We start from the raw sequence: 144179 nt of genomic DNA on the forward strand, positions 1-144179 counted from the left end.
TAATTTGAGCTAAGCAAAGTGCTTTCTCTGATATTTTACTAATGAAGTTTTATTGAGCGAGGGGGAAACTTTAGTCGGACAAACTTTCAAATAAACAAAATACAAAGGAAGTGTGTTTATATCAAACATGAACGGAGCATGACATATTTAATAAAACTACAGCTTATTGTTAGTTAATGTTCTTTTTTCTTTTTACCTTCCTCAGATGTACATGCAGCTACCATTTCAGTACCAGCTCATTAAGCTCCCAGTTGTTCACCCATTGGGTCTCTGCCTATTCTCGACTGAGGGTTTGTCATCTCTGCTCCTTGAGAATCCTACAATCAGATATATAAAATCAATGTATATATCATTCATTTCACTTTCAGTATACAGATTTCCACACAAGTTTCCACCATATTAGATGCAGAAATGGCGATAATCACAAGGTTTGTAAATCACTCCACATTCTTTATGATAACCAGGTAGTGCAGATAAAATTGTAGCTGCATGACCACCTGAGGAAATTAGACAAATACATACATTGTTTAATTGAAACATTTCTTTCTATTAAACATAAACCTGTCCCTTGGTGAGCTAACTGTACACCTGGATCAACTTTCACTAACACATCCGACGGTGAAGGTGCACTTTTGATAGACAGCAGTTCCATAATACATGTTTTTCTTTGACAGTTTATCAGGGGAGAGCGCGAACGCAGTCCCCCACTACCAGAAATTATGCAGTCGAGATTCCCACATTTGGGGAATTCGCAGGGGTCAGCACAACCGGAGTGCAATGGCTGAGCCTCGCCCTGGGTGAACCACCTTCTTGATCATGGTATCTCCCCTGCCAGGTAAGTATGAGTTGTACACGTCGCGGACAGCAACCTCATTCACACACATACTAAACCAAGTCATGGTAAGAACTGTCCATAAACTGACTAAACCAGAGGCTACATGGACTGCTATTACATATGATTTCAGTTAATATGTAGATTTATGTAAACTCTGAAACAATGTGTTTAATTTTTTTAAAAGACCCATGTTTCCCATAATGCAATGCTGTTCAGGAAACTCCAAAAGCTAACTGAAACATCACACTATTTTACTGATTTTCTGCCCTCTAAGTGACCAACATGCCCAGTAGAGGGTTCAACTGGACCACCAATGACTCAGACTTCAACCACAATCTGTTTACTTCACATCTGACATCCAGAGAAAAGAATAAAAGCAAAAACACACGGATCACATGTTCCGTTCTGCTAACAGGGCTACCACTTCCTGTTTCTTTGTTGTCTGCTGGTGGGAAACTGACAGTCCTGCTGCTGCTGCTGCCTCCTGCTGTTCTGGAGTGTAAACAGTGCTGCTTTATGATGGGATTTTACCACAACATACATGATCAAACATAACTAAATGTTCTGGCATCTAATCTAACAACTTTTTACACATCATTCATCAATAAAAGCTTCATTTATCTGTTGATCAGACTGTAAACTACAATGACTTACAGAGTTCTGCTGCCATCTAGTGGAGAACAGACGTAACTGCTGACTTCAACCATCTGAGCTGAAACAAAACATCCAGCATGTGAACTCTGAAACAAAGACTAAGCTGCCGTTCAGTCAACTGACTTTAACTAAATTAAAGTTGCATAATATTGAAAAAAGAAACAAAGACTAAATAATCTGCATCCAGTTTTTTGCGTCAGTTAGCGGGATATAAAAATACAGGAATGTTTGAGGCAAACGCATAAATAGTTTTTCCTATACATACGTTGAGTAGTGGCGGGCTGCCATTCCGTAAAATCCCAAACATGGCTACCTCAAATGTCTTTATTTTTTGTTTTTTGCTGTATATACATCAGTTTCTCACAGCATGAAGGTAAAATACAGATAAATATTTTGCTTAGCTTCATGGCACCAACATAGCTCTTGAACGTGACATATTGTCAGACTCAGCCACACCGTCAGAGGGTCTGCGGAGTGTCTGGGAGAATAGAGAGGCAACTTACCGGACAAAGGATAAACTTAGTGAAGATAACTCCTCATAGATTTTACCATTTAAATTGACATTCACAAAATATTAACAGCTAGTTAACCTTACATAATGACTCGGTGCCAACACAAAGTTTCCAATGTGAGTAAACTAACTGATTACAATAAGGTAATATCAACATGCCGCGATGTAACTAATGACTACATGTTCTTATGAGCTTGTTGAAATATCCCTCCATGAGTCAGCTGGCAGCCACTGCCCTGCCGGTCCCAATCTGAATTGTTAACTGTGAGAGGGATTTTTCCACCATGAGCAGGGTTAGACATCCACCATTCAAAGACATGCATGTTAGGTGAACTGGTTATTCTACATTGTCCCTAGGAGTGCGTGTAGGCGTAAATGGTTGGTTGTTTCTCTGTATTGGCCCCCTGCAATGGACTGGCAAACTGTTCATGGTGTACCTGCCTCTCTCCCAATGAATGCTAGCATCGGCTCTGGCTTCATCGCAAACCCGAATTTGACTAAACAGCTAAGAAAATGATGGATAATCCGACACAAACTAGAAAATGATTGGGGTCTAGGAAACTGATAGAAACAACATCATTGTTGTTTCTTTTTTTAGGTGAAGACTGACTTGAGGTTGCAAGGGGATCATTTTGCAGCCTGTAAGCTGCTGAACATCAGTAGACCACTCAGAGTTTCTCTACAACATGGACTTGGAGGGATTCTGTTCAAAACAATAACAAAATAAAAGTTCAATATTTTCAGCCTGGAGGAAAATTTTGCCGCTAATTCTGTTGTTTTCTTTATTTTATTTATGTATTCATTTATGTTTTTACATTCAGCATTTAAAGGGCATTTTTAACTGGCCATTTAATAAATATGTTGTAAAAGAAAAATCTGCAGTCAGGTGTCATTTATTTATCAATCAATCAATCAATCAAATTTTATTTATAAAGCGCTTTACAACAACCTTAGTTGACCAAAGTGCTGAACAAAGATCAAAACAAGTAAAAATATAAAAGCAGTTCATTCGCATGTAAATATCTCAACAGCCAAAGGCTGATCTAAACAGATGAGTCTTTAGCCTGGCCTTAAACAGAGGCAGGTCCGTGATGGAGCGTAACTCCAGAGGCAGAGAGTTCCAGAGTTTGGGCCCTGCCACTGCGAAGGCCCGATCGCCCCACTGTTTACACCTAGACCGAGGGACCACCAGGAGGTGCTGATCAGAGGAGCGCAGGGCTCTGCTGGGCTGGTGAGGAGTCAGGAAGTCACAAAGGTACGGAGGTGCAAGGCCATGGATGGAGCAGAAAACAAACAGAAGGATTTTGAATTGAATTCTGAAGTGAACCGGGAGCCAGTGTAAAGAGAACAGTACAGGGGAGATATGGTCATGTTTGCATGTTTGCATGTGTTGGTGAGAAGGTGGGCAGCTGCATTCTGCACAAGCGGACAGTCATACCTGACTGATAGATCTTTCTCAGTAATGATTAATGACCTCTCTTCATCTTCAGCTCCTCTGTCTTCCGGTGTGCCACAGGGTTCCATTCTTGGCCCTGTTCTGTTCTCTTTGTATATGTTGCCCCTCGGCTCTGTGATATCCCGCCATAATGTCTCATTCCACTTGTATGCAGACGATCTCCAAATCTATCTGCCAGTTTCCCAGAACTCCTCAGACACACAGTCCATCTACAGGTGTCTGGACGACATTAAGCAGTGGCTATCGCAAAACTTCCTCTGTCTGAATGAGTCAAAATCTGAATTTATCCTCTTTGGTGCCAGGTAAGTAGATTAAAAACAAACATGTTTAAGGTTTAGATTAAAATACTTCAATGCACAAAAACGAAGATTTTATATTTTTACTCGTTTTTATCATTGTTCAGCACTTTGGTCAACTAAGGTTGTTGTAAAGCGCTTTATAAATAAAATTTGATTGATTGATTGATTGACATGGCCCCACTGTGTCAAAAACCTGTTTTAAAACTCTAGATGGGATTTACGCCACCACGGCTCCCCAGAGACCCCACTGTTTAAAGAAATCACTGAAAAAACATTTGATTATTCAAATGGTTCAAAACATATAAATAAATACAAGTCGAATCTTGAAATAAATCTGCAAAATACCTTAAAATAAAACTGATGTTTATAGTTTGTTTTATTTAGATAAAACCTGCTAGATTAAAAACAAACATGTTTAAGGTTTAGATTAAAATACTTCAATGCACAAAAACGAGGATAAAAAGTTATTTAAGAGAGAGTTAATGGGGAAGTTTGAACATGCTCCTGTAATGCAAAACATATTAAAGATATTTAAACTATGATTTTGTAATTTGGTTTAGCAAAACTAAATTATAGATACTGCTAAGAGCGGTAACAATGGTGGTTATGTTAGCAAACCAATCCGAGATTTCTGACTAAAATAGGAGCTTCATCACAACGATGCACAAACTACCAACGAGTACACACACACAGAGAGACTAAACGCAACTAAACCTGACAGTGAAGATCACTATTACTTTACCAACAGCAAAGCAGAATAAGTCATATTATTAACATTTCTATTGAACAGTTTATCAGGGGAGAGCGCGAACGCAGTCCCCCACTACCAGAAATTATGCAGTCGAGATTCCCACATTTGGGGAATTCGCAGGGGTCAGCACAACCGGAGTGCAATGGCTGAGCCTCGCCCTGGGTGAACCACCTTCTTGATCATGGTATCTCCCCTGCCAGGTAAGTATGAGTTGTACACGTCGCGGACAGCAACCTCATTCACACACATACTAAACCAAGTCATGGTAAGAACTGTCCATAAACTGACTAAACCAGAGGCTACATGGACTGCTATTACATATGATTTCAGTTAATATGTAGATTTATGTAAACACTGAAACATTATGTTTAATTTTAAAAACATCCATGATTCCCATAATGCAATGCTGTTCGGGAAACTCCAAAAGCTAACTGAAACATCACACTATTTTACTGATTTTCTGCCCTCTAAGTGACCAACATGCCCAGTAGAGGGTTCAACTGGACCACCAATGACTCAGACTTCAACCACAATCTGTTTACTTCACATCTGACATCCAGAGAAAAGAATAAAAGCAAAAACACACGGATCACATGTTCCGTTCTGCTAACAGGGCTACCACTTCCTGTTTCTTTGTTATCCGCTGGTGGGAAACTGACAGTCCTGCTGCTGCTGCCTCCTGCTGTTCTGGAGTGTAAACAGTGCTGCTTTATGATGGGATTTTACCACAATATGCATGATCAAAGACAACTAGCTGTTCCGGCATCGAATCTAACAACTTTATACACATTATTAATCAATAAAAACTTCATTTATCTGTCGATTAGGCTGTAAACTACAATGACTTACAGAGCTCTGCTGCCATCTAGTGGAGAACAGACGTAACTGCTGACTTCAACCATCTGAGCTGAAACAAAACATCCAGCATGTGAACTCTGAACATACACAGTTTAATTTAAGTAAAAGTTTATCTACATCACCATCCTACCATGTGAGTAAAGCCCAACCCAAATAATGATCAAATCCAAAAAGGAAATTACAAATTAAATTTACCTTTAGTTAAATGAGGACAAAACTGAAATAATAGTTTGTGTTTTTAGTTGTGTGAAATAATAGGTTTTGGACCCCATGGAGAAAGATTAGAAGAAAGATAAGAAGAAAGCTATGAGTATTAAACAATAATGGTGATAAAATATCGACCTCCAAGCCCCAAATTTGGGAGAAGTCGGACTCAGGCCTGAATTTCAGCAGAAACATGAACACACCTGTGAAGTTATCTCTTTAAACACATAGGAGGATTAAAAGACTGATGTCTCAGCAGGAATTAGAAAAACTTGTACATGAATTTAGTAGACTAAACTACTGTAACACTGTCCTTTCAGATCTCTTAGAAGTCCATCAGACAGCTGCAGTGAGTCCAGAATGCTGCCGCTCAAGTCCTTACTGGGACCAAAACAAATGGTTCAAATCACTCCAGTTCCCAGATCTTTACACTCTGTTAAAGAGCTGACATTTAAATCCTGCTGTTCGTTTAGTCACCTTGTTTTGCAACGCCCACTTCTTAACGTAGGAGAGTTTTGGAGTTGTGTTGACATTTCTAGTCGCTGGCTGTGGCTACTTAGTTACATTGAAAATCACTGTAGCTTATATGGCAAGGGGTAGCAAGTTAGCTGGGAAGAAACCAAACTAACTCTTGAAAAGATCAGGCGAGGGAGTCGTACTTTGCCATGGTTAATAAAGTCCACCGAGTGGGAGAACGACATGCAACAGTGGTTTTCGGTGCTGTATGGTGACATTTTTATAGCAGTACCGAGATGGAAAAAACAGCTAATACAGTTGCTACTCTCGCTACAACAGTAAATCCCACTCTTACTATTTTCTCAACGTTCTACTGGAGCTCTAAAAAGGCCAAATCCACCCCCCACCAACCCCCAGTGTTCTGCCACTGTGAGCTGTGAACAAAAACTAAACTGCGCAGGTTTGCACATATTTATCTGCATTGTCAGTTGTGGAAATACAGCCCTGATCAAAGGACCAGTTGAAAAATGACTAGAAATTACCTTTTGCATATTTAGATCTCAATGAGATTTTAAGTAGAGCAATAATATGCATAAGCAAGAAGGGGCAGTGTGATAAAAAGCACTTTGAAATAGTAACTTATTGAAAACAACAATTAAACTGAAATAGGCTGTTTATCAGCTGATTAAAAGTTTAAGACCATGTGCTATAAAAGCCAAAATCTGCTCAAAATTCTCATTTTCTCTCAGGCTTTCACACGGTCAACCCTCCTGATGGCTAAATCTAAGAAGATTTCTCTTCTTGAAGATGGTCAGATTGCTGAGCTGCACAGCAAGCCCTCTCGAAGCGTGCCATTGCTGCTGACGTTGGACGCAGTAAAACAGTCATTCTGAATTTTTCAAAGATCTTGAGCATTGTAGAAGAAAAAAGTTAAGCGGTAGACACAAAAAAATTACACCTGCACTGAGCTGGAGGATCCGATTGGCTGTCCATTAAGACACAGGGCGGTCCTTGACCCAAATTAAGGCCCTTACTGGTGCCGACTGCTGCACAATAACCATCAAACGTTTACACTTTGCCAAGGAGCATCAAACATGGGACATTAAAAGGTGGAAAAAAGTTTTATTCTCTGATGAGAAATAATTTAAACCTGACCGTCCAAATAGCTTCAAACGTTACTGGCATGACAAGGTGATCCCACCTGAGATGTTTTCTACCCGGCACAGTGGAGGGAGGTCCATCATGATCTGGGGGGATTTTTCATTCAGTGGTGGTGCAGGGTCGTCAGACGGCGGCTGGTTACGTGCAGATGATACAGCGGGCATAAACGATAATATTGCGGTAAGCTTTTATTGTTGTCATTTTGAGACAATTTTCAACTAAAATAACGAAGTCCTAATAATTTAAGTATATCCTTACACAGATCAACAAACATTAATTTCTAAAGAACATTTAGCTCGATGTGCAGACTAGTTTATGCTCATCCCGTTCCCAGTCTGCTGAAACAGATCAGGATTTTTCCTGGGGTTTTGGCAACGTGGTTATCTGGAAATATGGTCTCTAAACAGGATGTAATACAGTTACAAAGTCTATGGTCAAGTTCATATACGGGGACATGGTTGGACTTGACCAGAGGTAGAATGGTGAAATTGAATGTCTTTGATCACCTTCAGTATGTCATTGTCATGTCATTGTAAAGTTGTGGAATTGCCGTTTGTAACATGTATGTTCATCCAGGTATTCATACTGAAATGTCTTTGTCCTGTTTGTATTTAATTTGGTGATTACTTAAAGGTGTCATAACGTGGTCTTTTCATGTGCCCACTGTCCTGTAGCGGTTTTTAAATAACTGTTTAAAAACTTATTAAACAAAAAAATTTTTTTTAAAGTGCTTTTACTGACATTTTATTCATAATAAAACTTTTCTCGCGAGAATTCATGCAAGATTTTCACCAACCTGGATTAAAATAATATTAATGAGCTGCTCGCTGATTGGTCGCTTGAAGTCCGGCGCCGGAAGGGGGGCGAGGCCAGTAGTCTCCATGCTAAAAACATTAGCGGCTAGTGATAGCAGCTAACCCGACAGCAGCAGCTTTCTGAATTCAGCATTGATGTCTGAACCGGACTCTGAGCCTGAGAGAGAAGATACCGAGATGGTGGAAGGAGCACGTTTACAACAAACTGTCTCTGAATGGTAAAGTCCTCATTTTTAATGTCTGCTCGCCTTGCCTGTTCAGATAGCATGTTGACAACGAGGCATGTCGTTCATGTTAATACGTCTCAGTTTTATTCCGTGTTGGACCGTTTTTTAAACAATAAATGTACTTTTTAACACAATCCGAAGTTACAGTATTAAAAAATCGGTACGTTCAGTGTCCAGCTGCCGGCCGGTCTGCACCAAGATCCGCACACACACATTTTAACCACACGGAGTTTCATGAAGCTGCGCTTTTTATTGAGGTTTCATCTACCGTCATGTGTTTTTCTAAATTTATTAGCTTATTCAGATTTCCCGTTTTAGCCAGGAGTGTGAAAAATGTCGTTATGTCAACATGACAGATCTCTGGTTGATGCAGCTACTGATGTGGGCCGCGTTGTTACTGTACAGATAAATAACATGAAGTATCTTGTATCATTGATCAGGCTTCCTGCTAACTAATATAGACTCGTGTTTTATATATTCCAGCATCACTTACCATCTTATTATGTTGGTCCTATTGTTTGTTAAGCTGCACATGCCAACAGAAATAGACAGCAAGATATTACTGTGCTTAGAAAATAAATGTTCTCTTTTCACTTTCTTAGGTGCTGAGAAGGATAAAGCAGGTTGAACTCCTCCGTCTGACCCAACATCCTGGTGTGGACCCAGTCTGCTTCAATGCTTTTTCATTACAAAATGCAAGAAACATTTATGAGCAGGATTATGTACATCTACCTGTCGGAGGGACTTAGAGGCAAGTTTCTCTTCAATGCCCAAAAATTCAGAAATGAAGCTAATCAAATGGCAAATACCTGTAAAAGGTGATTATATATGTTCTTGCCATTTCATATGACATATAACAAATAGTAACTTTGCTGCAGTCACTTAGGACAATAGCAATTGAATTAAAGTAAATACACAACTTTACCATATACACATTTATGCATCTGACTTCTAAAAGTAAAATGTAAAGCTGAAGTAAAAAAATACAGCTCTTTAAAACAATATCTTTATTAGTGTACAGAAATAAAACCAATGCTCATTTCAATGTAATAAAATAAAAATGCTCATTTTCACTTTTAGTTATTGATTCTGTTAACACAATAGCTGAGTTTTCTGGGTTTTATGTGGATTCTCGTGGTTCTGGAGCCGGATGAGCAAGTCTCCACAGCACTGTCTTCATCATCATCTGACTGGCTGAGATGTTACCTTCACTGCTGTCGTCTGGGTTCCTTTTCTGCACAGAACCAGATATTGACATCAGAACAAGCAGTGAAAGTGTCATTTTCTGTATGTAAAATTAATGAAACATACGACAAACCTGTATTTCTGAAGAGAGGGCGGAAAGTCCTTGATGACAGCTGTGTTCCAGTTGTTGCCTGCATTGTAGGGTCAGTCTGCTCCAACATCGACTTTTAGACATCAGTAAACTGCTGGTGCTGCGCATGACGTGAGATGTGCTGGACTAAAATCTGCAAATACAAGTTATAAAAATATCAGATCAATCACATAAATAGATTGTAGATGTAAAAAGCTGCAGTTTAAGAGTAATCAAATATTGTAATACAAATGGATCAAATCAAACTTTATCAAGCATTTTCATGCCAAAGGCAACACAAAGTGCTTTGCATACTTTCATTTTTAAAAAGCTGATGAAATAAAACAGGTTTTCACACACTGAAATATTAACATAGAATATTAAAAACACACTCATTTTATTTCACACAGTTATACACAGACACGATTTTCCCTAACGTCTGTGTCTTCACTGCATGTAAATAAAAATAAAACATATTTCAGATCCATCATACCAGGAGTCAGACCTCTACATCCACAGAGGCTGCAGCTGCAGATAATAATCCTGCACAGCTCCCGTTTTACAAACAAGACTGAAGATGTAAGAAATAAAAAGTTTCCATTCTGGTTCGGTGAATAAATACGATGGAAATAAAATGTCCTCCCTGCCGATATCCAATAGGTGGCAATATCAGACTACATCATGGTCACCTTGTTAAATTATCATCATGATTATTACAACTGCATGTTATGTTGGGGAGAGCAAGATACATCCATCATGAGTACTTCCTGTGTGGTAGAAGGCGTGAAAAATAACAGACAAGTCATTTACAAACATTTACATGGCAGAGCACAGGATAGATATAAGAAAATAAAACCTGGGGCTCATTTGTACGCTGCAGGACGGTAAACCTTCTGGCTCGTCCCGTTAGCATTAGCATTATCACAACAAAGCAGAACTTTAAAGCAGTAGTAACTGCATTGATGGTGAACCACTTTAAGTTGCAATTCCCCCTCTTTCCAACCGGGTTTGATGCCATCTTCACCTGGTATTTTCCCAAATGTTAGCAAAATGTTTGGCACAAACAGAGGCCGCAGAAAGCAGATATGCAGGTGCATTATCAGCAAAAAATAATGTAATCCATCTGTCCCTGGTAGTTTGGTTCGCTGATGAAGGGAGAGAAAAAAACCTGCCGATGTTGGTTTTGGTAACCAAGCAGTGGACATGGGATCGCTGCTCGCGCGTCTTCAGACAGCTTGTTGCTAATAGCAACTGAGGCAGGTCCAGCAGGTGTATTTAGGCTGGAAAAGGGGCTGGTTAATGAAAATAGCTCAGAAAATTGAAAAAATGCGTTTGCAAGACTTCAGCATTGCAGAAAGTTTTGCTGCGAATAAAGTGTCCAGACGGAAAAACCCGTCCGTCTTCAACAGAAAGGCTTTCGGGGATATTACCACTTCCGCCCAACACTAATACCCACGTTATAACTCGAAAAAGTGCAATTTCCGGGTGATGACACCTTTAAGAGAGAATAACACTGGACCATCCTGCACATTTAACTGACTTAAATCCCATAGAGAACATTTGGGGATGAATAGCAAGGGAAGTTGATGTCCTTTGTGAAGCTATCTTCAACCCTTGGAACAATGTTCCTACTAGCCTCCTGTAAACACTGTCCTCAAGCAAGCCCAAATAAATTTTTAGGTGATTAACAAGAACGGTGGAGCAACTCATTGCCGAATCCTACTGGACAAATTTTTTATTCTGGTTTGGAGAATTTTTTGGGTATTTTTTTGAGTGATGGTCTTAAACCTTTAATCAGCTGATGAACACCCTATTTCAGTTTAATGGTTGTTTTCAACAACTTACTTTTTCAAAGTTCTTTTGCTCACGCTCCCCCTTCTTGCTTTTGCATGTTGTAGCTCAACTTAAAATCTTTTGCAGTGTTTTGTGCTTTAGTAGCATGACAGTAATACAGCTAATACAGTTGTCATGGCAAAAATTCAGTCTAATTTATCGTTAGCATCTTAGCATCACGGTTTAGTCTGGCTGTTTACCATTAATCACAAAGGATCCAAGTAACAAAACATACCAACAAAACTGGAAGTAATATGGTGGGTATCTAGTTTAGTTTAAATGTACATTATTTATGCATCTTCTGCATCATGCTGTAATACTTTTACATTAAAACAGCTATAAACTTGACTTTGTCAGCCAACTTTAAATCTGTTAAAATTTCACAATAAAAAGAGGGACATTGCTCTGTTTCAGGTTTCTACTTCATGTGCGCAACATAACAAATAACTTCTACCAAACCAAGGTTTTTAGCTATCAAAAGCTGTGTAGTTTGTTTCAGTATGAAAGTATAAGATAAACATCTACGAAACAGTAAAAAATACACTCACAAAGTGTGACAACTGCATAACTTAGAAATGAAAGACACCTATTGCTTAAGAGACAACTTAATAATTCATTCAATATTTATTTCTATTGAACAGTTTATCAGGGGAGAGCGCGAACGCAGTCCCCTACTACCAGAAATTATGCAGTCGAGATTCCCACATTTGGGGAATTCGCAGGGGTCAGCACAACCGGAGTGCAATGGCTAAGCCTCGCCCTGGGTGAACCACCTTCTTGATCATGGTATGTCCCCTGCCAGGTAAGTATGAGTTGTACACGTCGCGGACAGCAACCTCATTCACACACATACTAAACCAAGTCATGGTAAGAACTGTCCATAAACTGACTAAACCAGAGGCTACATGGACTGCTATTACACATGATTTCAGTTAATATGTAGATTTATGTAAACACTGAAACATTATGTTTAATTTTAAAAACATCCATGATTCCCATAATGCAATGCTGTTCGGGAAACTCCAAAAGCTAACTGAAACATCACACTATTTTACTGATTTTCTGCCCTCTAAGTGACCAACATGCCCAGTAGAGGGTTCAACTGGACCACCAATGACTCAGATTTCAACCACAATATGTTTACTTCACATCTGACATCCAGAGAAAAGAATAAAAGCAAAAACACACGGATCACATGTTCTGTTCTGCTAACAGGGCTACCACTTCCTGTTTCTTTGTTATCTGCTGGTGGGAAACTGACAGTCCTGCTGCTGCTGCCTCCTGCTGTTCTGGAGTGTAAACAATGCTGCTTTATGATGGGATTTTACCACATCATACATGATCAAAGACAACTAGCTGTTTTTAATGATCTGGCATCTAATTTAGCAACTTTATACACATTATTAATCAATAAAAGCTTCATTTATCTGTCGATTAGGCTGTAAACTACAATGACTTACAGAGCTCTGCTGCCATCTAGTGGAGAACATACATAACTGCTGACTTCAACCATCTGAGCTGAAAGCAAACATCCTGCTAACATCATGTCAACTCTGAATTAGGAATGTGGGCTGAAATATTGTTAGTAATTTATTGTTGCCCATTTGATTACCCTCTCAAGCCTACTGATGACTTATGTACGGACGCGACGCTCAAAACCCAACACGTGTGGAGCATTGACAAAGGTGGCAGAAGAAGGAGCAGACACGCTGGTTATCAAGGAGCTTATTTCTTAACGATGCACCGCTATCTTCTTTATGTGGAATTGGTTCGAGTTCAGAAAGTTGGACACGGAGCAGAAATTTGTAATTTGCAAGGTTTGCAGACAAATAGTGCAAACAAAGTACAGCAACACCAGCAATTACTTCCATAAGAAAGTCGCTTTGGATAAAAGCGTCCGCTAAATGACTGCAGAATAGAATAAAATTTATTCCACCACCTCAAGCACAAACACAAGCCGGTGTTATGTCATAAAGTGATTGTCTGCCAAAAACTGATTAAATGGTGACGGGAGCGCACAGCCGTAAAAGCCGTGTCAATCAGCGTCTCCAATCTGCTGCTGTTCCTCTCGCCACAAAACTTATGTGACAGATGACATCAGGCCCATTTTAACAGAGAAAGTACGTTTTTGCTGCACATTAATGTTTTAACTGGTTAACAACAGGTGAAAGAAAGAGGTGTGAACAGAAACTATGTCCACGCATGTTGCTGCTTAACTTTTCTGGTTGTGCGTTTGCCTACTGCTTGTTTACGTTTAGGATGTAAAGGCCAATTAATGGGATTTATTCATTAATTTACTACAGAAACATTTTCATGGAGAACGCTACAGTGTCATTTCCAATGATGTCAATGAATTATTATTATTTAAAGAATCGATGAAGGTGGATTTTTTATCAATAAAATGTGAAACTTTCATAAATCCTCAAATGGCTTGATTCCATATGAGACTCAAATGTTACATCCACTCCCACACCCTCTTAAGCTGGAATTTGACCTCAGAAACAGAGTTTTTGCCTGCCAAAAAGTAATTACTGCACATGTATTGCTTAATAAAAGAACTACTTTACTTTATATGGCTGCGGTTCATAATATTATAGTTTTTGGGACAACTACTTACTTGCATCCACCCCCATATCTTTTTAAAGGTGGAATTTAACCCCAGAAATGGAGTTTTAGTCGCTTTTAGTGTTCTTTTGGTGATAGATTTATAGTTAAAGACTAGGCTCAAGTAGTGCTTGTTTATCATTTTCATTGTTACCGTAACAAACATCAGGGATTATCAGGATAGGGATAGGTTTTTCAGACCAATAATGCCAATCCCTAGAAGCAACTTTGAACTGAGAGAATAATTCATAGTAGCTTTGTTTCCATTGAACAGTTTATCAGGGGAGAGCGCGAACGCAGTCCCCCACTACCAGAAATTATGCAGTCGAGATTCCCACATTTGGGGAATTCGCAGGGGTCAGCACAACCGGAGTGCAATGGCTGAGCCTCGCCCTGGGTGAACCACCTTCTTGATCATGGTATCTCCCCTGCCAGGTAAGTATGAGTTGTACACGTCGCGGACAGCAACCTCATTCACACACATACTAAACCAAGTCATGGTAAGAACTGTCTATGAACTGACTAAACCAGAGGCTATATGGACTGGTATTACACATGATTTCAGTAAATATGTAGCTTTATGTAAACACTGAAACAATGTGTTTAATTTTTTTAAAAGACCCATGTTTCCCATAATGCTGTTCAGGAAACTCCAAAAGCTAACTGAAACATCACACTATTTTACTGATTTTCTGCCCTCTAAGTGACCAACATGCCCAGTAGAGGGTTCAACTGGACCACCAATGACTCAGATTTCAACCACAATCTGTTTACTTCACATCTGACATCCAGATAAAAGAATAAAAGCAAAAACACACGGATCACATGTTCTGTTCTGCTAACAGGGCTACCACTTCCTGTTTCTTTGTTGTCTGCTGGTGGGAAACTGACAGTCCTGCTGCTGCTGCCTCCTGCTGTTCTGGAGTGTAAACAATGCTGCTTTATGATGGGATTTTACCACAACATACATGATCAAACATAACTAAATGTTCTGGCATCTAATCTAACAACTTTATACACATTATTAATCAATAAAAGCTTCATTTATCTGTTGATCAGACTGTAAACTACAATGACTTACAGAGTTCTGCTGCCATCTAGTGGAGAACAGACGTAACTGCTGACTTCAACCATCTGAGCTGAAACAAAACATCCAGCATGTGAACTCTGAATTGACGACGACGTTTAAGCTTCAGCCAACTGACTATAAATCATTCAAAGTTGCATAATATTGGAAAAAAGACCCAAAGAAAAAAAGTTTTACTGCATTCAGTTTTCTGCATCATTTAAGGGAGATAAAAATACAGGAATATTTTGCAAAGCAAAAATGATTTTCCATGGTTTTGTATGAAAACAATTTTAAGTTGAATTTTTTAATAAATTTGCAAAAATCCTTAAAATTAACAATGAAGTTTATTATTTGTTAGTTTTGTTAAGATAAAACTGCAAAATATAGAACTACGCTAAGTTTACTTAATATGAATCCATTGCAAAAAACCATGATAGAAAATCTATTTAGGAGAATTTAAATAAAGAAGTTTAAATAACTTTTCCTGCAACACCGTGTGTATGATTGTATGACTATAATCTGATCTGCTTTTACATTTTTGATTTATACTCAGATGAAAGGCTTTTAAATATGCACAAATTGTTTTCATCGTCTAAAGCACTTTGTGTTGCTTTCTGTATTAATTTTGAATAAAATACATCCAAACTATCATTTTCTCATCTGGTTTATCAATCCTGAAAATCAGGATACTACTAAGCACTGTCACAATGGTGGTTGTTTCAGTAAAGCAATCCAGAAGTTATAAGTCTAAAAAGGTGTCTACTCATGCTAATATGGAAATTGTTCACATCAGACAAACAAAACACCATTTAAAAAAAGAATAATTAAATGTACCCACAATGTGACAGCTACACAATGCATTTAGTGGTGTAAGACAATTAAACTCTCAGTAACGGGTTCATACTAACTTGATTTCTGAGATGACTGGCGACTGGTCCAGGGTGTACCCTGCCTCTCACTCAATGACTGCTGGGATAGACTCCAGCTTCCCCAAGACCCAAAAATGGAATGGATGGATTACATCCGTCCTATACTTTCAGTATATATTAGGGTTGTGCAGTATATCGGTACCAGGTGGAAATGGCGGCTACAGAAAAGCCTTCATGCTGAGAAGATAAGCGCTCTAAGTACAGTTTGGAAATATTTTGGGTTCAAGGAATTACGTAAGGAGTTAATATTTTTGGGTGTAATAACAGATGGAAAACTTTACATGGAAATCTTACCAAGCTTATACTAAAAAAAAAAAAAGAAAAGAAAAAAAGAAAATGTCAAAGAATAATGCTATTTTGAACAAAGCACAGTTTGTGTTGGCATATAGTGTACTATGAATTTCGTATTGTTCACTTATTCTGCCATATTTAAGCTATTGTGTGGAAGTGTGGGGCAACACATATGTGAGTAATTCAAAGCCTTTATATGTTTTACACAAAAAAAGCACCAAGAATTATTCACAAAGTAGATCCAAAACAAAACACTGTTCATTAAGTCTAAACTTGTGAAACTTAAAGGTTTAGTTGAACTACAGACATTACTGGTTGTGTTTACAGCAAAGTTTTACCAAAAAAACTACAGAAGCTGTTTATTTTTAGATCAGAATATATGGACTATAGAAGAAAATTTCACTTCACTTCACTCTACAAGGACAACTCATTTCAGTAAGGGGCATTAAATTATGAAAACAGTCACAGGAAAATTTTAAGTTGTGTACATGTACTGTGTACTAATACAGTGTATATCAGTTCAAAGGAAAGTATGAAAAAAAATCATTTTTAGGATGTATTAATCAAAGTGACTGTTAGATTTTTTTGTTGATAATCAAAGAGTGTGATAATTTATCCATCACTCGTTTATGTATTTTTCTCAAAGTATATACATACATACATATATATATATATATATATATATATATATATATATATATATATATATATATATATATATATATATTTTATATGTGTGTGTGTCAACAATCAAGAAAGGAGTGATGTCGCTGTTCATCAGGCTGCAAAAATATAACTTACCACTCTGCTGCCATCTAGTGGTGAACAAACACAAGTGCACATTTCAGCCATGTAGTGAATCTGAGCCGAACTTTTATACCACGATTCATGTCCTCTGAGCAACTAATAGTCTTCTGAACAACTATCTCACTATTTAAAGGAGCTTCACTGACTGCAGTAGTATGCTCTATGAAACTATACAGGCAAGATTTGCACATTCGGAGATTAAATAACTGATGCATATTGAAGTATATCTGTTCTTTTTGAACGGGTGGAGGACAGAAAATATCTTCCTGCATTGACGGGTAAAACGGCAACATTCAGCCACACCACGGAACAACTCCACTGCTGCTGACATAGTAACCGTACTTTGTTTAGGGTTTATTTTTACTTGAATGGGGAGGAGGTGCACCGGTCCTGGAAGTACTGCAATACCAGGTCGATGCGTGGAGTGGACGGAGCAAGCCCCTATTCCATCTCCCTGTTCCAAAAATCAATTTAATATATGGTCCCCGGGTAGGGGACGTATCAGATATTAAACTGATAAGAACAGATACTACACTTGATCTTAGCCAAAAGGCCGAGAAGCGATAACACATTACTGACAGAGGCAGAGTAGTCATTCTCCGCAACACCTTTTTAACTCATGGTCGGAGATTAAAATACATCAGGCATACACTAAAAATTCCCAGAATAAGTACTCTAAAGATGGAGAATCTAAATAGTAAAATAAAATATTTATGCTGTCATACATTTTTTTAAGTAAATTAACTGATTTATAGACGCGGCTTCATGTTACTTCCTGGACACGTGGTACGCTCTAGTCCAATAGGATGCAAAGGAGGGAAAACCACTTTTATGTGCACACATGTTTAAGTTCTCGCGTAAAATTATTACGTACGTATAATCAGTGTTTCTATCGATGTCTATTCAGTTAAATGTAGTTTTGTTATACCAAAAATAAAATGTTTTACAAGACTTATAAGATCAGAGGACGCAGCAGCAGCGGTCTCTAATGGACAACAGGCGCCATGTTTCACAATGCGGAGGGGCAGACTGTCAAAAACCAGATGACAAAAAAAACAACAAAAAAAAACCTATGGCAGATGTAGTCATTTTTCTGTTATTTTTGTATTTTAAAGAGAAGCAGACATAAATAAATTTTAGAGTTCAATGGAAACTCGTGCAGCCGTAATGGCGCAGGAATAAACCTGAGCCTGCACACCTCCACCCGCCGTGTAACTACACGTCTGCTGGCTTGTGTAAGATTCTGAGCCAGATTAGATCATAAAGAAATCTTAAAACTTTACATTTGCAAACTACAAAAATGCTTCTAAGGAATATTCATTGTATTTTGCCTTAATGTTTGTCCACCTAGGTGTTTCTTTCCATCCAGACAGCATAATGTATCCTGCATTATTATGCATACTTCATGTTTATGGCTCATTTTAATCTCCAGCACCTACAACACATCATCTATGTTTTTTCTTAGTTTAAACTGTGTATAACTTTGACAGAAAAATAGACATTGTTCTTCTTTTTATCCAGTTAGTGGAACAAAGTTGGAAACAAAAGGGGAAAATACATTATGGATTGATAAAATTTTCTTGTGGCTGAGGAACTTAATTTCTGCCATTTTGGTCCAACCTCTCGAGTGAAACACAATCTTACCATAACTTTCCCTCTCACAGTGTGTATTATATTATATATTATTTAATCAATTGATTATTAAAAGTAAACTCTTTTATCTAAACAGTGTGGGTTGACTACTCTAAAGCAGGTGAAAATCTTTTACGTGCATCAGTTTGTATTGAGTAATCCTTTGTGACATTTTAATTGTTCTTACAGTCATTTAAAATGAGTCATAAATCTTGTATGTTGGATTTTCATAAAGCTTCTAATATTGTTTAACGCTCATGTTGTCAAGGCTTAACGATAAAAGGATAAAGATTAACAATGCACTGAATTTTGGTAATAAAAGTTTTGCATGTACAGTTTTGCAAATTTAATTTCTCTGATGTCACTGTTCCACACCGTACCATACCATACCATACCATACCATACCATACCATACCAACTTTATTTATGACTCACTTTAAAACAACCACAACTGAAACAAAGGGCTGCACACAAGTAAAATCAGGACTGTGGATATCTTATTCAAGCATCTTTGTTTTCATTTGCTGCTTAATTTAATTTGTTAACTGACTGCTGACAGTTGTATAAACAGAAGCTACAAGATCAGTGATAATGTCAAAAAGCCACATTTTATTCATTTAAAATCTTTAGTTTATTATTTTAAGTGCTTGTTACACCATAGAAATTTTTCCACTGGGTTCTGATCTCATTAACTATAAAGATAAACATGGAGGTTATATTGGCATATTATTTACCCATTTAAAAAAAGTTGTTTGCATTGGCAAATTAGGTGTTTAAAAAAAACAAATAAAGGGCAAAAAAGATAAAATTCCAATTAAGACAAATGATAAGTCACATAAACAGTTCCATCAACATAAGGAAGATATGGTTGTGTTAAACATGGGGGGGGGGATTTGACTTTTTTTTGTTAATTGGGGTAGTATGTATGATTCAATGAAAAAATACTTGATTATTCATTCATTTATTTCATTCATTCATACTACCTATATTTACATATACCTATATATACATACTATACTATAGTATTTACTTAACCTTATGATGGACCAGTCTTAGGTTAGAATCAAAGAAACAATCTAATAACAATTATATGAGGCATATAATGAGTTTGCCGATGCTACATAATTTGTGCTTTACAAAACATTATAAATATGACTAACATTGGAAGAGGACTAGTGAGAGGATATATTGCATCACGGTAGACATTAAAATAAGAAATATAATGAAACATTAGTTTTGACATGATGGCACAAAATTGTCTGATAGTGCCTGACTCAGGGCAGCAAGTCAAAAAGATGACATGTTATATGACAGTCATGAAAAATTAATTTATTCTACAGTCATTTTGCAGGCACTTTTATCCAAAACAACTTACATGTGATCAGTTAACCTAACATAGATGTCTTGGGTGGGAGGAAGCTGCAGCTCCCAGAGAGAACCCATGCAAACTCTGCACAGAAAGGCCACTGTTCAAACAATCACCAACTGAGGCTCAAACCAGTTACCTTCTTGCTGTGAGGATGCGGCGCTAACCACTAAGCCACCATGCTTATGGATCTAGCTTTTAGACAGCAGGAGCTGACGGTTTCAAGGAAATTAGAGGATGGGAATGATCACTTCTCTTAGCAGTGTTTACAACATCACGATGTTTCTTCCTGTGTTCAATGGAACCATGCCAAAATAAGCTTGTGGACTGACGTTCAGTGGCAATTTCTGTTCTAACATTCTTCAGGAACCTCAAGAAATGGAGTTATCACCGGAGCAAGTGAGATCATCTAAAAAGTGGACTCGCTAAATTTGAATGATGGCACCATCTTCACAGTTGACGTGAAGAGGAGTGTCCATTCTGGATATTTTGAACTCTAAGATAATAGATTACTGAATGATGCAAAACAATCTTTAGTTTTCCATTTTATTTGTTTGTTTGTTTTTGTTTTCTTAGATTTGTATTAAAGTTTTTATTTATTATTAATTAAGTTGAAGATTCAAACTGTGTATTGGACTATTTTATCTTATTAATATGGAAAAAACTGAAGGGATTAAACCATCAAATAATATAGTAGAGTGTTTATCCAACTGGTCTATCATTTCTTCTTTTTTTTTTTTTTTTTATTAAGTTTTTGAAAAATTATTACAAGGGTCAGTTTCTACAAGGTGTGATCATGAAGATGATCATTAAAAAGGAACAAAAACAAATAAATTACACAGTAGAATACAAGGGGAATCAACCAGTGATGTAGTTGTACAGTTTGCACAGATGTAAGATTTTAGTATGTTTTATGTTAGTACAGTTCGATTTTTGGATCACATGAAAGTAAGTACATAGATCAAATTTTTGAAGAGAGAAAAAGTGGGCATTTGTGTATTTCATTTTATGCATGTGAAACTTTGCTAAAATAATCATCAAATTGATGATATATGATTCATTTTTGGCAGAGCTAGAATTTCTATAAATAAGTAGCAGGTCAGACTCATTTAAAAGGAAATCCTTACCCAAATGTTTCTTAAGATCTAATTGAAACTCAGACCAGAAATTAGATACATGCACACATCAAAAGAATAAGTGTTCTATGGTTCCAAATTAATTTTGGCAAAAGTTGCATTTATCATTTACACCAGGTATGTATTTGTAGATGAGACTGTTAAAAGGATAATATTTATGCACAATTTTGAAGACAAGTTCTTGAACCTTATTGGGCAGAATAAATTTGTAAGGAAGAGTAAATATAGCGTTCCATGTTCATCTAGTGTCTGTTCCAGCCACCTCTGTCTAGCAAGTGCAATAGTTTTAGTAATGAGGAGTTTTCTTATGAAAACATTATTAAATTTCTTATCAGAGATGGAAACTTTGTTCACTTTAACACTGTAGTTAGTTATATTATAGGAGGTATGTATGTTTGGATCACAATGTGATAGTGCCATGATACCTGATGGGAGGGCATTAATAACAGTTATATTCATCTTGAGGTATAGGAACACTATATTTGTCTGTCATCTGTTTCTCGTAATGTTCCACATTCACAAAAGTAAAGTAATGCATAGAAAACCACTTTTTAATCTCTTTATAACTGAAGTAAAAATGTATCTTGATACAATCTCAGACTCAAACAACAAAAAGGCAAAAAAAACAAAGGATATTTGTAACAAATGTAATTTAATTCAGCATTTAGTCTTTTATTTTTTATTATTATTATTTTTATTTTCTTTAATTCATTTATTTATTTTTTAATAGCAACTGTCTCTTCTCATTAGTGCCCTATGTCCCTTTTTGCTTTTTGTTCAATTGTCTTTTGCTGTTTCTTTTTGAAGACTGTTGTAAATTCCGTAAAATAATTGAAGTTATAAATAAAAAACAAACAAACAATAAAAAAAAATAAATAAAAAAAATAAAAAAAATAAAAAATCTCTTTTCATCATCATTCCGGTCCATCCACACTTCCGGTCCGACCCTTTTGTCCCTCCGCCCGAAAACTTGCCTGTCTTTTGGCCCACGTGTGCGATTAATTCGGTTTATACTATAAAATTTTTTCTTAAGGTTTGGACCAAATGGCGTCATCTTTTGAGCAAATGAGGGCGAATGTTGGGAGACTGTTGCGAGGAATTGATAGGTATGAATAGCAGCCGTAAAAATCCAAAGACCGGGCATGCAAGCTAACTGTAGCTTAGCATGTTTGGCTTTTTTTGGGCTAAACTTTACTGAGTTCATTCAGCGGCAAATAAATGATCAATGCCACGAGCAGTAAAAGGTGTTTTATAAAGTCTAAAGTCGAGTAATTTAGTCTTTTGGGTGTTAAATTGAGCAATGACAGGGATATAAATAAAGTGAACATCAATACGAGTAGTTGTCATATTGTACCTAAACAACCGTTAGCATTGGCAATGCAGGTGCAGGTGTGGACACTATTATAAGTAAGTTTCCGTATCCATAGTAGATATCATGTGTCTTTTCACAGGTACAACCCAGAAAACCTTGTGACTTTGGAGCGCTATGTGGAGACACAAGCTCGAGAAAATGCCTATGACCTGGAAGCAAATCTGGCTGTGTTGAAGCTGTAAGTTGCACCAAAACTGTGAGGAAAAATACCAAAAAGTTAAATAATTTAACTTGCATAGAAAAACCTATTTAGTTGTCCAAAAGCTTTTAAATCTTTACAGTTCCTTTTTTGTGTTCTCCTTTTGGCTTGATGTCTTGTTGGTTAGATTTGGGTGGATGTTTTGGTAAGTTTGCTTCTTCCAACAGAAAGATGACTACTCTTTCATTAAATCTTCAGGTACCAGTTTAATCCAGCCTACTTCCAGACTCATGTAACTTCACAGATTCTACTGAAGGCTCTGACAAACCTCCCACACACTGACTTCACACTGTGTAAGTGCATGATCGACCAGACACACGTATCCTTTTGGTGCCATTTCAGCAGAGTGGTTTCTTCTGACTTTAGTTTTGTCACGAGTCACACTAAAATGATAAAGGTGAGTTTTTTCCTTTTTTGAACACTTTATTTATTGAACTATTGCAGAGCACATAGTTACAGAATCAGTACAGGTAACATTAAATGACGCCCCCATACCACCCCCTTCCATCTCAATCACCTCTCACTCCCCCCAACGGGAAAAAAAAAGAAAAAGGGAATGACATGTTAAAAGTGACAACAGAAGAACACCAGGATAAGGCTATATCTATGTCATATGGTCATATGTAGGACAACTTTACGCTTAGCCCACTAACAGAGTGGCCTGATCCAGACATCCCTCATCGTAAACATCGTCCCTAGATGCAGCTCTGCTATGTAGGAAGGACATAAATTCTCCCCAACATTTATCAAAGTTGCTGGCTGCTTCTTGAGATTAAACAATCCTTTCTGATGGTAAATATGATGACACCTCTTTAAGCCACAAAGAAACACTAGGGGATCCTTGTTTTTACAGTTGATAACCATGCATTTATTGGTGAGAGTTAGAGCAGGTCTAATGGAGCCAGTGTTAGTCCTCCTCACAGATTGGTTGGTAAAGTAGACAGGTCTCCCAATAGTGTTAGTCGTCGGTTTGGTGGGATTTCCCTCCTAACAATAGCTCTTATAGTATCAAGGACAGATTTCCAGTATTGCTGGAGACATCCGCACGACCAGAACATGTGGAGAAGAGATACTATTTCAGTCTTACACCTAGGACAGAATTCAGAATGGCGATTCCTTATCTTATGGAGACGAGAGGGAGTCTTGTAGACTCTATGTATAAGATTCAACTGTAGTAGTTTAATGTCGGCTATTATAAGAGAACGATTGAGAACTACTGCAGATCTCCTTCAATTCAAGGTCTTCAGAGGTGGATTCTGTATCTGTTTCCCTCTTAAGTTTTCTGTTCAATGCTCTGTGTTCTACCAGGCCCTTTAATCTGTTATAAGTATAGGATAGGGGGCCCTTGTAGTTGTGCTTGCCTCGGCTCATATGGTCTATCTCATTATCCGCTGAAGGGGCAAGTGTGGTTTTTTTAAATTATTTTTCTTTTCCTTAAATTGGGGCCACTATATAGGACTGTATGTAAATTGTGCTAGTGGGTTCTGTTTTGGGGTCTGGGGGGGGTGTTTCCTTGACTACTGTGTCGCAGCAAGAGGAACGACCCATCAGGCAGATCCTCTACCTGGGGAACCTACTGGAGACCTGCCACTTCCAGAGCTTCTGGGTAAGACACTCATTTACACAGTTACATCCCGTCCTCTTGCCTACGACTTGTTCCCGAGTTAATGACTGAAAATAATTAATTTTTCTTCTAAAGTCAGTCACGTACGTCTTGCTTTTTATTTTAAAATAACAGTATTTTCTGTTATAATAAAAAATATGGCAAATCATGACTGTGGTTTTATTATTATATTTAAAAAACAGAACAGCAGAAAACAACACAAAAGATGATTTCAAACATGTCGGCTCTCAAATGTTCCTGAGTGTTTGTAGCCACGAGTCATTTTCATGAAAGCCTCAATCTTTTTAAAAAGCTCACAGCTAGGACTTAACATCAGATTTGTTGGTGGATGGAGCCTAATTTTATCTGGAAAACAGCCGTATTAATGTTTTGTATATTTGAGCACCGAGTATAGGAGACAAACAAGCATGCAAAGGGTGCAAAGCAGAATGCAAGTGTCATGCATTTAGACGCTATTTAGAAGCTATTTTATTTTTATTCGTTTTTAAGAAGACAGTGATTAATAACATGGAAATCATGTGAATACGTTCAAAATAATTTCTTTTGACTGATTATTCTCTGCTAATAATAATAGTAATTTTATTAAAATAGATCAAATCCATGAAAGAAGACACATACACATAAACTCATGAAAAAATCATCAACAAAAGCTAACGTATACATCAGTGCATCCTCAGCCTGGATAAGTACCAGGAGCAACTCTCAGGAGGACTTGAGATATATTTATATATAAGCTATAACTATGCTGTTTGTAGAGTCGAACAGACGTGGCATAAATCTAAACATAAAATTTCTGAGACTGATACATTTTACATCGGAGTGAAAATCACATATCCAGCAGCAGAATTTGTCCTGATTTTCAAACTTGCACAACTGTGTATTTTGTCTTTGTCTTCCTGACAGACGAGTCTTGAGGAGAACAGAGAGCTCATCGACGGCATTACTGGTTTTGAAGACTCGGTTCGCAAGTGTTAGTACTTTTTTCCCCTGAATTATGTAACTGGAAAAACTCTTGCATGTTGCAGTGATCAGAAAGAGACGCACTCAGACTGCAAAAATCTCCATTTGAACATGTTTAATTTGTCTTCCTCATCAGTCATCTGCCACGTTGTGGGCATCACCTACCAGACCATTGAGCACCGGTTACTGGCTGAGATGCTGGGAGACCCGCTGGGTAGGAAGTTTGACACAAGTTCACAAAGCTTGACAGTTTTAATCAGTTTTTTGGTTTATAACTATAAAAACACAGTAAACATGTAAAATAAGATTCATTAAATGAAAAAAGAATTATTTCTGAAGATGTCCATGATGAAGAAAGATGAGTTTTTATTTATCTCTCCAGAAAACGTTTAAAATGACGTGACCCACTCTGCTTCCTGCCTTTGCAGACACGCAGGTGAAGGTTTGGATGAATAAGTACGGCTGGACTGAGAACGAGGACGGACAGATCTTCATCTACAACCAGGAGGAGAGCATCAAGCCCAAAAACATTGTGGAGAAGATCGACTTTGAGAGTGAGTCCTGCTGCTCCAAGTCGTTCACGAGCTGAGCGAAAACTCAGCTGTTTAACAACAGTCAAAGATCTGCAGAGAAGAAAAACAACATGAAAAGCCTCCTTCACATGTTTTTTCTGCCATGACTGATTTTCCTTTTTTGTGGAGTGATTTATGAAAGAGAAGAGGTTTGGTGGGAGGGGTCATGGTTGGCTCACCTCTGAGCATCATCATGTCTTCATCGTGTACCACTGTGAGTTCGTCACGGCAAACTGGGGATATGATATGAAGCACATTTTATACTCTGCACTGCAGGTCAATTCTGAATAGTTCCTGTCAAGTCTTCTCTAACTCCACATAACCATAATGACCTGCAAAAGGGCACACTGGCTCAGGACAAGGCCAGCTTATGGCGGCAAAACCATCAAGCTTGGTGGCAAACTCAGGAATGCAGGGCTCAGCCGTGACTCCATGGTAGAGAAGGTCTGCTTTGTCTTCTACGTGCTCCACGCAGCACTCCGCATGTTTCCCTCTCTGAGTTTTCCAGTTTCTGCAGCCTGATAAACAAATGACCCGGTAGAGAATGGCAACATAAGTCACATTAAGAACCAAATACACGATCTTAACTCCAGGTGTGTGTGGGTCTTATCAGATGTTCCAGAGTGCCAAACAGCTGTAAAAAGCCTTAAAAATATGTGATAAATTAACGGGGAAGTGTCGTCAGCCTGGCACCTCGTGGTGCAGCAGGAAGGGGTCCCTTCATATTTTAAAATGTATTTCAGTATTTGCTTTTATTTAAGTGTGAATGGTCGTATTTCTCATTACTCATCTTCCTGTTTTTTTTCCAGGTGTTTCCAGCATCATGGCCACATCACAGTGATGCAAACACATACACACACACACACACACACACACACACACACACACACACACACACACACACACACACACACACACACACACACACACACACCAGCCACTTCACAGTCAGCCGTGTCTTCTTTTCACACCAAATCACACAATTTCTCAATAAAAAATGAACCATCATTACAACCTCTCTGTGTTTATTTCTTCAGGATCTTTTCTTGCTTTTCCGTGTTTCGGTTTTCAGGTTGATGTCACAGTTTTGATGATGGGTGGTCTCATGTTTCACACTCACACATTTTACAAGGAAAACAGAAAAATACTCAGCAATCACTGCTTTGACTGAAAGATTTCAAACAGCAGTTTAATGGGCTGTTATCCTCTAATGCAGTGGTTCTCCCCCCCAGGGGTCCCCAAAGAGAAGTTTCATACTTGTAACTTATTTATATTAGCCGTTAAAACATGGGGATGCAAATCTTGTCAACCCTGACCTAACCCTGACAACCCAGCATGATACATAACAGTTTCTGAGACATTTGGCATCACTGTGTTACTTTACATTACTGTTTTCTTTGTCATATTTGACCACCTTTCATTACGGGCTTACTGAAAAAATCAAGTTCATTTGAAGCTCTGCCTGTGTGAACACGTTTTGTGTTGTTGGGATATTCATACCTTACAGTGACAAGCTTAGTTGAGCTCCATAAATCTGTGGTTCTGTTGTAAATGTGATCATTATTATTCTTATTCTATCTTTCAATTGTGTATATTTTTGCACAATTTACATTTGGAATTTGTTCCTGATTCCCTTCAATAGAATAGCCAGAAAAGTAAAATAATGACAAGTTATGATTCTGTAGGCTAGTTTTTAAGTATAAATGCTCACTTTGCTTCAGGGATCACAAAAAGGTTAAGACTGATTTAATGAAGAACTGCAGAATGTTGATAAAAATGAGTCCTGATGCAAACAGTAAACATGGTAACCTGAAGGGTTGCAGACATCAAATGCTTTAAATGATGAAAGAAATGAGTAAAAGACTATGAACCCGAGTAAAGTGTGAGAAAACCTTTCTTCCGCATGTGTGGTGCTGACAGAGAAAGGAAAGGAAACCCGCTGCAGGAGCCGCACCTTTCTGCCCAGGTGAGGGCGTGGCCTCAGACTTCAGTACCTGCTGAAGAAGTCAGGTAAAAGTAACTGTGGTCAGACATGAAGAAGTCGCAGAGTTTGTCCTCTGAAAGCTCCCTCCCCCCACTGGATGATGATGTGGACTCGGTGTGTTCCGACGAGCTAATGGGATCCCAGTCCCGCCGCTGGTTGGCGGACCTGCTGACTGGGAACACGTCCACGGAGAGCGGGGACGTGTTCCCGGCGGGACGGGACGGGCTCTTCGTGGACTACCACTTCCCCGTGGGAGAGCTGGAGATGCAGTCCGGGATCAAGTGGAAGAGACCGAAGGTAAACGAGACAAGAACAATCTGGAGGTTTTGCGGGTTGCATGACTCACCTGAGACAGTATTTACCTGATCCAGCTGCTGGAAGTGATGCAGTGTGTGTGTTGGTTTTTGCATTGCAACACATCATGCAGAGTTTAGTTTTTTACATTTTTACCCTCCCACATCAACTGTTTTATTGATTAGTAAGTCGCAGTAATAAGAATATTCAGTCTAATAAAGTTAAAGGGAAAAAAAAGGATGAATAGTTGGATTTTCAGACATGATCTTAAGGAAGTTTGATGTGTTAAACTTTGTAAACTTCTGATTATGGATGGCTCAAACCTGCACAAACAGTCATATAACATCTTTTTCTTCATACAGCTGTGATAATATTGTGATTTAATATTTAAAGTTTAAATCCTGCAACTTTGAGTTTATTCTAATCACTCAAAGAGTTGGATGTTTTTGGCTGGAGAGCAGCACTTCTGAAACTTTAGGCACATTTAACTAGATTTATTTATTATTATTTTAAATGTTTTTAATAGGATTGACTCATGAGTCCAGCAGCAGAACCAGACTGAGGGTGGAAGTGTGTTACCAGGCTTTAAGGGGGAAATAACAGACAATCCATCCTGGGGAGGTAAATCAGGTCTGAAACCAAACAGCAGGGACCTCTAGAGGTGTGCAGGCAAACAGAAACATCTGCAGAACAGGAGAGACGCCCTTTGTTGACAAAAAGCCCAACTGAAGGTCACAGGCGTCAACATGAACAAGATGTTTTATCGAAAATAATTTTTTTTGTCTTAAAGATGAAAATGTGTGTTGCATCTTCATAAATAACCCAAGTCCACATATGAACCTTGTTTACAAGGATCTTTACTGAACCAGTTGCAGTACAAAAAGGCTTCTCCATGTTTATCATGGAACTCAGCAGGTTAAGTGGTCTCAGTCTGCCCTCTGCTGCTACTGCAACGCAACACAGGACACAATGATCTCTGCAGGGAGTAGCACTGGTATGTCAACAAACCATTATCCGCGCTATCACAAAACAACATGTAACCGTACCCAATAATGTGTCTGCTCCCTGAAAGCAAAAGTGGGAGCAACAGGATCTTCAGAGTCATTTAAACATGTTTTAAGGTTTATTTAAAAGAGAATAAAAGCTGTAAGTGATGCTTTGGTTTCTGCTGAACTCAGAGAAAAGAGCAGCATTGAAATGTCAGAATCCATATTTAAGTTACTTAGAAGATATTTAACATAGTACTGCAGAATGTTGTGTACTAATCAGATTGGTTTTAAGTTGTGATTACTGTCTCTGTAAAACACATTAAACTAACTCCAGACTCATTGTTAAAGTTTTATAAACATATAAGCAAAGCAAACTTTGTGTCTTTTTCACTCCAGGTGACACAGATAAAAGATTTACATGAAAACTGATAAATCTCTCATAAAATCAAATGTGCTGTTCATGAATTCCACTTTAATGTCTGCAGGGATCAGACATAATGTTGATGTTTACCTGTTAAAGTCTGGAGGATGATGACAATCAGGAAGCCACTTTTCCCCTCTAAATAAGTCGACAACTTTCCAGTTTTATTTCAACACTTACCACCTGTACAATTACACGTCAGTGTTTTATGATGTGTTATAAACGATGCAGGACACACTTCCAGTGTTTTCCTGCAGTGATTTATTAAAGCAGATGTTTCTCTGTGAAATAAACGCGACTTTACTGCTAACCTGACCCGAGACAGAGGTTTTTGACACAGAATCAGCTGATAAAGCCACTTCTTTCAAACCTTTCTGAAAGCAGTAAACTGCACGTTTTCCCTGCATGCAGCTGGATTTAGCAACGTAACATGTGACTTTACAGTCTCACGTAAAATGTGTGATTAAAACCAGATTGCTGTTGCACAAACAGAAAGATTAAACCCAACAAGCAGCACAGAGGCTGCATGTGACATTAAACTGATAACACCTGACTTTCACTTTCAGAGGCAAACTTTTTAAATGTTGATACAACAGTAAGCAAATGGACACACATGCTGTAAAACTAAATGAAATGAGGCCAACAGAAGCTGAAGTTAGGCTGCTGCTAACAGGTAAGCCAGGAGAAGAGCTTCCTGCTCTGTCATTCTGCATATAAAGCCTCCAGCAATGAGTTGTGCCTGTCAGTGTTCACACCTGAGCACTCAGAGAATGTTAATTATTTTGTATTCTGATGGATGGAGCTTTGGCATCAAGGCAGGAAAAGACTTGTTTGTGGATTTGCAGAAACACCTTTAAGATATCTGTAAAGAGATTATTGGTTGTCCGGACCTTTTTGCAGGATGTGTAACACCACTGCTGTTGCCACAAAAGGAGATATTTATTTCAAATGTTAATAAACACACTCAGGTCCATAAAAACACACATAAAACAGGATAAAACAGAGAAAGAAAATGTAAAAAAAAAAACACAGAAAGATAATCAGGATCATCTAAAAGCAGACATTTCAGTTAGTGCTCCTCAGTCTGGATGAGCAGCAGCACCGATTCTCAGAAGGATTGGAGTTCTACAATATTTCTATTCTATTCTATTCTACAGTCATTTAGCAGACGCTTTTATCCAAAGCGACTTACATATGAGTGAGAACAACACAAGCACAAAATCAAACAGTAGAGGACATCGTAGGAAGATGCTAGTGGACTATCCACTTAGATGCAGATCCTTGCATGAAGTGCTACAGGCTTTTTTTTTTTTTTTTTTTTTTTTTTTTTTTTTACTCCCTTCCCACCATATAATAGCACCTATGTTACAATACAAAGAATTAATATCATAAAGTTTGTTGCAAAGAGATAGGCTAATTTCTCCAACTTTCCAATAAATACAGCTATACTAAGTGTTGAAGTGCTCCTTGAAGAGCTGAGTCTTCATTTAGAAACTCAAACATAACGTTTCTTAGAAGTGCTTTCAGTGTGTGCAGTCCTGCAGTGACAAACATCTGTGTGGCTCTCCCACCTTTAGGGAACCTTCCGTATTATTCTCATCGCATCATTGTTGTTGACAACATTGTGAAAAGCTCAAGCTTAAAACCCTTTAAGTTTTCTATTAAAGCTTTCCTCACCGTGTTGAAGACCTGTTTGAAAAGCGAGTGCGTCACAGAGACATCACAGGATGACTTTTGTGATTGGAAGGTGAGTGAGGTTCCTGGTTTCTCGGTAAAGGGATTATCAGAAAAAAGGGGTTGAGTTGAGTTGTTCAGAGCTGTGGGTGTGTTTTGTGTTTTATTGCGTAACTGCTGTGAATCAACACAGATATGTTGTGTTTTGGTGATACAAGACTTTGTTCCGTGACTCTTGTCGTCTGTTTGTAATTAGATGCAATGAAAGCCTACTTACAGAAATTACTAGCTGACAGACATTTATTAGCCTATTTGTGCAAACAGCTCTCTTAGTTTGCATCATGCTTCGTGGCAGCACTTTACATCTGTTTGCTTCTTTAATTGTCTTCGTTTCCACACATACAGTTTCATTCCACCCAAAGAAGCTGCTCTCATTTGCATAATTTCCTATTTCTCCAGTCAGTTAGTAAAATGAGACAGACATTCTTATTGTATAGAAACCAAATACCTCTTAGTACCCACTGTCACTATCAGTGTATTTCCTGTCATCTGACAGATCAACCCCCCCCCCCCCCCCCCCCCCCCCACCTAAGTTGTGACTCTGGGTTTGTCCAGCATCCAGCATGTTGGTTTTAAAGCAACTCTGCATTTCTGACTCGTTTTGAAGGCACACTGACGTTCATTATGTACTTTCATGTCCATGCATTAATAGCATTATTCTCAGTCTTGTGGCGTCACGTTACAGCTGCTTTTTGGTTTACAGCACCAAGTCCCAGACTAGCAACTGGATATCCATAATAACCATTTTAAGGCCCATTTATGCTCCCTCATGTATGTTAATGGAGATGTCCGTTCAAGTGTTGTCATAAATCGCTGCCCTCATACTTCCATGCATCTTTAAGTTGTGATTGTTGTAAAGTCAGTTCAACTAGAGGGCAGTTCAGAGTTCAGGTCTGCACTGTGACACAGGTTGGTGGCAGTAATGCACTGCTATAAAGTTGTTCTTCTTTGGGTGCTTTTTATTTGGCATCATGTTCTTCCAGTTCCTCTTCTTCTTTGGTTTGTTCCTTTCATTGGTTGCGTGCCAACTATACAATTCAACACTGCCCCCATGATTTCCAGTGGTATTGCTCTATTTTCTGCTTTAAGTGAGCTAAGCCCTCTAAAAACAGACCAAATTATGCAAATAGCCGAGACTGGAGATAAACAAAACTGTCCATCTGGGTATCCGGCTACTGATACAAAAAGAGTCAACATTGGACTGACTTATACTAGCTGAAAAGACCTCAGAGTAGAGGCAGGATGCATGACGAATGTTACCTTGCCATGCAGTGAGAAGATCGGTCAAAGTTCAGTTTAAGGACTTTAACAATACAGCCACTGACATTCAAAGAAGCTGGGCAGAGTTTGAATGTTGTGTTTTTACAGTCAGTCATGGATGACTTGAGGCTTTGAAAGCCTTTAAGTCTGAGAAAAGGGTAAAAATAAATATTTAAGATTTGCACAGTTAAGCATCTATTCGCAGCAAAGAGCCACTCTGTGTTAATCCCTGATTCCAACGCAGAAACAACAATGAAGCAAACATATTTCAGAGCGCTGCTTGTCAAACATAGAGTGAATACACTCCTGTCGAGGCTACTGTTCTGAAACAAACACTGGTCTGTGTAACTGGAACAGCGACCTGCCCCTCACTCTACTGCAACCTGCACACATTACATGGTTATTATAAACAACTGGGTGCTACTCAGTCACGTTTCCTACATATGAGCATGTCAGAGATCTCCTCACCCACACAGAGCTGTCGTTATTCAAGATGTTTTGTTTCAGGCCAAATTCAGTTTCTCTCCTACACTTTGTTAAAAGTGCAGCTTCAGATCCTCTGGCAGGAGTTCACGTTCCTGTGAAATCACAACTAAGCATCAGTTTAAACGAGGTCTGAACATGTGTGTTCGGTAATCAGATTACTTTCTGAGGTAGTCCCACAAATATAAGTACAGGCAAATTTGATTTCGAGCCAGATTATTTAAGCCTTTTCCATGAAGAAACCAGCGATGTGGGATGAGCCTGCAGGGTTCTGGACAATCTGTAGGTGGGCAGTTATGTAAGTATGAGGAGAAGAGAGCATGAATTGTTATTTATAACAGCTGGAACAGTAGAGGGTGTGTTATATTTATGCTTATAGAGCATAATTTTTCCTAAAAACAGAGGGCTTGGGTGATGTTTTTGGGATGTTGGCTGCTTGTTTTATACATTTTTTGTTCTTACTTGTAATGATCACAATGTTTAAAGAACAGCAATGGTCTCGATTTATTTAGTTTATTACTGGAAAATATTCACCTTCAATAAAACAAATCCTCTTTAAATGGAGATTCTAGTTTATTTAAATGACTTGAACATCATATTGTATCTTCAGAAGTATTTTAGAATTAATATTGATCACCTAGAGTTTGGAATAATTTAGAATAAAGATGGCTCTGATGAATGTATCCTCCATTATTCATGCTGACATGACTGTTTCTTCTTCTTTTCAACCCTTCATCAAACTCCACGCTGTGATCAGGAGCTCTGTCCCGTGCCTCAGTTTATAGTCAACGGCGCTTCGCGACTGGACATCCGTCAGGGAAAACTCAGTATGTATAACTGCTACACGCTGCTCTGCTCTTAGATATGCTGTTTTACACATGCTGGTCCCTCTTTTGTCTACCTCTCTGCTGTGCTTCAGTTCTGCTTCTGAAACTTCTCCTTGCAGAAGAGGCTGGCAACCATGGCAACTGCCTCCTGGCTATGATTTGTTATCATTCAGGCATAGTGGATTGTTGTAAAAATCTCATTATTATGACAAAATATACAAGTAAACATAGAGAATATAAATACTTCTACTATTAGGGTTGACAAAAATAGTAATTGTCCAAAGCACAAGAGAGTTTAGCAAGGAGCTGAACAGCATGAATAAAGGTGATAAAGGAAGAGTGATGCTGCTGGTTGGTTTTCAGCCTGATAAAACATGAATAACAAACTATTAAATAAAGAAACTGTGCAGTAAACTTTTAGTGACCATGGTTGGGTTTATCTCTGTTTATGGGGAGTCTCTGAAAGAGGAAACAGCAGTTTAAATAGATAAAGGGTTTATTTATATATTTTCAGGTTTTAAATTTTTATTAAGACGTCAAGAAACAGTACTTTTTACAGTACTTTTCTGATAAAGACCATGACAGTAAATGATAATTATCACTATTGTAGCGAAATACAGATTCCCCCATCTATCATGTCTTTTCAAAGTCTTCTTGTAGATAGAAGGGCAACTGTGGCATTGAACAACCAACAAAACAGAACAGATAAAGGGTTTATAAGGAAAACTTGACACTGATGACCTGGCCTACTTCTCCCCCTCTTCTCCAGATGACTGCTGGCTTCTCTCTGCAATAGCTTCTCTGGCGGTGCATCAACCTCTGCTCCAGAAAGTTGTACCTTTAAACCAGAGCTTCGAGGATGGATACAACGGGAGTTTCATCTTCAGGGTGCGTATGTGCTCGAGATACGTCTGTGGCTGCAGCAGAGACGTGCAAGATGTCTTTGTTTGCTGGAATTGTTCAGAGAACAATTACCTCTCTGTGTCTCATTGTGCAGTTCTGGCAGTACGGTCAGTGGGAGGAGGTGAGGATCGATGACTTGCTGCCAACTCAAGGCAGCGATCTGATCTACCTCAGTTCCCCAGAAAGACATGAGTTCTGGAGCTCGCTGCTGGAGAAGGCCTACGCCAAGTGAGTTACTGACTGCAAAAGAGGCCTTTCAGGCATCACTTGTTGTGTACAATCCTGGATGGACAATAAGTCTTTCAGCTTTGATGTATGCTGTGTTTTCTACTGCTCTCTGTATTCATGTCTGGCTATACGCAGAGCAGCTCCCTTACTAAACTGTAACGCAACAGTTTGTGATGATGCTGGTTTTCACGCCAGACTTATTCAGCCTCCTCAGGAAGTAGGGTCACTGGCGAGCTTTCCTGCACGCAGTATCTGCATGCAGTCACTGGTATATTTGTTTAAACCTTTTAGGAAATGCTGAATGGTGTTCAGTTATTCAGCTTTTCTTAAAATTTGCTCCTGGTCTTAATTGTTTTTCACCTCATTGCCCTCCCTGCAGATATGTTGCTTGTTATGTGTTATGTCCATATTTTGGATGTATTTTAAGAGTTAAATTGTAGCTTTAATCAGTGCTTTTTAACAGGGGAAGTGGGTAATTATATATTCAAACCTAAGCTACTGCACACCTACATGAAAACCAGCAGGGTTTCAGAAAACATGCAGATTTATCAGGTTTGATAATTATTCTGAAGTAAAAGCTTTTATTTATGTTGGAATAAAATGAAAACTCATACATTTCAGTCAATCTTCTGTTTTAAATTCAACCAAACTTTAATCATCAACTCTTAAATGTAATTTTTATCAAGGGATCAGAACATTTCACTCCTTTTTAACAAGTTTAGTGTAAAAAAAAGGAAAGAAAATGATTATTTTCAGAAGTTTCATTGTCTTATTTTACAGGAGCAGTTTGGTAATTCTCCTGACTGTTTTACATATTTTCTGTCAATATACCTGAATGGAAACTAAATTTTCTGTGTAGTTCTGATGTTTATCTGCTGTGTTCTTGATGAAGAATTTCTTCCTTCCTGTGTGCTCTCTTCCAGGCTAAAAGGAGGCTACCGAGCCCTGGATATGGGCTTCCCTCATGAGGCCATGGTGGACATGACAGGTGGGGTGGCGGAGGTTTTGAACATTGCCTCTCTACCCAGAAACCTGCCAGACTTACTCAGATACATGCTCGACAAAGGTGCACTCATCAACGTCGCCAACAGCCAGGTATGCTGGTGGAGGAGGTTTATTTCACCATGAAGGCCCGCTCGAGGGCCTCTCTGTGTATCCCTGCTCCAACACACCTGACTCACATTAAATGGAGCCAACAGCCAATGAAGTTATGCACGACCAGAGTTGGACACCCTTGCACTAGAGTCTGACTCTGATCTCTGAACCTTAACGGCTGGATGTTTGTGTCTCTTCAGGGTCCTCTGGAGAAGATGAATGAACTGGGGATCATGTTCAGGCATGCTTACTCTCTGACGGCTGTGGAAAAGGTAATAATACCTGAGTAAAGTCAAGAAAGACATTATACTCATCTGATTACAACAACTAGACTCTTTTAGACCAAATCTTCCATCGTCTGCTTTCTCACCTGCTTCTTCCTGCGTGGTTTCGGCCTCCTCTGCCAGGTGAAGACGACATACGGCACCGAAGATTTGGTGCGAATCCTCAACCCATGGGGAAACACAGAGTGGCTGGGTCCGTGGAGTGACATGAAAGGGTTGGTACACACTGGCATGATCATAAATTGTCAGATTGTATGAGTGAGGAAGCCAAACAGAATTTAAATGGTTTGTTCACAAAGCATTTGGCTCTAAGAGCCGATGGTTTGCAGTGAATGGAAAGAGATGAATTCTGTCACAGAGAGGTGAATGTTCAGAAGGGCTTTGTTTACACCATGATGTGAAATAAGGGTGTAATGTGGGGCTACATGCAGTGTACACAGACTGATAAAAGGAGATATCAGCCAGATTTAAATACGTTTTGGGGAAAAAAGTGAAAATTAGTGAACTTATTTGTCTTAATGTTAAAGTTTTGGCGTCTATTTATTTATTGTGGTTCATTTAAAGTTCCAGGTCAAATATTAAATATTAACTGCATTGTTTTAAAACAAAATATGCATAAAAGATAAGGCTTTTGTGAAAACAGTAAACAGAAAGTCTCTTACTTATGTGAAAACTAATTAGAAAGGCTGAATGAAGTTATAATAGAAATTCTGGGTGATGCTTTATGAAAGGCTTTGAAAGCTGGAACAGCTGAGTTTTTGAAAAGTGCTCAAAGTCCAGTCACTAGAAAGAAAGAACTGACTAACATTAAAAGGACAAAAAGAACATGTAAATATTGCGTAATGCAGGGGCAATATCATTGTCATCATTAGTATTACTACATGTCTTTTGCAGATACTTCTATCAAAAGCAACTTACAAGACAGAGTGGACAAAACTCCTAAATATAGATACTATTAAGAAATGCTTACAAGATTATAGTAAACACATGACACAACATCATCAATAACAGCATCATCATCATCATGAGACCTGATATGCTGTCATAATCATGGGAAGAAAACACTGGAGCTGCTTTTTGAATGTAATCTTATTGTTGAAAACAAGTTGCATGTTATGTATCGGTACAGTGGTCTTGCAGAATTTAAGTAGATTGTATCTGAAATTTTGGCTGGTACATGTCAAAGGTTTTAATTCCAGATAACTGATATGCCAATCCGTACTGGAGTTTATGTGGGACCAAATCACTATCCAGACTCTTTTCCTCTGTCGTGCCAAGATGGTGGAATGATCTCCTGAACTCTGTCTACTCTGCAGAGTCCCTGTCTTCTTTTACGAACAAGCTGAAGACTCAGCTCTTCAAGGAGGACTTCCGCACTTAGTTTAGCTATATTTGATGGAAGGTTGGACAACTTAACTCAGCTCTTTGCAACAAATATTTTGGTATTTATTCTTTGTATTTTAACATAGCTAATATTGTGAATATTAGTCTGTAGCACTACACGTCAAGACTGGCGTCCAACTGGACTCCAGTAGTCCACCAGCACCTTCCCACGATGTCCTCTACTGTTTGATTTTGTGCTTGTGCTCACTCTCATATGTAAGTCACTTTGGATAGAAGCATCTGTTAAATGACTGTAGAATAGAATAGAATAGAATAGAATAGAATAGAATAGTTTAAACTGGCAACTTTCTACTTGGACCGCCATTCTGTCTCCTGAGCCGCGGCACGCAGTCAGCTCTAAAGAAAATGAGTGTTACGACGTCCACATTATTTAAACACATTGTTTAAAGACATTTATAGTAAACGGTGTGTTATAAAGTGCTCGTTTCAAATTTGATGCATGTTTCAGAAGATTTGGGGCATAAACAAAGGGAAAATTTATGAGTGCACAAACAAAAACTTGCTTAACTAGTTAAGTACATTTTGAGTTACAGGTTAGTTAAGTAGCTGTGATGATACCTTCAAGAACGGATACCAGCATCTAAGTCATGTGTTATGCGAGAAATATCATAAAAAAAATACGACTCCATCATGGCAGAAGATGCATATTTAATATTTTGTTTGTTGAACGTCCGTCTTGTTCCAGTTCAGAGTGGAGCATGGTGAGCATGGAGGAGCAGAGACGACTGGGCCAAGTCCACCAGGAGGACGGGGAGTTCTGGTGAGTACGATGCCTTTCAGCATCCTTCATCACCGCTGCCTCACACCGTCCCAGTCTGCTAAACGTGACACTAAAGGTTAATTCCTCTTCTGCCGTGATGTTCGCACTCTCACGGGGACAGTTTGGTCTCGTTGTTCAGCTCACCTGTTTGTGTCTCCGTCAGGATGTCGATCTCTGACTTCCGGCAGCACTTTGAGGTGATGGAGGTGTGTCACCTGACCGACGTCCTGAGTGAGCCGGGTTCCAACAGGCTGCCCTGGAGCTGCATCATGCATCATGGGACCTGGTTGCCATCCATCACAGCAGGAGGCTCTCCTCACAGCGGTAAGAGGAATGTGGGGTTTTTTAGCTGCAAAAGAGCAGCTTTTATCTGACAAAGTCTGAATATCAGTGGTTTGCTGTGCAATTAGAGACAATTATTATATGAGTTACAAGTTTAGGCAAGTCTTTTTATTCCACAGTGCCGTTCATCACACACACTGGATGTTGAGGTGTGGCCTAGTTTAACTGCCCATCTAGTTAAATCCACTCATATGATGACACTAAGAGACAGTTATCATGGAAATGTTGCAACACACCATCAAAACCTGCACAAATAAAAGATGGTGCAGATTCTGTCTTTTAGCCTCAATAATTAACATTTATTTAAAAAATGGAAAATATTTTCATGGCCCTGCATCTGACTGCTTTAATAATGAGGAAGTTCTACTGATCCTGAATGTTTGTATCTAAAGAGATAATATGAGCTGCAGGAGATTACAACCCCAGTTTAAACACACCATCACCGCTGCCTCACGCTGTCAAACTCTTCCCTCTGCCAGGATAGTGCTCTGAAATGATCTTGAATCATCCAGAATATTTGGATTTTTCAGTCACAACCTTTAACTCTGGTGATTTCTGCACGACCTCATAACTTTCCTGGGGAAGTGGCAAAAGTCTCATGGTAGTTCATATAACAGCTGATATAATCTGTCCGGCAATGTTTCAGATTCATGTTAAAAACTAATAACGACAATGCTTCTGAAAGTGTGTGTTTGTGTGTCCAGGTTTGTTCTGGCAGAACCCACAGTTTCACTTTGTCCTGGAGGTGGACAGCGACCCCGCCAGCGCTCAGCAGACCTGCTCCTTCATTCTGGCTCTGATGCAGAAACACCAGAGACGCAAAGGGATTCACCTTGCCATTGGCCTGCATATATTCCCAGTATGCACACACACTGATCACATACTCTCAGTTATGGATTATTTACAACAACTAAGGAATAAAGATTCAGTTTATCAGAAGAGTGCTTCATAAAACTGCTTTTCAAGATAAAGAAAAAAATATATGTAAAAAGTAGTATGATGCACTAAAGTGTGTGGAGAAAAGGCCATGACAGAGTATTATCAGAGCCTGGATAGCTCAGTTGGTGAAGCATCAGACTTTTAATCTGAGGGTCCAGGGTTCAAGTCCCTGTTAAGGTGATATGAAGGTTTTAACTGTGTGGAGTAGATATCTGATGAGTGTAATCAATGCACAGGACAAATTTATATAAGTACATGTACGGAAATGATAATAAATCAAACTATGACGGAGCGCATCTGTCCCTGCTTAACCAGTGATAGTGACAATCAATGATGGTTAATAAAGAGAATGTGGTCCTTTGCATGTACCAAAATATTATCTGATATAATGAAGTATGAAGCCAAACACTTGGGGACTTTTCATCTTGAAGAAAAGCCTGCAGATTACTTTAGAAATAAACTATGATATGGTGTTTTACTAAAGCAGCCTCATCTCATAAAAAACTCACCTGAAGTAGTTTTCAAAGATTCCTGGTTTAAAAAGTTTCACACTAAAACAGGAGAATTGATAATAATACTGACACAGTTTTACTTATATTTACCTACAATACAGCCACTAAAACTAAAGACGCATTTCTTAGTGTGTTTCTTTGGTTCATGAGACGGGAGGGACATTATTGTCGTTGATGAAAAGGGGGTCCTGCAGAAAAACTTTGGAAACCACTGGATTAGCACATGCATGAAACACTTTCTCTTTAAGGAATAAAGTTTACACAAATGAAGTCTTCACAGACTAACCTGGAAAGTTTAAACATATGCAAATTACAGAAACATGTGTGTGTGTGTAATATGTTTATGTCCACAACTGAAAGCCTTCATGTAGTTTAAACTGCTTTAAGGTGCAAGGTGGTGGTGGCAGGAAGCTGACTGTTAAATGAGATATTAACAATCAGATGGTTCTGATGTCACGTTTGAGTCTTTCTCCACATATTTCTGAAAACACATTTCAAGTTTAACATACCTTTAACTTACAAGTTAAATATTTCACTTGTGTTCCAGTGTTATATGTTTTACGATAACTGTGTGTCCAGGCCGATCCTCATCGCACACGCCTGTCACGTGAGGACCTGCGTGCGCGCCACCCAGTCCTCTATACCCACCAGTACTCCTCGCGTCGGGAGGTGGTTCTGCGGGGGTCTCTTCCTCCAGGTCACTACATCATCATCCCTTCCACTGCAGAGCCCAATCAGCAGGGAGCGTTCCTCCTGCGGGTGCTGACAGAGCGGGGCAATGCTGCCATGTGAGTCCCGCATCAGTCTGCCTGTGCAGAGCAGAGACGGCACTGTCTTTGTTTTTTCTTCAGTAATCCTAAATAAAAAAGGGGATAAACACAACAGAAATTTAAAAATTATTTTCATAATTACTATACTACCATGTGGAAAGACAAAGATACAGTAAACAGACTAAATAGTACAAATAAATGTGTTTATTATAGTTTTTCCGACTTTATTTAGACTTTTGCTTAAATATGATGATTCTAACTTGTTTTTATGCTTTTTTCAGTCCAGCTCACAACCCAGTACCGCAAGATGTCTCTTCATCAACAGAGGTAAAAGACTTTACACTCACGTATTAAATAAATTTATAATAAAGTTTAAAGGAAAAAATAGAAACAGTGGTGGAGTTTAGAATAAAATCAGTCAGTTCAGTCACTGAACCACACTTTAAAAGTTGGAGCTGAACAGTGTGAAAACTGTCCAACAGCACAGATACTCAGTTCTACATGGGTTTATATTTTGTTTCAAGCACAGTAAAAAAGTAAGTGTGCAATGTTGAAACAGTGAAACATAAACACACACAACAATAGACATCAAAGACCATTTTAAATGTTCATGTACTCTTCCTGTGTGAAATTTCACTTTTATTTCTGTACTTCTGTTGAGTCTGACAAGCTCAGTGATCCCCCAACCTGGACCTCTATCCTGCATGAAACACCCACCACAGCAGGGATCGCCAGCCCTGGTCCTCAAGGAATGGTGTCCTGCAGGTCTTCCAAGTGTTCCTACTGGGACACGCCTGACTCAGACTCAGACAAACTCTAAATATGTCTGCTAAATATACATTGATTTGAGTCAGGTGTGGTGCAGCTGGGACACTTGGAAAACCTGCAGGACATCAGTTCTCAAGGACCAGGATTGGGGAGGGGATCCCTGAACAGTAGACAAATGTTGGGAATTCGTTGGATAAATTACCTTCATTAATATGTTTACATTACCACACATCAGGTCTGTTGGCTCAGAACTACTCACCATTAAAATACACATCACCTTTACAGGGACTTGAACCCTGGACCCTTAGATTAAAAGTCTGATGCTCTACCATCTGTGCCATACAGGCCTTAAAAGAGAACCACCCCTCCAGTGATCATCATGACATGAAGTTTTCACAATAAACCATCAAGGACGTTTAGATGTGTGTAAAATCGGTCTAAAAATAAAACATATGATTATTCATTTTTGATCAGATTAACATTGACTGTTATTTTTCATCAAACAGAATAAACAACCATTAAGCAGTTGTTGTGCGTTGTCCTGCAGCAGCTCAGATAGCTGCAGTGATGTGGACATGGAGGTGGGTGGGGGGGCAAACAGACCTTGGTCTCCATGGTAACTTTCTATGCTAACAAACAGTTGAACAGATGAATGTCAAAGAGTTTTTATAAAAGTTTAAACTTTTAGATCTGCTTAATATGGTTTATTGTTGTCAGAAAAAGTTGGCTTCTTGGCGGCATCGTTACAGCGCCAACTAGTGATGAAACACTGCACAACACTGCACCTCTGCATCTCCTAAACGTCACTTCCTGAGTCAATGAGCGAAAGCTTGACTTTCTGAGACAGATGAGAAAATAATTTATTCATAACACGACTTTTGTTGGAGAATAAAAATCCACCGTACAGCAAAGTCTCCAGCGGTACCTCAGGTCTGTGATTCTGGACTAGTGCTCATCAGGTCTGTGGTTCTGGACTCAAAAGGTCTGTGGTTCTGGACTAATGCTCATCAGGTCTGTGGATCTGGACTAATGCTCATCAGGTCTGTGATTCTGGACTAATGCTCTCCGGTCTGTGGTTCTGGAATTATCAGGTCTGTGGTTCTAGACTAATGCTCATCAGGTCTGTGATTCTGGACTAGTCAGATCTGTGGTTCTGGACTAGTGCTCATCAGGTCTGTGGTTCTGGACTCATCAGGTCTGTGATTCTGGACTCATCAGGTCTGTGATTCTGGACTAATGCTCATCAGGTCTGTGGTTCTGGACTAATCAGATCTGTGATTCTGGACTAATGCTCATCAGGTCTGTGGTTCTGGACTAATCAGATCTGTGGTTCTGGACTAGTGCTCATCAGGTCTGTGATTCTGGACTAATCAGGTCTGTGATTCTGGACTCATCAGGTCTGTGATTCTGGACTAATGCTCATCAGGTCTGTGATTCTGGACTTAATAGGTCTGTGGTTGTGGACTAATCAGATCTGTGGTTCTGGACTCATGAGGTCTGTGATTCTGGACTAATGCTCATCAGGTCTGTGATTCTGGACTTAATAGGTCTGTGGTTGTGGACTCATCAGGTCTGTGATTCTGGACTAATCAGGTCTGTGATTCTGGACTCATCAGGTCTGTGATTCTGGACTTAATAGGTCTGTGGTTGTGGACTCATCAGGTCTGTGATTCTGGACTAATGCTCATCAGGTCTGTGATTCTGGACTTAATAGGTCTGTGGTTGTGGACTCATCAGGTCTGTGGTCCTGGACTCATGAGGTCTGTGGTCCTGGACTCATCAGGTCTGTGGTCCTGGACTCATCCGGTCTGTGGTCCTGGACTCATCCGGTCTGTGGTCCTGGACTCATCCGGTCTGTGGTCCTGGACCAATGCTCCTGAAAGCAGCCTTGTTGGTCCACTTGAGGCCCAGAAAACAGAAGCTGGTAAAAGAATCATAAAGTCCTGTTTTTATCATTCTCTTTCTGCAGCCGTCGTTTCCTCACCAGGCTGCTCTTCCTTCTCCCAAATCCATCAGAGAAATGTACAAGAAGCACTGCAACAAGGTAAGATTTACCACACAGTTGCTTTCCATCCAGACTGGGAATACTGGGAAATACTCCCAGAGGAAATTTTCTTCAGCTTTCTGAGCAGGTCAATACAAGAAAAAGTCATCTTTACGTTTTGTGTTTCGTCATCAGAAGGGATTTTGCAAACCACATCACCTCTACGATCTTCTGACGGAGGCCATGCAGGGAGGAGGTCAGTAACGTCCCGTTCAGTCTCTGAAATTCAACCCCATGAAGAACCAGCAGCGCTGAATTCTTACTGGAACAAGTCTAATCTGGAATTTCCACTGTTTGTTGAGATGTGGTTGTTTTGACAGCCTGTCATGGTCACAATTACTGCTCCCCTCCTACCCCTGCAGAAACACTGTGGGCTTCATTACCACGGCAACACACTTACATCATATTAAACAGTCGTGTTTATTGTGTTCAGTGTTGGCTGGAAGTGAGAAGAATTTGGCTTTGGAGCACTGCAAGAGTCTGGTGGTCCTCATGGACGTATCCTTCAACATCGTTTCTACAGACATGATGTTCTGTGATCAACTGACTTTGGACTGATGTTGGGAATTGTCACCATACTTTGTTGTTCAATCTTCTTGACTTCAGCATTTTGTTCAGAGCCAAGGCATCGCTCAGCTGAACTGGTCTGAGTTCCAGACTCTGTGGGACAAGATCAAGAGGTGGACGGTAACAGCATCAATTCTTCACTGGACAGCTTGGCTTGCTTTAGAACAGAGGTTTTAACATGAGTTAAGCTTTATATTCAGCGTTTATGATTTTAATCTGAGGTTTAATCTTTCTTCAGGACATCTTCCTGGAATTTGACAAGAATAGATCGAAACACCTTGAATATCCAGAGGTCGCCCCTGCTCTGAAGGCAGCAGGTAAAGTCATTTTTTTCCTCTTTCTGATTCTGCATGTCAGGACAAACCTGACCAGCAGGAGGCGCCAAAACACCTGGATTCTCCAGTTTGTGACGTCTTCACATGTTCAACCCTGTCAGACATAAACAGAGACTTCACAGTGAAACAGGGTCATTAATATCAGTTTGATTAGCTGTAATTAAGATAATTGTTACCGTATGCATTTGTGTTTTAAAAAAAAAAAAAAAAGTATGAACAGTATGAACTTTTAATTTACTAAAACCGCATCCGTCTTTTAGTATGACAGAGTTCAGAATCTGTTAAAGCTGCTTTTCACTGCCTGAATGTCTAATTTAAATAAAAACAAGAAACCTCATCACATTCTTCTTTTCTCTATAGGTAATAAGAAAATACAGTAGTGCCCAAAATGGTCCCATGCAGCCGGACTTTCTTATTTTATTTTAAAGTGGTCTTGATCAACGGTTCTTCAGGCTTTCTGAAGGTTTTTAATAGTTTAAGCCACTAAACAAAGATCGATGGATCATAACAAAGACATCAGGGATGGACGGATGGACCTTATAGGCCCAAACTGAGAAAGATAGTTGCAGCAGCAAGTGTTCAAGCAAACAATAAAACATGCAAAGTATGACAATCAGAAAATACAATAAACATAACACAACTCTACAAGATAGAAGAGAATGACAGAAAAAGATCCAAAAAGTGGATCAGTAGAATAAAAAAAAAAAAAAAAAAATTAAGGATAAATCCGTGATGTATTTAGATAAAGCAAATGAGCAAAGAATCCAATTTAAATTGTTTAAATTGGATTTTGGGAACTTTGTCAATTACAAGCTGTCACAAAAAAGCTTTTTTTTCTTTTTTTAATCCATGAAAATAGCAAAGGCAACACAGTTTGACAGATAGCAAATAGCATTCATGCTGTTTATTCTGTATTTCTACTTATGTTTACATGTTTGTATCACTGTGACAATTTCCAGTTTACCTGTGTTGTGTAAAGAAATGGCAGATAGCTCGAGGTTTTTGTCCCAGTCCTGTAAGCGACACCTTTACCAAAGTGAATTTGTGTGTCTGCTCTGTTTCTGCTGCAGGAATCCAGGTGGATGATCTGGTGATGCAGCTGGTTGGACTCAGATACACAGAACCCGACATGACTGTCAGTTATCCGGGATTCCTGTACCTGGTGATGAAGATGGAGAGCATGATCCGTAAGGAAGGGTGACGCTGTGCTCAGCAATGAGATTCCCCAGACTAGTTAAATAGAGAAGGTGTGGGAAGGAAGGAGGAATAGATAAAAGCCGGAAGACAGAAGTTTTTATGTTTATGTTTGAACAGCTGAAATGTTGTTTTATGTTGGAGGAAAAAAAATAAACAAAAGGATGAAGATTTTCCAACTGATTATTTATCTTCTCATCCGACTTCTGTTTCACACAGAAAGTGAGTTGTAAACAAAAACAGCTGTAACTCCTAATGGAGGAAAATTCTTGATTATGCCAATACGATTCATTTTTTTAAAAAAGCTGTTTTTCTTTTTAAAAACCGAGTTTTTATGATAATTTATACAACAAATGGTTAATTTTCTTTTATAGAATAACAATTTATCATTTTTAAACTTTAAAAATTCATAGTTCAATAAGATTTTAAGATATCTAGCAAAAATCTGTTCATGTACTAAAAATAATAAACTTTTGCCGATATCCGTGCAGTTTAAAGACCTGAAGTCGCACCGTCTGGAGGAAACAGGTTTGTAAAGATGCTTTGAGGAAAAATGGGTCATTCTAGTAAAATATTAATAAAATCCCAGAGGAAAGAGATAACCTTAAATCTTTATGAATAATATTACTTTAATGCCTAAAATAACCCATTTAAAGCTAACAGGAACCATTTAAATTATATTTAGTCAAGAGACGATACTATAATTTGATTAAACTATAAAAATATTCCAGTCGATTTAAAATATTGTGACATAAAGAGATATTTATTGTGTAGCAACTATGCAATGATTTTTATAAAGCTGTTCTTTCATCTGCAAAAGTGTCTCTAATCTGTATTACAGTGGTTATATGTAAGATTTTTATAGGACATCCAGAATGGGATGAATATGAAAAATGAGTTTGTTTTTACTGGAAGGACGTGGTTTGTCCGTAAGCACAAAGCTCCTCTGACAAGTTGACAAGTTTTTGGACTTGTCAACTGAATACATGGATATTGTCAGAGGTCTATATGTATGAAGGTACACATGTAAGAATGTAGATGTATATATTCTATTTGTGTCTATATGTATATATGTAGACATGTATACGATTGTATAAGCAGTTTGACCTGTCTGAAATAAATCTATGTTTAATTAGTTCATTGCACAGCATAAGAACGTACAAGAACTTTTAATTTTACAACCAACAGTCAGGGATTTCTCCTTTGCTTTATGATTTGCTTTCCTTTACTTCTGTTCTTTTATCAATTTTCTTTTTTTTTTCTTTTTGCAGACAAATTTCAGGCGTACGACATGATGGGAATGGGAACGGTGACCATCAACTTCCGACAGGTAACACAGACTTCCTCCAGTTTGAAAACATTTCCATAACTTGTTTCCATTTCCATCCAAGATTTAATAAATTCAGACCACACAGCCATCAACTACAGGGGCCGACAGGTGCAAACGCGCTTCACATCCATTGGAAACGTATGAGCACTTCTGTTGTCAGAAATGCAGTGTTTCCTTCTTGCAGTTGTTTTCCTATGCAGCGTCTTTTTGTACATAAAGCGTTTGAACCTGTTGGCCTCCTTAATTATGGCTTTAGAAAGCAGATTTAGTTCTCGTTGTGTTTAATTTCTAAGTTAAAAATGAAATGAAGTATGAAGGAAGAAGAGAGGATGAAATGAAAACATCTGAATATGTAAAGCATGGAGGTGAAAACGATCTCGTGATGTGAGTGAAAGGATTTCTGCAACTATCAGCAGATTCTGGGTGTAAATATTCTGCAGTCTAAGAGAAAAACAATAGTTCTGAAACAGGATTTCAGCGACAGATGGGTTGAACTCAAATACCGACATGCATCTTAGTAAATATTTGAATTGTTGGCATGTTGGCCTTTCAGGGTTAAACACGTGTCAGAACTTGAAGTAATCTGCAGAAGGAGTTACTTAAAGTACACAGACCAGGACTAGAAAACAAGAACATTTTCTCACACTTATAGACAATGCAGTACGTATGAAAGGAGAAGTAGCAGCAGAAGAGAAGCAGCATGGTTTCCATTTAACTTCATTATTTCATCAGTTTAACAATGTTCAGCTAATTATTATCTGTCTGATTATTTCCAGTGGCTCCACATGACCATGTACAACTGAGCTGATCCAGGATCCTCCGTGACTGGCTTAGTTTTTAGTTTTCTCTTTATTTCTTGGTTGGCACTGTGGATATGCCTCTGCCTCACAGAGGGAACAACTTCAGGTTTGAATTGAAAATATGAAAGGAGACACAAGCGATAAACATAAAAACAGGCTTTTTATACTGTTTATTTTCTCTCTTGCATGTTAGCATGTCGCTGAGCAGAAACAACTGAAGTGTTTAATAAAAAGTCATAAGTGGTCTTTTGACTTTAAAGTCCAAAAATCAAAACAGAAATATTGTTTTTTTCCCCATTAACCTGAAAGGATGGATTTCAGTTTTCTGTATCCAACAGATGTTCTTAATGCCAGCTGTGTGAACAGAACAGCAGCTTCTGTCAGGTTCAGATGGCAAACATAGAACAGAGCCTTGAAACATGAAGGCTAAACTTTTTAATTACTGGTTTTATAGTGTTGCATAAAAACACCAAAACGCCACTGAAACAAGCAGAAAGCCTGAGGTCCTGTTATTACTTAAGAACAGGCATTAAATGCATTGAATAAAGTTTCAGGCTGTTTTTATTTTCTGCACAATCTGAAAAGTCCTGACTTGAGCTGCAATGCCTGCAGAGGTAAGATTCTCCTTTAGGGATCACGGACGAGTGCTCGTCCAGCTGCATGACTGCAACCCCTTGATCTTTTCTTCTTGATAACAAGAAGAAACGGTGCATCTTGCCCCTGCGGACCAGCTGGCAAGGCCGAGGCCAGGTACTGGGATTGTGCTTTGGACTGCGGTTCATTATTCAGTCTTGACATCTGAAGCAAAAAAAAAAACAACCAAAACTTTCTGCTTTCTACTCCAGTTAGACTTTGTCTTAATTTAAATTCTTGCTTCTCTATGATAAAGTGACTGCAATAACACGGCAGGTAGTTTATGAACTTTTTCATCATGAAACTGATTCATCGGGTCGTCCTCCTCCCTCTGGCATTGCTTCAACTTATGATGCTTCAAAGCTGAGCTTGTAAAGATGTAGTCGATATAATGTGGTTTTATGTTTTTGCATCTGACTAAATGTGGCTTTTTCTGCCTTATGATGTTTGAATAAAAGATATTAAAACAACGTAGAGAAGGTGTGAAGTTGAGTCATTCGGGCAGTTTGGAAAACATCAGTGAGGGAGCAAGAGTCCAAAAAGTGGATTATAATGAATGAAATTACAAAAAGTAGATTATAATGAATGAAATTAGTTCTGACATTTATGGTGAAAAACTGTAGTAAAACTAAACTCCACGTTGTGAACGATCCTCTTTCTGTTGGGCTTTTTCTGAAACCACAACAGTGATTCAGCTTCCGGCCTGTTAATGTGAATGAAGGTCTGGATCATTACAGCAGGAGCAGGTCTGGAAAAGTTGTGGTAGAGCTGCCAGGCATGAGCACAGACTGAGAAAAGGGGTGGAAATGACTTCTACATCTAGATTTTAACAAATAACTATTTATCATAACCAGAAATGTTATTCAGCCCTCTGGGCCAATAAATGTAGCACAGTCCTTCCTTCTGCTGCTATTATGACTTGAACATCCTCTTTATAAAAAGGAAACAGACTGGGAGGACATGTGATGGATGTCATGTTTTATGGTCACAGCAATCTGATTAGGCCTACGCACCACAGAATGATTCTATGTCACTGAACATGAGGGGGAAAACGAGTTAAGATGAGTTTAGCCGTCATTTAAAAGGTGGTCTTCGAGACCAGGGGTGTCCGAAGTCGGTCCTCAAGAGCCGATGTCCTGCAAGTTCTCAGTGTGTTCCTTTTCCAACACACCTTGGCTCACATTTATTGGACCTAACAGCCAATGAAGTTCAGCACTGATTCATTTGAGTCAGGTGTATTGGAGCAGGGATACATGGAAATTTCGCAGGATTGTGGCCCTCGAGGACCGGAGCTGGACACCCCTGTTCTAGACTAATGAAATAATGAGAAAGACAGTCCAGTTCAAAACTATTGTTGTCCAAGGCAGAAGTGTCAAACTCCAGTCCCCAGGGGCCGGTATCAGGCAGGCTTTTGTTGTTTCCCTGCACCAACACGCCTGATTCAAATCAAATGGATCCAGAAGCTCCTTGTCAGCCTATTCATTCATCTCGGTCAGTCATGTTGAAGCATGGAGACAACAAAAACCTGCAAGATACTGGGCCTCAAGGACTGGAGTTTGGCACCACTGGTCCAATGGAGTGATGGAAAGAAGTGGAGCCAAATGCAGCGTAGCAACAAGCAGGTAATAATATCTGTGGTCTCTAAGGACACTGATCATCCAAGTAAAGATACAGAAACAGAGAATGAGGAGTAACATTAAAATAATCCAACAAAAGCAAGAGTCTACACACAAGACTAATGACAAAATGACCCGCAGGTGAGAAAATCAGCAAAAGAAAGCAGGTGTGATGAACAGGAAGCGAACAGAACCGAATTCTGAAAAGGATAGACCTTCATAATAAAACAGGAAACAAGACAGAGACCTCAGCGACAACAAAAACCAGAAACTAAACTGACTTCAGTGGAAAACCTGAACCACAAGTCCACAGGTAACGAGGAAGAATATGGATGTAGACCATGACTTCCTTTATACTGTATGGATGCAGGTATTATTTAATTTTATAGTAATAGACTTTGTGACGCATTCAATCTTTATTAATAACACTGTTCTATTGAAAAAATCCCCATATATATGTATATTAAAACAGTCTAACAGTCTAATTCCTTCCCACTGTTGCCAGTGTGCTTGCTCAGGATGGGAAAAACTCAATCTGTTGGTTTCCTTATACAGGCTATTATGAATTGACTTTCATTATTTATTTATTTATTTTTCTGTCTTTAAAGCGTCTTTAGATGGCATTGCCATGATTTGATGCTTTATAAATAAAGTTGAATTGAATTGAATTGAATTAAAAGCTTCTGCCTAATTTTTACTGTATCACAAGGATCTAGTCATTTTTTATTATGAAAACTGTATAATTTTATTTGTTTTGATTTTTTTTTTCGCATATGAACTTTAATTGGAAAAGGAAAACAAATTTTCCTTTTTAAATTTGTTTGTTTTCACTCTGTTGAAAAAGCAAACTTACTAAAGTAAACTAAAATCTAAACCTTCCGTATCCCCATGCAAATGAAAGACACAGAGAGAGCACCACATCCGAAACATGGAAAACCATTTGGATAAAACCAGGTAAAACCCAGTAAAACCCAGTAAAACTCTGGTCATCCTTTATCTTTTTCCTGACGCAGCTTTCAAGTAAATGGCTATCCAGGAATGGTTCTGCAGCTGTCTTGAAGGACTTTTCAAAGCTGTTTGGGTGTTTTCTGTCCAGATTCAGAAGTAAAGCAACATTATCCTGGATAGTACTGCGTAGCTTAAACCATTATCATGCAAACACTGACATAGAGCAGAGAAAAAATGTCCTAGAACCCAAACAGAAGTTTAATCAGAGTTTATTCATCCTTCTGGGCTCATCGACTTGGCACAGTCATTTTCTTCGCTGGTATTATGACGACAACATCCTCTTCATGAAAAGTAAACAGTCTGGATACACGTGTTACAGCTCATGTAGTTGATGAGGTAATGCTGTAGGAATGCTGTCTTATGATCAAAGTGTTGTTATTGATTAAAAATACAAAGAATTTACTTTTAAAAAGCAGTGACAAGGAGACAGTGAGGAAGCTAACAGTGCTTCCTCAGAACTGTTTCCCAACACGTGTTTTATAGTTGCAGCTGCTATATTAGGGCTATTTAGCATTTAGTAATATTACCTTTAGTTTTTTAACCTTTATTTAACTATACGGGGTCTTTGAGATGAGTGTCTCCTTTTTAAGGGGGACCTGGCCAGGATGGCAGGCTACAGCTGTTAACATGTATGAAACATTGTACAATAAAGAAAATCAACAATAAAACAGATGCAAAACACAAATTCTTCCTGAGGAGTAGCACTCATAGTTAAATTAGTTTTTAATCAAGTTTGACATTGATCAAAAGAGACGTGGTCAATGACTTATTTTAACTTATTTTCCCAGGTTTAAGAACCAATTCTTATTTACAAACATAACCTGTGAGCTTTAACATGTACAAGTCTTTTTTTTTGTTGTAAAGCTACAACAAGACTTATTTCAATAATGAATTAAGCTAACTATTAGTTTGCAATGCAACTTTATAAAGCACTTTAAAAACAGCTAAATTGACCATAGTGCCACAATGTGCAGAGTTGAAACTAAAAACAGAAGTAGAAAAGCACTCGGAGAGCTCAAGCACAATGTTAAAACATCCTTTTAAAGAATTCCTGGATCTAAACGGTGATCCAAAATTTAATCAGTTCTCCCGTTTCACACTTCCAACAACTCCTTAAAATGTCAGCAAACTCGGTCTATAACTTTTTTAGTTATGTTGAACACAAACAGACAAACAAACAGATAAACGCAGGTAAAAACATAACCTCCTTGGCGAAGGTAATAACCTATAAGAGGAAAATTCAAATGTAAAATACTACAACTAAAAGTTAAATCCTTCTTCAACAAAACCACAGTATGTATCCGGAAAGAGAGCCTGCTGCTCGCCCAGCTATTTACAGCAAGATGTTTTCTATGTTTTGTCCAGATAAAGTGAGAACAGAGGATGTGAAGTGGGGGCCAGCTCTGAACAACATGGAACTGGTTTTCTTTGCAACAAGAATGAGATTCAGGTTACAGCAAAAAAAACTTGAAGCTAATTAAATGCAAACATATGAAGCTTCAAACAGCTGATTTCACTCCATGAGGATGAACAGTCTGCAGAGTTTTCCATCCAAACACACAGCTTTCAGTCATGATAAAACATTAAAACATTAGCTGAAAGTGGGGTAAGATGAGGCTTTAACAGCGTTCACATGCCTCGACGGAACCATGTTCAGGGTAAACTGGTCAGAGTTGAAGGATTAGTTGTACCAGCAGAGGATAAAGGTGAAGCATTTAACAAAATCAAGGCCAGTAAGAGAAAAATTCAGTCAAAACAGTCTTACTATTATCTATTCAGTGCAACACATTGGCTTCCTTACCTAGCCAATGGATTGCCTTGAATTGATTGGTCTGTTGGGCTGCACAGTGGCATAGTGGTTAGCACTGTGGCCTCACTGGTTTGATACTGGGCTGGGGTGAGGCTTGGTCAGTGGCCTTTCTGTGTAGAGTTTGCATGTTCTCCCCGTGTATGCGTGGGTTCTCTCCGTGTACTCCGGCTTCTTCCCACCGTCCAAAAGACATGCATGTTAGGTTGATTGGTTACTCATAGGAGTGAGTGTGAGTGTGTCTTGTTGTTTGTCTCTGTGTGGCCCTGCGATGGACTGGTGAACTGTCCAGGGTGTACCATTTTGCCCAAAGACTGCTGGGATAGGCTCCAGCTTCCCTACAACCCTTAATCGGCCCAAGTGGTTAGCATAATGAATTAATGAATGATTGGTCTGTAAAGTGTCCTGACATGTTGTGAATTGGTACAATACAAAAGCCGAATAGAACTGAACTGACTTACATTTAATCTAATCACTTTTGTTCTGATTCTGCTGGAATTGTCCATTTACAACTTGCTGTTCATCCACATACACGGCGCCTACCATGTTTACGGCAGCATTTTTACTACTGTTTCCCTGAATGGACAAACAACTCTCTGTGTGATACGAGGACACTCTAAGCTTTGAAACGGCTTTGTTTTTACAGGAGCAAAGCACAGTTTGGGAAAAGTAATGGACAATGTGTACATGTACAAAATGCTGAAGTATTAGACCACTAGATCAGGGGTGTCCAAAGTCGGTCCTCGAGGGCCCACTGACCTGCAGGTTTTCCATGTATCCTCTCCTCCAGCACACCTTGCTTCCATCAAATGGAACAAACAGCCAATGAAGTTCTTCACAATAAGTGATTAGGCGTGTTGGAGCAGGGATACATGGAAAACCTGCAGACTGTAGCCCTCAAGGACCATGGCTGGGCACCCCTGCACTAGATCACAGATGGAAACATGTTTATAACCCTATTCTGACAGGATTTACTTCACCCAGGGACCACATGTGATAAATAAATGACCCCCTTCGTCTGTTTTTCTGTGGATAACCGAGGTATGAGAATTAACTGAAATTTACAGACATCTATTAGACATGATGTCGACTAGCTGGTGGAAGACCGGGTGGAAAGCCTGGAGCTTTCAGTGGAACTCTGGTTGGCAAAACCTTTACTAAAGCTCAGCAGTGGCTATGGCTATGCCTGGGTATTCGCAGAAAACAAGGTGAGTTTGTTTTTCTTAACATTCAGTGTGGTCAAAACCACACAGATTGTTTGTTTAATCTCATGAATTTTATTTGGATTTTCATCTGTTGACATAAGTGGCTGCTACAAAAGAAAGTTTTGCCCAGTAGGCAACAAACTGTAACATATTCTTATCACACAGTGCACTCTTTTTTGCTCCTTTTCACACTTTCCTTTTTATTTCTGTACATTATGGTTATGGGCTGAAAGGGTCTTGCTCGTCTGGGACCCAAAAAGCTGTCAAAACACTCCAATGAAGCCTCTTCCCCAAAATGGAAATAAAATGCGTCCAGGAAACAAATACCGCTAAATCAAGCATCAGATCCTGACTATTTCTGACCAAATCACATAGATATCCATTTGCATTATATTAGTATTATCACCGGACCAAAGATTCACATTTCTTTTTAAAAAAAACTAATTTAACTAAGATCAAGTTAAAAAGATTAAATTTCAATTATTATATATTAATGTGTTTTTTGCATTTGTAAAACAATTTGTCTTTCTCCTTTTTTTTTTTTAAAGAAAAAAAACGAATAAATGAAGAATTCACTTAATCAAAGTAACACTTTAGCCTAAAGACTAAGTCTAAAGCTAAATAAAAAATACTGATGCCAAAAAAAACATGGGACGTGAACAACATTTGCTTGTGGTGAGAACATATGGAAAACAGATAAATAAGACACCAGCCACAGCTTGAAGATCAGTGTATATGTCTGGTTAATATTTAACTACTTAAGGTTGCAGAGAAATGTGAACTGCTGAGCTTTCCTTGTAGTTCCTCCCGCCTGGTTTAACTCACACCGTAATATTTGGCTCACTTTACCTGACTGGTAAAACAATATTTCACTAAATGTTTATCACGGTTTAAATACTATGACAAATCATGTCGCATAAATGTTTTTAGACCTGGCTGAGTTGGCTTTAATTTAGCAGCTGTAACGTCAAACAAACTAAAATTCTTTCTTTAACAATCCAAAAATAGTTTTTAGGAAAATAGTTGATCACTGTTCCTCCCTTGTGCTCCTGAAATGGCGAACACTTCCATGATTAATGGTCACATGATGATAATAGTGTACGGTTGACACAGTAAGCGGCAGGAGTCAACTTGCTGCACTTTGCCCTACATAATGAAACCATATTTATTTAACTTATCTGCATATTTAGTCGCATTCATAAGCTGGAAAATCATTCATTGCTTTTCGTCAGGTTTTATCCGCTAACAGCTTGTTCCTCTGCAAACATGCTTACTTTCTGACTATGGGATCTTATCTGCTTCATTCACTTGCACTTAGGCATCTGAGTTAATCCAAGTACAAGTCAGTTTACACTGGAAATTTCTCAGAGTTTCGTTGTCTAAACATGGAGTGGCATCTGGTCGGGCTATCAGATTATAGAGGTGATCTATGCCTCCTTCCTGCAGCTTAGGACTTTGGCTCCGCCCATGCTGGACAGCAACTTGAACCTCTGGGGATGTTTGGAGAAAGGAGCCTCCGTCCTGTACTTCTGTCTGGAATGTGTAAATATCCGTTGTCCAGAATTATCCTTTAAAGTAAAGTGCAGTCAGAGCTGCACATGCTAGCTTCCCCGTGTATATGTGTGTGTGTGTGTGTGTTTCTTCATTACCCTGCGCTGCTTCTATTGTCTTGAATCAAACTGACTGTTACTCCACATGTGATGCTATTAAGCTGAATTGTGCTAGTCTGACTACACATCAATGAATTCATGTGAAAATGTGAAAAATTCAATTTATTAAAAACTTGTTGATGTTTTTATGAAAACAACCAGAACAAACTCACAACACAAACTTTAAGCATCAGTTTACCACAGAAAATGTTTCTCTTGTAGGACAGGACCAGTTCCAGGAACAAGTCCCTCTCCCTCATGAACTGTCTGCATTTGGTAAACATGACATCTATGTAGACTCTCGTCTCTCCTGCTTATTATGTCCTTTAATTTTATTGGTTATTTTCCCTTCCTCTGATGGGGGAGATAGTGTGGATGATCCTCCATTCAATCGAAAACGATAAGTTAAATGATTAACAGTCGTCTTTGCTAGTTTCCTCTCCTCCCCTGACAACACACAGAGATTCACAATTAAAACGTGTGAGGCTTACAAGTTTGTCCCCTTTCAGCTGCCGTATTCAGAGATGGCAATGAAACACGACAGCCTTCTTTTGGGTGTTACCTCCACCTGTGTTTATAAAAATCTCATTTTAAGCTACGATAAAGTTTTTATTTCGATGTGATTGTTATTAGATTTTGGTAAAATACATATTTATGAAAGCAATACTTGATTTTTGCTAATAAAAAGCCAAATAAGTCACAAACTCTAACTTTAAATCCATGAATGAATACAATTGTTTCACATTTGTGATTTTTTTGTGGGACTTTTTAATAATTATGCTTGGAAAACACTTGATGTCGTCTTTCTCCTGACCCTGAACTACTTAGCAGTTACATTTACTTGCATTATAAATGGCAAAGTACCCACATTGTTTTGTTATACTCGCCGTTTGTGTTCATGTCTGAAGTAAACGTGCTTCTGTAAAGTTTCTGCATATTTTGTTTCCTGCTTTTGTTTGGAAAAATAACCCTGAAATGTTGGTTTCTACTTTAAAAGAAGATATTAACCCTTAGCTTTGAAATGAGGCGTTTCAGTGTCCAAGCAGCAGCAGAAGTTACTGACTAAAGATTGTATCTTTAGTGTATTGCATTAAAAATATTTGCAAAAATCACATATTACAAACACTTACAGGACGGAAACACTTAGAATTATGTATGATGTGTGTATGTATGTGTTTTACGTGTGCATATATCTACATGTACATATATGTATGTGTATACATTTATGTACATGTAAATGTGAGTATGTACGTAGTTATATGTATGTACAATTTAAATGAGTGGAAATGATCACAAACTCAGTTAAAATGTGGGAAATTATCCATCTATGAACTGTGTGACCAATAACATATGGCGGCTGCTATGTAGATTAATAATGAGTATTTTTTTTCTCTTTTTTTTTATTAAGTATAATTAAGAAAATTGAAAGACTATTTATTGATGTGGTTTTTTTTTTTTTGGTTTTTTTTTTTTTTTTTTATAAAAGGGGCAGATAATTTAAGAATTTTTCTTCTTCCTACTTCTTTTAAAGCATAGTGGAGCATTGTGCTATGTATTGTTTTGTACTGGACAGTCTCGTTTTGCAAACATATCAGAAACATTTCTTTGGGACAAAGCTAACAAACATGTCTGAATGAAAATGTCCCTTTTTGTAAGCTTACATCAAATGATTTGGACATGTGATGGTTTTTTTTGTGTCCATGGTTTCACATCATTGCCTCATGTGGAAAATCAGCAGCTACATTCTGTTCCATTCATAAGTTCTGCAGTGCACAGTGTGATTACAACTCCCGCCTGCTGTGACCAATCACAGAGCTGCAGCGGTACACGCTGTCACATGACCACACCAGAGCTGAAGCATGTTCCTGCCATGCTGCAGTGACACTAATCTTCCAGGACAGCCTGAGCGTGACCTACTTCTGTAGGTGACTCCTGCAGGCGGGACAGCCACCCCGGCACCCGCCTGGTGCCTCCGCCTGGCAGATGTGATGGATGATACTGCAGCTCGGCCTCTTGCTTTACGATGCCCGTCCTCTGGGTCAGTGGCTCTCAGGAGGGCTGGACGTGAATCAGCTACTGAAGATTGATTCTCCTGGTTGATTCTTGTTTAGAGGAGGTTGAAACATGGGGAAATATCTGAAAACGTTTTAATAATAACTCTGTTTTATATTAAATTCTGAAAGCACATCTTGTCCCCTCCCACAACCAATCAAAGCACAATTATGTTTTAATTAAACTATGTTTTTATTATGTTTGCCCTCTCCTTCAATGAGCTTTCTGGAAAACAAAAAGTTCTACAGAAGGATGTAAACCGGGGAAGGTTTTTATTTTGACACTTAAAAAAAAATGGTCAGAATGACAACAAACCAGCATGCAAGGATAAAACTGCAGGGTGATTTACTAAAACCACGTCACTTTGTCTCGTGTGCGTTATGATTCATGCAAGCTTCTGTTTCCTTAATCTGAGGAGGTCTTCTTTTATTTTAATATCAGAAATATACCACAGCACATAAAGGTCATTACAGATATGATGACCAGATAAACTACAGTTTCAGATATCAAAGTGTGTTTTAGAAAATATAAACTGACATAAATAACTGAAGTGGTTTTACATTTCTGGAAGTGAAACCCTGAATATGAGACATTTTCTCCCGAGAAGAACACTGTTTTACTTTTTCTAACATTTGAAATGGTTATTATAGACAAACTAAATGTCAGTAAAGATATCTGAAATGTTCATTTTGACCAATTAAATTAAGAATTAAGGATATCTGCTGGCACATCTCGAGCCTTTTCTAGCAAGTTGACACAATTCCCTGAGGGTCCAATTTAATGGAAATGCTGCAGAGTCCATCAGCTTCCTTTTACACTAAACCTCTATTCACACTGAACTGTTTTTGGGCAGGGAGTGACCCACTCTTGTCTGTCCACCCCCTCCTTCAGAGCCATCATTTTCACTTGAAATTCTTGATACATCTTGGCAAGTGGTATATGGCTCCTTACACCCTGGGCCCTGTAAGCTGGTTTTTCTAGTGGTATTTCCAGTACAGACCTGCATAGATGGACAAACTGGAATTCAGAATTTCCATCTTCCAGCTGGGGAAAAGAAACACCATCTGGAAGTCAGAATTCCTACTGCTATATTAAATATGAAACGAAACATAAACAGAGCATTGACTGCTGATTTCCTAAATTAACTGAATTACAGAACAAACTTATGAGAATTTTTTATCACTGCAGATGAAAAAGGTTTTAAGTTTCCACACTAGAAAGACAGTAAATGCAAAGTGGAGATGAAGAGAAGGAGGCTGAGCCTGGCAAGTGACTTAGAGGTCCACCATTAAACCCAGCCACTCACTGAAAGGTAAGTTTCAGCCTTAGTGGCCCTGTTCTGTTTTTATTATTTATTTATTGAAGCTATTAAGATGTTAGTCACTTCAGAAACTCAGCTATTACGTCTGAAACAGAAGTATTTCCCCTTGACTAAGTTCTACATTTTAAAAAGTATTTTTAGAAGTAAGTGTTCATACTGTAAATGTACATTTACCTAAAAAGCCAGCGGCAGCAACTGTGATAATAACTCTAAGTTGGATTCCACTGAACTTTCTATGCAAATTGTACAAATTCACTTTGCAGACTTGAATCATTATATAATGAATGCAGCAATTATAGTCATACTTTGTTATGATCAAAACTACTCCGCCTTTTTGTGCAACATGGTGTGCTGCTACATTAAAAAAAAAACAAAAAAACTCAAAACTGTAAAGAAAGCAAAATCACTAATAATTTAAGCACCATGAAACCTGAATATGACGAATAAAAAAAATAAAGTCTTGTTTCAGTTTGAATTTAAAGATTTGCAATGGCCTTAAGGGGTGTTGTTGCAGACAATCAGTCTCTTTTTGAATAGTTTTACAAATTTAAAAACTTCTAATTTTTATATTGCTATTTTAAAGTGGTTATTTATGCATTTATTTCAGCTTTTTACGCTTCATTGTTTCAGCAGCTCACGTTCAAATATACATGCATATTCATGAGCTGTCTGGGCCTATAGAATCGAGTGGAGTCTTTGTCGAGTTCACTGACATTACCAAAATTAATGTGACTGGACCTTAAAAATAAAACATCAAAGTTTCACGATTGAAATGTGAAGATTTAAACAACAAAAGCGGAAAAGACGAATCTCTCACTTAAGTTTTAAGGCAATATATACCAAAAATAAATGTTTAATATGATGATAAAGTTTCAATATGACAATAAATTTGGGAAGGCTATAAGGATTTATTTTTGCATGTGTTGTTTTTGTTTAAATAATTTAAGTATGTCTGACATTTAATTAAAAAAAATTATGTTAAAGCTCATTAAAAGCAAATATAAACGAACAAATTTGAGAAACATGTTTGTTTCTGGGAAGAAAAAAACAATTAAAACCAACCAAACAAACAAACAAACAAAAAAAAAGATGCATATTATTTTGAAAGGCACTACCGGAAGCGATCGTGGTGCGTCCTCCCTGCTTGTCAGGTTGGAGCAGCCAGTAGGAGCGGCCGGTTCCTCCTCCCAGTAGCAGCAGGAGCCACACCGCTTTTCTTCTCACAGCAGCAGTGGGATTTTCTGACTGCACACACCGGATACTCATCACAGAAAAGAAAAAACCCTTTCACGTCTGGAAGCGGCGAGAGAAAAAGGAAGAAGAAGGACACTTTTCTGGGTCGCGTATCCCTCCCATCTCTCCTTTCTGATTTGGGCCGCCTTCGCTTTCCCCCTTTTTGTTTTTTATTTTGGATCGTATCCTCCTGTCAGGTTGTCTGTGGCGCACTCAGGTTTCTTCTGCTGACATGGTAGATTATCACGCTGCCAATAACCAGTCGTCCACCGGCGGGGCGCAGACCTACATGGAGCAGGAGAACGACTGGGACCGGGACCTGCTGCTGGACCCGGCCTGGGAGAAACAGCAGAGGAAGGTAAGCCTGAGTCAGGCCCAGCTGGGCCGGGAGGGATGGGGTGAAATGTGGAGGTCAGACACCGAACACGGGCCTTGGGTTTGCTCACCCCCCCCCCCCCCCAGCAGCTGAAACCCTCCTTTTTAATCGGAACCATTCCCCTTCCTCGCTTCTCATCCTCGCTCGTGATTGTGTGCACGAGAAAGTCTGACATGAGCGCGGCGTTCACCCTTTACGCGTGATATTTTCCCTCTCTGGTCGGAAACGGGGCCCCACATTGTTTCAGAAATCCAAACTGAGGTTGTGCAGACATTTGGGGTTGTGATAAGACACCAAACGGGGCCTTTTAAAGAGGTTTTGTGCGGGTTGGAGGTGGTTTGTGTTGCTGGTTGGAGGCCCATAAGGCTGGACGAGGCGAGGCGAGGTGCTGCTGGAAGATCTGACCGCTGCCAGGGTGTGAAGAGCTCATATGTGGAAGATTTAACCCCAAAGCTGCCGTGATTCAGAGGGTTAGTGGAGCTTTCTGTAGGAAATGAACGTGGAAAACATCTTTCCTGAAACTCTGGGCCTGTTGAAGGAATTCCTTTCGTGGTTGGAGGCTCTGGATGCCTTCGGAGTATTTGAAGCATTGCAGCTATTTAAAACCAGTAATAAATCCTGAACAGTTAGCTGTAGTGTGTATGCATGTTTGTAAGTCCTGACTGGATTTATCTGGCAGGTGAGGTGAAAAGAGGGGCTATGTGAGCCCAAACCACAGCCTGTCAGGGGAAATCTCATGAGGACACTGTTAGGTTTGCTCTTACAAAGCCTCAGTTTTACAGTTTTATGCAGCCAAACTAATTTAACTGATCTGTACTAAACACCACATTTAATAATGCAGATTTATCCAACTAAAATAATCCCAAATAACATTAACACCCATCATGCCCAACTTTTGTTTTAACGATTCTTTGTGTTTCTTGAACCTGTCTGTCATAATTTCTCTAATCCTCTATCTTTATAAGGGAGTGGACATGTCATCTAATGAGGGACAATTTGAAGAAGTGTAATTTAGCAGTGTGTAATGAGGGAATAGCCAGATGACTGGCATGCTCTTTACTGGTGTGACAGCATGCCGAGCGTCGCCTCATGCATTTCTAGTTCTGATCGCACATTCCTGCAGGTGATCCTCATCGAAGCTGGAGGATTCGGTGCTTTGCCTTTACCTGGTTAGTCAACTTTGTGGCCATTCTGTTTGTCCAGAGATCACACGGGTCAAAGGTTCCTCAAAAGAAAAAGTCTACCCCACCAATGATTAACAGAGAGAGGCCTGTTCTACAAACCTGAGCGGAGGTCCCACCCATTAATGGTTAGACATGTTCTCATGCTAAACCTGAGCTGAGGGCAACTAGAAGTCAGACACACACAGCTGTGTTCACATTAACTGTGTGAATTTTTACAAGTAAGGAACTGTCCACAGCAGGAATATTTGTGAGATAAGTGATTGCAACAAGTGTGAGGAAATGTTGAACACACCTTTTTTTCATTCATGCTGACTCTGACATATAGTAGCAGAAGAGATGGGCTTTTTTTTTTTTCCTTTTAAGTTTTTTACCTGGAATCAAATATTTGCAGCATTGGTGTAAGATCCTCACGGAGTCTGCTCCTTGTTAGCAGAAGCAACGTTTGTACTCTCTCGGATGTTTCAGGTTTCATCCACCGAGCACCATTCGTCTCCCCCAGAGCTGCTGAACCGAGCCCAGTCGAGTCCAGTTAATTGCAGTTTATTACAGGCGAAGCTCCTCCTCTGCCAAACATGTCATTAAGTCTTTTTCTCACTGCTCTGGGATCTGCCACATGTCGAAACATGTCAAAGTACGCAGTGACGCCACCAGAGGTTTTATTGTACGTCTCGCATTGCAGCTTCTTGGTGACAGTTGGGCTGTGCACATTTCTCATGTCATGTGGTGGCAAGAAAGCACGGCGAGGTGGGCGGATGAGCTACCAAGGAAAGCAGTAAAGTACACAAGCCCGGGGGCCAAGCGCGCTGGAGACTGTTTCAGCTCGTCACAGAAAGAAAAGTACAAATGATTAGAACACGGTAGTTAGTAGTACCGATACCAAGCGACAGAAAATGGCAGAATTTGTCTCCAGAATGAATTTTAGAGTAACTTTCAGTTCTTGTGTCAGCTGTAGTTTAACTGTGGAGGATTTCCTCTCTGCGGTTGTCTATTTTCATATGCTAACAGCTGTTTGTATCAGTACGTTTGCACTGCAGTGATTGTCATATGGACGCTGATATCACACTTAACTGCATCTGATCAGGGCCGGATTAAAAGTGCGCAGACCCCTGGGCCCAGAGTGTTCCAGGGGCCCCCTTCCCCACCACAACATTTTGAAAATTGTGAATGATAGACTGTGAAAGGGACATTTCTAACATCTCTCAGCCAAATAGCAATACACTAGACATTTTGGTGTAACTATCTGGCTTTTATGTACATTTTGTTTCATGTCCAAACTGCTGGTGTACGCCACACATGGGCCCCTGGACCTGTGCCCATAATGCCCATTGGATAATCCAGCCTTGCATCTGATAAATTTTTTGTCTTTTGTCATTTGTTAAAGCTTTTTAACTTGTACTTAATAGTTATCAAAATCCTCTTATCATCCTTGCTTGCACATTCGCCCTGCTGCATTGGCAAAGTTAGCAGCACACGTTTGTTGCATCCCCCAGACTTCCTCTGATTTCTAATCTATCGCTGGTAAGGTGGGCAGCTGGACACAATGTTGGTTTGTTCTTTTGTTGCCCACTTTCACATGCTTTGTGTGTGTCTGGCAGGCTGGCAGAGGAAAGTTCAGACAGCCTGGGTTGGCTCAGGACGAGCTGTGAGCGACACTTTGTCAGGACCCAACAATGCATGGCAGCACTCGTGAGATCTGGCTGCTTTACAAACTGCCAGGGCTGCTGTTTTTTCCTCCTGCCATTTAAAAACAGGACGAGAGCTGAAAATGTTTGAGGAGGGTTGTTTGAACAGCCTGCCTTGTAAATGACAAGACAATGCTCTGTATGTGTGATTGATCAGGATGGTGTAGTGGGTGTGACTGGAGTTGGGTGTGGCAGAGAGAAAACAGACCCTTTTTATCTGTTTTAACTCTCAAGCATCTACTTAATTTACTACCTTTGTAAGTCATTAAGGACTGAAATGTAATAGAAGAATAAAATCAACATTTTGGCTGATACTTAACGTATGATTTAAAAACACTGATTTAAAAAGGGGAAATGCTCAATATTTGCTTTAAGGAAAATGTAGTTTTTTTTCATTAAAACATTTGATAATGTGATCAAAAAGACAGAGATAAACTCAGAATAATGAATATTTCATGTTTTGATCGAGGTTTACCTCAGTCTACGTTATTTTAGCAGTTTTTTAAAGTGTATAAAAGTCTAATTTAAATTTAACGCTATAGAAAAGCTAAATGTCAACATTTTGGTGAATCTTTGACTTGACTGTGACGGGTTTGGAAACAACCCCTGGAGCATCCACAATTAGTTTTATTTTATTTCTTTTCTATAAACAACGGCCTCAAGCTGCATTTAAAAAGGTAAAAACCCTCAAAATCTTTGAATGTTTGGTAGTTTTGAGCACAACTCAAGTTGTTTTAAGAGATTTCTGCTGAAAAAATCTGATCATGTTTTATATCAGTTCTTTGGAGGTGGACTTATTCAGGTCTTGATGATGATGATGATGATGAAGAGGAAGATAGTTTTTTCCAGTGTTTTCTGACTTATAAAAATTCCAAGTTGAATTCCAAAACATGTCAGGGGAGAGACTTTGTTGCAAAAATGTAAAAAACAGGCTAAAACCTGGCTAATTAAAGAGGAAAAATTTGCCCAAATGGATGAAAATATCAATAATGATGCATGAAGGTTTATCTGAGAAGTGAGCTCTTGAGCAGATATCGGTGAGTTTTATCCACTGATTGCGAAGCTTTATCTGTAATCCTGTTAATTCTGTTTTCTCTGCCTCACGTGAACAGTGGGTCTGCTTAATCTTGATCACACACTGATGCGTGCATTGTGTTGCAGCCTCTGAACATACACCAGGCGTAATCTGTCCCACCAGGATCATCTCCTCGCTTCATGCAGCAGCAGCAACTGCAGGCTCACACACCTGAAATCGATCTCTGTGCTGATTTGCTGTTTTTAAAGTGTGTTTTTGGTGAAATTGCCTGAATAAAAATGAGATCTGCTGCATGTGTATGGCTGGAAAAATCTATTTTTTAAGTTTTTTAAGTGTTTTAACCTTTAAAGCCACGTCTCTAACTTCTGTCGCGTGATCTTTGCAAGGAGCCGAGTGTCTTATTTCCTTACTGCCAGTTGATTCCAGGTCAGCTGTGGGAAAGCCCTCCCTCAGCTGACTGGGATCCAGAATGGGCCTAAACAACGAACCAGTCAGTCAAGCAGACAGCCGGCGAGAGGACAGAGCAGAGAGGAATGTAACCCCTCTCCCTCTCCCCTTTTGTCTCTCCCTGCTCTGCCAGTGAGAGCACGCAGGGGGAAACATTCCTTTGGTGGCCTGTTACAGCCTGCTGGGCCAGTGGAAGTGGGCTTTGGTCTAAAAGGGGGGCGGGGTGGCCTGTTTTTTGCACGACAGGGGGAAAAGGTTTAAGTGTGAGGAAGGGGGTGTTTTATAGGGTTGCAGATGCAGTCGTTGTGGAGAGGGACAGCTCTCCCCTGGTTTGTGGGGAGGGGGGGGTGGAGAGTTTCCATCCGGTTCTAGGTTGAAGAAGTCTTGGCGCCAAACGCTGCTCCAGATATGTTTGTAGAGATTTTCTGTGATTGATGGCACTTTGGAAGCATTCAGTTTGCTTGCAGAGCAGCGAGCAAGTTCACAGCGCTGCCCTGAGTTTACCAACACATGCAGTAAACTTGACAAACGCGCTGGTCGGTCGGTGGAAGGGTTGCGCTGCAGAGCTCAGAGCCGACGTGGTGGAGCTCAGTGGGTTTGTCTTTTTAAAAGAGATTTCTTTACAGTCTGTTTCTTTGTGTGTGAGGAAGCCATTGTGTTTGGGGGTGAAGAAGAGGGCTGGGATTTCGCTGAATGCCACCTCAACAACTGATTCCCTTTCTGACTGATAAAACCTCGGCAATCGTACTAACCGTGGCGGTTCACAGGCTTGCATCCTGGCTGTTGTGCATAGTTATGGGGATTAGCAAATAGCATTTCCCACTAATGAATTGAACTTGGCAACAACAGAGACTAAGAATTTCCTTTTGAACAGCTGCCAGTATGCCTGTTGATGGTTTTAACCCCTTTTTTATGTTTAGTCTTAAGAGGAAAGCAAATACAACTTAAGTTTGTAGTTTAAGTTGACCCTGTTAGATTGTGTATAATTTTTTAAACAGTCTTTGCAAGCGCTGAATGTGCAGAATGCAGAACCATGCTCAGGAAGTTGTATGAACCATCAGCTGATCAGATGTGGGAGAGTTTGAGAGATTTTGAAGTTAATCTCATTTCTCTAATTTAATCCTTTTCATTGCTTTGGCCAACCTCCTACTTGTGATCTGGAAATGGTTCATGGCTAAATATACAGCTGGAAGATGGAGGATGCTCAGGTGTGTCCTTCTGTTTTTAGCAACCGTTTGAAGGAGACCTTTTCTCTTCCACGGGTTTAATACTTGTCTGACAGGATTAAATGGCTGATGATACACTTGTTGCATGTCCGTTTCAAAGTGATGATCTGGAGCAGGGATGTGTGGTTTGGTTAAATACTCCTCGTCTCACCTTTTCTCCTCCACCTTTCCGCCTGCATCTCTGGAGGGAAGGACCGAAGTTTAGAATCGGGTGTGTGCAGATTGGCCATGTTATTGTGACGGTGAGGTGGGAATGATCACTGCTCCTGTCATGCTGTGGATATCAGTACAGGAAGCTGAAAAAGCGATATTTGTGCAGGAAAAGTGTAACTGTTGCACGGATTTTGTTCATGCAGACTCAGTTTATGAGATGTTGGAGGGCAGTGGGGCCTGAAAGCTGCACGAGAGAGGGGATGTGTGTTCAGGATGGGTGCACAAATATGAAGAGTTTGGTTTCCAGGAGGGGAGTTTTTGAACTAAGTTTACAGTTATTTGTGTTGTTAACCTCTGGTTCCTCATGTTCCCACCACTAGTTTGTCTGCATGTGATTCTACGGTCCAGTAAACATGCAGGGAAATGCACTGAGGAACTAGTTTGTGCTGTGTTCATGGAATAAGCAATACAACAGTTTGCCTTTGGGTTCCTCAAACACTTCAGCATGGAGAAATTACGGTAAACCCCCACCGCTCTGTTCACAGCTCTGCAATTTGTTCTGCACTTAGCACTTTAAGTTTTGAGTTTTTATTTTAGATAACAATTATCCAAAAAAAAAAAAATCTGAATGAATGAAATCTTTCCATAGTTGAATGTGCTGACAACAAAATCACACACAAATTATCAATGAAAATCAAGTGTATCAACCCATGGAGGTCTGGATTTGGAGTTATACTCAAAATAAAGTGGAAAAACACACCACAGGCTGATCCAACTTTGATGTAATGTCCTTTAAACAAGTCAAAATGAGGCTCAGTAGTGTGTGTGGCCTCCGCGTGCCTGTATGACCTCCCTACAACGCCTGGGCATGCTCCTGATGAGGCAGTAGATGCTGAGGGATCTCCTCCCAGACCTGGACTAAAGCATCTGCCAACTCCTGGACAGTCTGTGGTGAAACTTGGCGTTGGTGGATGGAGCGAGACATGATGTCCCAGATGTGCTCAACTGGATTCAGGTCTGGGGAACGGGTGGGCCAATCCAGAACATCAATGCCTTCGTGTTGCAGGAACTGCTGACACACTCCAGCCACATGAGGTCTAGCATTGTCTTGCATTAGGAGGAAACCAGGGCCAACCGCACCAGCACATGGTCCCACAAGGGGTCTGAGGATCTCATCTCGGTACCTAATGGCAGTCAGGCTACCTCTGGTGAGCACATGGAGGGCTGTGCGGCCCTCCAAAGAAATGGCACCACACACCATTACTGACCCACTGCCAAACCGGTCCTGCTGGAGGATGTTGCAGGCAGCAGAACGTTCTCCACGGCGTCTCCAGACTCTGTCACGTCTGTCACATGTGCTCAGTGTGAACCTGCTTTCATCTGTGAAGAACACAGGGCGCCAGTGACAAATTTGCCAATCTTGGTGATCTCTGGCAAATGCCAAACATCCTGCACGGTGTTGGGCTGTAAGCACAACCCCCACCTGTGGACGTCGGGCCCTCATACCACCCTCATGGAGTCTGTTTCTGACTGTTTAAGCAGACACATGCACATTTGTGGCCTGCTGGAGCTCATTTTGCAGGGCTCTGGCAGTGCTCCTCCTGTTCCTCCTTGCACAAAGAAGGAGGTAGCGGTCCTGCTGCTGGGTTGTTGCCCTCCCATGGCCTCCTCCACATCTCCTGATGTACTGGCCTGTCTCCTGGGAGTGCCTCCATGCTCTGGACACTACGCTGACAGATACAGCAAACCTTCTTGCCACAGCTCACATTGATGATGATCCATCCTGGATGAGCTGCACTACCTGAGCCACATGTGTGGGTTGTAGACTCCGTCTCATGCTACCACTAGAGTGAAAACACCACCAGCATTCAAAAGTGACCAAAACATCAGCCAGAAAGCACCAGAACTGAGAAGTGGTCTGTGGTCACCACCTGCAGAACCACTCCTTTATTGGGTGTCTTGCCTATTGCCTATAATTTCCACCTGTTGTCTATTCCATTTGCACAACAGCATGTGAAATTGATTGTCAATCTGTGTTGCTTCCTAAGTGGACAGTTCCATTTCACAGAAGTGTGGTTGACTTAGTTACATTGTGGTGTTTAAGTGTTTCATTTATTTTTTGGAGCGGTGTATTTCTAAAATCTCTAACAAACTTGCTCCTGAGGGAAAGAGCGGAAGATTAATTCATGCCTCAGTGTTGCTATGAAATCTCAATGAAGTGTCAATGTAACTTAAACATAATAGAACCTGTTCTGGCCACTCTTGTAGGACGTGAGGTTTCTGACTCGTGACAAAAACGAAGCAAACGGATGCAAAAAAAAAGGATCTCTGTTTATTAAACAAGCAGTTAAAAAAAAAAACCACAAACAAAACGCGTGTTGCGTCCACAAAACTACAGCAACTATTTTTAAAAAACAAAATTAAACAAAATTATGTTCTATTTGCGTTCAGAAAAACTGTAGCTCCTCGTCCTGCTCCATTTACAAAACCACAGAACAAGCTCTCTCTGCAGCGCGCACTCTCTTCACAGTCCTAATGTAGGACGTTAAAAGGTACTTAATAGTCAATTTAACTATAACATATAAAGACAAAAATATTAAAACTATACAAAACCTAGCAAAATTTCCATAGCAGGATAAATAATACATATAACAACAAAAAATGTTTCCATTTTGATGTTATGTACAAAAACATACAAAATATAACTTTTACATGGCTCTAACACTCAAGATGAGAGTAAAGACGTTGAAGTGGCGCGTCCTTTAACCCGTTCCTCTGTTTGGAGCGTCCTCTAACCCGCTCCTCTTCTCGGAGCGTCCTCTAACCTGCTCCTCTGCTCGGAGCGTCCTCTAACCCGCCCCTCTGCTCGGAGCGTCCTCTAACCCGCTCCTCTTCTCGGAGCGTCCTCTAACCCGCTCCTCTTCTCGGAGCATCCTCTAACCCGCTCCTCTGCTCGGAGCGTCCTCTAACCCGCCCCTCTGCTCGGAGCGTCCTCTAACCCGCTCCTCTTCTCGGAGCGTCCTCTAACCCGCTCCTCTTCTCGGAGCGTCCTCTAACCCGCTCCTCTGCTCGGAGCGTCCTCTAACCCGTTCCTCTGTTCGGAGCGTCCTCTAACCCACTCCTCTGCTCGCAGCGTCCTCTAACCCGCCCCTCTTCTCGGAGCGCTGCTCAGAGCGTCCTTTAACCCACTCCTCTGCTCAGAGCGTCCTCTAACCCGCCCCTCTTTTCGGAGTGCTGCTCAGAGCGTCCTCTAACCTGTTCCTCTGTTCGGAGCGTCTCCTAACCCGTTCCTCTTCTCGGAGCGCTGCTCAGAGCGTCCTTTAACCCACTCCTCTGCTCAGGGCGTCCTTTAACCCGCTCCTCTGCTCAGGGCGTCCTCTAACTCGCTCCTCTTCTCGGAGCGTCCTCTAACCCGCTCCTCTTCTCGGAGCGCTGCTCAGAGCGTCCTTTAACCCACTCCTCTGCTCAGGGCGTCCTTTAACCCACTCCTCTGCTCAGGGCGTCCTTTAACCCACTCCTCTGCTCAGGGCGTCCTCTAACCCGCTCCTCTTCTCGGAGCGTCCTCTAACCCGCTCCTCTGCTCAGGGCGTCCTTTAACCCACTCCTCTGCTCAGGGCGTCCTTTAACCCGCTCCTCTTCTCGGAGCGTCCTCTAACCCGCTCCTCTTCTCGGAGCATCCTCTAACCCGCTCCTCTTCTCGGAGCGTCCTCTAACCCGCTCCTCTTCTCGGAGCGTCCTCTAACCCGCTCCTCTTCTCGGAGCGTCCTCTAACCCGCTCCTCTGTTCGGAGCGTCTTCTAACCCGCCCCTCTTCTCGGAGCGCTGCTCAGAGCGTCCTTTAACCCACTCCTCTGCTCAGAGCGTCCTCTAACCCGCCCCTCTTTTCGGAGTGCTGCTCAGAGCGTCCTCTAACCTGTTCCTCTGTTCGGAGCGTCTCCTAACCCGTTCCTCTTCTCGGAGCGTCCTCTAACCCGCTCCTCTTCTCGGAGCGTCCTCTAACCCGCTCCTCTTCTCGGAGCGTCCTCTAACCCGCTCCTCTTCTCGGAGCGTCCTCTAACCCGCTCCTCTTCTCGGAGTGTCCTCCAACCCGCTCCTCTTCTCGGAGCGTCCTCTAACCCGCTCCTCTTCTCGGAGCGTCCTCTAACCCGCTCCTCTGCTCGGAGCGTCCTCTAACCCGCCCCTCTGCTCAGAGCGTCCTCTAACCCGCCCCTCTGCTCAGAGCGTCCTCTAACCCGCCCCTCTTCTCGGAGCGCTGCTCAGAGCGTCCTCTAACCCGTTCCTCTGTTCGGAGCGTCTTCTAACCCGTTCCTCTTCTCGGAGCGCTGCTCAGAGCGTCCTCTAACCCGCTCCTGCTCAGGGCGTCCTTTAACCTGCTCCTCTGCTCAGGGCGTCCTCTAACCCGCTCCTCTGCTCAGGGCGTCCTCTAACCCGCTCCTCTTCTCGGAGCGTCCTCTAACCCGCTCCTCTGTTCGGAGCGTCTTCTAACCCGCCCCTCTTCTCGGAGCGCTGCTCAGAGCGTCCTTTAACCCACTCCTCTGCTCAGAGCGTCCTCTAACCCGCCCCTCTTTTCGGAGTGCTGCTCAGAGCGTCCTCTAACCTGTTCCTCTGTTCGGAGCGTCTCCTAACCCGTTCCTCTTCTCGGAGCGCTGCTCAGAGCGTCCTTTAACCCACTCCTCTGCTCAGGGCGTCCTTTAACCCGCTCCTCTGCTCAGGGCGTCCTCTAACTCGCTCCTCTTCTCGGAGCGTCCTCTAACCCGCTCCTCTTCTCGGAGCGCTGCTCAGAGCGTCCTTTAACCCACTCCTCTGCTCAGGGCGTCCTTTAACCCACTCCTCTGCTCAGGGCGTCCTTTAACCCACTCCTCTGCTCAGGGCGTCCTCTAACCCGCTCCTCTTCTCGGAGCGTCCTCTAACCCGCTCCTCTGCTCAGGGCGTCCTTTAACCCACTCCTCTGCTCAGGGCGTCCTTTAACCCGCTCCTCTTCTCGGAGCGTCCTCTAACCCGCTCCTCTTCTCGGAGCATCCTCTAACCCGCTCCTCTTCTCGGAGCGTCCTCTAACCCGCTCCTCTTCTCGGAGCGTCCTCTAACCCGCTCCTCTTCTCGGAGCGTCCTCTAACCCGCTCCTCTTCTCGGAGCGTCCTCTAACCCGCTCCTCTTCTCGGAGCGTCCTCTAACCCGCTCCTCTTCTCGGAGCGTCCTCTAACCCGCTCCTCTTCTCGGAGCGTCCTCTAACCCGCTCCTCTTCTCGGAGCGTCCTCTAACCCGCTCCTCTTCTCGGAGCGTCCTCTAACCCGCTCCTCTGCTCGGAGCGTCCTCTAACCCGTTCCTCTGTTCGGAGCGTCTTCTAACCCGTTCCTCTTCTCGGAGCGCTGCTCAGAGCGTCCTCTAACCCGCTCCTGCTCAGGGCGTCCTTTAACCTGCTCCTCTGCTCAGGGCGTCCTCTAACCCGCTCCTCTGCTCAGGGCGTCCTCTAACCCGCTCCTCTTCTCGGAGTGTCCTCTAACCCGCTCCTCTTCTCGGAGCGTCCTCTAACCCGCTCCTCTTCTCGGAGCGCTGCTCAGAGCGTCCTCTAACCCGCTCCTGCTCAGGGCGTCCTTTAACCTGCTCCTCTGCTCAGGGCGTCCTCTAACCCGCTCCTCTGCTCAGGGCGTCCTCTAACTCGCTCCTCTTCTCGGAGCGTCCTCTAACCCGCTCCTCTTCTCGGAGCGTCCTCTAACCCGCTCCTCTTCTCGGAGCGCTGCTCAGAGCGTCCTCTAACCCGCTCCTGCTCAGGGCGTCCTTTAACCTGCTCCTCTGCTCAGGGCGTCCTCTAACCCGCTCCTCTGCTCGGAGCGTCCTCTAACTCGCTCCTCTTCTCGGAGCGTCCTCTAACCCGCTCCTCTTCTCGGAGCGCTGCTCAGAGCGTCCTTTAACCCACTCCTTTGCTCAGGGCGTCCTCTAACCCGTTCCTCTGTTCGGAGCGTCTTCTAACCCGTTCCTCTTCTCGGAGCGCTGCTCAGAGCGTCCTCTAACCCACTCCTGCTCAGGGCGTCCTTTAACCTGCTCCTCTGCTCAGGGCGTCCTCTAACCCGCTCCTCTGCTCAGGGCGTCCTCTAACTCGCTCCTCTTCTCGGAGCGTCCTCTAACTCGCTCCTCTTCTCGGAGCGTCCTCTAACCCGCTCCTCTTCTCGGAGCGTCCTCTAACCCGCTCCTCTTCTCGGAGCGCTGCTCAGAGCGTCCTCTAACCCGCTCCTCTTCTCGGAGCGTCCTCTAACCCGCTCCTCTGCTCGGAGCGTCCTCTAACCCGCTCCTCTGCTCGGAGCGTCCTCTAACCCGCTCCTCTGCTCGGAGCGTCCTCTAACCCGCTCCTCTCCTCGGAGCGTCCTCTAACCCACTCCTCTGCTCGGAGCGTCCTCTAACCCGCTCCTCTTCTCGGAGCGTCCTCTAACCCGCTCCTCTGCTCGGAGCGTCCTCTAACCCGCTCCTCTGCTCGGAGCGTCCTCTAACCCGCTCCTCTTCTCGGAGCGTCCCCTAACCGGCTCCTCTGCGCAGCCCTACACCTCTCGTCTCCATGGCTGCAAAGCGCAGATCGTGTTCACATGTGAATCTGAAGCTGCAGCCATTCTATTCTGAACAGCGGCGCTCTGCAAGGCTGTTTATTTTTGGAAACAACACTTCAGAGCTCTGCTGTCATCCTGCACCTGAGAGCGAGCAAGAGACTTAAAATCCAATAAAAATTTGATCCGATAATATAAGAAGCAGAAAGCTTTTATCTCTCTGTCATGTCAGGCTGTCCTTGGCTGGAAAGAAGGCCAGTGCACATGTCTGTGTGTTACATTGGGGGCTATAGATAGATGTGTGTTGCCTACACCAGAAACACTTTTTTTTTTTTCCCTGTAAAAACTGTTTTAAGGTGCTGCTTCGATGTGAGAGGATGTATTTTTGCATTGTTGCATTACTTCTGTTACAGTACAGAAATGCAGAACTAGTTTTAATGCTTCCTTTTAAGAAAAATTCATTTCTTTAGTTCTCTTAGTTTTGTTTAATTTTTCTTGCATGCAGTAAACGGTGTGTTTAAGGCTACTGTCTGATAACTATGGTAATCATCCCTGATTTTGACCAAAGTCCTGTTTAACATGGGAAAGAAAAGCGTGATCAGCTGCTTGTGGGTAACGGGGCCGCAGGGCCATTTTGGCCACATTTATAATAAAAGTTTCCACCATTTCAACACCGATCACTGTTGTGTAATGTGCTGTCTGGATCTCAAAGTGTTGAAACTCTCCTCAATCTTGTTTATTGTCAGTGAATTAAATTACTGAAAACATGCCAAAAATGAGAGAAACACTCAAATCATGAGACGTCTGAGTCAGCTCAACTTATCTTTCTTTTTCATGAGTCTATGCCTCACAATTTTATAATTGGTGCGAGGCACAAAGAGCGAAAACATTTTAGGATGTTTTTAAGAGTCAGTGACGCGGTTTTCCATAAGAGGTCTGCTACTCTGACAACAAGACCCGTTTTGATGCATTTGCTCTGCTTGTGCTGATTTGAAGAGAAGGCTCATGGTTGTAGATGCAGTACATGACCAGATGATCATACAATACTCCATCCAGGTCACGACCACATCCCGTCCACTGCGGTGTCGGATACACACTCATGAACAAGCAGATTAGGATCAGAAGAGCTGAAAATGCAGCTTTCTAATATATTTCTGTTCTTAATTAAGAATAATAGGATGAAATGTTTGCTAATCTTGGTTAATGTGACCTGAAAGTGCAAAATATTCTTTTTTTTTTTATTTTATAATCTTTGATCAGAGTAAATCCAGAGCTCAGAGGGTCCACCGATCAGAAACCTGTCTGATTTAACCAGTAAGAAGTTGCCTGGAACAAAAGCAGATTGTTTCTAGTTTGTGCGTCCAGAAGCAGGTCGACGCCTCGTTCTCATAATGTTTTGTAGTTTCAAGGTGGATGGCTATCTGCATATAAGGCCACACCTAGACAGGTTTATCTCCCTTTGGTTTGAGTGTGTGCTAAATGAGATGGATCCCTACATGCATACCATGTTAATGCAACAAAAGGCGAGGATGTGGGACACACAGCAGATATCAGGAGGGCATGTTTGCAGGATCATGGGGTTAAGATTGTAGCTGGCTCACCGTCTGGTGGAGCAGGCAGCTGCACTGTGACACCATTAGACTGGTGCTAAACGGAGGCTTGGTTATATTCTGCTTCTTGCCAGAAACATGCTGAGGTGTGGAGAGAGGGAACAAAATGAAAGCTGCACGCATCTTGTTTTAATCTCAAACTGAGTTAACAAGACAATACAGAAAGATAGTTTGTTTTTTTGTCTTTAATGTGTGAACAGCAGCTTACAGCTGCATGAGCAGGAATCTGGATCTGTTGAGCATCTGCATGACGTTTTTACATGAATAAAAGGTTGACTGCATGTTATGATAACTGATCAGAAAGTGAATGCAGTGTTGTGTTACAGTGGTGCCCCCGAACATCAGTCCTACTAGACCAGCTGTAAACCAAAGTGTCTGAATGAAACATGCTGGTGGTTTTACCGAAGAACGTTTGCTTCTGTTGCTTTGGACTGATCTGGGGAGTCTGCAGATCAGTGTGTTTAAACTGTTACAGTAGCTTTTTATACGCTTAACAGGCGACAGCGTTTCCACTGTCTCTGATTTCCTTCATGAGTTTCTCCTGTATTATTTAACAGCTTTCAAACTGGGCCACTGGGCAAAGAGGTGAGGAGGGGAAGCCTATTGGGACACACGCGGACATGCACACTGTGTTTGGATATTGTGTACTCGTGTTGAACCTCCAACACACACTAGAGCTGCTATGTTGTTCTGTGATAAACAACTAACATCCAAGCAGATGTTCAGTCATCAATCTGCACAGGATTTACTTCCAGAGCTTGTGTGATTATTGAAAAGTCGTTCCTTCAGCACCTGAAGCAGAAACCTCTCGGCGGGGTGTCGGTTGAGCCTGTGTTGGTTTCAGGGCATTGAAGAGCAGCATTAAATATTTACAGGTTGTGGCTGGCCTTCAGGTTCCCGGGCTCTTAAAACAGGATGCTCTGCTCATCAGATAAACCTACGCAACGCTTCGACTCTCCTCCCAACTACCGACATTTACTCCTCAGTTATCGACATTCCTCAATCCAGTCCTCGTGTTGTTACAGCAACAGCTTCACCAGATCACTTTTCTGTGCAATTTTTTTTAAATATGGAGCTTCTGTCTCTAATGCGGGGGGGGGGGGTGCGTTCATGGTCAGGCATCTCTAGCAGCAGCCTGAGGCTCATAACTCCAGTCTGTCTGTGTCTTTATTTATTTGCTGACTCTCATAGTGGGGGTCTTTCTCAGACTTCAAGCCCTGAGTTCTCCAAAAGGACAGTTCTTAAAAAGACAAATGTTCTGGTGTGGGATTTGACTTGAGCTTCTGCTCACACAGATGCTGTGTACAGATGTAAGATTACATTTAGATTCACATGCATGCGAGGATAGAAATGCAGAGCGCTTTAAACAGATGGGGGGAAAAACAGAGTTGCAGCTGAAAAAGGTGATAAAACAAAACTGCAGACCTAGAGGCCTGCAACGGAGAGCAGGAGGATTATTTTGCCTGTTTTTCTGTCTCGGTTTATTTTATGGAGACAACAAAGAGGTTTGTCAGGTATCTGTGAGATGGTTTATAAGGTTGTGACGATATGCTTACGCCCCAATTCAGATTTTTTGGGTACCGATTTGATTTAAATTGCAATTCTCACAAATTTTCAATATTGCTGATTTTTGTAGATTAAAAACAGAAAAAGTTTATTTATTTATTTATTCTTTTTATTTTAATGAGGAAAAAAACAGTGGCCATATCATAATTTTGCTGCTATAATGCCCAAAAAGACAAATAAAAAGATGAATAAAAACAATAAAAATGACAAAAATTTTATAATGAATTATTCTTTATTTGAAAGAAAAAAAAAATCTATTTTTAAAAAAAATTAATTTGTTAAACATCGATTTTTAAAATTGTGAAGCAAAAAAAATCCAGATTTTTTTTATTTTGCGATTAGATTTTCCCACCCCTAATGGTTTATTAAACTGCTGGAAGGAACTTGGTCGGTGCACAAACGCTTTAACTTCTTAATTCAGCATCAGGAATAGAGAAACCTGCCATCTGAACAAATCTTTGAATCAGTTGAAAAGTCCAAATCTCACCTCTCAGGATAAGAAAATAAAAATAAAGATGAGTGGCTGCAGCACCTTCTCAGCCTTTTGGGAGTCATTGTAGTGGAAAAAAAGAGGAAGGAAGACTCTGAGGTTTCTGTGGTTTTCTGCTCTTTTCCTGTTTGATATAATAAAGGCGCTACACATGCAAACATTCGGGCAAGTCCTCTGAGTCCAGAGAGACAGACGGATTAACTGTGTATGTCTGTTGGTGTGGCACCTCTGTGTTAATGGACCAGATGGTTGGCAAAGAAAACGGGGAATGCCTGCACTTCAGCTTCACTGCGTACTGAATCAGAGTACAGAACAGAGTGACTCCAGTTTTTTCTCTGAGCTATCATGTTAAATAACATTCTGTATTTTTTATGTGTAAATTTGAGACTTTGCATCATCAGTGAATCATCTTTTCTACGTCATCAGAATGTGGAGCTGCTACAGCAAGTCAAGGCCGAAGCGAGTGTTTTCAGCTCCCTGCTCCAACGCTGGTCTGCGTGTGTGTGTCAGGGAAGTCCTCTGCCCTCAGCTACATTAGCCACGAGCCTACTATCCTGTCTTATCCAATCAAAGCTGGCCTGCAGGGGATTATTTAGCTACTGTTAACAAAGATTGCTGTGTTGGTCCTCCTCTGACTCACAGCTCTGCAGTGAATACACAATGATGTACACATGGAGTTAACTTAGGCTCTGCTACCCGACAGTAGCTTCACTGCAACACGGCTCTGGTGTGTGTGTGTGTGTGTGTGTGTGTGTGTGTGTGTGTGTGTGTGTGTGTGTGTGTGTGTGTGTGTGTGTGTGTGTGTGTGTGCGTGTGCGTGTGCGTGCGTGCGTGCGTGTGTTTGCGTGCGCTCAGTTCTCTGGCTTTCACACCACTGCTGTGGAGGCTCAACAGTTGGATGCTGCAGGATGACTACTGGGTTGCAGTGTGTCCTACTCGGCTAACCACGACCGTGTGAGACGGTTTGTGTGCTGAGACGCTTTCTTACTAATAACTTTACGGTAATTAAATTTTTTACGTTCAGTCTGGCAGTCATTGAGATGGTGACAAAGTGAAGTGATGCACATTAACTGGGGGGGGGGTCTTTTCTGGACGAGAATGACAGGAGTAATTAAAATGAAAGCAAGCAGTAGGTGAGAAGATAATGGAGCTCATGACTTTGATTGCTTCGCACTATGGACACCGTGCACCGAGATGCATTTTAAACCTTCTAAAAATATGAACCTGTAGTCTTGCGTTGCCTAGCAACAGCCCTGAACCAGAATGGTGGTGCTAATATGGCTGCTGTGACCGAAGATTTCCTTAATGAAACCTAAAACTGATAGAAAATATCAAGCTGATGAGCCGCTGCTACACCACAGAAAGAAGCGGACTCCCCTGCACCGCAGCCGACCCCCTCGTTCAAGCCAAAGGTTAGTTTCTGTAGAGATGACTGTGGAACAGAATAGATGCAGATTGTTGGAGTCTGTGTTTTAACCATCCGTGTCATTTAACAGCATCTTAATTCTTAGAAGAGAAAAGTCGACGAATGGCCGGAAACCAGTCGATGTGTGAACATGTCAGAGGAAGTTCAGCGTTTCACAAGTCTGACTCTTCTTCTTTCCCCATGCGGCTTGTGCACGCATCAAAGCATCCTCATAGCTGCACGATGACTCTGTACCCTGACAAGATGTGTGCATGATACTGAATGATTAAATGCATCTTAAAGTTTCAGAGATTTTAGACTTGTTTTGTTTGCAAACAGAGTAAAAGTTTTGGAGATAATCTGACGACCGTAGGTTCCCTGTCCACGCGTACTGGGCTGCTCCATATACAGCACAAGAGGGGGAGGGGTTGCTGTGATATTGGTCATTTTAAAGGGATTATATTGATCTACACAGTTGTTGTTGCCATGACCGCGTCCTGCATCCGAAGAAGCTCAGAGGGAGGTTGTGTGTTTACAGTGCGAGTGTTTTTAAGAGCTCTGCCCCAGTCTGTGTGAGTATCTGGGGCAGGAGGATCACAACATTAAATCAACTTAAGGTTTTAGGTTGGTGTGTGTTGATCATGTGACCGGTTTTGGCTTTGCAGGTTTGAAATCGTGCCTCACACGTGTTAAACTTTACTTCTCTCTCATTGGTTTTAATTATGGTACGTGACTTTGGGTGGGATGCTCATGATTTTCTGTTTCAAATCAAAGATACTTTATTTATCCCCGAGGGGAAATTCAAGGTTCAAGTCGGCTCGTCCAAGGTTTGACATGCAGACATTTACATTTGACTAATAAATTGAAGTGTGATATTGAAATCTGAGCAGCTCTCTTAACTTCTCTGCCCGTCTGGTTGAACACTCAGCAGTTGCTCGATGCACATTTGCCTGCTGATTTGCTTTTGCATCCGCTTCGCTGAGAGTGTGTCAGAAACGCAGAAGGCCAGTGAATCATAAAGCCATAAAGGGCAGGGTGAGCTCTGGAATGTGTGACGGAGCCGGACAGGGGGGTTCGGTTTTGGCTAGACACATGTGTGTGCGTGCGTGGGTGGGTGTGTGTGTGTGTTGCATGGGTTATCAACAAGCGGAAACTCCAAGGAACAAACAATGTGCTGCTCCTTGTGCCGAGTCTGGACCCTCTTAGCAAAGTCTCCTAACCAGGAAGCCCATTAAAAAGTCTGAGTTGGTTTAAATGATCTAAAACAAAAACTTAACCTCAAAGTATCTTTAGGTCTGATTTTGACACAACAATAACTTTTCTGGGATTTAATTATCAAAATGATTTTTTTCCCGTTTTAGTGTTAACTCAGACCAGGTTTAATTAGTTTTACAGCAGACGTTTCGACATGCCGAGGCACGTAACGTACAGCTGCATTAAAAATGGCTGCATTCCTCTTTGGAGATGATCCTGTAGCTGTTCCTTCTGGCTCTTTGTCAGGTTCACTAAAGGGAACTTAACCATCGCGCTGTTCATGCTGTGACTAGTTGTCTGCTGGGGAAAAGGTGTGTTGATGGAGCTGAAATTTCTCAGTAGTTCCACCGAATCTAATTATTTCATCTCAACTAATAGTGATTTTTTTTCCCCCTAAAACACTAGTAAATGGCTTAAACTGTGAGTTCTGACCTTTTTGTCTTTGTGTTTCCTTAATATAAGAAAGATTTGGACTTTTCTGAAACGATTTGGACATTGGTTGTTGGTTGCCAAAAGGTTTAAAGACAACATTTTCTACCAGTCATAATAGATCTGCCGCTTCAGCCATTCTCTACTACCACATGCCGTTCTGATCGTCTCCTGTGTTCAGTAATCGCGGCATTTTATTTGTTTTTTTTCTTCACTCTATATCATTAAAAGCTAGTTTCTACTGGCTCTGCTTCTCCAGCCTGCTTACTGTCTACTGAAACCCAGCAGCTCGTCTCCGTCAGTGTGATCAAACTGTTGCTGGATTTCTGTCCAAATTGTTTAAAGATCGCTCGATAACAAATCTGCATCTGCCTGGTTTTCATAACTGGGTTTGGAGTGAACTGGGCTGCATAACGTCGGCAGCTGGTGATGATGCAGGTAGTTGTTAACCAATAACAAATGGAGAAAGCGGATGAGAGCTTGTTTTTTTTATTCATGTTAGAATAATGGTGCATTATTAACATGTAGAGACAGGTTTCTCCTGTGATTCATGTCAGTAATGGACTTAGACTTTCCATCGCCACTTAAATGCTACAATTCTTTTTGGTAAAAGATTAAAATCAACTCGAGTGTGATGTATTTTTAAGGAGCAGGGCTTTGTGTCTTTGTGATTCATTTCTGGAGAAGTATTGAGTGAAAATGATCACTTGGTTGGAATTCCAGTTTGGTTTGGGTTTAGACTGCAACACGAGTGTGACTGTATTAAAAACCATCTCAGGACACGAATGTCCTTCCCCTGTGTCTGGCTTTAGTGCGTTTTATTTCTTGTTGTTTGTAACTTTCCCCTAGAGTCTGTCCACCCCTCTAATTCAAAGTGAGGGTGTATATTTTCATTTAATTTAAAATCCCCCATGTGTGTCCTTTCTTTAAATATGTGTGTGTGTGTGTGTGTCTGCAGGGGTGCATCTTGCTGCCCTCTTACATCACCATTGTCGCTGACAGGCAATTAAATGTGTTACCTTATAAGGTAAAGCGTGCAAGGCGGGTGGAAAGGAGGAGGGGCAGGAAGAGCCTGTTACCGTGACAATGCTGTCTGCTGCTGGGCAACTGAGCCGGCCTGAAACTCCAGTTTGACCACATTTTCTAAAACTCTCACAGCCCAGATTGTCCCTTTTTCCTCCTCCTTTGACAACTCTAGTCATGTGACTCATCACATATTTTTATTTTTTGTTGCCACTGCAAATACTTTTCATTTTTTCTGAGGTGTGTGTGTTTATGTTGCCGTCATTTTCTTGTTAAATAAGGAACAAAAACGGCAAGTATGGAGGTTTAAAGCTGAAATGCAGCAGTACTTTCTCCACACATGCAACCAGTTTGTGAAGCTCTAAAAACAAGCAGCTGCTTTATTTGTTCATACTGGAGGACAGACCAGCCTTTTCCTTTCTTTTCTCCTTCCTCTTTTTCCTTTCCTGCCTTTTCCTTCCCGTTTGTCCAAAATGCCAGGTCAACAGCATCGCCTGAAGGTCAGGCTGCCGCCACCTTGGTTTCTTTTTTCGACTCTGTTTTGAGCTTATGGTGCAGATAGAGTGATGCTGCGGCTAAGCACATTTTGGCTCATGTCTCTGGTGTGTCAACATTTTTTTAAAATTTTTTTTTAGGCTTTATGATTAAAATAACCCAGCGCTGACTAACTGTCTCGTTGCTGAATTTAGCACTTACTCACTCCATCTATAGTGGCATTTACTCTCAGGCGGCAGACTTATTTACATAGTACAGACAGCTGAGATGTGATGAGAGGAGCAGAATGGAGAGACAAATTTTTACTTATACTCCAGAGTCAATTTTGAGAAAAAGTTTCGTTACCCTGCAAATAAAACAGAGAAGTTCAGCTCTCCCACAGCTGCGCTCTCAGAATGACTTCTGGTCGGTCCAACAACTTCCCCTTACAGACTTCTGTTAGTTTCAGATCAGGTTTGATCAGCCCACTTTTAACTGGCGGAGGTGTGAAGAAACATGCAAAGTATCTGCATATGTCACTTCATGATGATGCAATTAGTTGCATGAATTTAAAGAGTCATTTCCTATGATGATGATGACTAACGGTTAGCAAGCTGACGATCCAGCGAGGCATCGTAAATGTGTTTAGTTAGAACGATTCCTGGTATTTTGTGGCACCATTTATCTCCAATCATCTGTTTCCTTTTAAGTGTATGTGAATTCTGGTGTGGCTCACATTAGATTTGACTAATTTTCTCTTTTACAAACACAGAAATGAACCATCCAGCTAAACATTGAGAGCGAACGCCTCCAAGGCTTTGAATGTAATTCTCATTAAGTAGGATTAGACAGAACCAGAGATGTATAAAGTAGAAAGTAGAAATTGTGTCCGGCTGATCTTTCCTACCAGTCACTAAACCAGGTGAATTTAATCAGCTCATCTCCACTGCAGGTAGATGAGCATGTTAGTGAAAACACCTGTTCTAAATGCATCAGTAGATACAAAAACATGGCAGGACTTCTACTTTATTTTTACTTCTACTTCTACTTTATACACCTCTGGACAGAACAAGTCAAATCCGTGGAGCAGCCAAAGACCTGGGTCCAGAAACCATTCTGCAACTGATGTCCTTACTGGTCCCCAGGAGTTGTTGGACCTGCTTTGCATTTGGCAAGTTGGCCTTAATACTGTGGACGATCATATACTAAATCTCAGTGACGTCAGTAAATTGTGTTTCTACAAGTTTTTTGGTTAAAAATGAGCAACATGCAGTTGTAATAATGACAACAAGTGGAAACCTTGTGTTTACACCAAACGTTCACGGCCATTGAAATGTCATGATTGTTATTGTGCTTTAAGGAAGCTTCTTTCAGGGTTTTATTCTGGGCATTGATGTGGTTAATTACTTTTCTTAATGGACAAAAATCTCACTCTCTTTTTCAAGAACAGCAAGTACAGTCTGATAATTGATGACCTGTTTCACATGATCTATTTAGTAATAAAGTATTTATAACAGATACAGTTTTCCATAGCAAAACTAATATTTGTTATGAATTGGCTTGTATGAAAACTGATTGGATGACAATGAATCGCTTTGTCTGTAAAGTTCCCTGACATGATGATCTCTTCATATAAACAAAGCTGAGTTGAATTTGTTTGGTGCCATAAGTCTGATTTATCCGCCCTCTGTACTTTGAGTTGGTTTGGTGTGAAGATAACCATTAACTTTGTTGTGATTCTGTGATGTTCTGCCTGAACTGATCAACAACAGAACGGCAGAACTGTCACAGAGCTCTGGAAAGATTCAGCCAGCGGTTTTAATAAAAGGCCGACACAAACAGCTGACGCTTCGCCCTGCCAACTGCTGCTACTGCCTGCCAAACTCCTGATTTGGACCGTGTAAAAACACACACTCGCACAGAGAAAAATGGGTGTGTAGTAATAATAATAATGACCTCAGCTCATTCAGTGATTAGCGCGCTCTGATTTTGTAATGGGAGGTCAGGCTGGTGAAAGAAGGGAAGCACCACTCTGGCTTCTGGTGGCTTCTTAAACTAACTCCTGCACAACAGCTGGAAATGTGAAAAGTGAGTAAGTGAAAGGGCCCACATGTGCGTCAGAACAAAGCAAAGGTTAACTCCAAGTTCAGAAGAGGCATTTGTTAAGCAGTCACAGCTCCTCTTTGCCATTCCTGTCAGACACTTTCTTCTTCACTTTCTCTTCATTTACTGGTAATAACGCCTTCCAGCCAAGCGGAGACATGGCCGAGGAGAAAAGGGGATGAGAGTTTTGCAGCAGCTGCATGTCACTTTAAATGTCAAAGCATTACGGTAATGGTTTAAACTGAAGGAATAGTAGGAGTCACTGCCTGGAAAATCAGTTGATATTAAATGAAGCTTTGGATCAAATTGATGTAAATAAGATTAAATGGTTGTAAAACAATAAAATGAGCTCAAGTGCTGCCCTTAGTTCGGTCGTTTCTTTCTCTCAGACGAACCAGTGGGGATTGGTGCGTCATCAGGCTAACCACAGGTTACGCTCTGATTAATCTGTTATGTATTCAGACGTTTCAGTTTGTGTCTTGCTGAATGAGCAGCTTGGATGTAAATGAAGGAAAGTTAAGTGTGAAATTGTGAAACGGTTAACCCCCCCTGAGGCTTTGAAGGCAGCCCAACCACCTTCCACTCCGTTTCTTCCTAAACTCGCTTTGCTTTTACACCTTTTGACTCATCTTAGCGTGGCGTGCTTGTACAAACTTCCTGTGTTCTCCCTCCGTTGTTGAGATGTCACTGGAGCGAAGGCTGTAAATGCTCAGTTTTTTTTTCTTTACCAGTTAGCACCAGCTTCTCAGAGGTTAATATTTTACATCTTGTACAGTTGGATTCATTCACTGCATTCCTGGAGAATTAACATGGACATCCTCCGCCCACGCCGTTTCCTGTGCTGTGCCTCTAAAGACAGGAAGTGGACTAGCTGGCTGTTGATTGGCTGAGGAGAAAAAGAAGTGATGGTGCGATATGAGAGAAACAGACACAATCAGAAGGAAAAGCCAAGTCCCTCCTGTGAATCAGAATGTTGTCTCGTGTCATTTCTCTCTTTAAAACAAGTGTCCTCTGTTTTTTCCACGTCCCTCATTTGGCTGAAATTTGCTGCTTCACAGCGTCTTAAATTAGATCAGAGTCATATTAAACCTTCTAGAGGACCTGCTCATACTTAGCAGAACACTGTAATGTGGAGGACTATTTTTATTTCAGAGCCAACTACTTGGAGGAGGATCCTCATCCTCTTGAAGATTAGACACCAATTAAATATAACCAGAAATTAGAAGCTTGTTTTATGTTAGCGGTGTGAAAGAACAGAGACGTCATTTCTGTCTTTCCTTTTTCAGACTTTGTTTTTAACTAGACATAAACAGCTAACTAATGTTGAATGTGTAAAAGAGAAGATTACATGAACTTGGACACCAGACAGTTTGGGGAAAAGTACAAAGAAAGGCTGAGAGGACATGGTGGGAAGGGGGAGAAAGGTTAGAAGATGTACTAGAAAGGGAGTCGGAGGGAGGAAGAACATAGCAGGCATTCCTGACATCTTTGTCGTGTTCAGCAAACTAGACACGTCTGCAGACCGTGTCCTTACAATGCAGACTTGGCACAAAAAGGCTGATTTAAAGCGAGATGTTTGTGGCTTGTTGTTGCCAGCTGAAGCGGGTGGAGTCGTTCACGGCGAGCCGAGACGACTCACAACAACTTGATTTGTCTGTGGAAGCAGTTGATAAAATTATCCAGGGAGGGAAATTTGCACATCTGGAGTGTTAATGAATGACATTTGCTACAAATAGATCTGGCGCCCCCCCCCCCCCCCCCCCAAAAAAAAATCAGAGAAAGCAGACGTTTGGCGCAAACAGGGTCCGGCGTTATCTTAAGAGGACCCTGTTCTGGATAGATGATCAAAGTCTGTGTCCCCTTTCAGTTGTCACCCCTCTTCCTCCTCATTAACTTCCAGAGGGGGTCTGAATGTTAAGTGAAATTTTCATCACCTCCCTCATCCTCATTTTGGGTCGAGTTGTAACAGAATGATGAAAGTCAGAGGCACAAACTCATTAATTTAAACAGACCCAACATGTCGCATCTTCAGCAGCCTTCAGCTTTTCCTCCCCTGCATGCGTCTGTAATGAAGTTTGATTATTAAATGGAGAATTAATATGTTCTCATTAGGCGCTGATAGCATCTGTCCTTCCCAATCCAGCTGCTATTTACCCTCATTTGTCTGGAACTTACTGCACAGCTTGTTGTGCTGCTAGAAGAGAGAGGATTTCTTTTCTTACTACGTAAACGTGGCGTCTTCAGAGCCAGCATGGGGATTTATATTTCCATGCTTTTAGCAATTTTGCTGTTGGATAAAGAAAATCTTTGAACAAACCAACTCTTCCTATTATAAACTATTATCTCCTAACCAGCCCAGATTTGGTTACTAAAAGTTGAATACGACCCCAAATGTGATCATTTCCAGCTCAGTGTCTCAACCTAAGCCATCCTAAATGCAGTGGATGTAGAGAAGAACGTGGGGCTTTTGTGGTGGGCAGTGTCAACATACACTTATGCAACTCTGGACTGTGTGATTTGAAGTGGAGTCGCTTGCCCAAGTCCCTAACAGTTTGTGTTGACACACAGCCGCCCGATATGGCCTCATGTAATGTTGAAATATTCATACTTGGTGGGTGAGAGGCCATGAAACCTGGCTGGTGTATTTTGGATTGAGCTTGGATGAAAAAGTGGAGCATCTCTGTGGTGTTAACATGCAAAGTGACTTCATACTACAAGTTTGATTTAGTGCTAGTGATGGATGAAGAAAACTTTTATTTCTAATGTCAAGAAGCTGGAAAAAGAAATTTTTCAAAACCCGTCATGCAGATGTTACAGAAGCAATCTGATTTATTCATTTAAACATAAAAACAAGTTACAAACACAAACTTTAATGTCTTTATGTTTTTAATATGATAAAATGATTATATTTTTGATTTGTTTGATGTCTTGATGAATGTAAAAGGGGTCTAAAGACTCGCCGTCAGCTGCGGTGCAATCCGACCCCTGACCGGACTCTCAACCAACAAAGGCAGGAAGAGACATAAATAAATGAACAAATAACCACATCGGTTGACACTTTACCCCTTCCCTCCCTTTTCTCCCCCGCCTCCTCACGCCTTCATATCCTCTCCTTTCCCTTCACCTTTGTGGCTTCCTCGCAGGAAAAAACTCGTAATTGCTAAAGATTGCCTTTGAAGATTATCTGGAGGTAAACGGACGTCACACTCAGGCTGCCAAACCTGCATATGAGGTTTACGGTATAAGTCAGCTGAAGAGTTATGATAGAAATATAATGCGAGCAGGAGGGAGGCGTTGCATGCGACAATGTTATTGGTTTGTGGAGAATCATAAATAATGTGTGACAGAAGGCGCGTGTCATTTGGATTGTGGAGTTTTCTGATTTCATATATTAGTAAGCAAACTATGCAGCTGTTTTTTTTATTTTTATTTTTATTCATTTATAGCAGAACTTTACTGATTCACATTTGGTGTTCAGTCTCATCGTATCGCCGTTCATCGTGGAAAATCAGGAAGAGATGAGTGCAGTATATCTTTCTTCTCTCTCCAGCTGTGGTTTGTATCTCCAGAACGAAGCTGCAGGAACAAGCTTGTTTTATTCATCAGGTTGTTTTCTGATCGGTGGTCGCGCGTCCAGCCACCCACTCAGGGGTAATAAATAATACAACTTTTACAGAAACCGCTTCAGGACAACATTTTTACCTCTGCCAAGGCAGATGTTATGTTTTCACTTGGTTGGTCTGTCTGTCTGTCTGTCTGTCAGCAACGTAACCATGAGATGACATCATGGTAGACACTAAATACACCACCAGCTAATCCAGATTGCAGCTAAAAGACAGTATAAAAAATATCTTTAAAAACTTCAAGACTATTATTGCCTTTTCTTATTGGTGTCTTCAGGTATGTTTCCTGGACCAGAGATTGTTTAAAAAAATAATAAAATAAAATAAAGAGAGAGATCAAAGAAAAAAAAAAAAAAAAGTGGCAGCTCCTGACATGGACGGACTCCCTAGATACCATTTCCTCACAGCAACGTCAAACCAGATACAGATGACAGAATCCTAAAGTTATTAGTTTTTATTTTGACATTAATGGTCAGGGTAAGGGGTGTGTGTGTGTGTGTGTGTGTGTGTGTGTGGGTAATGTGTGTGTGTTTTTAAATGTGAAACTGTTTTTAATTATTTAATGTTAAGCACTTTGATATGCTTTTGTATGGAAAGTGCTCTACAAATAAAGTTTGATTTGATATTTTCTGATTTAAGGAAAAAGATACTGATATTAGTGATATTAGAAGTACTGATATTACTGGAATGGGACTGGTAAGCGGATGGACTGTTGGGCTTGGTGGACGTCTGTGCTTCTATGGATGTATCACAGTGTTCATACATGATCTTTAGGTCACATATCAGCTCTTATTTCACTTTTTCTTTAATAATTGTGTATTTACCTGGCAGCTCATCTGAAACTTGCTGAGTCCATGTGGAAGGTTAGGATTGGGTCCATGTAGGTATTCCCCTGTGGGGGATGTCATGTCAGTGTGCTGTTAGTTTAGCTTTATTCTTGGTTCCTTTGTGTTTCCAGAAGAGCTGAAACCTTAACTTTGTTTTCTTCTGCTGCTGAAATCTGAATTTTGTTTAGCATCTGTTTGTACTCCTATAAACACCCCACCTCCTCCTCCTCCTCCTCCTCCTTCCTCCTCAGCTTTCATTCACCCGTCTGTGATACTGAACTTTCCAAGAAGTCTGATATTTATAAGATAAAGTCAAGCATTCACATTTTTCTTCCTCTTTCCCACATTTTATTACTCTCTCGCTTGATCGTCCCCTTCACCCCCCCACCTCTCTCCATTTCCTCTCCCCTCCTGTCCTCCTCTCCTTAATCCTCCCTTTCCTTTGTTTCTGTTCGCTGCTATATGAAGGCTTCTGCACAGATCTGTGTGGCTGGCTGGACGCAGTTGATGAAGCTTGTTGGAAACGGCTGCCGTTAAGCTGTTGACTTACACAATGGCATATCTGAAGGGCATGAGGCCAGCCAAGAAGTACACAGCAATTACACTTTTGTCAGCTCCATCTGGGGGTTGTGTGTGTGTGTCCCTATATTACAGCTCTGGTTTACAGAGTACCTGTCAGCACATGAAGCAGGAGGGAGGCTCCCCCTGTGTGTGTGTGTGTGTGTGTGTGTGTGTGTGTTTGTGTTTGTGTTTGTGTGTGTGTGTGTGTGTGTGTGTGTGTTTGTGTTTGTGTGTTTGTGTGTGTGCACCCATGTTAATGATCACCTGTCCAGACTTGAGAAGATAATGAGACTGGAGCAACCCCTGCAGTATGGCTCTGCTACAGATTCAGTCTGACTCCTCTTCGATGACCTCTACAAAACTCCTGGCCATGCCTTTTCTCTCTTTCAAGTCACAAAAGTTTTCTTTTTCACTTCGTCTTCATCATTCCTCACGAAGCTGCGTTAGTTCGTTGCGTGTTTTGATGCTTTCCAGCAGCCCTGGGAGAGTTTTGTTCCTCAAACAGCTCCTCACTGCTTTAGCTTGAGGCTGGTTCTTCCTTCCCACTCCCAAAGTTTTAAAACCACAAACCCTCCCAAGTGCCACCATGTCCCCTGAGGGACGGTGTCCTGTTCATGCACTGTGTCCCCAGACTGCAGCATACCTGTACAGTAGCTGGCAGCTGATCCCGCATTGAACCGGAGAGCAGTGGACTCTTTACTGCAGGTTGTTGTCTGAAGTTCTCATGTTTAGTCCTGGGTTGGCACTTTTTCCACTTTTCACTACTCCTATGTCAGTATTATTTTGATATTTATAACTAAATTACTGACCAGTTAATTAATCTTGAATAGAAAGGAGAGATGAGAATAAAACGTTTGCCATCTACAAAAACTTAATGCAGAAGTAATGCGTTTTAAGTCAACAATGCAGCTTTTGGATAAATTTGTTTGAAGTTGATTTGTATCTAAACTGTGCTCTTCTTGTTGGCGCTTTCTGTGTAGCTCATAGCTTGACTTGTCCGTCAGTATTAATTTCTTTAGCTCAGTTCAACTCTCCACACACATTAAAACTCTGAAATATCCCTTAAAGACACACAGCAAACTATCATGTAGTTCAAGTGAGGCAGAAGTGTGTGTGACAGTAGTTAGCAGGGATTGCACACCACAGCCCTTTTTTAATTGGTGTGTATCTAAGAATAGGAGGCCTTCTCAGACCAGACCAGACCAGTAACGGAGCTGCATACTCTGGGCCAGGACAGGATGGTTTTGGCCCAGCTGAGTTTGGTGCAGCCGGTCCAGTCTAGTCTGGTATTGCCCAAGTTCCTTGAGGTTGTACCTCCTGCCAGCAGGTCCACATTTTTAACTTTAACTATCTGCAAAGCTTTTGATGCTGCTGCCACACGCTGTTGGAGCAACTTGGATTCAATTTCCTCGTTGACTTGCTGGTAACTTCTGAACTTCTGGGAAATTGTTTGGCTTTTTCTTATTTTCTCATTTCAATATTGTGGTGAAGAATTATTGCAGCAGAAGTGCAACGGAGGAAGCAAAAGGGAGGATGAAAAATGTCGCCAGCGTACTTCAACTTGTCCTTGAAACCCGGTGATGAAATCAGATGGTAGATTGCATGTGTCTGTCATGTAAATAAAGCTGCCGTATGTTTCAGCTCCCATCCTCGGAGCTCGCTTCGCTGCAGGTCTCTGCATGCCTGACTGGTAGCCCGTTTAACTTGCTAGCAGTAGAGAGGTGTGAGAAAGTGCAACTGACATCCAGAGTGTGTGTTTTTGCAGCGTGGGCTGAGAATACATGAATCACTGATGAGGAACTTGAAGTTTGAAGGTTTGGAGTGTTTTAGCTGTGCAGTCATCTCAATACAAACATCTGACTGACAGCACCGGCAGTGTGTGGAGTTCCTTTTGTAGTGAGTTCACACACGTTGGCCTAAAAAGAAAAAGGGTGTGTGATCTTTGAAATGCGCACACCCTCCTACTGCTGGTGTAATGCGTAGAATGCGAGGTGGTTGTGTAAGAAGTGTTCAACCTGGCTCATTGTTTCCAATCATGAATCGGCACACCCTCATCATCCTGTGTGTGTGTGTGTGTGTGTGTGTGTGTGTGTGTGTGTGTGTAGTCAGTGGTATAAATGCATGTATGACGCGAATGAAGTCAGAAAATTGCACATGCATTAAGCACTTGGGTGTGGGAAGAATTGGTGTGGCCTGGATCTAGCTGAAGTGAGCCACACACAGACGACAGGTGTGTGTAAGTGGTTGGATTCTTGTGTGTCTTGAGAGTACATTCCTGTACAAGGTGTGTGTGACTAAGGGCAAAGGAAGGTGTAATAAAAGGTACGAGTCTTTATGATTCAGTGGACGTGAGTTTTCATGTTTGATGTTTTGTGGTGGGTTTCGGACCACTTAGTTCCCTCTTTAAGCGGTGAAATCTATTTGAACTTTGACATTTACCCCGTCAGATCAGAGATGAAAGATCAGGGTTGCCATGGCGCTGGAGCAGATCTGTACTGGTGTGTGTGTGTCGGCGGACCCCATGTAACGTCATTTTCTCTTTGGTGTAAAGATGTCAGGAAACAGTTGCATATCTGACCAGAAATGTTGGACGATTTGACCTCCTGCAAACTCAAAGCAACTCGAGGAGCTTCGTAAGTCGCATGTAACAGCTGCTAACTCTTTCTAATCACATGAGATTATTACTAGATGCATAACAAAACCAAGGATCAACTTGTAGCTGTGTTTGTTCAGAAGTCTTGGGCCACTCCTCTTTTTTTTTTTTAATCTTTTGCTTCCAAGCGTTCATAATCTTATTGGTCTTGAGCAACAATTCTCAGACTGTTAGAAACTCCAAAGTTTTTCCCTTTTTTCCCCCTTTTGGAAAGACATTGTGTGCTTTTTCACTCGTTTTCAGTCCAGCCTTTGTGTCTGACCACAGCTCAGCCACTTAACTCTGGAATTTATGAAAAATGGGATAAGATGCCGTTTTTGCAGTTCAACGGGATTGTCAAAGACTGAAAAGTCGACATACCTCAGTTCTTCATAAGTAGTAGTGTTGCATCCACAGACTGTATATAAAGAGATGGACGGAGTCTCCGTGACATCACCCGTAGGTTTCTGAAGAGGAGAAATGAAGCTCTGTGGGCCGTTTCTACCATCGTCATCACGGCAAGGGCCACATGCTTGTTGTCTCGTCTGGAAAATACAAATATGGGAAAAGAGGTGGAGCTGGGAAGGGGGGGCTGTGCGAACTCCGAGCTAACCCGGAGATAATAAGAGCTAACCCACTAAAGAAGGCTAAAGCTAAGTCACGTTGTTAACAGGCTAAAAACTGCGGTTGTTCTACGTTCTTCTTACTTGAAGCAGGGGATTTGGTACCTGTCAATCAAAAGGACACGCCCCTAAATATGCTGAAATTTTAAGATTAAATTACTTTTAAACGGGCAAGCTAGAATAAAATTCACTCCCTCCACAGTTGTCATGAAGGTAAACCTGACCTATTAAACCAAAAATAGATTTTTGAACCAGGCTTTAAACATGTTTATTTCTGCTGTGAAGTTGGTCTTTTTAACATGGGAGTCTATGGGGATTTGCTCTGTTTTAGAGCCCCTAGTGGATGAAGGGGGAACTGCAGTTTTATGCACTTCCACATAGGCTTTACTTCTAACCGCCAGAGGTTAGAAGTAATAAGAAAAGAACAGCAATAAGAAAAGACCTGATACAAGACCTGAGAAATGCTTCGTACTTACTGTTGACCGGCAGAAGGGAAGGTTTTCAAGCGGGTCAAGAAGACATTTACTGGGACGGGAAATAAGTAGAGATGGCTGAGATATGTCAAGTGATGCAAGAACTGGAATAAAAACCAGTGACAAGAGGTCTGATGGAGTGATTAATCCCCCCCCCCCCCCCACCCCCCCACCCCCCACCCCCCAAACTAACAACAGAGCCCATCCCTCACTACTGAAACAAAAGGCAGCTGCAATCCAAAGAAGAGCTTCCAGAAACTCATTCATTCATTTTCTGAACCACTTTATCCAATTCAGGGTCGCGGGGAAGCTGGAGCCTATCCCAGCTGGCTTTGGGCAACAGGCAGGGTACATCCTGGACAGCTCGCCAGTCCATCGCAGGGCCACACAGAGAAACAACCATTCACACTCACACTCACTCCTATGGGCAATTTAGAGTGACCAATTAACCTATCATGCATGTCTTTGGATGGTGGGAGGAAGCCAGAGTACCCGGAGAGAACCCACGCATACACGGGGAGAACATGCAAACTCCACACAGAAAGGCCACTGACCAAACCAGCCAAGGATCTAACCAGCGACCTTCTTGCTGTGAGGCCACAGTGCTAACCACTGCGCCACCGTGCAGCCGCTTCCAGAAACTATTTCTGAAAATTCCTTAAAGAAACTCCAAGTAGCCTTGTCTAAAAGCTGGATTCTGTTGAGTAAAGCTGTTGACTTGCAATCATTACAGATTAGAAAAAGCTTTTTAATGTGATAAATCATATATATATATAACAGGAACAAGAGGACTTTTTTTCTCAGTGTTGCAGAAGTTTGACCCAGTTTCATCAAAGCCGCTGTGGCATGTGAAGGCTTTCATGGAGGAAACAAGAAGAGGGGGAAGAAAAAAAAAAACGCCCTTCAAACCAAACAGACGTGTTGTTTATGGACACAAGAAAAGCTCGAAAGCTCTGCACAAGCCAGCAGATCATTTTTACTGAGTGAAGTGGTGTGATCCTATTAGGTTTCCTGGGATTCGGATCATTTTTCAGTGTTTTGGTGTGTAAAACGGCCAAAAGCAGCTTTAAACCAGGTCAGCATGATTACATTTCAAGGTTACAGAGTGACGAAGGCTGATGCATGCAGCAGTGACTGAAAAATAAAAAAAAGAGAGAAACTGGGAGGGTGTTTTTCACTGCGGCTGAATCTGTTATGTAATGGATAGCAGAGGATAAGAGCCTGAGCCTCATGTCTAAAATGTAAACCTTCTTAACACTCAGATCCACATTGACTTCAGCTTGTTATCCATGTCCTCATCCGAGGTCAGAGATCCTCGCAGTTGATATGAGGACTGCAGCCAACAAGGCTTGGCTTAAACAGGATTCACCAGTTCATGTTTAATGCAGATAATTGTCTGAGCAGATTACTGTCTGAAGTAAAGCTGGAAATGCTCAATAAAAGCTTTTTTTAAGAATGAGAATTTTTAAAGAAGTTTTTCTCTCTCAGCTGTCTTTAAATGTGAGGTTTAACAGACTTAATAAACAAGCTGTGTAATGGGAATAAAGGTCAGTCCAGATCACACTGAATAGCTTCCTGGAGGAGGTATGGAGGTCACATGCTGCACCTGTTCAGATATTAACTAAATTTGCAGATTTGGCGTGACTCGACAGGACAGTTTCGTAAGCCGCAGCGTGATGTGTGTCTGATAGAGACACACTGAAGTGTCCTTGTGTGTTGTGCTCTCTGACAAGGCAATACACAAGTATAACGGGTCGCGTGTTGTTTTGCACCGATTCTCTGCAAGTCCCGACCTGTCGCTGTTTGTATGTTTCGCTCCGTATCGGCACTCCCAAAGGCAGCAGCTGCAGGTTTGCTAAAGCTGTTTCTGCGTACTTACCATCAGGACGTCTCCCTGTTCTTCACTTTGTTCCAGTGACACCCAGCAGGGCAAATAAAGCTGTTTGGTACCAACATATAAACCTGAAATATTACCTGGAGCTGCTCAACTCATGTTTATTCTCTGTTTTGGTTAACTGCATATGATTAAACAGATTTTAATGTTGATGTTCAGAACTTGGAGTTAAAAGATTTAGATGACTCAGCACTTGTGGAGGAAAAAAGGTGGAAGTTTGGTGGAAGTTTAACTGTATTTAACGTGTAATAACTATTTTTTTTCAGGTGCCAGGATTATAACAGATAGATGTGGAAATTGTATCGTCTATATGAGCCTGTGGAGTTCTCTCTTCCTCAGTATTTATTAGGTCTGTGACGATACGCTTTTTTCCCGATTCGATAGATTTTTTTGGGTGCTGATTCGATTTAAATTGCGATTCTCACAAGTCTTCGATATTGCTGATTTTTGTAGATTAAAAACCAATTAAATGTATAAAACTCTAATTTTTGCTCGTCATTTTTCTTGATTTTAATTAGGAAAAAACAACACAGTAGCCAGACCATCATTCTGCTGCTATAATGCCCAAGAAGACAAGTAAAAAGATGGATTAAAAACAACAAAAATTTTATAGTGGATTATTTTTATTTATTTGAAATAAAAAATTTTTTTTTTTTTAACAAAATCCATTTTAAAATTGTAAAGCAAAAAAAAAAAAATCCTTTGATTTTCCCGCCCCTAGTATTTGACTTTTCTAATCAGTGTCACAATACATTAATACTTCAAATGTACCTTCAGCAAAATCACTGTTTGACAATTTAAATATTTTTTACTACTTTATCATTTATTACAATCTAACCCTAGAGGTTTGGCAACCAGATGCCAACCGGGTACAAGTAGTTGAGGTGGTTTGGATGTCTGGTCCAGGAGACGTCCTGTGGAAGGTGTTTTCAGACGGCGCCAAAATGAGGCCTTTTCTCAGACCCAGACCTCTACAGATTATATCTTTGCTGATTTGGGAACACCTGACTGGTTGTGAGAGCTCTGCTGGGAATTGTTCTCCTACAACCTGGTCCCAGAGTGGTCCCAGAAAACCACTGAATAGATGGGAAAACATCAGCCAGCTGCTGTCTTGCCATTTCATGACTGGATGTAATTTTACAACACCGTGAAAGTGGGTTCTGCTGAGCTCAGTCGGTCTCCAGGTTGTTCACAGTAACCAGCGTCAGCCGAACACAAGCGGTAGGCATCTCGTTTCACGTGTTGATGCACAGTTTACGTTGCAGTCGGCTCGAGCTAAACGTTTCCCCTGCTGCCGTCTTTGTGTGGAAGAGAGGTGAATCTGGAGCGCAGACCGAACTCTACACATCTGTCTCTCTTTCCAATCAACCTCCTCGTGAAGAACATGTTTGATTTCCAGTAAATACATGGATTCTACTGGAAAGTATTTAAATATTCAGATGCTGCGATTTTTCAGGCAAAATAATAATAATAAAAAAAAGAGAACTTTACGTGAAAAGGTGGCTGTTTTAAGGCTCCAGAGCAGTGATTAATGCATCTTCACTCATTGTCTCCTTTGGGCTAAACTAAGCTGGAACTTCCTGTCATTGCAATGCCACTTCCTCCCGCATTGTGTGTGTGTGTGTGTGTGGTACGCAGGGCATTGTCTTCCACTGGTAACCAACTTTCTATGTCTGTTTGTTTATGTGAAAAGTATCTCCATCCTTCTGCTTCCTCCCTGCCTTGTTGTCCATTTTCAACGCGGGAGGTGTGTGTATGTTCGGTGTGTTGGGGAGAGGGGGGTTGGTGTCAGGCGATCTGGGGTAGGGTCACACACACATGCACACAGAGCAGTCTGAGGGAGAGCACAGGGGGCTGAAGGGTGCTATTATCCTCTGGGCTCAATGGGTGCTTTGTGCCAGTGGCCACAGTGGGACGGGGGGGGGGGGGAGAGGGGCGGGGGGCAGCAGCACCCTGTCATAATGTTTTTGAACAGGAGACATTGCAGACAAAAGCACAATATATCCTAAATTTGCTGTCTTTTAAAATTGCAAACAGCAAAGGTGTGTGTGTGTGTGTGTGTGTGTGTGTGTGTGTGTGTGTGTGTGTGTGTGTGTGTGTGTGTGTGTGTGTGTGTGTGTGTGTGTGTGTGTGTGTGTGTTTGAGATGAAGTTGAGCTAGATTACATGAATTCGGAGTAAACTGAGATGTTTCTGGAAAAGACTGTCTCCCTTTTCGACTGAAGAAAAATCTGCATGTGTTCCAGCAGAGCTTCTGAGTCGGTTTTAACCTTTTTAAGTCGTCTCTGCTGCCGTTACTTTTACATTTTTGTCTTTTTCCGCTTCCTGTCTGGAGATTTGTTTTCAGTGGAAGAAGAAATTTACTTGATTTGGACCATCGTTGACCTCGGCTGCTTGCACTTCGTAGTTTCTTCCTCTGTTCACATAATGGACGTTCCCTCTGACCTTACATTTTACCTGTAATGCATTTATTGATTTTTAAACACACAGAAGGTGCTCTCTGTGTTATTGACTTCTAAGTTTCTGGAAGTCTTTGTCGTATATCAACCGTTTGAAGACTGATCTCTAATCTGTTTATGTTGAGGCCCAACCTTTGGCGTAAAGTGGAGGCACTTGGATTTTTAAGACTTTTCTGAAATGATTTAATGAGTTAAATCACAAAGTTTCTCAACTTTTTGCTGAGAGTTTTGCTACTTTGATTGATGTGCTCGGAGATTTTTAACAAGTGTTAAAATGAACAGAAAGAACCCCCAAAGTGGCTTACGTCTATTCCATCAGCTCCTTCAATAACAAATAATTTAAAACACATTTGTAAGGAACGCCGGCTAAGCAGAGGCGTCACAACGTGACTGTCACCCAGCGACTGATGGGATTTCTGCCGGTGTGTAAGACTTGGTTCCCCCCTCTGATATTTGCTCATAAGCAACATAGGTGGTGTTTTTTTCAGTTGAGTGGATCTCTTCGGCAGCTCTGGCAGCATCTCTTGACTTGTGGCTTTTGATGGCAGCATGGCTGCGACTCCGGAGGCTAAAGGAGAGCGCGCTGAGCCTCAAGATGTGGTTTCGTTTATTTACGGTTTCTGTGTAGAGCTGAAATACATTCAGACCCAACTTACAAGAATGTTGTGAAGGGTCAAAATGAGAGTGTTGCATACACGGAGAGGCATTTTTATTTATTTTCCAACTTCATATTTTCCTCTTTGAGTTCAAACTCAGGTTTTTTTTTTTTGTCTTTTCCATTTTCTCTGGCTGCTTCCTGTCCCATCAGAGCACCTTCCTGCCTGCTCATTGAAGTTTTCTGTTGTATTCTTTATTCAGACTGAGTGGTTTATTTTGATAAAAGTTATGAAAACATTACAGTCCAGATATGTAATAATCAGTTTCTTTTGTTTCTGTTCCTGTAGACGTTCACGGCATGGTGCAACTCCCACCTTCGAAAGGCCGGCACGCAGATCGAAAACATCGAGGAAGACTTCAGAGATGGACTTAAACTCATGCTGCTGCTGGAAGTCATCTCAGGTAACTCACACAAGACTCCAAAAAAGCTGCCGTCACCAGAAAACGTAGCTTTTAATTAAACACAAGCAGCTGTAATAAGTGCTTTTAGAAGCCGCAGGAAAAGCCATCCAGCTTAGCACACAGACGCATCTGTCACAGAGCAGCGATCGGACTTTCAAAGCTGTCTCAATTAAAAGGAAAAATACTTTCAGATGTTAAAGATGCACGACATCCTGGGTGTCAGAGCTCAGTAGCAGCCTCAGTGTCGTTCAGAGGCATTTTTACACTCTCACAAACATCTGCATATCTCTTTCAGCCTCTTAATTTCTGAGGTATTTAGACATCGTTGCTGTAACTTTAGCTGGAGCGCCGTTCTTCTGAGCGGGGGGAAACATGCACAGCTCCCTTCGCCACAGCGAACTCATCCTCTTTGTGTGTCTGCAGGCGAGCGGTTACCCAAGCCTGAGCGAGGCAAGATGAGGGTCCACAAGATCAACAACGTGAACAAAGCCTTGGACTTTATCGCCAGCAAGGGAGTCAAACTGGTGTCAATTGGAGCAGAGGGTAAGCATGCACACATTCAGCCAAGCGTTATGACATCACCGTGGAAACCACTGACTCAGTCATCGCAGTGTTATCGTGAAGACAAAAGGGGAACTTTAGAGTGTTTTAGACTTGAGAATTAACAAGTTATAACAGGTAAACACATGTGTGCGACTATGAAAAGAACTAATTGATTCCCTGCAGAGTCATCATTTGTTTCCGTCTCCTCTGGTCTTCGTCCTGGTTTGGAAAACTCTGAAACTAATTTTGACTAACATGCACAAATAATGATCTTTTAATGATCGTTCTTCCTTTCACGGCCACACTTTATACAAGATGTCCTCTTTTTCAATGTGCATGATAGGCATAGTTGGTTTTTGAACAATGTTCATGGAGCTTAAAGACAAAAATGATTAATAAAAGTTTAAGCTCTTAAGGGGTGTTTTAAAATTTTGCTCTAGAAGCTAAGAAATGGTTAAGTGAGTGAAGATTTTAAAGAAAACTCTGGTTTAGTTTTTAGTTTCAGTAGGTTTAAATAAAGGAAATAAACTTGTAAATAAATTCTTCAAACATTTGTTCTTTTTAAAGTTTTTTTTTCTTTCCTTCAGTATTTGGGTTATAAAGGATCAGTGAGTAAATGAGCATCTAAAGAAAACCACCTGATGATACAGGTTACTGTAGACTGGTATAAGAAACCGTTGGCACAGTACTGTCCTCAGGGTGAGTCATGCACTTTCATAAATCAAGTTTAGATTGACTAAGTGTCGTAAAAAGGTGAGATAAGCAAAGATATATGTGAAAGGGAATTCTGCGCTGAGTCAGGAAGAGGAGTTGGGTAAAACAAATACCGTTTCTCCATTTGTACAACAGAAAAAATCCCATTAAGCCGAAACCAGGTGGAGTTGTAAACTTCCAGGTTAAAGATGTAAGTTTTTCTTCTGCCATGAAATAAAAATACAAAACACAAAATTTTCTGCTGAAAACACTCAGGTTGCATGAACCAGAGTTAGATCCTGAGAAGCACCTGAACGTTCAAGCGAAACTGGATCGATACCAGACAGGACTGTAACGGATGTCTTTTAGCAAACCATTAGCAGATTTACACTCCCCACACTGATAACATCGTGGAACATTCAGCTCAGGTTTTTCTATAAGTGATGCAGAATATGCAGGAAGTTTACGGAATCAGTCGCTCATCAGATTTCCAGTCAGCATTGAAGCAATGGTTGCAGGTCAGTGGAATATTGTCTCTAGTGGAGCAACGGTGGGAAACAACTGTGGTGGACATCCACTAGAGTAAAATGGAGAAACATCTTCAGGAAGTACTTCAATCTCTATCATCTGGAATATTTTATCTGGGAAAATTTACTGAGGATTGATTTTTTGAAATGACGTCTTTGAATCAGGCAAAATGATATTTTCAGCTTTACAGCACAGCTCCCATCTTGAAAGCAACTGTTTGCATCTGAAATGAACCCTGGAGGGATTTTGGAAACTTTGATGCACGATTGAACAGAAAGACACATAATGGACGCCGATGATGTGGATCATGAGGTTGCTGAGCTTAGATGTTAGTTTGCAGGACGTTTGTGGGATGAAAAGCAGCAACTGTTGTCCGAGTGGCAGCTGTAAAAATGAACTTTTGTCATTTTTCTTATCCATGCAGTTGTTGTGCAAACAGTTAAACTGTTTCTATGGGATCACACACATCCAGAATAAAATGACCACTTGGCCACATGGCTACATGTCACACAACCCTGGAGCTTTACTGATAACATGCACAGTAAAATAATGAGGCCATTATGTTAAACTGATAGTTTGTGACAGGAAAAGTCTGGTGGTTTTGCTTTTCATCTACAGGCTTTATAAAAGGATCTAATAAGTCTGTGGTTTCCGCTTTTGTATGCATCAGCAACTGAGTATAAATGGTTCTCGGTGTGAGATGTGGTGAGTGTCTGAGTGAAGAGGTCAGAGGTCCCACAATCATATCACATTGTAGCCATCTGTGTGTGTGTGTGTGTGTGTGTGTGTGTGTGTGTGTGTGTGTGTGTGTGTGTGTGTGTGTGTGTTTGTGTATGCGCGCTGGCTAGAGGACAGCGACCTTTCTCCCACTCAGTCAGGGGAACCATGACATTCCTGCAGGCTGATGTAGCTGATTCTGGTGACACTTGAACACAAAATGTGCCGGTCCATCCTAAACATCCACTGCCTGGTTCATTATGAAAGGAGCCCAGTAAAGGTCATCAGCTGGAAACTGCCTGAGAAAAATGCCAACATAGCAGATGGAAGAGGAACAAGCTACTACACCCTACACCTTTCCCTCTCAGATGTTTGTACGTTCTGCTGCTCATACGTCCACTGCCGGAACGTCAGACTTTTCTGTAGCTCTGTGCACAGTTTGACTTGTTGAGGAGCACAGAGGAAAGTCCCGCCAGCTCCCTGCAGGAAAAAAAAATCAAGCTTTTATTATGATTGAGAAAAAGTTGACAGCAGATCTGAAGAATGTTGAAGTAACTGAAGTCAGTGGAGACAAACAAGTAAAAGCCAAGAGTGAGAGCGCAGCGGCTAACCTGGAAGATGACGCAGGTGAAAGTATGAAAGGACTGTTTGAACTATGTGTGGAATCTCACACCGGTTCTCTGACATGTTATCTCTGTGCACAGTAAAGTGTGTGTTCAGTAACCTGTCAGATATTATGTTTAACTGAGATAAAAAAGCTCTCAGGTTTCATTGTTACATCAGCGGTGAGCTTCGTTTTACTGGATGGATTTCAGCCACTTGGAGTTGAAACAACCAAATATCAGAAGTATTGAGGAAAAAATTAATTTTTTTTCCCAAGTGATGAAACACTGGAAACGTCTACTGGTTAACTGGTTTAACAGAGACTGGGTGTTATCTTTCCAAAGATCTTCATTTGTTTTTGAAAGAACTGTTAAAAATTCACTCTTCCTCGGTAGAAGTTGGAGCTGTAACAGCCGGTAGTTGTGCGTGTGTGTGCGTGTGTGTGCGTGCGTGCGTGTGCGTGTGTGCGTGTGTGTGTGCGTGTGTGCGTGTGTGTGTGTCTGGAGCTGTCAAACGAAGGAGCAGATGTAACGCTGTAAAAATACAATTGATTGACAAGAACTGTGGTCCGAGGTGACGCGACGAGGAGCAGAAAATGTGGTCACTGATTGAAATGACTTCTTCTATTTCACGCAGAAATTGTGGATGGAAATGCCAAGATGACCCTAGGAATGATCTGGACCATCATCCTCCGGTTCGCCATCCAGGACATCTCTGTAGAAGGTACGGCTAGCTGTGGTTTCACTGGGAGATCCAAACATGTCCACATTTTCATTCATGACTCTTTAGAGCAAAAGAAAAGTGAAAATTCACGGCATAAAAACGTCCGATGCTGCCAGCGGCTTCAAGACGGGGGGGGGGGATGCAGATGTGCAGGTTTGAGGTGTGTGTGTGTTTGTGTGGGGTGGGGAGTAGAGTGGAAGGCGGGCTGTGGACACACACAGTGGGGTGAGAAGCAGCAGAATAGAGCCAAGATGAAGCTGACCTGACCTACATGATGATGTGAATCCACTGACTGCTGGAAGCGCAGTTCTTCATCGTAACGGAGCAGGAAAACACTGCATTCCTTGCTTTTCTAACTTTGCCTGTTAGACGCTCAGTATGACCAATAAAATAAACTTTATTAATCCAAAAGGAAATTCTGTGACACCAGCTGTGCACAATAAAACCCTCTTCGAATGAATAAAGAGAATAAAACAAGAAATTAAACCACTTTCTTCCTTTAAAGTTGCAGTAGTGGGATCACTGTGCAGCGCTGCAGAGCATGGCAGAGACGGCCGGCGTCTTGCCTTAGAAATACTTACATTATTATCAAGTCTTCAGATTGTTTTAATATTAATAAATATTCATTATAGTTGTAGGTTTGAAAAATAATTATGGAAAGGGCAACAAAAATGAAAGGTGTTGCTGTTTGCTCCTCATCCTCCGTTATCTAGATGAATCACTCTTTGCAGGACTGGAGGAACATGAATGATTATTGCTGTGAATGTTGTTGCCTCCAGGACTCATGGCACAGAATGATCTCACTGTTTGCATGACGTATGGTCCGGTGTCTCCTACGCTGAAAGGACACTGAAGTATATGTCTTTATCTGCTGCAGATTAACATGTAGCTCCCCTGCTGTATTTTTACCTTGATTTACCCTGTTTCTGTTTAATGTTGCAGCCCAGTAATCTGAATGACAACATAATCAGAAGTCAGTGTGATTTTTTTTTTTTTTTTTTTTTTAAACTAATAAAAAAAAGTAATTGGTTTATATTTCACACTGAAACATGAACTTTTTTTTAGTGAACCAGCAGAAAATCCTGAAGAAATGAGGATCCATTTTAATAGGTTCGAATGGATACATGGAGCTGCTGCCTCCCTCCCTGCTGTCATGCACGCCTATGCTCGTAGCCATGGCAACCACTGGCTGGACTCCTCCCGGCTCTTGATTAGTTGTTTTCATTCAGGCACATTGGACTGTTCATCATGTCGATGCCGTTGGAGCGGTTTGTGTTGATTAATAATGACTTGAAGCGTTTCTTCCCATTTCAAGCTGTAATTCTGCTGCTGCATGAAAACTGTCTGTGTTAAATTAACTCTGCTGGGTGTGGGCGCAGCGCAGAATACTGAGGCCATTTTTTTTTCTAATTCCCTTCATTAGTGTCTCATACTTCTCTGATGTTTCCACAAGCAGGCAGCAAACAACAACATCCTCATATTTTCAACCCGCAGATAAATATTGAAGCTGTTTACATCCAGCGCGTAGAAGTAAACAGTCCAGGAACGCCAAGACTCGTCTCTTCAGTACTCAGACTAACAGCCTTTTTCCTCCTCTTCCTCGATGCAGAAACCTCTGCCAAGGAGGGTCTTCTCTTATGGTGCCAGAGGAAGACCGCTCCCTACAAGAACGTCAACGTGCAGAACTTCCACATTAGGTAACACGTGCACATGTGCCACAAGCTTTGACTCGTCTCAGTTCAGGGGCGCCGCTGTTGGATCAGTTTAACGCCTTGTAAAAAAGTTTTAAAAAAATCGTAGAGAATTTAGTTCTCGATCTTGAGTTTGGAAATTCTTGGAGATAATGTGTGAAGGAATGTGTTTGTGGTTTACTGGGGCCCGTCTTCAGCAGATGGAAAAATGATAACATGGTCCATTAACACTTAAAACAAAAGAAAAAAAAGAGCGGTTGGCTCATACATCTTGCAGTACTGTCTGTATATCTACATACATTTGTAAACTAATTTATTTTAATGGGTGGAAGTGATCAATGCCAAATAAAATATCAGTTCAACTCTAATTCTCAGATTTAATGTTGAAAGTCTGTAAAAAAGGCGCCATCTGGTGGAGAAACTGGATCATGGCTCTTTGCTCTGAAGCCACAAGTATTTTAAATATGTGAACGGAGAGAATATGAAGTAGCTGGATGCAAAACTATGTTTTTATTAAAGTTTTACTTTGAAAGTTTCGAAATGAAGTCTTAAGACTGCAGTCAAGATAAGCTTATCAATTCTGAGGTTGTTTTCTGAAACATCTGCATAATAAGCTTTGTTCCCCCAAACAGCTGGAAGGACGGCCTCGCCTTCAACGCTCTGATCCACAGACACAGACCGGATCTCATCGACTACGACAGCCTCAGAAAGGTGAACAGATCCTCCCATTAAACCCAGTCCAGACCCAAATAACTGGAAGTTTTAACAAGATTTGTATTAACTGTTTTGTTTACTGTCTGCTGTTTAGGATGACCCTGTAACTAATCTGAACAACGCCTTCGAGGTGGCGGAGAAGCACCTGGACATCCCCAAGATGTTGGATGCTGAAGGTGGGGGGGGGGGACTTGCCATTTGTTACTTGCAGTGACCTAAAACACTGTTTATTCTTTGATATCTGCTCACCATGTTGGTGAGATGTTTCTGAACGAATGAATCATTGTGGATGAGTTAAAATCTCGCAGTTTACATGATTTCTTTTTGTAGCAAAGTTGTTGTGTGTTGCCGTTGGCGTGCACGTGACTGGAAGCGACTGGCGCATGGTTACAGTAACAGTGTAGGCTGACATGACGTTGAAGTGCATGGAAATGAAGCCACAGAATGCAGTTCACCTCTGTGTGTGTGTGTGTGTGTGTGTGTGTGTGTGTTAAAACTGTTTGCATGTCCTCGTGTTTGTTTTTAAAATATTGATAACCTGAAATATCTAAAACTCTGTTTTCCACTTTGATGTATTTTAATGTAGAAGTGAAACGTTGCCGGTTCTGCTGGACCTGTGTTTGCTGCTGTTTGTATGTCTGGCTGTTGTGTGTTTGTATGAAGTTTCCTCCTCGTACGTCCTCTGTCCTGCCAGTGTGTCTTCATAACCTTGATTTCCACCCCTCGTAGACATTGTGAACACTGCTCGTCCAGATGAGAAAGCCATAATGACTTATGTGTCCAGTTTCTACCATGCATTCTCTGGAGCACAGAAGGTACCTTCTGACTTGATGTTTAACATCCCGTCACTAACAAGGTGCTGCTTCCTGTCCAGCATGGCCTCACACTCTCAGCAGCGCTGCACCTCCACAAGGACACTGGTTTCATTGGGACACAAACACACACATGTGTACCAGAGAGAGAGAGAGAGAGAGAACTGGAGACTGCATCTGTGTCATCAGATGGTATCTGTGCAGTTTCCATGGATTGTATTTATCTTTTGTACAAAATGTCACACAAGCATAAAAAGTGGCGTTATTGTTAGACTTTGGCACAAGAATCGGTTACTTCTGTTTATTGAGTATAAAACTGTTCCTCCAAAGAAGTGAACACTCCCCTGTTAGCTGGATTTCCTCCTTTTCAGAGCCGTGTTTCTCTAACATTTTGTTTTTGTTGGCGTCTGCTTTTCCATATTTTTTTTTGTACCACAAACAAACAAACTGAAATAGTCACATTAACTATAACATATAAAGACAAAAATATTATTAAAACTATACAAAATATAGCAAAATTTTCCATAGCAGGATAAATAATACATATTACAACAAAATATAGTTCCATTATGTATGTACAAAAACATACAAAATAAGCATAACTTTTACATGGCTCTAACACCTGCAGTGTCATACTTGACACTGGACTCTTTAAATAGCAGAATTAATAGTTATCCCTTCATGTCAGGAAGCTAGCTGCAGACGTAGCAACATCGTTTTGCTGCTTTTTCTTTTGTTAATTTGGTCGTTTGAGTCATCCGTTTGTTTACTTGGTAAATCCAGTTTTAAAAACTCAGCAGACTGGATGCTTTCATTTAGAAGAGCCCATAAATAATCCTTTTTATTCTTATCACGAGGAAGCTGTTACTATGACATCATTTATTTCTGTTATGTCGCCTGCCGAGCTTTAAATAAACTTCAGCTCGTGTGTGTGTTTGGGTCCCAACCTGAAACTTGCAGCTCCAGTGTTTCTGACTTTTTGTTTTTTTTCCGGAGGACCTCTCTGGTCCGCTCCTGGTGGTCGGACGAAGCTGAGGAGGTGGGCTTCACCTCCTCAGCCGGCTGCTCTTGCTTTCAGACGCCACTGTGAGCAGGAAGCGTTTAGCTTTGGGTTTTCAGCTTCGGCTTCACTCTTTCTGTTTACCTCTGTTTCTCTGCCTGTCTCTGTTCTGCTGGGTGATGCGTAGACATCGTGGGCACTCTGAGGCCAGATGAGAAGGCCATAATGACCTATGTATCCTGCTTCTATCACGCCTTCTCTGGTGCGCAGAAGGTGAGCTCCTCACGCTTCAGAATCACATTAATACTTCAGTGCAGCAAAGAAAAACCATAAAATCACCAGGGTTTCCATCACATGCGATAAAGCTTTATTACACCCAGTAATCAGTTAAATATCAGCCATAATCATGAAATGAATCTAAAAACTGGTGACTGTTGCAGTTTTATGGCCAGGGACGCTCCTCAGCTGGAAGTCAGGGAAAAGTAGGGCCTTATTTCCAGAACATGATGGAAAATCTGCAGAAAACTTTCTGATTCTTCTGCTCTTTGAACATCAGCCGCATTTCTCTAAATGTGATTTACAATCTGGTCTGACTTCAGGTTTCCTCTCTTATCTTGCTGCTTTTTGCAGCTCTTTGGCTTCAGATTTCTCCTCTGGAGGTCCTGTCACGCCGCAGACCAGTTTGGGTTGATCACTGTGGGAAATGCTGGTTGATGTCTTTTCCGTTCTTTTCAGCTATTAACACTTATCAAACCAAAATGTTTTTTATGTCATCATGAACTGAATGAAATTAATTATATTTGTCTTTTAAATGTAGAGACAGTGAAGATTTATGCAGTTATATGATTCTCAGTTAGTTTGTCAAAGTCTCTGTATTGTTATATATACTGTATAATTTATAGTATATTTTAAATCATATTTTTTTCTAATATTTCAGTGGTTCAGTAGGGTAAAATCCTAGGCAGACGCACTGATGTGGACTGCAGCGCACCACGAACCTGTAACTAGATGTTGGGGTTGGTCCTCAGGGCTTGAAGGGAGATGCATGAAGTTTTATATGGTTTTAAAACAGGTTTTTCACACATTGAACTAACCATCAGCAGCATGTTTTCATTAGTCAAATAAAGCTTCATTTTGAAATTGTGCACCTTTTTTATTTAAAAAAAAAAGAAAAAATTATGCCCAAACCTTTTAAGATGTTAACTATTCACTGCCTGTGTGTGGAGTGTGTTCGCACAAGTTTGAAAAGTAAAATTTAATCAATTCAGAGGGTGAGATACTAATAAAAATGCAGCGTTGACACACATAAGTGAGTTTAGTGAAGGTTATGATTGTGCTTTGAGTAGACATAGTCGACATAGACTGACTCCAGCTGGTGTGAGCGTTACTCATCAGACTGCTTCCTGATAGGCCGAGACAGCCGCTAATCGGATCTGCAAAGTGCTGGCTGTCAACCAGGAGAACGAGCAGATGATGGAGGACTATGAGAAACTGGCGAGTGATGTGAGTATGAAGCCTGTTTGCACCGGCTGTCTTTTTCCCCCGCCTTTAAATTCCCACGGCCTCATCTTGCTGTTTGCTTCCAGCTGCTGGAGTGGATCCGTCGGACGATCCCCTGGCTGGAGAACCGAACCCAGGAGAAAACCGTAAACGATATGCAGGCAAAACAGGAGGACTTCAGAGACTACCGCACCGTGCACAAACCACCCAAGGTCGGAGAAACTTGTGCAATCCTTCACGCGCAGCAGAATCCAACAGTGGCTTTACATTTAGCCGAATCCATGTTGAGCAGTTCAGCTTCAGCTTGTGCCGGATCTGTACCCTGATGTTTCCTCTCTGCTGAATCTGGTCAGGTCCAAGAGAAATGTCAGCTGGAGATCAGCTTCAACACTCTGCAGACTAAACTGAGACTCAGCAACAGACCTGCCTTCATGCCGTCGGAAGGACGCATGGTTTCTGTAAGTATCAAAACGTTTTAACTCTTTGTAAACGTCAAATGATGAAGAGTTTACTGTTCAAATTTTATCATACAAGTGAATGTTTGTGCTTCTAGCAGGGAACAAGGATATGGAAGATCTGACCTTCTACTTAGAATTTGTAGTTTTAAGTTGCTTGTTTAATCATTATTGGTGTATTTTTATATGCATATGATATAAAACTATGAAGATTTTCTGGTTCAGCCTCGGTTCTTTCAGATATGACAGAGTATTCGGAGTATTCGGTACCAAGTGAAGGACATGCATCAGTCATCTCTGCTTGTGGGTTGCAGGATATCAACGGAGCGTGGCACACTCTGGAGGGAGCAGAAAAAGGCTACGAGGAGTGGATCCTCAGTGAGATCCGACGTCTGGAGAGACTTGAACATCTGGCTGAGAAGTTCCACCAGAAAGCCGCCATCCATGAATCCTGGACTGATGGTGGGTTCAAAGACGGTGGGAAACAAGACAATCCAATGGTCTGATTGTTTTATCCCACCGCTTGTAATGGGACCACTTACAACAAGTTGTGCATCTTCTGAACATTTTGATGGCACGCTGGAAAGCGTAGCTTTGACCTGCGTCAGCAGCACCTCCTCCTACAGCGCCGACGTTTCTCAGTCAGGCTGACATGTTTCCTGTTCATGTCTTTAAACCGTGTGGTTGGTTTACTGAGTTTTCTGTGTGTGCAGGTAAGGAGGCCATGCTGACCCAGAAAGACTATGAGACCTCCACTCTGTCAGAAGTGAAGGCGTTGCTACGGAAACATGAGGCCTTTGAGAGCGACCTGGCCGCCCATCAGGACCGAGTGGAGCAGATCGCTGCAATCGCGCAGGAGCTCAAGTAAGGAGGGCGAGAGGAGGGTGGGGGCAGCTGTGCAGCTGTGTTCTCAGACATGGTTTCAGATCAGAGGCAACACCGCGAGTCTGCTCTGTGTTTCAGTGAACTGGACTACTACGACTCCGCCAGTGTCAACGCTCGCTGTCAGAAGATCTGTGACCAGTGGGACGTCCTCGGAGACCTCACCCAGAGACGCAAAGAGTCCCTGGAGGTACGACTCGGTCCTTTAGTTCATTCGTCTGAGAGGCTGATTCGGTTTATCTGCCTGGTCTGATTTCTGAAAGCCGAGCTGAGCATAACGAGGCTGTTGCAGCTGAAATATATAAGAAACGCCTCTCTTGTTTCTGATTGGTTAACAGAGGACAGAAAAGCAGCTGGAGTCGATAGATGAGCTCTACCTGGAGTACGCCAAGAGAGCGGCACCTTTCAACAACTGGATGGAGGGAGCGATGGAGGACCTGCAAGACATGTTCATTGTTCACAACATTGAGGAGATCCAGGTACCGGAACGGCGCCTGCAGCACATTCAGCATGCTGACTTACAGATAAAAACACTTTCCTCCTCACATGGTTTCAGTTCCGGTTCAAAGTTTCTAAATCTGAACCAGTTCTTTGTAATTGGACAGCTGGAAAACCAGCTGAAAAAAACCAGTTTGATGGTGGAGCCAGCTCTTTACTGGATGATTAGGATTATTTATTGTTATTAAAGTTATTTAGATAACATTAGAAACAAGTAAATGTCTTAGTCTAAGTAAATATGAACACATCGTAAAGCCTCTCATTTACATATGTTTATGTGTTGACAGGTTAGCAAAGCATCAAAACTGTTGCTTTGCTCCAATAAAATCCTTTTTTTTTTCTTTTTTATAGCTTTTTCATCTGACAAGATCGATTGTAAAGTAACTTTAAAGATGATCTTCCAGTCTTCATGTTTACCGAGAGTGACTCAGCAGTTTTTACCCCATTTATAGACAATAAAACAAACATTAAATAGAATAAAATTAGAAATTTATATAAAATCACTGTGCAGCTTATGTGCAGCGGAGATTATTTATGAACTCTGAGGTATGATCACAAGTATTTGTCTGTTCTCCTTGAAACATGTGTCTTATCATAAGTCTGCATATTTTACACCTTTCTATTGCCTCCTTCCTGAAAAAGCTGATTTTATGTTTCCTTGAATCTTACAACCCTGAATGCAGCACAAGTTGTCCTTTATTTCCAGGCAACATCAAACCGTGAAATACAATTAAAATTATGCAGAAAACAACTTAATTTTGGTCCAAATGCTGCTGACTGATAAAGTAACGTGCAGCTCTGGTCATACAAGCATTTGCTTTGATGAGGATCTTAAAACTGCTGACAGACTGGGGAAGTTTAGACCCCAACTTTCTGGACAAATGAGTCGAAACCTGTGATTTATGGAGAAAACAAACATGTCCCGGCACTTCGGGCTTTGCTAGACGGACATTTAGACACAGGACCTCTGTTGGGAGATATTGTGATGTACTGATGTGCACAACTCTGGCGGCGCTCTGCACTGCAGAAAATAAACCAGTTCTTTAACATGTAGACCAGCACCACCAGCTGGTTCCAGCTGGTCAAAAAGTGGTGGATCAGGTACAGAATACTGTGACGGTGCAGAAGAAATGTAGTCAAACCTTTCTTTTTCCTTTCATCAGGGTTTGATCACAGCCCACGAGCAGTTCAAGTCCACTCTGCCGGAGGCCAACAAGGAGCGCGAGGCCATCCAGGCCATCCAGTCGGAGGTGCTGAAGATCGCCCAGAGCAACGGCATCAAGCTGAGCGGAGCAAACCCCTACACCTCAATCACACCAGAGAGCATCGACAGCAAGTGGGAAAAGGTGAGCTGCTTCTTTACACGCTGAACGAACGGTTTAATCCTGGAGAGCTGACGGAAATGAAGGCACGGTGAGCTCAGATGAGACGCGAGTCGTTTCACAGCGAACACTGATGGTACATTTACAGCCGAAACGCGTTTCTTCCTTCAGTTTGATCCTAAATTTTAAGGTGTTCAGATTTTTGTTTCATTAAGGAAGTTCTGCGATGCGATGCAGAGGTTCGGTGTTAAACTTCCAGTTCAGTAAACCGGGAACTGTGACTGCATGATAACAAGCATGTGAATGTATGTTTGCGTTTGCAGGCGATGGCCATGGTGCCTCAGCGTGACAACGCCCTGCAGGAGGAGCTGAACAAGCAGAACAACAACGACACTCTGAGAGCCACGTTCGCCAGTCAGGCCAACGTGGTCGGCGCCTACATACAGGCCAAGATGGAGGTAACTGATGATGTCACGCCGTGCGTTTAGGATTGTGTTGAAGCTTTGCCCAGCTGTGTGCAGTTTTTCACAGTCTTCAGATCTTTTATGAGCTCAGAGAAAGTTTTCAACATGGTTCAGGAGACGAACCGCAGCACTTTGAGCTTCAGTTTCTACTTTTGCTAAATGCATTTTCTTTATCATTTTTACATTAAATCTTAGCCGTTCGTTGTTGGCTCGCTGCACAACTATGTTGAAGCAAACACAGTAATGAATGTAAATATTAGGGGCGGGAAAATCAAATTGAAAAATTGAGAATTTTTTCTTCTCGATTTTAAAATAGATTTTTCCCCCCCAAATTTTTGTCATATTTTTACTGTTTATTGAACTTTTTACTTGTCCTCTTAGACATTATAGCAGCAGAATGATGGTCTGGATGACATGTTGTTTTTCCTCATTGAAATTAAGAAAAATTATATAAATTTTTTTTCTTTTTAATCTACAAAAATCAGCAATATTGGAGGATTGTGAGAATCGCAATTTATATAAAATCAGCACCCAAAAAATTGGAATTGAATTGAATCGGGACAAAAGCATATCGTCACAGCTCTGGTAAATATTCTTCTGCAGGAATAAAGTTTCTCTTTGCTTTGTGATAAAGATCAGGAGCCCATGCAGCCTCTAAAAGGACTCCTTTGACACGTTTCCTTTGAGGTTAGACCTTTTCAGAAGCCAGTGGGATAAAAATGCCTTCAGGTTGGCCACTTTTATTTGAACCTGAGTGCAGTAAAAGATGTGATGAGAAGGGTTGCCACTGGAAATGTACACCAGGATGAAGATAATCGAAGAAGAGGAAGGGGGAGAGGGAAATGTCTGTGCAGCAGCTGCCAACAGCGGAGCTCGACCTTCAAACATCAGTGGTTTATAGCTGAAGCAAGCCAGAGACGTTTCTCTGAATAGTGCTGCGATGGACTTTAGTTTTCCATGTTTCATTACGTCATGTTACATTATGACGTCATGTGACACACAAGCATTCAGAGTTGCATGCACGTGTGCAGAGTCACCTGCAGAGTTTTCATCTCTGTTTGCAGGAAATTGGCAGGATATCCATCGAGATGAACGGCACTCTGGAGGACCAGCTGACCAACCTGAAGGAGTACCAGAAGAGCATCATGTCTTACATGCCTGAAATCAACAAGCTGGAGAGTTCCCACCAGCACATCCAGGAGGCTCTGATCTTCGACAACCAGTACACCTCCTACACAATGGAGGTAACCAGCATGCAAACTGACTGATGGCCAACATCTGGGTGTTCTCACTGCACAGAATCAAGCTGTCAGGAGAAATAAAGTTCTGTAAATGACAACAGGCGTATGTAAAGGAGCAGTGGGACAGAAGATGGTGACTGAATGCAAAATGATCCGTGTCATCAAGCAGCTGTTTGTCCTCCCTCCCTGCAGCACCTGCGCGTGGGGTGGGAGCAGCTGCTGACCACCATCGCCAGAACCATCAACGAGGTGGAGAACCAGATCCTGACGCGTGACGCCAAGGGCATCAGCCAGGAGCAGCTCTACGAGTACCGCGCCTCCTTCAACCACTTTGATAAGGTCAGGGACACAAGCTGGTTTAGGCAACTCTTTCTCTTGTTGCCATTTTTTGTGTTTACACTTTAGGAGAGATCAGACTTTTTATTTTAACTGGATATAAACTATAAGACAGGATGGGAAAGAGTCATTCTGCTTTTTCTGAGCTAGAATTATCCCTGTATGCACCACGTATCCATCTTTTCCTCTGAGAGTTTTGCCTCTTCCTGTATTAATATGACTACATGTTCAGACCCACAGCGGGGGTGAGAGAGGAGCCAGATGTGTGAGTACCCATCCTGATGTTTCTCACAGCCGAGCACATGGCTGGTTTCTGTACCACACATTTGGTTACTGGGGTGTTAACGTCATCGTGTGCAGGCACGGCTGGTTTTTATTGCAGTTGGGAAGGTGGAGATTGTGGAAATGATGCAGGAAACAGTGATTTCATTTCTAGATAAGTTTAATCCAATATTTTTGTTGTGAATCTATATTTTGCTTGTCTGATGGAAATGAAAAGTTCAGAAAGGATCCTTATTACAGGCAATTTATGAACCAGTTCAGTTCCTACCGCTGCAACATAACACGAAAAGTCGGGTTTTTATCCTTAAATACCCCATATTTCCCCCTTGATCACGAAATAATTATCTAAATAGATCAATTATACATAGTATTAATGGAAAAACAGTAAATATTCTCGAAGGCGTCGTCTCAGCCTCCGTGTCACACGTCCTAAGAGCTTGTACGAACTTCGAAACTTGCTCTATTTTTGTGATTTACATTTACTTTGTGTGTTGTAGAGTCATGATGACGCAAGTCCAGAACCGTGTAACCCGAGGACCGCCTGTAGAGAGTGATTATTGGCTTATAAAAACATGTTACTAGTAGAAGGGATTAGTAATAATTTCAGGTGAAAGTATTTAAGATTTTCTCCCAGATGTTTTGCAGCCATCAGGATATAATTCTAAAACTTTGGGATTGACTCCTATCTGTACGATCAGGACAGTTTCCAAAACATGTTTTTTTTTCCTTCCTAAACACATGTAGGAAAGGCCAGACCACATGTACAGATCAGGGACAGTGCTGTAAAACGTTCATGTCTTTGGGATTTCTGACATTTCCTCATTAACCAGTTCATGCAGCAGCATTCTGGCTTCGCTGTGACACGAGCTGAGGGATTTCTTCCTCCATCCACCCACTGAGTTTTAGTGAGGAGGATTTGATATTGATGTGTTGTGGTATTTATATTATCAATAAGTGCGTGGACACCCACATGAAGCTGTTACTGGGACATGCACAGTAACGACTGCAGAGGCTTGCCGGCTGGGTTAGAAACAAAAAGCTCATTTTGTGGATATTTCTGTTATTTGCTGAAAGGATATCACTGATCAAGGCTGCATGATGATCACATAGAATTTGAGCTACTAAATGAAAGTGAGAAAATCAGTTTTCTTGACCATTTTTTTCCGTATAAATTTGACTATTTTCTTAGGAATTTATTGGAAATCTGTTTTTCTTGTTAATCCATGGCTTAATTATCAGATATCAAAGTTTTTTTTCCCACTAAAACCATTTTAATAATAGAAATGTTGAGGGTTTTCTTGTAGGAAATGCAGTTTTCATGCTCTGTGTGAGAATTTTTTTGTGTAAATGAATCATGGTGACTGCGTCCTCATTGGCTGTAAAAAGCAAAGTGTTTCATCATTTACCATCTCCCAGCACCGCTGTGTAACAGGCCGGTTCATAAACATCCAGCTGTGCTCATACCTCCGTCACATCTGTGTGTTTGGGAACACAGCACATCTTTTGCTCTTTCGCTGCAGAAATGTGGATCTGAATCCTGACCTTTTAGTTAGAAATAGTTTTTTAATTGTTTAGGATCATTTATACATGTTTTTCTGACACACGTGTGTGTTCTTCATGGATCAGTCATGATGCCTGTGTGTGCTGACATTGTCTAAATATCCATGAACGTTTGTCTGTCCCTCCATCCGTTCCCTCGTCTTCCCCTGCATGCTGCGGATCACATGGTCACCCTCCACCACCACCCCTGTGTTGTGATCCATTGCTCCTCGTGACGCGGTGCTCTGTCATCGGGTGTTTGGCCACCCTCAGGACCACAGCGGGGCCCTGATGGCTGAGGAGTTCAAGGCCTGTTTGATCAGTCTGGGCTACGATGTGGAGAACGACAAGCAGGTAGGAGCTGCGGGACTGAAGGCAGGGAGAGCTGCTGCCTGTCAGGACTCTGATCAGGAGAGCGGAGATCACTGCCACCGACTCTGCTGCTCTTATTTTAGCTTCATTAACCTTTAAATGAATGACGCATCATATTTCACACACTGATGTATTTTTACTGGATTGATAATTTATTGAGAATTAAAAATAAAAAGTTTCCTAATTGACTTTTATAACTGAAATATTTTGCCTTTTAATATAAAAAATGTGTCCATTAATTGGTTTTAAAACGAGCTTGTGGACGTACAGTGTGTGAGAAATTAGTGGTTAATAAGTTGGAATTAAAATTAACCAGTTAAACACTGACATGCTCAGTTGAGCATTTTTCTTGTCATTTCTCCTAAATGTTTGTAATGTTAATTTGACATTATTTTCCCACTTTATGACCATAAGGAGAAGAATCATCACCTGAAAACAGGATTTATTACATTTTCTCCTCGCCGTACACGGAGCGCTGTGTATGTTGGGTCATAAACTGTATTTGCTCCAGTCGGTCAGTGATCTGTCGGCAGTCCTGCTCAGAGCTCCTGATAGGCTGAGGCCGGGTTTGCTCCGTCAGCATGGAGGCGTCTCTGTTTGTCCATCGGGGGTCTCTGTTGCTTTGTGCTGCTTCAGCTCCACGGGGCTCCGTCTCAGAGTGGACCCGTCGTCTTGTCTACCCGTCAGGTTTTTCGACCCTGTGGGACTTTCTCTGTTAACCGTCTGTGCTTTTTTTTTATCTTTTCACCTCCCCAAACATTCTCACTCTTTCCACACCTTTATCTGTATGCCATCACTCTGTCTCTCCTGCCTCTTTCATTCTCTCTGGCTCCATATCTGTGATCTCGCCTCCCTCCCCCGGCATTTTCTTTGCTGTGGCGGCCTGCAGAAGCGATCGGGACAGATGGTCTCAGATGATTTCCGGGCTCTACTCATTGCTACAGGAAACAGCCTGGTACTGATGCTGGAGTGATGCTCTCTGGGTGTCTGCAGGCCCAACTAATCTGATTTATTCACCTGGAGTTTGAAGCTTCACATGACCCGAATGATCTGAGCTTTGATCCAGATCATTCATCCTGGTGAAAAATCCTGCTTTTGTCAAATAAAAGATCAAACTTGTAGAAAACAATTGACTATAAAAACCAAAATATCAGTCGTGTTGTTAGCTGTGGTTGATGTCTTACTCTGTCATGTGATTGGACGCCTGCAGACCCCCTCTCCTCTCTCTCAGATCCTCTCTCTGCTTTTCTAACGTCTGTAGATGTAGAACGTCTAAAATGTTTTTGTCTCTCGTCCCGTCATCTGTTGTCTTTTCTTTAATATTAACCAGTAATCCTGCTGTGTGTGTGTGTGTGTGTGTGTGTGGGTGTGTGGGTGTGGGTGTGTGTGTGTGTGTGTGTGTGTGTGTGTGTGTGTATAAAATGCATGATTCAGTGTAAAACATCAGGACTTGTATTTGGCCTGTTTAAAGCTGCTCCTGATGTTTTACTCATTTAATAACCGCATGTTGTGTTTTCTGTGTCTGAGACCAAAGTGACGTCTTTCCCAGGTTAACCAGTAGTTTCTTGGTTGCCAGGGCGACAGTGAATTTGCTCGCATCATGGGCATCGTGGACCCCAACGGTAGTGGCGCAGTCACCTTCCAGGCCTTCATCGATTTCATGTCCTCAGAAACGACTGACACAGACACCGCAGACCAGGTCATCGCCTCCTTCAAGATCCTGGCTGCAGATAAGGTGTGTGTGTGTGTGTTTTAAAATGAGTTGGAAAGTTTATGGATTTCTTTTTAAAAAAAAAAAAAAAAATTCTCCCTAATTATGATAACAATAACAGCGAGCAGTAAAATGTAGATAAAAGTAGTGAGTTATTGGGATAAACTCCAACTTCCCACAACCCTGAACTGGTTTAAGTGGTTAAAGCGGAAAATTATTGCTTTGAAGTGTGTTTCTTTAGACTTGGACACATGCATGTTTCTGTTAAGACTTAGTTTCTTGCCTTCTGCGCTGCTACAGCAGCTACTACACCACAGTGTTTTTTTTTTTTCCCCTAAAAGACCCACAAGGCGCTCCACAAACCACAAGTGTTTGAAGCAAAAAGTCCAGATTAATAACATAAAGTCCATCTTGTCAAAGTGTTTTTAACAGAAATCAGGTAAACAAAAGAAAAATGATTTTTTTTCACTCTACTTTTTAGACCAGTTGGGTGAAGTTGGAGCATTTCTCACAGCACACTGATTGCTGCTACAACACGCCTCGTCTTTATGTCGAACTTTTAAAGTCAAATTTTTGGTTATTTTTAAAAAGCTCAAAGCAGGTTGACTCCATGTAGGGAGTCAACCTGCTCGGTCCTACGAGTGCTGCAATCCAGCCGCTTTTCCATGTATCCCTTCTCCAACACAGCTGACTCAACCTGATAGGCTGTTGGATCCATTTCATTTGATTCAGGTGTGTTGAAGCAGAAAAACCTGATTGTGGTCCTCGTTGGAGTGAGTTAAAAAAAAAAAAAGAAAAAACCTGCGGCGTCTGCGGCGCTTTGGCTCCGTTTGGGAATGGAAATGTTTTAACTTCATCAGTCATGATGGTCTTCCCGCCCCGCAGCAGCTGCATACTACCTCTCGTAATGAGACTGTGCACAATCTCAGGAATATGTTTATAGAAAATGTCAGAAGTTTATGCTTGAAAGATTTTAAAAATGGTTAAAAATGGGTAATAACCAGTTTGTGACTGGATTCTGAAAGTGTTTATAAAGTTTTAAAAACCGCTGAGGTTTGCTGATTGTTGATGTCTGACTCCATCAGAACTTCATCACGCCTGATGAGCTGAGGAGAGAGCTCCCCCCCGACCAGGCGGAGTACTGCATCGCACGCATGGCGCCCTACTCGGGCCCCGACGCTGTCCCCGGAGCCCTCGACTACATGTCCTTCTCCACCGCTCTGTACGGAGAGAGTGACCTGTAGAGGAGAAGAGGAGGAGGAAGAGGAGGAGGGAGGCAGAGGAGGCACCAGGAATGGAGCGTTTGAAGAGTGTGCGTGGTGGTGTGAGGTGCCCCTGCGAGTGGCGGTTTAGAAACCGTCGGCGTGTGTGAAGCCTCTGAGCGGGATGATTGAACTGTAGTCGGGTCCATTTGTTGTAAAGGTTCATACGATCAGGCGCCTCCAGGGGCAGCTGTGGGCTCTTAGTGTGGGTCCTTAGCTTCACCCTCTCTGCCTTTTTGTGGGGTCAAATATGGGGTGGGTTGGGGGGGAAGGGGGTGGACACAAGCTAATCTGATACTTATGCTAATTTTTGTTTATTTTATTACAAGTTTTTCTTGTTGCCAGGGCGACGGGCGGGTGGGGTTTGATGTGGCGACTGGCAAGGTTTGTGTATTAGAGACATATATGATGCGGGATTTGGGTGGGAGGGGGGTGGGAGGGGTGGTATACCCAGCAAGAAGTAAAACGACATATTTACCCATAATCCCGTAAGGCGACCTGTCTAACCTCAGCTCTTTCCTTCCTCCCATCTTTTTTTTTTTTTTTTTGTTTATTTTCTGGAGCAGGTGGGGGGTGGGTGTTGGGGTGGGGGGGGCTCAGCGCTGTACATACTTATTTTTTCAGTGCGAGGAAGGCCACACACAGACACACACACAGTCCTTTTCATTAAAAGTAACCAATCGCAGGCTTTCCGGCGAGTATAAATAGTGGCGTTACTGAAAACCCAGACAAACAGTGACGGTGACACTCAGCAGTTTCACCAGCAGGCAGGTTCCAACTTCACGGACATGTTGAAGCTTCTCCTGCATGAGTCCAGTGACAGACAGCCGCAGATATTTCACACGTCTTTGCTTCTGTAAAACTGTTCTTAGTCTCATTCATATAAAATGTAAAACTTTCTAAACTAGGCCGTTTTATAAAGCGGAAATGACCTGTTATGGAAGCATTTGATTGGCTAAACGAAAGTCTCACTGGGTTTTTGTCTTGGGTTTCCACGGTTACCTTGCTGTGGGAGCTCCCCAGGTGACTTCTGGAGGAAATAAAATAATTAAATGTGGCTTTTGTGCTGGCTACAGCCTGTCCCTCTCTTTTTACTCCCTCCTCCATCCCTCCATCCCCTCATCTGTCTCTCAAGAAGGGAATGAAAATGTACTGCAAGGAAGAAAAGGAGGGGACGAATTGGGGAGTTTTTATGTAGACATTCCATTGTGTCAAAATAATTATAAAAAAAAAAAGGAAATTATGTATAAAAATGAAAAAAATACACAAAAAAATAGAAACTATGCAATCATGATGTGATCAATTGAGTTGTAGAGAGAGCTGAGGGAATCTATCAGGGCCTTTCTGAGAAGGTTTCCTGTCCAAATTAAATGGCGAATTTCCTCTGTTGCTTGATGGGAGAGGAGGGGGGGGGCGGCGGCAGAGGGGGGGGACTGACGGACAGGCAGGGAAGTGAGAAGAAAAGACTTGGACCAAAAGCTTGTTTCTTTTTTCTTTTTTTTTTTCTTCCTGGCCAGGATGGAGAGAAATGAACTCTGGAATTGTGATTTTCCTTTTTTTGTACTCTTTAATATCAAACCTTATCTGCTGTACTGGAAACTGCAACGCCTTCTGTCTCTAATAAGTGAGTTTCACAAAGCACACATAAAAGTTTCCTTACAAAATACCTCCGTTGTCTCCGTGTTCTTTCTTCCAACACGCGTGTTTTTCCTGCATGACTGAAGGAGCTTCAACAGAAAGACTTTGTCATTGCTCATCTTAACTGGTCTCGTCATCACCGCAGGCCACTTTATCCAGGACGTTGTTTAACAGTGAATTAGCCAATCACATGGCAGCTGCTCAAACGCTGCATCAGAAAGAAAAGGGATTAAAATGACTGAAAACGGCAACGTTTGTGGTCTGAACAGTTCAGAAGCTGATCTGCTGGGATTTTCCCACATGCAACCATTGCTTGAGTTTGCAGAGACTGGTCTGAAAAACAAGACATCCAGAGTGGTGAAAATGGTGGGCAGAGTCAAGGAAACCATCAGATCCCTTCTGTCTGCAGAGTTCATCATAGCTGGCACATTGTGCCTTACAATATTGAGATACTGCCCTCAGGGAGGGGGATTCTGGTCTATCTGGGCCAGAATCAGTAGACTGAGCCACAGTTTGTAGCAGCTCAATGAGGACTTTCCATCCCCTTTTTCCCCTACAGGATCCCTCTCATACTATATCCTCCATGCAAATATAAAAAATCACTGAAGTAAACTTTGTAATGTTGCAGTACTCTTACTATAACGTCTTCCTCCACAACCCAGTACCTCTTCCTCTTCTCCTCTTCCTCCTGCCACTTCTGTTAGAACCGCTGCTGTGTAAATATTCTTCACTCTGTTTATTTGCAGCACTGTGGGCTGGGTGATGCTTGAATATGATCTTGTTTTCTACAGTTAAAGTAGCATTTAATCAAATAAGCCGATTGACATCAGAGACGAGGTTTTTGATGAGCACAACTCTGACATTCACCTCCAACAAACACGTTATCCTTCCAAAAGTAGCTCTGTTCAACAGGGAAATAAGCAGGTTTTCCTGGTAACTACACCGCGTTTTAAACGGCCAAACTGGAAAGTCTCCGCGGTGTTGGTTAATCTGTTTGGTTCAGATGTTGTTTGTTTTCAGCACAAAGAGATTAATCACCAGGTTTGATGAAGATGCTGTTCTGTGTGTGTTTGAGCTCCCTGGAGGACTGCAGGCAGCAACATCAAACCACACACACACACACACACACACACACACACACACACACACACACACACACACACACACACACACACACACACAGCCGAATATTTAACCTGGTTCTCAGGGGAAGTAGGCAGGTGTGTGTGGAGAGAGAGAAAGTGTGACCTGTTGCGAGAAAGAGACGCAGTAATCCTGTCATCTATCACATAAAATGAATCATGAATTTCCATGCAATTCCCCGGGACGATATAAGATCGACAAGACTTCCTGTGCGGTACTTGATGTGCCGTGGAAATGGCAAATAAAATAAACACAATACAATAAAATACACACAATTTGTACTGCTGAGCAGGCGGGTGTCTTAAATGCATCCAGAGGATAGTAACCTTCTGGATCGTCTACTGATTACCAGCCTAAAGCTAACTGGTTTGTCTTGGCTGATCTTTATCTTTTATACTTAATGTTTTTATAAGTTATTTTTAATAATTACTTTTTGGGTTAAAGTTGATCTGACTTTGTGCCATATTGTGTTACGGCTCAATAACATGGATCTGGTTTGAAGCTGCACCACTTATCTCAGTGAGACGTCCCCTGATGACGGCTGTCCATCCTGCGTCCTTCCTCTACTCTGAGCTCTGTGCAGCCGGTAAAAGTCAGTCCAATGCTGACTCTTGTTTTTACCTCTTGCTCTGTCCTCCCCCCCCCCCCCCCCCCCCCCCCTCTCTCTTTTCCTCACTTCCTCCAAAAAGTATCCTGTTGAACATCTTTGATCAATAACCCATTTTGCATATTCCAAATGGTTACCGTATTGATATCCAGTTGCTGGTGTGTGATGTGTGTTTGTGTAAAGCGAAACACTGCTGTAACTTGATGCATCATCATGAAAATAAAATAAAAAGCCAGACAGCAGCAACTCCAGGAATGCAGAGTCTGAAACATCAGTTAAGGGTCGGACATGTACATAATGATAAAAGATGCTTCTGCATGAGAAGGAAATATGAGAGTGGGAGGACTGTGATATATGACAGAAAAATGATTCAACATGAGAAATAAACTCGCGTATTTGACAGATAATGCCACAGTTGTCGTAATTCCCTTGTGTAGCATCTTAATATTTGACAACAAAATGAGAAGAAATGAAGGAAGCTGCAGCAGAGAAGTACACCACCACACACTCCTGCTGCAGAGGATTACTTTATCTCTTTTCTTTATATTATATGCCTTAAAGTTACAAAGTCACACTGCAGGAATCGTACTTTATTGCTGGAAAGACTCATTGTATGCACCTGCTTCATGTCAGTGTGTTGCACTGTTGTTTGCACACACTCAATCCCTGCGTGTGTTTGCTAATGAGCTATAACACCAATTACAACTGGGGAAAAAAGGAGTTGAGCAACTCAAACAGCAGATTTGTTCAGGTGCTAAATCTGCAAGCCGGGTGTCGGCAATTTTTTTGCTTTTTCAAGACAAACATTCACAAATGTCAGGAGATGAGTTTTCATGTTCTCCTGCAGGAGCAACTGGCAGGATCTGTAAGGTGAGAGGCACCAGAAGTCGGCAGTGACTCTTTTTGCTGCATACTGACTCACCGTTTCTCACACTCATGTTTGAGGTTTTTATTGGTCTGAAAACACTGGTGGTAATGGTTCCAGTACTGGGGTTGTCATTGCAGTTCTACCAGAGAGGAAATGATCAACCCAAAGCTTTGCACCAAGCAGTTAGATATGATCTGAGTGCATCATCCTGGTGGATGTATCCATCAGGAGATGCACTGTGCTCATGAAGACATGGACATAGTCAGCAACAACTCAGGAACACTGTGGTGTCTAAACAACGGCACTGAAAGGCCCAAAGTGTTGCAGGTAAGTATCACCAACACTGTTACACCACCTCAATGAGCCTGAACTGTTGATCCACAGCAGGATGGATCCATACCTTCATGTTGTTTCTGATCCTTCTGCCTGGATGTGAAGCTGAAATGGAGACTCTTCAGACCAGCAATGATTTTCTTTTTCCATCTTCTATTGTCCAGTTTTGGTGAGTCTGTGAGTTTTACCATCAGTTTCCTGTTCTTAGCTGACCGGAGTGGCGCCTTGTGATGTAGGCCGAGCTCATCTGTGTCAAGGTTGGATGTGCAAAGATGGTATTCTTCAGTTATAACGTGGTTGCTCAAGTTTCTGTTGTATTTGAATCTCGGATTGAGGAGGAGCAGTGCGGTTTTCGTCCTGGTCGCAGAACAGCGGACCAGCTCTTTACCCTCTTTGGGATCCTGGAGGGGGCATGGGAGTTTGCCCAACCAGTCTACATGTGCTTTGTGGACCTGGAGAAGGTGTTCGACCGTGTCCCCCGGGGGCTCCTGTGGGAGGTACTCTGGGAGTATGGGTGCCGGACCCCCTTGTACAAACTGTCCGGTCCCTGTAGGACAGGTGTCAGAGCTTGGTCTGCATTGCCGGTAGTAAGTCAGATTAGTTTCTAGTGAAGTTTGGACTCCGCCAAGGCTGCCCTTTATCACAGATTCTGTTCTCTCCGACCCGGAGAGGGAAATCCACCCTATTCCGACTGAGGACCATGGTCTCAGATTTGGAGGTGCGGATCCTCCTCCCAGCCGCTTCACACTTTTGCTCAAGCGAGAGTTGGAGATCACGACCAGATGAAGCCAACAGGACCATGTCATCTGCAAAAAGCAGAGACCCAATCCAGAGGCCATCAAGCCGGATCCCCTGCGTCTAGAAATTCTGTCCACATAAGTTATGATGAAGGGCAGCCTTGGTGGAGTCCAGCCCTCACTGGAAACCAATCCAACTTACTGGCGGTTCAATCCTCTGCTGCAGAAACTGAACTTTAGTTTGTCTTTTAAATGTTTTACAAAAGAAAAAATGCAAAAGCCTGTTCATTTCTCGCATGTTGCAACTGAATGGATCCATAACTCTTCCTCTGGTGGTTTGTGGTGCTGAGATATTGCTCACATCATCAGCACATGAAAACCAGTCACACACTTCTCTGCACAACACAGGCTTGATCAATGACATGATTAGCTGCAGGGCAGCATCTGTTTTCATTTGTGTTGTCGTCTTTCAGTGCATATCTCATCCCTCCCATCTGTTCTTCTCGTTGCACTCACAAGCATCTTTTATTGCTTACTTTTTGTGGTTATATTCTCACTCTTTTCTCATTTTTACTCATCTGTGTCTCATCCTTCAGTCGACACACAAACACAGACACAGAATTCTTCCGATAACTTTGGATTTGCCGTTTAATAAGCTCCCGCTTTGTTAGTATTTAATCTGACAGGGAATTGAAGGATTGTTTTGTTGCTTGCAGCATAACTGATGGAGGAACCGCAGAGCAATTTGGTGGTGCTGTTCTTCTGCTTGCTATGAATGAGGACGTGTAATGACTTCTGGAAATGTGATTTCATGTGTGTGAGTATGCCAGTCGTTCACTTTATCATCAGGATTCCCCTTCAGACAGGATTTGAACCTGACTTTTTAGGGTTTAATCAGCCTTGCTGTTGCAGCTTCTCCTTGAGTTTGTGAATACTTCTATCACAGATACGGCCTGCAAATGTTTGTCCTTGTTTCAGCAGTTTCTCCTTCTAACTCCCCCTCGCAATCTACACATACTCCACCTTTAACCACAACATCATCATCTTCCTCATCCTCCCCTCTCAAAACCATTTCCTCCCCTGTTTCACCTGAGGTGATCTGTCTTCCAGGCTAGAGGAGGTGCTCCAGTGGTTCTTCATGCAGCTGGATGTGGACTCCAGTGGGGTGCTCAGTAACCGCGAGGCCCTACCCCTCCACCAATGTCAGACTGAAGCCAGACATTAGAGAAGCTGAGTCTTTGTTTCGGCCTTGGAGGTGAGTTAGATCAGTGTGTATGTGTGATTTACCTTTGTGATTGGTAAGTTGTGAGATTGTCTCCATATCAGATGATCCAGCAGGTATGTAGATACATGAGTGGCAATGTGATTCACTGGTACCTTTTTTCAGTACCTGACATTGTGTCATGTCCCCAAAGCTGTCACTCTGAACCAAACTGGCAGGTTATAAATCATTAAATGTTGTAATTACCTTTGACCTTGCCAGTTGTGGAAAAGTTGTGGTTGGACAGACACTTTTGTCTCTTCTTGTCTCATCTCTCCTCCATCCTGCCTGAAATCATCTGCAGCAAAGCTTTTTACAATTCTTCTTTCTCTCTTTTTCTCTCTACGGGGTGTTTTTCTGTTTTCTCTTCTTATCTATTCTCTTTCTGTCCCTCTTCTGTCCTCTCCGGTCCTGTCCAGCAGTAAAAACTTTGTAATACAAACAATGATGTAACATGATGTAAAACATCTAGTGGTAAAGATGGGCAGCACAGTTGTGAATGGACGGTGTCCACCAGTGACCAAAATTCTTTGAAACAAATATGTTTACTTGTGCAGGTGGATCCTGTGGCTTCAGATGCAGTGATGACTGGACTGTAGGGAACTTCTTCAGATGTTACTTATCCCAAACTGGGGGTGCCAGGATAAGTTCAGGGGGTTGCCAGATCGTTGTAAAGATTTCACCAACATTTTTCAAATACATTTGGTAATTTTATTCAGGCTTTCAAAGTGAACATGCTCAGTCAAATATGTTAACCTGTAAAATTAACCTGTTACTTTTTAAGGCTTTTATGCAAAAACAACAAAGTTACTCATTCCAGTTTAAAAATCTGATTTTGGCATTATGACTAAATTATGATTAAATGGATCCAACAGCAAATGAAGTTCTTACATAATGACAATTAAATTAGAAAAAAATCTACTTTGTCAAAAAAAGATAATTTTTCGACAAAAACAAAATGTTTTGCAGCAGATTAACAATATAAATACCCTTAATAATCTAATAAAACCCACACCAATGTTTTTAAAAATACGATTATTTTAAATTTTAAAAACAACAAAACAAACAAAATAAAAGTTTTTTCCACTTGAGTTGACTTTTTTTTTTTTTTAACTAACAAACCAACTAAACTACATCAGTTAAAACAAAATAACAGGAGGGTTGTCGTTCCAAGATGGTTCTCCGTCCCAGCATGCAATACGGCACAAACCTGACATTCACTGTTGCATCTTGGGTAAAAGTGTCATCAGCCATCTTTGAGTTGTTAAATCAGAATATGAACCATTTGACTACATTTGTTTTTAACTCTGAGGTGCACTTGTTGATGTGAGTTCAGCTTCGCTGGTAAAATCCGGTTCTCAACTCCATTGTTTAGTCTTCACAGCTCTGATCAGAGCGGCGTCGCTGCAGGAAGATTCATCCTTCAGTGTCTCACATTTTATCACCTGAATATAGAAAATTACTCCACTGATGAGATAAATTCATCCAGCAGCAGTGTTAATGGGCGCTTTCTCCCACTTCATCATGCACAGCTGTTTCTGTCACACACACACACACACACACACACACACACACACACACACACACACACACACACACACACACACACACACAAACAGCTGTTGCTGAGCCTCCTCACCAGTCTGCTGCTGAACAGAAAAACACCTTTTTCTTATGTTCAGGTTGTTTTGCTATTGATCCCAGGAGAGACCAGCGATTGGTGGCCTGCCAGACAAATGAAACCCACCAACGTCTGCCTGTTTATGTACATTCATGAAATCAAACCAAACACGGGCAGCAGAAAATAGACCCGCGTGGTGGCGAGGGATCTGCCACAGCCGGGCCATGACAGCAGCTCACTGAGCAAGCAGCCGCACACAGCTCCAGGAGTGTGTGGTGTGTGAGGATCTGTGGGAGAGGGTCACCAGCTTGCTGTGCAACCTGCTTCAGGAAAACGGTCTTTATTTTAAGTTCTTTTTTTATTCCGTTTCTGTTGACACAAGATGATAGATCTGCTTCAGACAGAGTTTTTCTACACGTGTCCTGCTGACGTACCTGAAAGTACCTGATCAGTCTGAGAGTCTGAGATGTGGAGGCAGAGAATACTGTAAATGATGAAAAGGAAAAATTATTTAATCCCCAAATGGAAATGATAAAGCTGAAGTAGTTTTGTCATTTATTGTCATAATAATGTAATAACATCTAAATGTGTGAATAATGCTAACTAATATGAATGATGTAATCAGTGTAAATGAAAATATATAAAAACTAATATACTTTCTCTGAATATCTGCTTGATTTAAGTTTTTTTTCCTAACAAATTTCTGCCCAAGCCAGATGTTTGGACAAATGTTTCCTTTTGAACTCCTCTCTCAGAGGGAATGACTGGTTTGAGACTCCAGGCAGATAACTGGACAGAAATGACAAATTTGGAGTTTTTCCATTTTAAATGGTAGGTCGTTTTTTTTCCTGGAATTGTTTGTGAACATTTTATCAAACTCACTTCTGGAAAATAAACAATATGAGAGAAACAGAAATGTAAAATAGATGAACTATGATCCGCTCTGCATGAGTGTTGTGTGTGTTAGGAAACGAGACATTCTGTTGGACGTTTTACAGTCATGTGACCACGCTGGGTACAATCACCTCTTTCATCAATAAAAACTAAAATAAAAGGCAACTCCCCAGTAAAACGCCCCGATAAACTACTAACCAGTAAACATTTTACTGCTTCTGTGAGGTCACATGAGGCCAGCAGGTGATCCATCAACCTGGACATGTCTGGTTTAATCTGCTGAACAGATGAGGATAAAAGTGAAGTAGACCACCTGTAAATACTCCCTCCAGATCAGATCTGACTGGGTTCTGCATTTAGTATTGATCCCCCAGGTCACATGTCAGCATTATTTCTGAATGGGACCTCGGATGTATTTTTTACCTAAAAGTGGTGAAACTGTGGAGCTTTCTGATGCAGAAAGAGGACAAAGACGAGCGCAGAGAGGCGCTGGCTGTGTGAAGCCAGCGGGAAGATGAGCAGAGCAGTGAGGTGAAGAGGAGGCAGTTTTCCAGGAGAGGAGGGATTCTGAGGAGTCGGACTGCAGGACACCGGATGAAACAGTAAAGTTAAGGAAAAGCTGATGTGTAGGAGACAGCGGTGTTGATGGAGGAGAAGACAGAGACACTGATCTCAGCTGGATGATGAATAGCTGGTGAACTTACATCACATCTAGTTTATTTCTTCTTCTTCATGTTAATGACTTTGTCTCAACATTTCTTTTTCAAAATGTCTTCCAGGATCAAACCAGCAGAACAAGATATATCACTGTTTCCTCTTGTCTCTAGAGTTTCCTTTTCACTGGTCCGTGGAACCAAGGCCCGAACCTGGACCTGGACCTGTTCGGTCATTTAGACTGGACTCTGCTCTTCAGTAGCTGTAATTTTACTTCCTGCTCAGTCTGCTGATCTTCCAGCAGCACAGCACTTCTGAAATTCTCCCTATATGTATAATATAGTAGTAATATGTATAACCCACTGCGGTCGGTGTTTAGGTAGAACTGGTCGCTCACTGGCCTGGAGGTCAGCAGTTCCAGCCCCCAATCATGCAGCTCAGAGAGGGGCACAAGCCAGAGCTCTCTGAGGGCCGGTCCAGGTCCGGATAAATGCATCAGGAAGGGCATTTGACGTAATATGTGCCAACAAAAATGTGCTCATGCGGCTTCCATAAGGGATCGGTAGGTGGAAGCAGGTGATTCGCTGTGGTGACCCCAGGAGAAAGGGACAAAGCTGAAAGGGAAGCAGCAGGAGGAGGAGGTCAGTGTTTAATGTTTGCAGTTATTAAAAAAAAAACAACACACAAGATGGCTCATCCTCCAATACCTTCCTCTGAATTTAGATTCCTTCTTCTTATTCAACTCAAACCATTTTAATAGGTTGTCTTGTCTCGTCTTCCCTCCTTTTCTTTTATTTTCTTAATTTTGTTCTGCTATTTTATCACTTTCTGTCCATTCTTTATTTTCCTCCTCCCATCTTCTTCACATCTTGTCCCCACTTACACATACATTACATCTTAGCAATGCATACATTTTAATACATTTGGCTTCTTTTTAAAAAAAAAAATTAATTTTATATTCTGATATTTCAAATCATTTCCAGATTTTTAACATTTCTTAATGTTTGTATAATTTGAATAAAAACTTGACCTTGTCGTTCATTTCTGCAGCAAAGCTGAACATTGTTTATGTCTGTATTCACCGGATATGACCGTACTGACTTCTTCGTCTGTTTGGCCTTGCCCCAAGCTGGCTGGTTGCCATAGCAACAGCTTCCCTAATTGCAGTATGACATTAAACGAACAGATGAGCAGGAAACAGTAGAAGAGGAGCAGGTTTCATAATACCAGTGTAAACGTAATTTCCCAGGAAGTGTCAGCTCCTGAGGCTCACTGTGACTGGATGGGACACTAACAAGGCTGGGAGACACTGGGAGGATGGGAGAAGCCTTTAATGATTTATTTATTTTGGTGCTTGAATGTGTCCTATGACAGGTTTCATGTGATGTTACAATCACCTCCTAGGTTGTAACAGGAAGTTGTAGTCGGCTCATTGTTGACGTGTGTGTAGCGCACATCCTCTGGATTAACTGTGATAATTTAAGTCATGAAGCGAAAAAAGGTACTTCAGGATTCTTAAAAATCCCATAAAATAAGATTACATGAGGAAAGGTGGTTTGTAAAGTTCTCTGTATGAAAAGCGGCCAGAGTTTACAGTAATAACTGATTTAAAGTCTTTACTTCAGCTAGTTAGCATGTTTCTCTGTTAGCTTCTGCTATTTTGTGGGTAAATTAAACTCCTGAAGTGATGAAAGCAGCTTGTCAAGATTGCAGTACTCCGGCTTCCTCCCACCGTCCAAAGACATGCATGTTAGGTTAATTGGTTACTCTAAATTGCCCATAGGAATGAGTGTGAGCGTGAGTGGTTGTTCGTCTCTCTGTGTGGCCCTGCGATGGACTGGCGAGCTGTCCAGGGTGTACCCTGCCTGTCGCCCAAAGCCAGCTGGGATAGGCTCCAGCTTCCCCACGACCCTGAATTGGATTAAGCGGTTCAGAAAATGAATGAATGAATGAATTTGTGCTTGATTTCCCAGGATGTCCTCACAATCTTCATGATGAAGACAACAATCTGGGCCATCAGACACCAAACACAGCAAGCAATGATGCTCAAAAATCATCCAGATGTGTACTTACAGGAGCAGAGACTATTTAAGATTTATTATAGAGGCTCCTAATCACATCTGCTTTTATCCATGTGCACACAGGAGGTGAAATGCTTCAAAGCTTTTCTGTGCTTTCATCTGTTTGGCTGTGCAGAAGCTCATCTGAAGCCGCAGTTCAAGGTGTCAGGGACTGGAAATGATCAGCATTTCACCAATTCAAGGCTTTCATCTCAACAGCTAATGGAAGAATCTACACAACATAACTTCGCTTTAAGTAATCCGGTGCATAAACTGACATCTAAAGAGAGTGAATTAATTGTTTTAATTGTTTTGTTTGACCCCACCTCTTTGCTGGAAGTAGGTTAGCTGACAGAAGTTAGAGGATTTAAGTCCAGCTGTTTCTGTTTCTGCTTCAACAATAACCTTAAATACCTGGAGTTCCCTCCTCCTTCCTCTCTGCTGTGCTTCAGCCGTCCTGCAGAAAAGGCCATCATTTAACACAACAATTTACTGGAATGCAAGTCTTGTTGGTTTTTGTGGATTATTTTGCTTCTAATCATATGATAGGAGCCAGAAAAACTCTAATGGAAGAGAAGCACATTTGCCAACTTCTGCCTTTACAGTCAGTAACTTAATGAAACCGACTCATGCAAATTAAACTTCTCTGAGATTAGACGGCATATGCTGTGCTCATGAGGCATTTTATATAGTTTTTACAGAACAAAATCTACTAATATAATGCTCACACTTACCTTTCAAGATTCAAAGCTGTTATTGTCATATCCACAGTAAGAAACATATTTCCCTGTACAATAAAATTCTGACTTTGCTGCTCACACTGGATGCCAAGAGCGGAGAAAAGCAGGGGGTATAAACTGTAAAATAAAATAGATATATCATAATAAGATAAAGAGTAGCATGTACAATGGAAATAAACATTCTTTAAAGAATGTACACTATGAAAAATATAGTCTATGTTTTATGTATATATTTGCAGATATGTGAAATATTAGTTGTGCAAAATAGTTGGTATAGCGTGCAAACAGAAAGACTCTCGCAGTTACGCTTTGCTTTCAAATGATCATACTTAAAATCCAGATGAAATTAATTTCATTTAACTATCTGAACTCTGTCCTGAAAACACTCCTAATGAGGTTGTCTAATTCAGTTTTAAAAATTAAGTTTTTATTATTATTATTATTTTTTTTTATCCCAAACATCTCATACCAACCACCAGCTGGCCCTGCATAAGGAAGATGTATGTGTGTGTGACCAGCAGGTGGCGCTGTGGCTCTAAGGCAGCTGGGAAAGCAGCATTCCTGACTGAAGAGGGAACCTCCTGCAGTCATACAGTCTGTACTGTTCCCCTGACACGCCCTCATAATAACAGCTACAGGAAAACTGACAGGAGCCTGTACATGTCAGTGATTTTTTTTCTTAAAGGTATAGATTAAAAAAAAAAAAAAAAAAAAAAAGACAAAGTACTCATGAGATGGAAATGAGCAGAGTAAGAGCCAGAGGGTAAGAAGTATGGGCTTGATGTGGATTGAGTGAATGATATGATGTAGGTATGAATAATACATGAGCTGCTGCTATTTTAATGTACAGACTTAAAGAGGATGGATGTTGCAGAGAATGTGCTTGTCCCGAGGTTATGGGCCGAGAGTGAAGCGCTCCACTGACCGATAACAAAGAGATGGCCTTCAGGTCACACACAGCCATCAATCTGCCAACAATTTCCCAGGCCAAATGGATGGAAGCACACACACATGCACACAGTAACAACACACATTGTTTGCATCTTGAGATTAATCTATAATTCATCCAATTCAAATCCATATTTCCTCCCTTCAATTCCATTCTGATCTGCAGAAAACGCCACGTGGATGAGATGGAGGCCACGGTAGCAAACACATTAAATGATGCATAAACTGTAAAACTCACGCACACGTGTTACAAACCAGCCTCATAACTAGCTGATACTATGTGTTTTCTGACAGTGAATCCCAAACCTGAAGCTTCCTCACGTAAAAACCTGCATCCATACAGCAGCGTGCTCCAGTGCTGATACGGAGGAGCCATTGTCTTCCACGTTTCCCTGTTACGGCACACCTCTGTCAAATTAAATGCAGCCCCTTCAAAGTAAAAATAGCAAATCCTTCATGATTCAGATACTGAGAAATGAAAGCGTGTTTCAGGTCTTGAGGGCTTTGTATTGGAAGTCTGAGTCTGAATGGATACACATGTAAATGCACCAAAGAGCTGTGATCCCTGAAGTTTGCCGAGCCCATGCAGTTCATGCAGCGCTGCCTGTAGGGCCTGAACAGCAGCAACATTCAGTATTGATTTCCAGTTTTGTCTCTTAGGTGCAGATTTATCAGGATTTTCTGTATCTTTTAATTGCATTATGGGCTGTAAAAGATAAATCCCCTAAGTTCTGTTTATGTGAAGGAGTATTTCTGATAAACACACTCCTCACCATGTTCACTTCTGGGCTCTGCCTTTCTGAGAACCTTGTTTCATCCCCTGTTATGAATTAATATAATTTAGTTTTTTTTTTTTCTTCAACACTTTTCCATTTTTATTTTCTGAAATAAGAAAAACATACATTTAAAAAGAAAATAATTATTTCCTGAACTGCATCTATCATTATAAAGGTCAATATTTGGTTAAAAAAAAAGAGGACAGAAAACATGTCAACATTAATGCTAATGCATTTATCATCAAAGTGATGCTGTTGCCATAGTGATGTGTGTTTCTCTCTAATCCCCGTAAAAGCATCATCACAGTTTTGCTTGACTGCAACTTTCCTTCCAGACCAAATGGTTTTGCTTCATTTGCAGTCACATATTGGCTAGCTCTCACTGCTGAGGAAAGTTATGGTAATGTCACCATCAGCAGGTATCGATACAGAGCAGGTCTAATGAAATCAATATGTACAGAAAGCAGCCAGGGTCAAAAAGTGCAGAAGCATCCAGAGAAAATGTTCTGTCTGAATAATTTGTAACATCTGCGGTTTCAGCTGGCTGCTGTGGACTTTGACCTGCGAAAACGTTCCTATGGGAAGCATGATGGTGCCGATGTAGAGAAGAGTCCTGTTAGGCGACAGAATTATCTTCTAACACTCCTGTGATGGTTTGATAAGGAGGCGGCCGGCAGGGTCAGGTCCTCACTTACGTTTCTGTTCATCTGTTCTCCTCCTTCATTCAATATTCTCCTCATTTGAAAATAAATCAAATGATACTGAATGGAGCCTGTTTTTCATTGTCACTGGTGAATGTGATGTGGTGTGGCTTCTGTTTCGCTTCAGACAAAGCAAATACAGAATGGCTCTGATCATCCGTATCGATAGACAACTTTATGTTCTAACTTCATTTTATTTCTTTTTTTCAGGTTTTAAATTTTTATTAAGACGTCAAGAAACAGTACTTTTTACAGAGTTTTCAGATAAAGAACATGACAGTGAATGATAATTATCACTAAATACAGATCGCCCTGTCTATCTTGTCTTTTCAAAGTCTTCTTGTAGATAGAAGGGCAGCCGTAGAATCCAACAACCAACAAAACAGAACCAAAAACAGCATGATGTGAAATAAAAAAGAAAAAAAAAACCAAAACAACAAAATGACGATAGTAAAAAATAAATTGATTAATAACTTAATTTAAATAAGAAAAAAAAAAAGCAGGGGAGGGGGGATTTATCATTTAGTCAGTACTAATCATCCCAATGGCTCCAGGTTTTGTCGAAAAGATCGAACTGTTCTCTTGTGCTATATTTGATCTTTCAACCAGGAGTAAAATGAAGGATCTAACTTTATTTTAACCCAGATTTAAAATGCAATGATGTCCTTCAATCCCTTGTGAAATGGAGTTGTTATTAGTAAAAGGTTTATGAAATGATTTTAATACTTAACACCATTTCCTGTTTTATTCTTCATGTCTTCCTGCTCCTGGATAATATGACAGAAAACTGAGATGGTGTACATGTATACTTGTTTAGATGACATTTATTCCTACTTGCTGTAAGGCTATTGAATTTTTACTTCAAGAACCTATTTTTATGCCGTCTTTGCATTTTCTCTAAAATCTTCCAGTCCTTATAAACAAATAATAAACACATCTGTCTGCTACAAGTAAAAAACAGAATCAACAAAAACAAGTGTCTTTTAAAGACACTTTAGACCAAGAGTGTGTGGCCAGAGCATGCATAAAAACAGTTAGAAGCAGTCTAAACTACCTCCCACCTCAATAAGACACCATCTGGAGTCGGACTGTAGTCTAAACTACCCTTCACCTTTAGCCTAACGTCTGCAGAGTCTTCTGAACATGATAAGAGGACAATCTGCCTGGTGCTCCTCTCATATGAAAAGTGACTATATGAATCATTACTTTAACTGTGATAAGTCTAACAGATTGTTGTACAGCAGAACTCATCCAGCTTGAAGGAGCTGCAGCAGTTTTACTTGGATAAATACATGCGCTAGCCCTCAGAGTTAAACCCTGCAGAGACCTGGTGCTGCAAAAGGTGGCTCTTCAAAGTACTTTCCCTCAGAGACACATGGACAAGGTTTTCTGCAGGTGCAGCTTATAATAAAACTAGATGAATTAATAAATAAAACAGGAAAAACATCAACACAAGCAGGTCAATACTTCTGCAGGTGACTTGAAGGCCCTGGTGGTCAGGATGGTGCTTCATGTCACTTCTCTTTGGAAGTTGGGCATACGGCTCCGTTCTCCAACTCCTCTGATCACTAAATGTTTCGTCGTATAATAAATGTGATGAAACAGCTAAAGTGTGATTCTTTCACAAAATACTATGTCACTTATTTTGTAAAAACACTGAAAGCATCATCTGTAGCCACAAATTAATATCAATTTTACACAATTATGTCACATTTTGATGAAGCTGGTTAGGAGAAACTCCTGACTGCAACCTAAATACATCCTCTCCATGTATCTAGCAGCCACACAATGAAATATGTTTAGCTAAAAGGTCTGTAATCTTCTCATTGTCATTGATAATAAGGAAGGCAGTGCAACCTTCTGTGTGTAAACCATATCCACAGTGAATAAAGTGGATTAATACACACGGTGTTGCTGGATCAGGAAGTCTCTGCTTCCACGCTGTTCTCGCCTTCTAAAACTGGAGCAGAAGACACAGAAGTGAGATACACTCTGCAGGATCTCAGCCCAGATGGCTGGAGCCAGAGGCAGGAAATCTACCTTCATCTGTCATTGAGGAGCTTTGCTTAATTAAATCCAGTAATATGATGATGTAACCAAACTTTGGGGCCATTAAACTGTCTAACAGATAAAGAATCTGTCATTTTCAGAACCATGATGGAGGAAAGTCTCTGCTGCTGTCTTCATCAAGTTGCCTCTTAAATATTCAACTCAGAGAGACCCCTGGAGACCCCTGGAGAGCAGGTCAGAGGGGAGAAACCCTGTTAAAGACAGAAATGAGACAAGAAGAAGTCATGTCTCATAAATTGATAGAAGTTACATACTGAACAAAGAAAAGAGTTTTCCAGCCAGACAGGCAGGAAATCCTCTACCTGCAGCTAAACACCCCCTGACAAAAACTCATTTAGCCTCCTTTCCATGAGAACCCCGGTGCGGGGAGCAGCAGGAGGTTCATGCAGGAGAGAACATGTTTGGAGACACGAGGAAGCAGCGACCTTACGTGTGCAAGACTCGTCCAAGACTCTGCGTCCAAATGAAGAACTCTTTAACGCCCAGTTGTTATGAAATAAACTCCTGTCGCGCGTCTTCTGATCTAGTCTGTTGGATATGAGTCATGGAGGTTCTGGTTTCCATGGAGATGAAGGGGGTTTCATAGTGAAGTATTCACTTTCCTGTCTTACAGGCAGAGTGGGTAGCTGTAGCTCAGGAGTCATGTCATCTCCCAACCGGAGGGCCGGTAGATCGATTCCCTGACAACATGCTTCAGTGTCTATGAGCAGGAAACCCCTCAATGTCTCTATCAGGGAATAAGTGTGTGTGTGTGTGTGTGTGTGTGTGTGAATGGATAAATACACCATGTCGTATAGGGCGCTTTGAATGTTCAACATGACTAGAAAAGTGCTTTATAAGTACAAGTCCATTTATTAGCTCGGTGTTTACGTCTGTTTGGATCCTCGTTGTGTTTCTGAGGTGAATTCGCCGTCTATCCTTCATCTCTCCTGACTGATGACTGAGAGCGATGTCCATCATTCACATCTGCTTGTGGATTTCTGAGGTATTTACCTGTGCAACACTTCTTTTAAAACACCTGTAAAACTGCTCAGGTTCACTTTGTTAGCTGCTGCTTTTGCACAGCTGCTCATCAGACGTCACTTTACTCATTCCCAGATTAATCCGGTCGCGGGTTTTCACTGAAAGTAAGAGGTTTTCTTTTAGAAAGAGACAATCGTTTACATTTTCCACTGTGTTCGAGGTGAATTTACTCTGACACTTTGGTAGTAATCTCGCTTGTCTCACATGTCTTTTGAAAAGAGGTTTGATAAAAAAAAAGTCTATAATTACACTGTTGCTCCTCTGGTTTTATGATAACTGGAAATGTTTTTATCCAAGCTTGCTTCCTGATCTGACTGATCAACTTTCCAGATAAAAGAAAAGTTTGTTGACTCTTTGCTCTGAGCCAAGTTGGATTATCTTCCTGAAAGATCACTTCATCATCACCTAACCAACTTTTGACTGATGGAATGAGGAAAGTGTCTGAAATTCCAAAGCACACTCGTGCAAATAGATTTCTCACGCTGACGTTTTTATCTTTAGGACCATGTTTTTGTCAGGTGCAACAACTCAGTGAGATCTGCAGGTACGGGATGTGTCTACCAGTTAACATGGACATGATATTCATGTTAGGTTGTGTCTAAATACTAATGCAACACTTTTTTATATGATTACTTCTCTCTCTCATATGTAAGTTGCTTTGGATAGAAGCGTCTGCTAAATGACTGAAGAATAATATAATATAATGTAATATAATGTAATGTAATATAACTTGTCTGTTCATATAGGTTCAGCAGTGGTTCTGTTTTTTTTTTTGTTTTTTTTATCTCTGCCTTATTCATAATTTCTGAGGAATATTTAATCCTATCATCAGTTTAATTACGTCGTTGTCTTGCGATAATGAAAAAAAAAAGGTTAAATAGTCATGCACGGCCCTTTTGGCTTCTGTATTAATAGACAAAATAAATACAAACCATCTTTTATGAATTTACTTGAATTAAAACCACTTGAGATGGAGATCAATGTTTACTTGTACACATACACAGTTTCCTTAGTTTGCATTTTAACTTAGACTATTTGCATATTAATGTGCAGGTATTTGTTTCAGAAATGCAGATGCGAGGTGCTTTTATCTTTTTATGGCACATTAAACGGCTGACTGATCGTCATCCAGCTGTGGTGATTCTCCTTTAGTTCCCGCAGGTTGTAGATCCAGGTTTTATCAACAGTTTGATGGAGAGTAAAGAAATTAAAGCATAAAAATGCACACCAAGCAGACTGAAGACAAGCTTGAGAGGACTGATGTAAGCAGGATGTAGACCCAGGCTGCAGGCATCTGAGGTTGCAGAATTACAGTAGTCGATGAAAACATGTCATCCTGCAGTCTGTGAACGCACTCATCAGGCCCTCCGGTGGAGGATAAAAGAGGATTAATGTGTGTGTGTGTGTGGAATTAGATTCACTGTGATCCTGGATAACTGCGTGCTAATTGGAGCTGGAAAGCGCAGACATTGACACAGGTCATTAAACAAGAGTGTTATGAAGCCAGAATTTCTCAGTCTTTATGCACTGACACAGACAACGACGACATCACTGCTGCTGCCTCGCTGATCTGCCTGTTCTGATGTCTTATCAGTCAGCAAGACGTCACACAAATCAGTAACACAGTTCAGGAAGTCTCAGGAAGTCAGGTGTGTGGACAGGATGTGACCCAGAAACCTGGTTGTGGTCCGGCTGGTGTTAGAGACAGACCTTGTGTGTGTTGGGAGCTCTGGTTTTACATTTCACCGATGATGAAGTAATAACTGATGTCTTTTATGAGACAGCTGAAAGTTCTGTTTTATGTATTTTATATTTGTTTCCATACGTTGTTTCAGGGATTTAGTTCATTTCTGCTGTTTGTCTGAACAATATGTTGCAAAACCATCATATGAATCTTCCACACTGCTCTCATTCTGTCAGTCGCTCACAAAACAGGACCCCTTCTGCCGAATCTATCAGTCCTCAAGTATTTCTGACTGAGTTTACCAGAATATAGATTGTTGTTATCTGTGATGTCAGCAGCACAAACGAAGTGTGCAGTAAAAGTGTGGAAGAAGTCTGCAGGAGTGATGGAGGAGAAATAAGCTGAACACTTAATGTGCTGATGGCCCTGACAACATCCAGACACACAACACAAAGGTGGAAATGGTAAATGGACTTACTGTATATAGCGTTTTCCCAGCATTGCCAACCAATCAAAGTGCTTTACACGTTCCGTGTCTTGCCCAAGGACACTTAGGCATGTAGTCTAGTGAAGCTTGGAATTAGTCCTACAACTTTCTGGTTAAAACACATTTAAAACTGGGGTAGGTAATCTTTGTCAGAGACATTTTAGTTTTACTCTGGGTGAAGTAGTTCCTCGTCCTGATAGTAGTCTGTACATTCTATAATCATGAACAATAAGAAACGTAGTTAGACCCCTCAGTTTACTGTAAATCTGTAAAATCTCCAATCAAAACGTTCAGGCCAAATTTAAGTTTTTTATATTTCTTATATTTCGTAAGCTTCTTCTCCCGGCTCCCCTCCTCCCCCTCCATCAGCGCATACCTGATAGCCACACCCTGCATATAAACGTGTTAGGATGAAAATACAAAGTAGGGAAGAAGAAACTCGGAAGGCAAACATGGCTGAGAAAATGCAGGAAGGATTTCCTGACCCGGCTCGGTTTATTTGCCTCCTTCTGCTAAACAGCCGAGAAAGAGAAAATCGTTGGTGGAAAAAGCTGCGAACTAGAAAAGCACTCGGAGAGCGCAAACCTCCGCCAACACCTTTAAAAAGTTCCTGGATCCAAACGGTGATCCGGATCAAAATTAATTCAGTTCTTCCTTTTCACATTTCCAGCAACTCCTGAAAATTTAATGAAAATCCGTCCATAACTTTTTGAGTTATCTTGAACACAAACAGGTAAATGTGGGTAAAAACATAACCTCCTTGGCGGAGGCAAAAAAAAAGCCTTGGATCACGCAAGGAGGAAAACCAGAGGGGGAGGAGCCAAGACAGGGGGAGGAGCCAAGACACAACACCACTTTCACACGTTGCTAGCTCCCCAACATGACCTACCCCAGCTTTAAAGGTTGAAAGCTCCTCCTACTGAGCTCCAGCCGCGGTGCCGAAAACCCACGTGTGTTCACTGAGAAGGATTCACCTTTATTTGCTTTCTGACTTTTGCTGCCTTGCAGTCTGGAATTGAAATGTTTGGGCATTTTTAATGGTAGCTTTTAAGAAAAGGTCTCCTGTCTGCAATCGAAGTGTCTCCAGAATTTGAAACACTAGAGAGAAAGGAGCAGCATGAAAGCCAAGGAGCTCCCGAAACAGGTCAGGGACAAAGCTCGACAGAAACAGGGAATGAGGTTAGTTTATAAAAAGTACCAACAACTCTGAACGTCCCTCATTAAATAGGCAACAGAAAGGTCAAATTTAAACCCAAAGGAGCCATGAAGCTTCACAAAAACTGAAGTGACTTTCCACAGGAACCATTAAGCCACAAACTCTACAAAGAGGCTTTTAGTGGAAAAGTTTTTCAGCAGATGTGATGCTTTGTGACGGTTTAATGAGATGCAGCGACACTAAGCTCCTCTGTTACGTTTACATCCAGAGGAATGAAAAACATGATGATATAATGTCTGTCCATTTAACGTGAGACCATTTCACACTTTGCTGTTGGAGTGAGCTGGAAAAACAATCCCAAACTCTCGTAGCGTGAACTCTGTTTTATGTTCAGCAGAAATAAGAAGTTCAATAAGAAGTTCCCAAACTTTGGTGCAGAGCTGTGAGAAAGTTACAGTTTCTCTTCCTCAGACCTGATTTTCAATTCAGCGCTTCTTTGTCCTGTTCTTTTCCATTTTTAGGCAGCTGGTGCACAGCGGATGAGTTTTACAAGCTGATTTGACAGACACACACACACACACACACACACACACACACACACACACACACACACACACACACACACACTGCTCTCATTACTGTTCAGAAGCGTGGTCTGTTGTTTTTGCTGTGTGTCTGTCGTGCCTCTCGGTCTTCATGGCGAGCTGCCATGGTGGTTTAAACACTGTTTGATGACTCCATTGTCACATGGACACACACTCATTGGCTTGTTTTGATCCCCCTCCTCCTGCTGTCTGCTTCCCCTCGCTATGTTACATCTACTTGTCACTTCTTCACAGATCTGTTTTCTTACTTATCATCTGTTACTATAATTATTTCACTTTTCATTCCTTTCTGGTTGTTTCTCTCTACTTCCTTATCTGACGTTCACTTAAATCTCATTCTGCCTTTCTCTTCTCTGATTTCAGACTTTCGTCATTTCCTCATCCTCTGCTTATATCTTCTTTTCCTTCAGTCTTCAGTTGACATTTCTCTTTCTTGTCTTGTCCCCTCCTGTTTCCTCTTCCTTTCCTGGAAAACTCAACATGCTCATCCAGTCTGAACAACTGGATCCTCTATCTGAACTGAGCTGATCTAAGTCACTTTTTCAAAGCCCAAACATGACTGGAGCACAAAATCAATAAGCCATTTTCTTCTGCTAAATTGCCAGTTTCAACGTTTTTTTGCACATATTTTGATACTCGTGCCTGAACTGATTCAGAACAATCTGATAAGGAAACTATCTTCTGGTTTCTAGGTGGTGAAAACAGGAATCTGCAGAATAATAAATGCAAATCTGTTTGTGTATCGTCTGTCTGTAGTGTAGCTGTTTGTTCTTGTTAAATTATGTCTAAAATAATTCAGTGCACTAGTGGATACTTACACTGTGTGGCTGAACACTGAAGCTTTAAGTGTTATTTTAATCATGCTTCTCTTCTTTTAGGAGAAACACAAAGAAGGCATTGTCTTTTATGATAAAGAAGCAAAAGTCTGAAGACAGCAAGTCATGTGCAGAGATATTAAACACAGGAACATCCTGTTTGCTGAGAGTGTGTATTCAGGGTGCTTGTTGTATATATGTTTCTTTCAGTACTCTGGTTTGTATCAGCCATCTTCCCTGTCAAACCAGAACCAGCTGCCAGGAAACGATCCTGTCCGGCTCTGTAGTTTCTCAGATATAAACTTATAATGCAATGGATGATGTGATATTTCTTTGAAATGCTTCCAAACTTTGAGGATGTCCTGAATTTAGGTGTACGTTAAAGCATCACGACGTAGGAGAAAAACAGCAAGAGGAAGAGACAGAACAAGTGATTAGACAGAGAAACCAGACTGACTTTTACTGGCTGGAAGAAGCTCAGACAAGATGCAAGATAGACGCTGCGTATCCCAGCAGTCATTGGGCGAGAGGCAGGGTACACCTGGACAGGTCGCTAGTGTAGACCTTTAAAAAGAGAAAGAAAAACAAACAACACATCAGCTGAAGCACCTCATACCAACTGTTGAGCACGGCGGTGGAAGGAGGGTGATTTTGGCTTTTTCTGGAGTCAAATATGAATCCATCTGTCTGACTGAAAGTGGATCATGCAACAGGACAGTAATCTAAAACACAGCTACAGATCCACAACAGACAATAGAGCAAGAAATAATCCAGTTGTTGAAGTGGTCCGGTCAAAGTCTAGACCCCAACCTGATCCAGAAACTGTTATGGGATCTTCAGAGAGCTGTGCCAGTTGTCAGGAAGGGTGGCGCCGAGTTCCTCGACAATCATGTGAGAGACTGAAAACATCAGACAGAAAATATTCAGCCTACTTCAGATCATGTTGCTGAAAAAGTTTGTCCAAGCTGCTAAATGATCGGTGAATGTGGTATTCCACATTCTTATTCTGTATTTTACTTTAGTTTTTGTTGAATAAACAGTAAAAAGGAATCATTTATAGATAATTTGAGGTTGGATTTACTTTATTTTAAGACTGGATGAATATGGGATGAGTTATAATAATACCTTAAAATCTTGGAACAGGTGGAAGAACGTCTTTGTTTACAGCATGACCATAGGATCTATTCTGGTTTATTAAAAAAAGAAAAGAGCTTTTGTGGTAAATACTTTCAAAAAGATGGTTTCTATTTGTTATGCAGCTCGTTTCTCATTTCTAATTGTTATTAATCGTTCATTTTCTTCACAGTTTAGTCTAATTATGGATCACGGGGAGCTGGAGCTCAGCAGTCACTGGACAAGAGGCAGGGCGGAGCCTGGACAGGTCGCCAGTCCATCGCAGGACCAACACAAACAAGCATTCATGTACACACTCCCAGGGATAATCTCACCACTTCACTTGCATGTCTTTGGTCGGCAGGAGGAAGCCGGAGTGCACACACACGAGGAGAACATGCAAACTCCTGATAGAATTGTCATTTATTGACAAACTTCAACTCATTTCTTTATTAAACCTTTAGATTTGAAGTTTACTGACTTTTTCAGGATTGGATCTTTCTCTCTCTAATGGAACAAGAAGTGTGTGTGTGTGTGTGTGTGTGTGTGTGTGTGTCTCCATCCACAGAGCGTGTCATGGTCTGTGGATTTATTTCATACTTTTTCCACAGTGCGTCCTGTTTTACTCGCAGCTTCCTGTTGGTACACTTCAATTTAATTCAGCTTTATTTGTATAGCGCCACTCCACAACAATGTTGTCAAAGGACACTTTACAATGTCAGGGCACTTTACATACACAAATCAACATACACATTATTTCAAGCCAATTCATACATATCCTATAATAGAAACCAACTGATTGCATCAACTCATGACTTCAGTCAAATCCCCCATCCTGAGTTGCACGCGGCGACAGTGGGAAGGAAAAAACTCCCCTTTAACAGGAAGAAAACCTCTGGCAGAACCTGGCTCAGGGAGTGCAGCCATCTGCCTCAACTGGTTTGACACCTGGTTTGATTAGCTTATTAGCTCCAGCTGATCCCTGTTAGCTCACCTGTGTATAAATACACCCCTTGGTCTCATTCATCCATTGCCAGTTCATCGTCATGTTGGCCCACTCGCCGTGTCTCACTAGTGTTCGGCTTCATGAGGTCTGTTCATGATGACTGTTTCAGCTTGTCGTTGTCCTGCTATTGCACACTTACTCACACCACAATCCAGCAGCTTTTCCTGGTGTCTCTGCTCCAACACACCTGACTCAAATTACCAAGTCATTGTGAAGAACTTGCCAAGATTGCTAAGTGCATTTAATTAGATTCAGGTGCGCTGAAGCAGGGATACAGTGAAAGCCTGTTGGACCAGAGTGAGTAACCCGGAGCAGCTGGGTCCTCTCCTCTGCCACGCTGTGACAATAAGTTTATTCTGTTTCAGCCTTTTACTGCTACACAATCTGCCATTTTGAGAGACTGCAGCCCCTTTTGCTTTTGGCCCTGAGACTTCAGGCTGAATTAGAGATCTTTGGTGCAGAATGTTCTGTGGTCAGATTTTCTGCTGATGAAGCGCTGAAGTATAAACTCTCCTCCCTCTGATCATCAGTTCTGCTCCACCAAGCTGCAGGAGGAGCATTGATCAAGAAATTTCTGATATGAATTGTAATTCTTCCGTGTTGAACTTCTACTTTCCTCTATATTACCTCCTTCTTTGCTGATATTAATTTTTCTTATCTGTTTCTGTCTTCCCTCGACTTCTCTGTCCTCCCTGTTTTCTAGAGCGGTTTGCAGCCGGCCGTCTTCTGCCTGCACACAGCTCAGTCGGCTGGCAAGTCCACTTATCACAATTTAATTTGTTTTCCCTCCACGCTGTGTGAATGTTTGTGTGTGTGTGTGATAAAGACCTACAAACCCAAACACACACAGGGATGAAACAGAAAATCCTGAAGGCACCTTGAGACGGAATTCATTTAGATGCTGCATCATGCAGAGCGTTTGGTTGCCGGTGTGAAGATGAGGATGTTTGCTCATCTCTTATCAGGTTCCTGTTGCTGAAGTGAAGCGAGAAGACGCAAAGTGATCCGACTGGGAGACTTTGTGTTGCGATGAACAGCTGTCTGTGCATGTTGCTGGAGACCAGTGAGTTTGTTGTTAGTGGGAGTCTGTTTTGCTAAAAAAACAAGTGAAAATAACACCCACATCCCAGAAGAGTAATGCTGGACTGAAAAGGTAATATGAAACCAGTAAAGGAAAAGCTTGACAGGACTCTAACCATCAACGTCTCCCTTAAGGAAGCATTGTGTGACCTTCTGGCCTTTAAAAAGCACGGTGGTGTTGAGGTTAGCACTGTGGCCTCACAGCAAGAAGGTCGCTGGTTTGAGCCTCAGCTAAGAAGGTTTGAACAGGTGGTCTTGCGTGGGTTCTCTCTGGGTACTCTGACCTCCTCCGACCCACAAGACGTGTGTTGATGAGTTAATACACCACTTCTCACATGTAAGTTGCTTTACATGAAAGTGTCTGCTGAATGACTGTAGAGTCAAATAGAATGAAACAATAGAAT

General features: G+C 41.3%; 3 protein-coding genes across 9 annotated transcripts; all 3 read left to right on the forward strand.

The window, feature by feature from the left end:
- Positions 1-22160: 22160 nt before the first annotated feature.
- eif3k (eukaryotic translation initiation factor 3, subunit K) lies at positions 22161-26944 on the forward strand. 3 transcript variants are annotated; one of them, XM_079246591.1, is made up of 9 exons: positions 22161-22315; positions 22661-22759; positions 22979-23099; positions 24309-24386; positions 25308-25374; positions 25501-25578; positions 25793-25918; positions 26746-26782; positions 26825-26944. In XM_079246591.1, exons 1-8 carry the CDS (start codon positions 22254-22256, stop codon positions 26775-26777), a joined length of 663 nt encoding a protein of 220 aa, XP_079102717.1. In that variant the 5' UTR covers positions 22161-22253; the 3' UTR covers positions 26778-26782; positions 26825-26944. The 3 variants fall into 3 exon arrangements, with proteins under 3 accessions (XP_079102717.1, XP_079102716.1, XP_079102718.1); XM_079246590.1 differs by having other exon boundaries at positions 26746-26944; XM_079246592.1 differs by having other exon boundaries at positions 24312-24386; positions 26746-26944.
- Positions 26945-27968: 1024 nt separating this feature from the next.
- On the forward strand, positions 27969-48206 carry LOC306760262 (calpain-9; the record flags this gene model as incomplete). Its single annotated transcript, XM_079246060.1, has 20 exons — positions 27969-28217; positions 33859-33928; positions 34698-34816; positions 34926-35059; positions 35983-36154; positions 36355-36426; positions 36562-36653; positions 38528-38602; positions 38766-38926; positions 39649-39803; positions 40975-41183; positions 42481-42514; positions 43903-43977; positions 44113-44173; positions 44411-44475; positions 44596-44664; positions 44783-44861; positions 45950-46066; positions 47345-47403; positions 48180-48206. The coding sequence occupies 20 exons, from the start codon at positions 27969-27971 to the stop codon at positions 48204-48206; spliced, it is 2094 nt and encodes a 697-aa protein (XP_079102186.1).
- Positions 48207-60733: 12527 nt separating this feature from the next.
- Positions 60734-117993, forward strand: actn4 (actinin, alpha 4). Of its 5 annotated transcripts, none has more exons than XM_079246414.1 (23): positions 60734-61085; positions 97753-97867; positions 98291-98410; positions 101588-101674; positions 103284-103371; positions 103998-104076; positions 104174-104255; positions 104809-104894; positions 107302-107394; positions 107478-107603; positions 107745-107849; positions 108161-108308; positions 108560-108710; positions 108810-108918; positions 109067-109207; positions 110390-110572; positions 110872-111006; positions 112077-112256; positions 112446-112592; positions 114684-114764; positions 115672-115737; positions 116359-116517; positions 117579-117993. In XM_079246414.1, exons 1-23 carry the CDS (start codon positions 60960-60962, stop codon positions 117735-117737), a joined length of 2766 nt encoding a protein of 921 aa, XP_079102540.1. In that variant the 5' UTR covers positions 60734-60959; the 3' UTR covers positions 117738-117993. The 5 variants fall into 5 exon arrangements, with proteins under 5 accessions (XP_079102540.1, XP_079102539.1, XP_079102536.1 ...); XM_079246413.1 differs by lacking the exon at positions 104809-104894 and adding an exon at positions 106079-106164; XM_079246410.1 differs by lacking the exon at positions 115672-115737.
- The last annotated feature ends 26186 nt before the right edge of the window (positions 117994-144179 follow it).

The sequence above is a fragment of the Telmatherina bonti genome, assembly GCF_933228915.1.
Source record: "Telmatherina bonti genome assembly, chromosome: 9".
NCBI lineage: Eukaryota > Metazoa > Chordata > Actinopteri > Atheriniformes > Telmatherinidae > Telmatherina > Telmatherina bonti.

Bases quoted from the DNA above. Each gene is read 5' to 3' on its own strand.
- eif3k (XM_079246590.1), top strand. From the start codon at position 22,254: ATGGCGTCATCTTTTGAGCAAATGAGGGCGAATGTTGGGAGACTGTTG. The intron at 22,316-22,660 runs GTATGAATAGCA...GTCTTTTCACAG, and splicing joins CTGTTGCGAGGAATTGATAG to GTACAACCCAGAAAACCTTG. The intron at 23,100-24,308 runs GTATCCTTTTGG...ACTACTGTGTCG, and splicing joins GCATGATCGACCAGACACAC to CAGCAAGAGGAACGACCCAT.
- actn4 (XM_079246414.1), top strand. From the start codon at position 60,960: ATGGTAGATTATCACGCTGCCAATAACCAGTCGTCCACCGGCGGGGCG. The intron at 101,675-103,283 runs GTACGGCTAGCT...TCCTCGATGCAG, and splicing joins CCAGGACATCTCTGTAGAAG to AAACCTCTGCCAAGGAGGGT. The intron at 112,257-112,445 runs GTAACCAGCATG...CCCTCCCTGCAG, and splicing joins ACACCTCCTACACAATGGAG to CACCTGCGCGTGGGGTGGGA.